We start from the raw sequence: 125,295 nt of genomic DNA on the forward strand, positions 1-125,295 counted from the left end.
TGCAATTGTCGAAAATTGTATGAAGGCAGTCCATTACCTGCATGAGGTGTTTCCCCTATTTTTGTTTTTTCGCAGTCAAACAAAAGAACATGGCAGCAAAATTCCTCCTTCAATAGCTATTAGTAACTAATACAGTTCTATAGTACTGTAGCAGTGTGCTACACGCAGCGCTAAAATAACGACACGGGAGTCGGTAAACTGCAGTCAAAGAAAAGCTGGCTAATTGTGAGCCGGTTCGGGTGTGCCAGGAAATGGGTCGCCACAGTACTGTAGTAGTATTGAAACTGTTCTAATTTGTTCTGTATTTCATTTAAATACGTAATTTGTTAGTCTGTAGTTTCTCTTTTTCATATTTTTTTAAACTATTTCCATTAGACTTCAACTAATTGGGGCAACCTCATAATTAGGCCTGAATGTACCAGGCTGATGTGTCCCAATTAACCAGAATCCACTGTATGTTTAAGACAGTTAGATAGATTTTAGCATAGCAGTGGAATTAAGGGTTACAGGGAAAAGGTAGGTACTGTAGTTGGAGCCGAGTCAATGGCCAGATCAACCATGATCTTATTGAATGGCAGACCGGGCTTGACGGGTCAGTTGGCTGAATCCTGATCCTATTATGTTTTTTATGTAAATTGCCTTAAACATAAGTAGTTAGCAGGAGAATTGGTTTGAGGCTAGTTTATAGGCATGTGAGACAGGCAACAAGGAAATAAGTGGAGGAAGTTTTGAGACTTCCTTAAAAGAGGGACTGAATGGCCATAAGGGAATGTGAAAATAATATGACGAAGGAATTTCATCTTGCATCTGCCCCAACTGGCCTACCCCTTACCTTGAAATCATGGCCCCCTGGTTCTAGACTCCTCAGAAAGGAAAAAGATCCTTCCCTTGCTGAGCCCTGTGTTAAATATTTTGTATGCTCCAAAGAGGTCACCTTGTTTTCCACCGAAATCTAGAGAATGGAGTGCGAGAATGGAGCCCACTGGTGCTAAAACAGAGACACCAATGGCACTTGTACAGGCTCTACTGCGGTTAAAGCAGATGCTCCATTGTTGCTAAGGGATGAGAATGCAGTCAGGTATCCCAACCACATTAGTATTACTACATAGCCCTGCAAATTAGCTTGGGCACAAACAAGTATTTCAGAACAGACTTGTCCCAATCTGCGAGTCTGCAATAAAACCTCTGTAAATACCACAATGTAGCATCTAAATGTATTTTAGTATCTAGAGCATTGCAAAATGAACTCTGATTCTACAGCACAAACACGAGGAAATCTGCAGATGCTGGAAATTCAAACAACACACCCAAAATGCTGGTGGAACACAGCAGGCCAGGCAGCATCTATAAGGAGAAGGGTCTCGGCCCGAAACATCAACAGTGCTTCTCCTTATAGATGCTGCCTGGCCTGCTGTGTTCCACCAGCATTTTGTGTGTGTTGTCTGATTCTACAGGGCATTATTCTAGATAACCTTGTTAAATACTTTTCTGCCACTATTTCCATTTCCCTTACATACAGTACAATTAGTTCTTGATTATAAAGGGCATCAAAGGTTTCAAGATGAAAGCAGGAGAATGGGGTTGGAAGGGGAAAATAATCAGACATGAACAAATGGCAGAGCAGATGCAATGGGCTGAATAATCTAATTCTGCTCCTATTTCTTATAGTCTTACTCAAGACTAAACATTTGTGGGTTAAAAACAAAGGCTTCAATTTGTGCAGTGTTTAATAATCAATGAAATCCTCATTTTTAATATTGGAAATAAATTAAACAATTGTTTCCAGATTAAGCTCCCAAATCATTTATTTCAGTAATAGGAATTTAAGATCAGGAAGGGAAATATAAAGTAACAGCAAAATACTTGTTGTAAATTCTGTTATGTTTTGCAACTTCAGAACATTAAACAGGAAGACAAAGGAGTCGAAAATGTGGGTCCAACTTCGTTTACTTTAAGCGAGTTGCACATGACGATGTATACAATTCTCGTATTTATACATATGACCTGTAATGAATTATTTAAAGGAACAAGAATGCTTAATCAACCAATATACTGTATATACAAGATTACTGAAATATTAAATACACAAAGTATTAGTTAGAGTATTTCTGCAGCAATCAAGCATAGAATGAGCTAAACAGACCATCTTTTCTTTCTCCTTGGGTAGATTCTCAAGGCCAAGAATAACTTAGTCCAACAAAATGGAGGATGTTTCTAGGTGAGTACTTCTGTCGTGGGTGATCACTGCAGTCCATCCACCATATGGTCCTGATACAGCATGGCCCAATTCTAATGGAAAAAGTGTTCCAAGACAATTACAAGCCAGCTCTGCTCCCTGGAGCTCAAACACACAAAAAATACATAGACATATGCACTGTTCACTCAATGAGTTTCATATAATTTAGTTGTAGCCTGGTGAATGTGACAGTAATCTAATCTAATAACTACTCACACTCCAGCCGGACATAGATGTAGTTTAATCACACTGACAGACAGATATGTATACATATACTCTTGTCCACAGCAGGAGGAGCTGTACTTATAAAATAACAGTTGATTCAAGAGTCAACTAAAGTCAGGATCTGGGAAAGATATAAAGAAACAACAAATAAATCAAACTGTAAGATCCATAAAATACTAACATGAGCATGAAAGCAACATACATCAAGATTAATAGAACATTTTTTTACTTAAAAGAATGTGAGAAGCTAAAGAAAAATTGGGGCATTGTGTGTCTTACAAACTTAAATGCCCTACATTTTGTTAGCCCTCATTGTAGAGGAAGATGACATACACGTAGTTGCCACTTTATTAGTTACACCTGGCAGCACTTCAATGCATAAAGGAATGCAGACTTAGTCAAGAGATTCAGTTGTTGTTCAGCCCAAGCATCAGAATGGAGAAGAAATGTCATCTAAGTGGCTTTGACTGTGGAATAATTCTTGGCGTCAGATGGGGTAGTTTGAGTATCTCAGAAACTGCTGATCTTTTAGATCTTCATGCACACCAATCTCTAGAATTTACAGAAATTGTTGTGAGAGACAAAAAAAAAAACAACCAGTGAGTAGCAGTTCTGTGGGCAAAAATACCTTGTTAATGAGAGAAGTCAGAGGAAAATAGCCAAACTCGTTCAAGCTGACAGGAAGGCGATAGTAACTCAAATAACTACACACTACAACAGTAGTGTACAAAAGAGCATTTCTAAACGCACAACACCTCAAACCTTGAAGTGGATGGGCAAAGCAGTAGGGTTCTGTGCCTAATAAAGTGGGAAAATAATGTATATGAAATTCCACATAATAATGAATCAAGAACTAGCATTTACTAAAGATAAAATAAACACTAAAATAAATCACACTGAAGACACTCAAATCCCAATAATTTCCATCTTAAGTTTTAAGGGAAGAAGTTGATGGTCTAGCCATGATCTTCAGAAGTTCCGTTCAGGAATTCAAGTTCACATTCATTGTCATAGGCATATATACACTGGGTAAATACATCATGAAAATTAGCTTTTTGCAGCAGCAGCACAGTACATACATTGGTTAACAAAAACTTAAAATAATAAATTATTCATAACCAATGTGACAAAATAAACAGGAGTTTTCAGGTATGTTCAACAATCTGATGACAGTGGGGAAGAAGCTGCTGTGGAATCTTGAGGTGTGGGTCCTCATGGCAGCTTTGAGAAGATGGCATCCAAATGGTGCAGATCCTTGATGACAGATATCACCTTCCTGAGACATTGAGTCTTGTGGATATCTTCGACGGAATACTGCATATACAACTCCATTACTTAAGAAGGACTTAAGTCCAACCTTCCATGAGAATGTTATAGAATCAATAGTCTAATAGCTATTGTGAGGAAGTTATTGGAATCTAAGACAGGTTGAATGATTATTTAGAGAAGCCTGAAATGATCAGAGAGAACAAGTAATATATTTGTAAAGATTAGGGTAAATCTAATGAAAACAACTCTATTTTTGAGTTAATAAATAAAGTAACAGTCATGTATTTATATGGCATCTGAAATGTGCTTGTTAAACTTTCATAGTAAAACTGAAGGAAAATGGTTAATCAAATGGGGGTTAAAGATTATGGAATGTACAGCATTTGATTTCGAAAGTATACCTCTTGATGTTTTATAGGTATCCATGTGGGTTGTAGCTTCAGCTAGCCAATAGATCATTTAATGAATTAGGTAGCACTATAAATAGCGTGTTTCTATTGACACAAAGGTTAGTTGACCAATAAATGATGCAGATGGGAACATCAAGTTACAAAGAGACATTAACAGATTAAGCGAGTTTGCAAAATTGTGGCAGATGGATTTCAACAAAGATAACTGGGAAGTTTTCCAATCTCAGTAACTCTTGTTCTTAATTAAATTGTAAAATGCTAGAATGAAGGAAGGTTCAAAGTGACTCAATTGTCTCCACAATTTTTTTTTGAATATGGAGCAGTCAATTACTTTAATAGACTACTTAAAAAAAGGAGTTTTTTTGTCCTAATACACAATTTCCTGGTATGCAAGGTATAAAAAATGCTGGATACATTCAACAGGTCACACAGCATCTGTTACTTAGCGAGGAATAGAGTTAACATTTCAAGGTGAAGTCCGTTTGTCTGGATTCAGAAAACAACCCCAAAAATAAAACTCCATATGCTGGAAATCTGAAACATAATATGGAAAATGTAGGCCGCTTTTCTGGGAAGAGAAACAGAAATGTTTCAGGTTGTTTATCAAGAAATCTTCCTTTTGTTCAGTATATTGACCCCCACAAAGGCAACAGAAAACTATGACAGGACAAAAGAAACTATCTATGGTAGATTCAAGACAGGTTTCAGAAGGGTTAGGCTGGGATAAGACATCTGGCTTACAGGTTAATGAACACAATTGAAGAGAGAACATGATGGAGAAACTTTAAAGCTATCTAATGAGAAAAAAAAAGAATGTTATAACTGCTAAATACAAAGTTGTAGCAAACGACCAGCAGGTTAAGTAGTGCTAACACTTTGAGAAAATTTAAAATATTACAGATGGATGACCACAGCAGTTCTAATGATACAAACAGAAAATGTGGGTTAACTCGACTGAATTTGGGAAGCCACAATCTTCCCATAAGAAAGATAAGATGCCATACCCCTCCCAACAGTGCAGAGCTTCTTTTTCAGCCTAAATTACAGGCTTGTGTCTATGGAATGGGACTGGAACATGTAACCTAGTGACCTAGAGTCAAATAAGCTATCCACTGATTACACCACCACCTGAGACGATGAAATGGATACGTTGTATTTTGATATTCCTATTGGCACATTTCAATACTTGTGTAAAGAAATGTTCCAAAGGATCATGTTCATGTAGGCTGCCACAATCAACTGGAGTGAGGTTTCAGGAATAGCCTTATCCAATCAGACCAGCGCTTGAAGAGTCAGTGACAGAATCTGTGGAACTTGTACTGTAATGCAGATATAGGCAGCAGGGCTACATTGCAGTATTAAATGGCAATGTCATCAACATTGTGTACCTTTGAAGCAAGCCATATGCTATTTTTAAAATAATATTTTGATAAAAGCAGCATCACACTCTATCAGCAAACATCACCATTCCTTTTATAAGATTCTGACTCATCAGGAAGGTAGACATGGTTAGCATTCATTAAGAAGCCAATTCATATAAAGTAATTCCATTTTATTCATTGAAGTGTAACACCCTCTCATGCTGAGCATGTGGTGTCATCCATAATTTAATGCAGACCACTCTCAATTCTAAGTTAAAAGGTTCTGCATTCAAAGACTCTGCACAATCAACAATGAATATACTACCAAAGTATTTAATTGGCAGGGAAGTACTTTGGCATATCCCAAGTTTATGAACCATGCAGTAGAGATTCAAGTCTTTATTTTATACCAGGCTGTTATTCTATCAGAACTATGAAGGTGCTGACTCATGCTAGAGTTTAGTTCCTCCAACATCCATCATCTTCCCAGTCTTCCTCCTGGTGGCTTTTCTTGAGAAATGGTAGTTTGCTGTTTACATATCCACCCACCTCAATCGCCCTTGAATCTCATCCTAATTGCCTCACTGTAAACCAGGATTCTTCTTGTTACATGGTTGGCTTAGTTTGACAATAAATGGCGCACAAAGAGTCAATCAGAAACTTCAGTAGATGATGATGCAATTCCAAGTTCCAAATTCACTTACTGCATCATCAAATGAAATTATTTTTCTGCTCCAGGAATTACTCAGCACTTACAAAGCAGTCATCCATTACTGAATCGCCTAGAGATGTCTGAAAGACGAACTGGAAACCACACAGTCGTGCCAACTCCTAATCACTGACTCAATACTAATGAGATAGCTCAATTGATTTTTAAAATATCTGTTGCTAGAAGTGATCTTTCTGGATTGGCAATGAGAAATAATCGCATGATCACTATTCCTTAATGCAACCTGTCATTACTGCAGATCAAAAAGGCAATCGGAAGAATGTGAGACCTTGTAGAACAAATAGTTCATCAGTCATTCCTTCCACTGAATATGTGAGAAAATAGTTTCTCATTTATTTAATTTCATAAAATGTTTTAAATTACAGGATGTTGGCATCAGGGGAAAGGCTAACATTTATTGCCCAACCAAATCTGCTCTCTGTAAAAAGGATACACGTTCAGTGAGGTTTTAATATCCAACAGTGTCTATTGCAGAGTATGATGACTATACACATTGAGAGATAAAGAGCAAAGTAAAGTGCATATGAATAGCAGATAGTTATATGGCACAATCCCTAAAAATTAACAGAGCAACAATTGATGTTCACAATCAGTACAGGTGTCCAAGGAATTCTGAAAGAAGGGCAAGGGTGGGGTTGTGCTCCCAGGAAAAAGTACTTACAAGTCATAAAACACTACAGCACAGACATGTCATTTGGCTCATCTAGTCTGTGCCACAACATTAATCTGCCTAGTCCCATTAACCTGCCCCCGGAACATGGCCCTCCATACCCCTCCCATCCTAGTACCATTCCAAATTTCTCCTTAAGGTTGAAATCGACCCCACATTCACAACTACACTGGCGGCTCATTCCACACTCTCTCACCACCTTCTGAGTCAATAAGTTCCTCCTCGTGTTCCCCATAAACTTTTCACATTTTACCCTTAATCCATGACATCTATTGTCGTCCCATCCGACCTCAGAGGAAAAAGCCTGCCTGCATTTGTCTTCAAGAACCTCATTTGTTCCACCTGCCTATACCTGCTCTGCGCCTCCTTCCTTATCTTAACCTAGGCCTCAATATCAAAAACCGAGGTTCCCTAAACTTGCTATCCTTGTCTTTTATTCTGACAAGAACATACTGTAAAGTATGGATCTATTTCTTTTAAAGCAATGACCCCACCCCCCGACCCTTAGCATTATGTATTGATCAGTTGTTCAAAACTTTATACTCCATCTGGGTAGCTTCCAGCCTGATGGCATTGAACTTCCAGTAATGCCCCCCCCCCTTGGCCTTTTCCCCACCTCACTTTATATCCTTGCCTGCCCATCACCTCCCTCTGGTGCTCCTCCGCCCTTTTCTTTCTTCCATGGCCTTCTGTCCTCTCCTATCAGACTCCCTGTTCTCCAGCCCTGTATCTTTTTCACCAATCAACTTCCCAGCTCATGCCTCCCCTCCTGATTTCACCTATCACCTTGTTTTTCTCTTTTAAATCTACTCATCTTTTTTTTTCGTCCAGTCCTGCCGATGGGTCTTGGCCCAAAATGTCAGCTATACTTTTCTCCCCCCATAGATGCTGCCTGGCCTGCTGAGTTCCTCTAGCATTTTGTGTGTGTGTGTATTGCATCGATGTGGCAGATCCTCCCATGATGCAAATGACTGTTGGTTCAAACCAAAAAAGTCTGCAGGAAGTGTCACAGACAAGGTCAGAGAGAGAGGATGTGCCAGGCAGACAAGAAGTGCAGCCAGGTGAAGTCTCAAACACAAAACTAAGCAAATGCTTTAAAGTTACCAAATGTAAAACAGGATCAGACAACATAGAGTCTGATAAATGTAAGCTGTCATGCCTAGAACTGCATAGTATTACTGAAGCAGATTGCAGTATAATAGGGATCACAGTAACTGCGCCTGGCATAAAACTGGAAATGCAACTGGATACAGGGTCAGCTGAGTTCCAGGGGCTGACTACAACAGACTGTTAGAGAAGACCTCAGTGATGCTAAGGGCCTACACAAGTGAAAAGATGTCTCCCAAAGGCAAACTGAAGGTGAATTTGATGTATGGAGGCCAAGCACAGCAGTTAGAACCTTGTGTATTGAAAGTGGAGAGCCAGCACTTTTTGGACGGGAGAGTTTGCGAAAAATCCAACTAGACTGGCACTCGATCAGAACTCTCAATGTGGCATCAACAGGCAAGAACTGCTGAAATGGTAGCACTAACCAGAGACTGGCACAGCTGCTTAATGCTAATGAGAAGAAGATCGGTAAACTCCAAGGCATGAAGGTCAATTGAACTGAATGAAGTAGCAACACCAAGATTCCACAAGCGTATCCAGGGCACGGCGTCCTAAAATGGATGCTGAACTGCAGATCTTGGAGGCGTCTGGAAATCTCTCCAAGATTGAGTGGAGCAAATGGACCATGTTGCCCCGGTAATCATGAAAGGAATGACTGGAGCCATTTCCATATGTGGGAATTTCAAGGTGAGCATCAACCTGGTGCTGTGAACTGTGCAGTATCCCCTGACATGAATAGAAGACATTCTTGCGTCTTTGGCAGGTGGGGAGAGGGTTTCAAAGATTGACTTATTACAAGTGGAGATTGAGGAGTCAAGCAGGAAGTTCCTCACAATCAACACTCACAAGGAACTGTTACAGTATCATCTTTGGCATCGCATCAGCTCCAGCAATTTGGCAAAGGGCAATGGATCAAGAGCTCCAAGATATCCCAGGAACATAATGTTACCTTGATGATATCATCATGACTGGGAAAAATGACAAAGGTCACCTCCAGAACCTTGGTAACCAGGCTGAATGAGTGTGGTCTATGAGCAAAGTGAGAGAAATGTGGGTTTTTCAAGAATGAAGTCTAATATTGTGGACATGTCATTGACAAGCATGGCTTACATAAGTCACAAGAGAAGACCGAAGCAGTGCTACAGGTACCCAAACTGAAAAATATGTTACAACTCAGATCACACTTGGGCCTTGTAAACTACTACCACCTGTTCTCCCAAGCATTGCTGGACCACTCATGGACTCAATGTTTCTGATTGCTGTGGATGCTCATTCAGTGGCCAGAGGTTATACCAATGAAGTCAACCACCTCTTCAAAGACTGTCTCCACCCTATCTTTGCCAGAAACGGCTTACCAGAACAAACTGTGAGTGACAACAGACCACAATACACATCAGAAGAGTTCCGACTGTTCATGAAGAAAAATGGCATCAGACATTTCAAGACAGCTCTTCACCACTCAGCAATGAATGAGTTAGCTGAAAGTTTATCCAAACTTTCAAGAAGTCCATTAAAGCAATGGACAAGGAGGATATTCTTCTACAGCACAAGGTGGACAACTTCCTTTTTGTGTATCTGAACTCAGTTCATGCAGTGACAAATCAAACACCTGCAATGCTGTTCATGAACAGGATTCTGAGATCTCACATAGACTTCATGAAACCAGATCTACCGAGGGAAGTGCAGAATAAACAATTCAGCCAGTTACCAAGTGAAGCAGCAAAGTGCTGTGAGATTGGACAGGAATTCCTAGCATGTGATTACTGAGAAGACAAGTGGACACCCGGTAGGATAGCTACAAGATCTGGACCACTGATGTACACAGTGGATGTTGGAGATCAGACATGGAGACGTCATGTGGACCAGATACTGGATGCTCACCCAAGATGATTGCATCCAACAAGGCGAACACAGTCACCGGACTTGCCTCTCAGTGATGATCATGTCACTGACAGCAACATGACACTTGAAACTGAGAATGTTGTCTTAGATAAGACACCTACCAACCCTGATGCCACTCCACAGGCCCACAGGCACAACAAGAATGTTATTGTTAACGAGACTCCTCCCAAATCTGATGCCACTCCACAGGCGCTACCCTGAAGGAAACAGAGTGCTTCTCAAAAGACTGAACCTTTAGAACTGTGAACCTAGTTATGGACTGTTATTGTGAAAGCATGTTTATTTGGAATATAGGTTTATGAAAGGGAAATTCAATGTTTTTTACATAGACAGTTTTATGTTGCATTAATCTAGATGGGAGGAAGTGTAATGTATGGATCTATTTCATTTAGAACAATGCCCCCCCCCCCTTAGCACTACATATTGATCTGTTGTCTGCATGTGGTTTGTTGTCTATGCATGCACATTGTTCTCTCTCACACGCAAAGTGAATACACCAGTTAAAGCCATATCCCACATGCGTGCTTATTTAATCGATATGTAGTTGTGCAGACACAACACATACAGATTGTGTACTCCCAAAATTTCACTTTTGAAGGCCTCCCACTTACCAAGTACATCTTCGTCAAAAAACAACCTGCCCCATTATACACTTGCCAGATTCTTTCTGATACCATCAAAATTGGCCTTTCCCCAATTAGTAAATCTCAACCACAGGGCCAGACCTATTCTTATCCATAATTACCTTGAAACTAATAGCATTATGATCACTAGATGCAAAGTGTTCTCCTACACAAACTTCTGTCACCTGCCATGTCCCATTCCCTAATAGGAGATCTGTAATCACACTCTCTCTATTTGTAACTTATTTGTACTGATTAAGGAAACTTAAGACCATAAGATGATAAGACAGGAACAGAATTAAGCCATTCAGCCTATTGAATCTGTTCCACCATTCCATCATGGCTGATCCTGGAACCCACTCAGCCCCATACACCTACTTTCTTGTCATAACCTTTGATGCCCTGTCTTGTTCAGGAAACTATCAACTTCCACCTTAAATATACCCATGGAATTGATCTCCACTGCAGACTGTGGTAGAGCACTCCACAGCTTCACCACTCTGGCTAGAAAAAGCACCTCCTTACCTCCATTCTAAAAGTTCACCCCTCAATTTTGAGGCTATGCCCTCTATTTCTGGTTACCCCCACCATAGGAAACAAACTCTCCACATCCACCCTATCTAGTCCTTTCAACATTTGTTAGGTTTTAATGAGATCCCCACACATTCTTCTAAATTCCAGTGAGCGGCCAAACACTCCTCATATGTTGACCCTGGAATCATCCTCACGAACCTCCTCTGGACTCTCTACAATGACAGCACATCCTTTCTGTGATTTGGCGCCCAAAGCTGTAGACGATACTCCAAGGGCAGCCTGATTAGTATCTTTTAAAGCCTCAGCATTATCTCCTTGCTTTTATATTCTATTCCCCTTGAAATAAATGCCAACATTGCATTTGCCTTCTTGATCACAGACTCAACCTGTAAGTTCATCTTCTAGAAGTCTTGCATGAGGACTCAGACTCTCTGCATCTCTGATGTTTGAACCTTCTCCCCATTTAGATAATAATCTACACTTTTACCAAAATGCATTATCATACATTTCTCAACACTGTATTCCATCTGCCACTTTTTTTTGCCCATTATTCCAATTTGTCTAAGTTCTGCTACAATCACATTGCTTCCTCAGCACAACCTATCCCCACCAAACTTTGCCACAAAGCCTTCAATTTCATGAGCACATTAGACAATCTATTTTCCATCCAGTCCCTTTACAGTATGGGAGTCCCTAGTCAATATGCAGAAAGCTAAAATCAACTACGATCACAATCTTATGTTTCTTGCAACAGTCTGTGATCTCTCTGCAAATTTGCTTCTCCAAATCTTGCAGACTGTTGGGAGGTCTATAATATAATCCCATTAACCTGGTTATACCTTTCTTTTTCCCCCGTTCGAACCATAAAGCCTTACTAAATGAGCTCTCCAGTCTGTTCAGTCTGAGCACTGTTGTGACATTTTCCCTGACTAGCAATGGCAGCCCATGCCCTTTAATCCCTCTCGCTATAATCACGTTTAAAACAATGGAACCCTGTAACATTGCTATACCAGTCCTGCCCCTCCTGCTATCATGTCTTACAAGTGGCTACAATGTCATAATTCCAAGTGCTGACCCATGCCGTACGTTCATCCACCTTTCCTACAATACCCCTTGTATTGAAATTTATGCAGCTTAGAACCATGCTCAACTTATTGATTCCCAACTTTGTATGTAGGCTTAACAACATCTTTCTCTACAATTGTTCTGGCACTTCTGTTTCCATACCCCTGTAACTCCTGTTTAAATCCAACAACCGCATAGCACTAGCAAACCTTCCTGCTAAGAAAGTAGTCCCCTTCCAGTTCAGGAGCAAACTGCCCCTTATGTACAGGTCCCACCTTCCCTGGAAGAGAATCTAATGATCCAAAAATCTGAAGCCCTTCCTCCTGTATCATCTCCTTAGCCATGTGTTAAACTGTCCGATCTTCTTATTTCTGGCCTCACTAGCAAATGGTATGGGTAGCAACCCTGGAGGTCCCGTCCTTTAACTTCACATCTAACTCCCTAAACTCACTTTGCAGAACCTCATCCCTCCTTCTTCCCATGTCACTGATACCAGCATGGACTTTGACCGCTGTCTGATGAACCTCCCACTCAAGAATGCTGTGGACTTGATCTGAGATGTCCTGGACCCTGGCATCCGCGGGGCAACAGACCGTCCAGGAATCTTGTTCTCATCCACAGAACCTTCTTTCTCTTCCTCTAACCAATGAATTCCCTATCGCTACAGCTACCCCCTGAGTCACAGAGCCAGAGACCTGACCGCTGTGGCTTTCCTCTGCCAGGCCATTCCTCCCCCAACAGTAAACAAAACGGTACACCTATTGTTCAGGGGAATAGCCACAGGGGTACTCTGCACTGGCTGCCTATCCCCCTTCTCTTGATGGTCACTCAATTACCAACCTTAATCACTGGGCACTGCAGAGAGTGGTACAGTCAGCCCAGCGCATCTGTGGATGTGAACTCCACTCTGTTGAGGAGAGGACACTTATAGCAGCAGGTGCAGAAAGAAGATCATCGGAGACACCAGTCACCCCATCCATAAACTTCTGTCTGTAAACGGTACTGCAACATTGAAGCCAGGACCAACAGGCTATGGGACAGATCCTTTCAACAAGCCATTAGATTTTTATATTCACATCTCTGTATATTGCAACGGAGACATAATGCAAAGATTTTTACTCCCTCACATTGTGGGATGGATGCAAGATATAAATAAATTCTAAATTCTGTGTCCTGCACCTTGGCTGTTACAACCTACCTATCGACTCCTCAGCTTCCCAAGTGATCTGGAGTTCATCTGGTTCCAGTTCCAACTCCTTAACACGGTCTTTTTGAAGGGGCAGCTGGATGCACTTCTCATCAGTGTCATCAGAGACACTGGAGGTCTCTCTGCCTTCCCAGATGCCACAAGAGGAGCATTCAGCTATCCTACCTGGCATCCCTACTGCTCTAAGTATTCAATAAGAAAAAGAACAAATACGAAAAAGCCTGCCTAGGGCCTGTCCTTGTTGAAGCCTCGATGAACCAAAGCCACAACTCCCCACTCTAACACTGGTGCACCTACACAATGGTCACTCCCAGAATGGCTGATCCACCGAAACACAACTTCTTTTTATTGCAATTCCAAAGTGCCTGATTGCACCCAATCCAATGTTTCCTTGGGAAGTGTGGCACACAAAAAAAATGTGCCAACTGCTCTGATTGCTTCTTCTAAACTCTCTCTCCCTCTACATACTCCAATGTCTCCTCAGGAACTTTTAAAAAAAATATTGTACTGTGGCCATTTCCTGGCACATCCGAACCGGCTCACAATTAGATAGCCTATGGGGGTTTGCGAGCACAGAGCTTTGGAGCCTCTGCGCCACGGGGGGCAGGTCGAGAGAGGCTTAAAAGTGAGGCTGAGGATTTCGAATAAAGTTTTTTCCTTCGACTGCAGTTACCGACTCCGTGTCGTAATTTTAGCGCTGCGTGTAGCACACCGCTACAGTACAATCCTTTTCAGAATTTTAATTGCATTCTGTTATCCCCATGCAATGCCCTGGTTCACATCTTTACTGTTATGCAGTAGGTGTTTCATTTCGCAGTTCTGTAAGAGCAGTCCGTTCTGCTTTCAGCCTGTTTGGGTTATTGTTGAAGATGAGGGATGACGTGGAATGTGTGCCATCTAGTTAGGGGGAGGTTTTCTTGGTGAGGAACACTAAGGTTGGTCTTGGGTTTTTTTTGTTTCGGCGGGAGATGAAGGGAGAAGACACTGGGGTGAACCAGTCGTAGGATACGATCTGGTGGGAGACCCATTTGTTTGAGATGGACTGTGAGCAATGTTTGGAAGGTGTTGTGTGCTTCCATGCAGATCGAGGGCCCAGCACATGAGTGACTGAGAAGTTCAAGATAAGGTCCAACTTGTGCACACTTGACTGTCCAATTAAAATGGGCCCCTTTCTTTTTGTTTTCTTTACTAAACCTTTAGTTAAGATTCATAAATATAATTCCTTTAATCGTATGCAGCGTACTGTCTGTCATTTTGTGGCACTAATTTGTAACAGGGTAGCAAATTACCCAGCATCCACACAAACCGCGGTTTGGGCTGGAAGAGCCATTTCAGTTTCACGAGTTTGAACGACCGAAAAGTGTTTTCCCTAGACTTACACAGCCAAGGAAACCAGGGAGGTTTCACTTAAAAACAGCAAAGAAATAAATAATAAGTACAAAAATAAATTAGGCTCACCAAATACCTGCATAAACATAAATAAGACTAAATTGAAATTAAATATTAAGGAATCTTGAGCCCTCAGAATAAAATCACTTACTGGGATTTTTCATAACACAATGTAGTGTCATCTATTTGTATACCAATCTTTTAACTTGTTTTTTCACACGAATTCTGAGGGAGTAAATTTAATTCTGTTTCTCAAATTTTCTGTGCAGTGATGTGTGCATTTCAAGAGAGTGTACTTCTGAAACTCAGATGGCTATAAAATTGATGTGTGTCGGGTGTGTGTGTGTGTGTGTGGCGGGGGTAGTCACCTGTATTACATTTTCAACATCCTCGAGAAAATGGAGGTAAGCAACAAATCCATGCGACGTACACCTACAGTGCAGCAACAGTGCAAGCTTTTATAGAACATCGAGCTCTGAATGTTTCAGTTTGCACTATTCAGGCAGTGAGCAAAGGCCAGCTTTCCCTTAGTTAAAATGGCAGCAAGATATAACAATAATACATGCCATCTATCTCTGCATAATTACACTTATAAATAGAGGGGGAAAAAAGCTCAACAGGTCACAAAATGTAGATCAATGTAGATTTCAGGCACACCAATCAAATCACCTCAAGGATACTTATCAGAGAAGCGTGCCATTTCCAGATGGGGGGTGAAGGGGGAGGGAAGGGTTGGGTTTACTGGAGCGGCCATTTGTTCTAATAAATCCTGGATAGCGCACAATAATTCATACTATATTAAAATGAGCAAATGTAATTTGTGCACACGAAGCAAACACACAACTAATAACACAATAGCACCACCATCTGGAATCTCGAACATCACCGTAGTTAGTATGTTCTCTGTTTAATAACAAATTTCAGGGTATCAGAGGAATTCTGATGTTTTGACATGCCTGTTCTGATTTCATAACTGAAATATTTCAAAACTTGCTGGAGCTATGGATCTAATGTCCTCTTGTAGGAGGGTGGCAATGTGCCTTCAGCATCAGAAATACACATCCATCCATATCATGCCTTTCTCTGCTAGTCCAAAGGATGACAAAGTACACACAAACTTAACTGTAGTGCTGAAGAGAGAGAAAGAATGGCAGAATGTTCAATCCAGCCTGTCCTATGTATTTACACTATCTAGAATTTAACAATATATACTCTGCAACCCACCCAAAACCATGTAGTTTTTGGAGAACAGACAAAAAAAATTTTAAAAATCTTACGCCAGATGGTAATATTCCTCTTTGACATCACAAGTTCAGAAGATTGCTCCAACACTAATTATTCTGGTTTTGTAATGGTGATCTCATTAAAAGATGAAGGTGCTCTCTCTTGAAGGAATATAGTGAATCAGCTCCCACTGGCATGAGATAGCAGCTAGTTCTGGAACCTCTGCAAAAGGAATCACACTGAAAGTTTTCACACAATTTACCCCTGATTCTCCCTAATCCAGCTAACTGGAATAAAAGTCTCAATCCATAGGCAACCCATTCCTTTCATTACAAGGTGATACTTGATCATGACTCTCAATACGTTTTTCTCTCTCAATTCAGATGATCTAGTTTGATAACCAAATCGCTTTGCCCAGAAAACACATGAAATATTCATAGAAACAATGAATGGCAGAACTTTGTAAAGCATCGATTCGGCCTCAGCTGGAGGAGTATTGTGCCAAATTCTGAGCAGAATAAGGAAGATGGTTTACTGAGCAATTACAGGATATAGAGAGAAAAATATGTGGCTGGATTTAAGAGAGATGTTCAAGATGATGAGGGGCAATGATAAAGAAACACAAACCACTTCTAATAGCAGGATAATTGGTAACCAGAGGACACAGCTTTGTAATTGACAATTATCCTATTGACTGGAGGTCAGGCCTATCCATTCTCCATAACTTGTAATGCTCTGTTGCATCTCACCGTTACTGAGACATATACAAGGTTGGACATATAGGAGCACAGTCCCTTCTAATAATCATCATTTAACAAAATATCTACAATGACATATGTGCATATGAATGACTATAACAAAAATATTATGCAAGCCTGCCCCAACAAAAGCAGGCAAAATGAGTCCTACGCAAGGCCCAACAGGGATGATAGGAGCCTGTTTGGAGGGTTAAACATTTCCAAAATGGAACAACAAATATTCATTTCATTTGGGCAATAATATGACAAGACAAAACTATTTTAATAAAAACATTGCAGATTCTTTAAATCTGTAGCTAAAATAGAAAATGCTTGTAATACTCATCAAGTCAGTCAATCTCCATAGATGAGTTTAGACATCAGGTGTGCGACTTCCATTCAATTTTCAATGGAAAGATCTATATCACCAGCTTAACTTCCTTCTTTTCTTTAGTAATGACTGTTCTGCTGAGTGTTTCCATCATTTTGATTCCTCTTCCATTGTTGGGACCAAAAATATGAAGTTAAAGAATCAATTTTTTTCCCCAGAGAATGATATGGAAGTGATATGCACATGACAGGGTAAGAAGTAGGGTAAGAAAGGGAGGAAGTAGTACTACATCAGAAAGATTTGTGAACAATCCAGCAGTATCCAAAACAGTTGTTAATAAATGAAATCAATATGTTTCCGTTTAATGACCTTGCATCAAAGATAGTCAGAATCAGGTTTATTATCACCAGAATGTGATATGAAATTTGTTGAGTTAGTAGCAGCAGTTCAATGCAATACATAACATAGAAGATAAAAAATAATAATAAATGAGTAAGTGAATTTTATTCAGTATACTTTTATGGATTTTTACAGTTTACTTTTACAGTTTACGGATATTGAATAGATTAAAAATTGTGCAAAAAACCAGAAATACTATATATTAAAATAAAGTGAGGTAGAGTCCAAGGGTTCAATATCCATTTAGGAGTGGGATGGCAGAGGGGTAGAAGCTGTTCCTGAATCACTGAGTGTGTGCCTTCAGGCTTCGGTACCTCTTATCTGATGGTAACAGTGAGAAAAGTGCTGGGTGCTGAATGTCCTTAATAATGGACACTGCCTTTCTGAGACACCGCTCCTTGAAGATGTCCTGGGTACTTTGTAGGCTAGTACCTAAGATGGAGCTAACTAAATTTACAATCCTCTGCAGCTTTTTTCGGTCTTGTGCAGTAGCACCCCACTCCCATACCAGACAGTTATGCAGCCTCTCAGAATACTCTCCACAGTACATCTATATAAGTTTTTGAGTGTATTTGTTGACATACCAAATCTCTTCAAACTCCTAATAAAGTATAGCAACTGTCTTGCCTTCTTTATAATTGCATCAATATGGTGGGACCAAGTTAGATCCTCACAGATCTTGACACCCAGCAACTTGAAACTGCTCACTCTCTCTACTTCTGACCCCTCTATGAGGATTGGTATGTGTTCCTTCATCTTATCCTTCCAGAAGAACACAATCAACTCTTTCATCTTATTGATGTTGAGTTCCAGATTGTTGCGGTGGCACCACTCCAGTAGTTGGCATATCTCACTCCTATATGCCCTCTCATCACCACTTGAGATTCTACCAACAATGGTTGTATTGTCAGCAAATTTATAGATGGTATTTGAGCTATGCCTAACCACACAGTCATGGGTATACAGAAAGTAAAGCAGTCAGCTAAGCACACACCCTTGAGGTGCGCTGGTTTTGATTGTCAGTGAGGAGGAGATGTTATCACCAATCTGCACAGATTGTGGTCTTCCGGTTAGGAAGTCGAGGATCCAATTGCAGAGGGAGGTACAGAGGCCCAGAGGCATGCTTAAGTTTGTGGAATATTTTGAGGAGGGAACAAAGGGGTTGATGAGGACAGTCTGTTTGATGTAGTTTATATGGATTTTAGCAAAGGCTCATAATTGCCAATTGCAGCAGTAATTGCAATCGCCAAGACTGGGGGGTGTGGTGAACAACAAGGAGAACTATTAAAACTTGCAGCAGAATCTGGACCAGCTGGAAAAATGGCAGATGAAATTTAATGCTGACAAGTGTTGCACTTTGGGAGGATAAACCAGAGTAGGACTTACATAGTGAGTGGTAGGGCACTGCAGAACATGGTAGAACAGAGGGATCTGGGAATACAGATCCATAATTCCTCAAAGATGCCATCACAGGTAGATAAGGTTGTAAAGAGAGCTTTTGGCACATTGGCCTTCGTAACTCAAAGTATTGAGTACAGGAGTAGGAATGTTATGTTGAAGTTGTAATAAGACGTTGATAAGGCCCAATTTGGAACATTGTGTGCAGTTGTAAATAAGGTTGAAAAAATACAGAGAAATTTTACAAGGTTGTTTCTGGACCAGAGTTATAAGGAAAGACTGAATAGATTCAGACTTTACTTTTTTGGAACATAGAAGATTGAGGGGAGAATTGACAGAGGTATACAAAATTATGAGGCTATAGATCGGGTAAATACAAACTGGCTTTTTCCACCGAGATTGGGGTGAAACTCAAATTGGAGGTCATGGGTTAAGAAGGAAAGGTGAGGTATTTAAGGGAAACATGAGGGGCAACTTCTTTGCTCAGAGGGTGGTGAGGTGTGGAATGAACTGCCAGTGAAAGTGGTGAATGCAGGTTTGATTTCAACATTTAAGAGAAGATTTGGATGGGAGGGCTATGGTCCAGGTTCAGGTAGATGGGACTAGGCAGAATAATGGTTTGGCACAAATGGACTGAAAGGCCTGTAGTTCTCTATGACTATGACTCTATGAACCATGACATGGCAGCCTGACAAAAATTTAGAAGTCTGTGGGATCTAACAGAGAGTGGCAACCTGGATCCAGAATTGGCTCAGTGGCAGAATGCAAAGGGGACATCGCTGACAAGTGCTTCTGCAGTTGGAAGGTTGCTGCCATTGACATCCTACAAGGCTCAGCATTTGGCCCTTTACTTCTGTTGCACATATTAACAATTTAAACCAAAACATAGGAGGTATGATAAAGATTGCAAATGATATCAAACTTAGCAGTTTGGGAAGAAAGCTTTAACCTGCAGGAAAATATAGATGAAATCATCATTTAGCAGGGTACTGGCAAATAGAATTTAATCCAGAGAAGGTTGGATCTATTTGGGAAGGTCCAAATATACAATGGAATCAGAATCAGGTTTATCATCACTGATGATGTAAAATTTGTTGTTCTGCAGCAGCAGTACAGAGCCAAGACAAAACATTTACTAATAAGTTACAAAAATAGTGCAAAAGAGGGAATAGTGAGGTAGTGTTCATGGACCAGTCAGAAATCTAGTGGCGGAGGGGAAAAACATTGAGTGTTGATCTTTAGATTCATGCGTCGCCTCCCTGATGGCAGTAATGTGAAGAGGGCATGGGTAAGGGGCTTCAATAATGGATCCCACCTTCTCAGGACATCACCTCTTTAAGACATCCTCCATAGTGGAGAAGGATGTGTCCTCGATGGGACTGGCTAAGAGGAGTACTCAGAAACAAAGGGACCCTCAAGTGATCCAAAGATCTTAAAAGTAGCAGGACCAGTCAATAAGGTAATTAAAAAGATAAAGGGGATAGTTCCTTTATTAGGCGAGGCATAGTATATAAAAGCAGGGAGGTTATGTTCTGGTTAGACTACAGATTATGATCTGTACAGTTCCAATAAACATAATTGACAAATTACAAACCTCCATTGTGCAAAGATGTGGATGTGATTAGCAAGGATGCTGTCAGGACAGAACAATAGTACGAAATAGAGACTGGATTAGTGAAGGTTGTTTTCTTTGGAACTGAGAAAGCTGACAAGAGACTTAAACATGAAAAATTTGGAAAGGCTTATTTTGAGTTAATTGAAAGGAAATATTTTTTTCCAGAGGAGCTACAAATGAATAATTGTTATGCAGAGTGTAGAAGGAATCTGAAACTGAACGGTTTAAACGATGGTAAAGATAGAAACCTTAAGCAAATTAAAAATATACTTTAAAGTTTTAAGAGCTGAGGCTCTTATTGAGCAGCACAGACTACGTCAGTAAAAGAACCAACCCGTAGCAAGATCCAAGTTGTGCAGTCACTGACGTCACGTTATAGCCAGTGGTGCCATTGTATCATCGATGACGCCACGATTTACCGCTCTATCTCCGCATCGGCCGGATTTCGGGAAGCGCCACCATAGTAGGAATTACCACGGAGGGGAGGGCGGCTGCAAATAAACGGAATGGGCGATTAAGTACGAGAGAAGTAAAAGCCACTCCGTTTGGTCAGTTTTCTAAACAGAGCAAGACCCACCTTTTTCCATTTTGCACCGTTGGGACATGCCCCGTCCTAGAGCCCGCTGAGCCCCCTGCCCCAACATAACGTAGCGCGGCCAGTCGCGGGAGGGGCGGTGACGTCACCGGGAGGGGCGGTGACGTCAGACTCCGGACAACATGGCGGCTGAGTCATCGGGAGCGGGGCTGTGAGTAAACAAGCGGGCTCCGCGCTGCGGCCGGCTCCTCGGGGCTTAGTCGCTGGGCAGAACGGATAGTAATAGCCCAACAGGCGGGGCTGCGGTTACAGGGGCGGGCGGCAGATGTTCGTGATCGGTGGCGCAGGCTGAGCCTACGCCCTTTACACCGTGTACAGTGATGGAGTGGGACTAGCAATGTATAACACAGTTACCACACCGAGTTACTGTGTATGGTACACAGCAATGTTGTACAAACGACATTTGTGTAATACACAGATCTGGTCTGGCATTTATAACATACAGTAACACAGAGAGTTGGGCTGTTTACATCTTTTACAGCCGTACTGTGAAATCAACTGTGTAGTGAACTATAGAGTGAGACTGAACCCATGGCATTTGTATAAATCACGTATTAGTTCTGAGCATATGATCTTTACGTAACAGGAACACCCATAGAGTGACAGCTTTTATAAAGGTACACAATATTATTCGGTACGAGAAAGTCAAGATTGTTTAATATCAGTTCCAGTACACAAGTCTAAAGGAAAATGAAATACAGTATATTGAGGTTACTGGGCCATCGGTTAATCAGGGCAGCCGTTTATTTGGGACAGCTCTTAAAGAACAAAAACAAACTGAGAAAATGGCTGGGACTTTCTTTGTTTATAGGCTGCTTAATTGGGGCAGGAGACTTGCCGAACATACTCTAACCAGTGTGAGTCACGTACATGGTGTGTGGCCATTAGACACCGTGCTTAGAGTGTACAGTTTTTAAATTGCATCCGTTGCGTGTGTTTGTGTTCAGAAAGCAGTGATTTTTGCCACTGATAGTTGGCGAGAAATAAGCAGTAAGGCAATTCAGAGCTGTTTTGCTCACTGTAGTTTTCAGATTTGGAAATGTCATAAACGGCCAGAAGTGATAATGAAACAATTTCACTACTTCAACAAGTTGTAAACTATGAAGAATATGAAGGAAATGAGAATGATCTTGCATGTTACCTTCGGTCCCCACCGGACACTCAGCTCTCACCTGTACTCCATGTAGCTGTCTTGCATGCAACCGCATCCACACTCTGACGTACCACTTCGACAGGCGGGCTAAACTGGGTGAGGGTAGCTGGCAGGTCATATACTCCGGGAAGATAGGGACATGCCTGTCCTAGCATAGGAAGTCAGCTCCAGCAGACCGGGCGGATGAGATCTAGGGTGAGATCCAACAGCCAGGAATGCTGTTAGATATGGCCCTTGTGGCTAAAGGGATCAGGGGATATGGAGAGAAAGCAGGTACAGGGTTCTGAGTTGGATGATCAGCCATGATCATACTGAATGGCGATACAGGCTCGAAGGGCCGAATTGCCTACTCCTGTACCTATTTTCTGTATTTTCAATGTTATGTTAAGGCAGTTCTACAATGGTACGTGGAGAGCGAAGGGTATGACGAGGCACGGAAGTCATGGTCACCCACTGCAACCAGGGAATTCCCCGGTTGTAATGTCCATTTATTCTGTTGGACTTGGACTTACGAGGTTGAGAAAGTGGAACTGCCCCAGTGTCTTTTCCAGATAAAACTCCCACACAGGTTTCCATTGTCCGATACAACAGACAACTACCCATAGCATTGGTAGTGTTTAATTTGCTCTGTAGTTCATTTAAGTACATAATTTGTTACTCAGTTAAACTGTAGCTTGTCTTTTTTATACCTTTTTAACTACTTCCATGAAACTGGCTGAATAGGGCAGCCACTTAATTAAGCTAAAATGTACTGATCCCGATATGCCTCAATTTAACCGGGATCTACTGTAATTGTTACTGCAGATCTGATGCAACACAAAAAGAAACAATAAGATAAAGAACGTAATAAATATAAATGAATACGATAGCTTATCAAGAAAGATTGATTGTATGTACTTAAAGTGACGCTAGGCACAGGAGTGTCTCCATAGGGTGGCTGACAGGAAATGGTAACATAGTGGTGTTGGGGTACGTGGAGGTGCTGATCAGCCTTTCTGCTTGGGGAAACTAACTTTCCAGATCTGGTGATTTTAGTGTGGATGCCATGTAGCCTCCTTCCTGATGCGAGTGGCACAAACAGTCCATGAGCAGAGTGGCTGGATTCTTCATGATGTTACTGGTCCTTTTCGGGTACCTTTCACTATCTATGTCCTTGACGGTATGTAGGCCAGTGCCGGTGATGTGTTGGGCAGTTTTGGCTACCCGTTGTAGAGTCTTCCTGTCCACAGCAGTGCAGTTTCCATGCTGTTCAGCCATGCAGCACGTTCGGGTGCTCTCTGTTGCACATCTGTAGAGTGATAGGAGTATAGATGTGCATCGCCCAGCTCGCTTCTGCCTCCTCAGAAAGCAGAGGCCTTGGTGAGCTTTCCTGATTGTATGGAACGTGTTCTGACACCATGAGAAGTTGCCCTCTATACAACATATAATATTACCTAAAGTGAGAATGATCTTGTGTCCTTGACATACTACAGAGTAATACCCACAGCACAGAACTAAGCATTAACCCTTTGTAATACGTATAATTTATTTTACCCACTGCATGGAAATAAATATACATCTTATATATAATGCCTAACGTGTGGGACTGAATGTGCATCTTCTGAATATATGTATGGTAAAGCCCAGAGAATGGGACTGAGCATACACCCTGCATAGAGTATTATACAGAGTGCAGCAAAGAGAATATCCTGTACGTAATATACCACGGATTCAGTGAGTTGGACTCAATGCATTTCCTGTGTTTAATAGGCAGTGTGAGTTCCAGCATATTATTTTTATATAATTCACAGTAATAGCCGGAGAGTAGGGCCCTAAATTATTCTTGTTTAATAAGCACAGTTAGATTAAATTACTGGGTGTGAATGCATTCTTATAAATGTACACAATGACCTAGGCAGAGGAAGAGAGTGTATAATCTCCAGTGTTATCTGGGATTGTGCTCCCTTGATACAAAGAGTGGACATGGACTGGACACCCTGAATATAATCTTTAATTCAAACTGGAATACAATTGTTATCATTAATTTTATATGCTTAGATTAGATTAATGTTCTTATAGAATTAAGTGTCTTTGCAAATGGCTGTTAGTTTCATCTTGTTTCATTGCAAGACCCTTTTTATTGGGATCATGCTGTATTGTATAGGTCAGTGGGAGGAAGTTAAACGCTGTTTCTCACTTTTTGTGAGGTTGGAAAAGTGAATAGTCTATATCCCAGGTATGTCCAGTAAGAATGAGTGAAATACTTGTTTTTAGGTTGTGGGACATAGAGATGAATTCAATATTCAATATGTACAGTGGGCACAGGACTGTAATTGTTGATTAAAGTAACCATGACGTAGCCAGTTTATGATTGGTAATCCTCAATAGACTGTCCTGCTTGTTAATTGTCTCTGACTCTTACCTGTGATGCAAATCTGCTGGTATACTGCAAACCTCATTTGGGGTTTCTAAGTTTTTAATTTGTCTGTGAGTAAATAGCTTGTTAGGAATGGAAGCAGAGTGATGTGTTTGGAAGTCAGAGTACACTTAGTGTACCAACACCAGCAGGAGATTGTGGAATAGTAACATGATCCTGGATGGGTCCAAGAGAAAGGAACAGCCCGAGGCTTGGATGATTTAAGCACCAGGCCAGATTGAAAAGGTCAGGATGTCGGTCGCTGCTACACAAGGTTTACTAATGGGCTCCTGAATCGGCTGCAGTGTTGACTGGCTTCATGGCTGCGTACTCATTTACTCACTCCCCTGAACTTCAGTTGCTTGCTTGCTTGCTTTAGTTGTTTGCATGGTTTTTCCCCTGCACATTGGGCGTTTGATGGTCTTTTAGATGGGTTCTATTGGGTTTCTTTGTTTTGTGGCTGCCTGTAAGGAGGTGAATCTCAAGGTTGTATACAGTATACATGCTTTGATAATCAATGTACTTTGACTTTGATAAAGGGTTTCATTTGGAAGCAGCAATACCTTCCACATTGAAAGAGCTTGAATCTACCATCTTGCTTATTCCAAGAGACTGCTGGGCTGTGGAATGAATTGTTCTGTCTGTGATTGTTTATATATGGTCATTGTGAATGCATATCTGACTTCCTTGCTTATCCACGAACCATGAAGTACAAACCATTTCTGAGGATTTTTTTTCCTCTGGTGACATGCCTCATCTATTCCATATTTGAACTATTTGTGGACTCCTGACTACCTTTTTATGGGGATCTAATAAATTGCAATGAATGTGAAAGAGCAGGCTGATGCAGATGAGGCTCCAGGCTAGTTACTGAGAGGTTGCTGCCCAGCTGCAGTGAAAGAAATCAAGAAGCCTGAGGCTTTGTGCTTGCAGTATTCCTTGTGGCTTTCAGTGGAAGTTGGAAATTCAGCTAGCTGGGTTGCTTGATTTGCTGCAAATACTGGCAGACCTGATTCGCAGTACTGGCCAATGACCTTCTATATTCCATTCAACAGAGGCATAATAAAGGCATAACAGTAAAGTGATCAGAATGCTTGTTAAATTCATTTCTCTCAATTTTTTTTTAGGTTAAGTTGGCTTCTTAATTGGCTGCCAACTTGGTGTCCCACATCTATATCTCTTCTCAAGGATGCAGAGAATAAGATGTTACAGGGTAAGGAACAATTTTTAAACATCCCTGCCTATTTGGTAGTCTTAATTTTTTTATGCAGTCTGCACTTAAAGCAGAAAAGATTAAGAACATAAAAGTAATAAGTTCTACTGCATTTATCTGGTGTGCTAGTTATACCTTGAGAGAGAAACAGAGTCAGCATTACAGATTGATGATATTTAGAACTGAAAATCTATTTAGAAAGCAAACGTGCTTTACGTTGCAGAGAAGTGGGAGAGCTGGAGAAAATAATACCTCTGATAGGGTAGAGATGAAGGGAAATTGGGAAGAATGAATCAAATATTTACATTTGCAAACAAAAGAGACCTTAGCCTCCGTAACATCTGTCACAGCAACTGTTTGGTCAGCTCCAAGGAATTGTAGCTGGGAATCTGGTCTCCACAACCCAACTCTCTCTTGGTTTCCACTCCCTATCACAGGCTTTCTCATTGTGCTCCTGAGAAAATAGCATCTGTCATCAAAGACTCCCACTATCCAGGCCATGCCCTCTTCTCACAACTATCATCCAGCAGGAGGAATTTTAGAAGCCTTGGATACCACACCACCAGGTTCAGGAACAGTTATTACCCAACAGCCATCAGGCTCTTAAACCAGCGTGGATAACCACTATTCTGAACTGATTCAATGACCTACAGATTTCACTTTCTACTCTTTACAACTCATGTTCTCTGTATTACTTTTATTCTCAGTTTGCCTTTTTTGAACATTGTTGTTTGTCAGTCTTTGTTTATGTAAAGTTTTTTCTTAAAATTCTATTGTATTTCTTTTCTTCCTGCAAATGCCTGCAAGAAAATGAATCTTGAGGTAACATACTGTATATGTACTGTTTACTTTTAATGCTGACTCACCAAACCTTCTGTGTTGCTACTTCAGGCACATTTCATTTCTAGCTTGAAATGTTGACTCTTTTTCTATCTCCACAGGAACAGCCTGACCTGGCAGTATTTTTCAGTTTGTATTTCAAATTTCTAGCATCTGCAGAATTATTGGTGGAGATATAGGAATGCATGATTATCATGAGGTTTGCTTAAGTTATTTTAAGAATTTCATACTGAACATAAAGACATGATATTGTTTGAAAAAGTAACCACTGAAAACACACATTTCAAAGTGATCTCCTACAATGTCTCTGTTATATACCACCTAAACATCAAAAGCTTTGACCATTTGTTTTGAGAGATAAGGGGGAAGGACAAGGACAAAGACAAACATTAAATTTGAACTGGTTTAAAAGAAAGTAGCCTCATTGTACCCCAGATCTAGACTACTGTGATGTTTAGAATATCATGGATATTTTGAATTAATACACATAAAAACGACCAGAATTTTCCTTCAGTAACTTGTTTAGTTCATCTTTTTGTCCTCTCACTGAATTTTAAATTAGCCTTGAGAGTTTCAGAAGAATCAAGGAAGTTGTAGGTTCCTTTTTATATCTCCCAAAGGCATACAGAGAAATTTTCTTACATTAAGGAATTCAATATCTCCCACACAAATTGAGATCAGAGGCATTGACACAGCACTAAGGAACGTACTTCTAGAGAACTAAACCAAGATGACCGCACACTGGTTGCAATGACTAAAACCTATCCACCACCACTAATTGAGTTTAGTATGCAGAAGGACATTGGGTCTAATAGGTTTTTAATGGACTAAATTAGATCAAATTGAATATCTGAATCCAAGTTGTACTGCTCACCGTGGCAAATGTTAATTCAAAAGGTGCTGAGATAAGCAAATCAGGTTGATTTTAATTTTTTTTATTTCGCAGGTGTCAGAAATAATTTTACGAAAGATTTTGTTTCGTTACCAAATGGCAACAAGATTTGGACATTAGTTTTCGGTCAAGACGTTCATAACAAAACTCCACTTATTCTGATTCATGGATTTGGAGGGGGTGTTGGACTATGGACCTTAAACTTTGATGCCCTCAGCCTTCAACGCACTGTATATGCTTTTGACCTTGTAGGATTTGGTCAAAGTAGTAGGCCATGTTTCAGCAGTGATTCTGAAGTGGCAGAAACTCAGTTTGTGGAGTCTATAGAGGAATGGAGGGCAACGTTGGGAATGGAGAAAATGATTTTATTGGGACACAACTTTGGAGGATATTTGGCTGCAGCGTATACAATTAAGTATCCGCAAAGGTAGGTAGCAAATATTTTGGAAAATAACAGCTTGGAAGCATTAGTAGAAAGAGTCAGAGTTGAAGGATTCAGTAAATAGTTAACATAAGCAGTAAGCTAATAGTTAATCACTATTAGTTCAAAAGTTGAAATAATAATCCCTTTTTCATTTATACATTCTGTTATTGATTGTAACTGACAAGATACTTCTGCCAGAAGTGCGATTTAAGGTTCCACTTTATTCTCAGTTAAGTAGCCATGGGTTTCTTCTCATTCCTGCTTAGTGGGCTGCTGGTTCCCCTATATTTCTAATCATTACACCCTGGCCTCACCTCGTTCCCTGTTACTGTTTCACTGGCCTTACCTCATTCCCACTCACTGAGTGTGGGCTTCTCATTCTCAATCACTGTCACTGACATCTCCTCATTCCCAGTTACTGCACCACTGGCCTCTACATTTCCGGTTATTGGGCTACAACTCTCTCTTCAGTCCCAGTGAACACATTCAGGTCTCCCTTCTTTCCTGGCCATTTGTCCTCAGATTACTTTCATTTTCAGCTCATGGTTACAGGTTATCGGCATTGTCAGTGAGAGGACTGCAGATTTATGCAGAATCTTGCCCAGTATTGACCACAGTAAACTTTCATTTGCATTCAAATGGAAGTTTTTCTATTCTGTAGTGAATTACACAATTCAGAAAATGATTACCAATTTTCCCTGTTAAAATTGCACATCTAAAATGTTTATCAGATGTTTGGACTACATCGTTCTGGGAGTTGGTTTAGAATTTTCATCTGAGCATTAATTGCTGGGGGTAGTTATGTGATTTTTAAATTCACAACGTTATTTACAATTCCCTTCACAGCCTCACCTCTCATATCTGCAATCTTCACCAGTGCTGTAACTTCCTTATTTCTGTACACCTCCAGTTCTGGCCTCTTCAGCAAGCCCTATTTTAATTGCTTGAACATTACCAGCCATGCCTTCTGCTGAATATGCCCTAAAGTCTAGAATTCCTTCCTTAACCCTTTATTTTTTTCTCTCTTCCTTCAAGATATCCCTTTTGTCATTTCTTAATATCACCATACGTGATTCTTAACAGAGTAGTATAGCTGTTCGGTCTGAGATGTTGTGTTGAATTTATTAAGCTAGTAATTAAAAGCCTACTGAGCTATTCACTTTTGCTTCACAATGGACTGCATATTCACCTGCCTCTTAAGAGCATCATAAATGCCTCAATTGTATTTGTTTCCACTGTCACCCCGGCAGTGCATTCCGAGCACCCATCACTCTTTTTAAAAAAGCCTGCCCTACTCATCTCCTTTGAACTTATCCCCACCCATCTTAAATGCCTTCTAGTGTTAGAGATTTCGATTCTGGGGTAAAGATACTGACCATCTACTCTGTCTATGCCCCTTCTAAACTTCTATCAGATCTTCCCTCAGCTTCTGCAGCTCCAGAGAAATCACCTAACTTTGTCAAACCTCTTCTTATTACGTAGAGGTTGGGTAAACTTGGGTTGTGTTCTCTGGAGTAATGGAGAGTGAGGTGGAACCTAATGAAAGTTTATAAGGGAGCATAGATGAGTAGAATCAGGAGTAGTCTTTGTATCCCTACACGCCTGCTTCATCAGTAACTATGACCATACTTGATCCTATGCCGTTATCCTTCTTGTCTGTCCAGCTGTGGTTCCTTGTGTCCAAATGTCTATCGGTTTCATTCTTTAAAATACCCTACATCTGACAGTGAACCCTCACCATTTATAGAGTTTGTTATTGGAGGAAATTGCTTCTTGGCACCTAACTTGCCAATACCTTTCAAAATATTGTATAACTTACTGAAATCATTAGCCATTTTACCCAACCTGTCCTCAACCCCCTTATCCCAGGAATCAGTTCAGTGTTTGTGGTTTTATTGTTGCGATGTATACCCACAAGTTGCTTTACATTGTATGTTGGGTGGTATTGCGATCGTATTCTTCTAGAACTCTACCTAAAGTTGACACTTGTGCTGTTAGCAAAGGACCTAAGTTCTAGTACCCACTGACAGACTCTTTCTGCCTGAGGAAGACATCAGTGAACTGTGAAGTTAGAAAAATGCATTCAAAATAAAAATGATTAGCTTTCAGATTTTTGCTCAGATTTTTGGCATTCAACTATTTTGAATGCAGGTTTGTTTTCGTATCACAAAGTAATGTAAGGCAGGAGGAAATTCTTGATGCTTATGCTTGGTGTTAAAGTTGGAGTCTGTCATTTAATTAGACCAGGCCACACTAAATGACCTGCCTACATGTTAAAAGATCTGCTTATTTCTTGCAGAAGTGGTCTAGGCAGGCATGTTTTTAGGTGCAGCATGAGAAAGAAGAGGGGAAAATAATCTGGTATAACTATAATCGATAACTATTAGGCAAATAATGAATTATTTACTGGCACATTAACAAAATCCTGCAGTTTAGCTAGGGAGGGAGAAAAAACAGAAAGTTGTAAATAACTTGAGGATGAGAGGTTTGAGAGAAGGGTAAAATAAAATAATTGCATCTTCGAGTTTCATAATATGAGGGGCAGTTAAAGTTACAAATATTATTTTCTGCCTATCAAAGTTGCATCTTGAGAAATACTACTTTTCACTTTCCTTAATTGTAACAACAACATTTTTAATTCCTGGCTTTCTTCTCCACTCATTGGTATGCTGTCCCATTGTAACAGCAACATTCTAACTCACACAGGCAATTGCATTATCCAGCTCCTACTCCCCTTCATGTATCTTGAACCTGTTAACTATTCCATTTGTTTGCTATCCAGTTGTGGGTGAGTCACCATCACGTGCTGAATATTGGGAATGAGTGTTGCCACCTCAACATTAAGCAGTCATTAACCCAGTCATTAACTCTGATCCCTTATCTTTGACTCCTTTATTGACTTATCTGAATCAAGCTTTCAGTCTTACATCTTATCCATTCAGGGGCAAAATCAAGAAACATATCTTCCATACAATGAATGGTAGAACTTTAGAAGCTATCATAAAATGTTACTGTTTGTGGTACCGGACAAAGTCCAGTCCTGAAAAAAAGATTAGTACTTGAAATGCAACAAATTGGTACTATCCAAAGGTTGCTGAATGCTATCATAGTTATGCCGCAGGCAGTTGTAAAAGTACTGAACAGTGAACGGTAATAATACCTCAATAACTGATACATCAAGCCATAGCACAGATGATACGTAAGTTTGTGCACCCTTGCTAACGTATGTACTGAAACACACTAGGATGGGCTTTACATTAAACAAAGTTCAGAAGTTCAAAGTAAATTTATTATGAAAGTACACGTATGTCGCCATTTACAACCCTGAGATTCATTTTCTTGTGGGCAATCACAGAAATACAAGAAACACAATATAATCAATGAAACACCACACCCAACAGGGCGGACAACAACCAACGTTCAAAGCAAACAACAAACTGCAAGTAAGGAAGGAGAGAAAAAAAGAAATAATAATAATAATAAATACACACACAATAAAAATCAAGAACATGAGATGAGTCCTTGAAGGTGAGTCTGTAGGTGGTAGGAACAGTTCAGTAGTGTTATGAAACATTTTTAAAATAAATAACCCATACTAATCTGCAAGGGTGTGCCCCGCGCACACCCAAGGGTATGTTGATTGTTAACGCAAACATATTTCACTATGTTTTGATGTACATGTGATAAATAATCTTGAATCTTGCACCTCTGATGATGAGGTTAAAAGTGATGAGACCTGAAAAATGTGGATCACTTTTCACGCCTTGGGAGCCACTTCTCAGCCAAGCCAGCTGCTCTTGTGTTTGTGAAATTCATTACTGCCTCAAGTGTTTAAGCACATTCTTTGGTTATCTGAAGAAAAGTATTTTCAAAGAAAAAGATCTCTAAAATGTCACTAAAGCTGCAGTCTGGTGAGAAGCAGTGATCACTGCACTCTAGTACATTTTGGAGGTGGACTACCAGTGGAGAAATACCAGTTGTCCTGTCTCTGCAGAATCCTTCAGATCCACAATTGGGAATAGAAAGTCTTTCTTAACATCCTTTCCCAGGTCAATATCTTCAGTACTAGTGTCCTTTATTTCATTTAGCAGCCACTGTCCCATCTTAGCTCTGATGGTGAGTCATATCCTTTGCCTGCCTGACACCAAAACAGACATAGTACCCTGAAAGACACATCGACAGGAGAAGTAATTCATTGATGTTCTTAAAATAGTGTAATGTCCTCACAGACATATAGCCCTGGAAAACTAAAAGGGAGAAGGAAAGGTCATGGGTATCTTGAATTATTTTGGCAGGAGCATGCAAATTCACAGTGAAAACAGTAGAAGAGGTCATAACCTCCCTTGCAAGCCTCAAAGCACGTCAGCTTCATCAGCTACCTCAGTACCCAAAAATCAGAGGGGAAATACGTTATCCTTAACTCCAGGGAACTGCCTGAGAAGTAACTGATTAAACATAGAAGACATTACTTCAGCAGTTTACATCATTTGGCTTCCTTTCTCAGTGACCATTGCAAGTTTCTTTTTAAACCACAGTTACCTTCAGTGAAATCAACATGTGAGTTAAACCAGTAGTAGACCATAAGACATGGGAACAGAATTACACCATCAAGTCTGATCTGCCATTCTATCATGGCTTACTTATTATCCCTCTCAACCCCATTGTCCTGCCTTTTTTCCTGACCGTAACCTTTAACACCCTTACAAATCAAGAATCTATCAACCTTTGCTTTAAATGTACCCAATGACTTGGGCATTTGGTAGTGATATATGACAATTAATACATTTAACTTGTATGTTGCTTTTAGGGTGAAGCACCTCATTCTCGTTGAGCCATGGGGATTTCCAGAGCGACTAAACTACAGTGAGCAGGAACAACCAATGCCATTGTGGATAAAAGCCCTGGGTGCAATTATGAGTCCTTTCAATCCACTAGCTGGCCTTAGATTGGCTGGGCCCTTGGGTAAGAAGACTAACTGTTAAATCAAAAGAATAGTACAATAACAAATCCGCTATTGGTCAAAATAGTGCCATTGGTTACTGTTTTTAAAATGTAATTTATGTATAATTAAGTATAATTTAACTTAATTTTGTTAAATTGGGTTTATTGTCATATGCATGAGTATACAATTGACTAAAAACTGTCAAGAAATGTAGAGGAGGCTTGACCCAAAAGCAGAGCAGCGGAGACAATTCAGCAGAGAACAATAATTTTAATAGTAGACTACCAAAATAGCAAGCCTCAAAGGGCCTCAAAACAAGAGAACAGATACTAAACACAACAGGCAACAAGTTAAACTTCAGGCAGAGAGAGTGAAAGCTAGGAGCAACTGTTTGAGGCCTACTGATTTGATAAGTGAACAAGTACAGTGGATAAGAACTGGGGTTAAATAGGCTGCAGGTGATGAGTTTAGAACAAGTGGCAAATGAATCTGACAGGCTGGTTAGAGAATGGGAGTTGTCTGCATGTACAGGCTGGAGATGTCAGCAAGAGCAGGCCTGCTAGGACACGCCTCCCCCACGGCTCAGCCTAACAGCCCAGGACGATCTGCATGGGTCTGGTGGAACTCATCGATGAGCGATGGATCCAAGATATAACTAGACAGCCCCCAAGACCTCGCTTCTGGGCCCTACACTCCCCAGTTGACCAGGTACTGCACACTCCATCCATGGTGGTGTGAATTCATCAACCGGTGAACTTGTACACTGGACCACTTCCACTATCCTGGGTTCCAGAGATGCAGGTTCAGGTGGATAGAGTGGTCCACGGACAACGGGCCACGTAGAAGTTAGGTGTGATCCTGAGGACAGTGGCAGCTGGATATGGTAAGGTCTTGGCCTGAAAGTACTCTTTTCCATAGATGCTGCCTGGCCTGCTGAGTTTCTCCAGCATTTTGTGTGTATAGCTTGCATTTCCAGTGTCTGCAGATTTTCTCTTGTTTGGAGATGATAAGTGAGTGGACTGATGCAATGTTTGGTCTTGAAGGGATCAGTGTACCAGGGCGAGATCTTGTGGGAGTTGGTGCACAGGTAGACAGGGAGTTGGGTAGACAGCCAGATATTGTCCTCAGGCCGGAGTAGTCTAGCTGGGCACTGACTATGGTTAGCCTAGTGGCAATAGGCGCAGTTGGCGGCTAGGATGACCCTCCACGCAGACTTCCATGTATTCCGGCAGCCGCGAACCAGGGCTCTGGTGAACTGGACCTCCACAGTGGGGTCCTCTGCAGAGAACAACGGGGGTTGGAAGGTGTGAAAAGGTGACTTACCCATGGCAGAGGAGGTGTATAGATTGTGGGACATTTCGGCCCAGAGCAGACGCTTTTTCCATGTGGAAGGGTTAGGAGCAGCAAAACATCATACAAACTTCTCCACTTACTGATTGGTTTCTTCTGACTGTCTGTTGGTCCGGAAATTCACTTTAGTGAGGAAGAGGGAACACTATGTCCTGAGGGAAGCTGTAGAGGCGAACTACATGTTGGAGACCAGATCTGCTGTCTCCGTAGCTGATGGAAACTTGGGGAGGGCAATGAGGGCCTTGGAGAACCAGACCACCACTGTCAGATCAGCATGTCCCTATCAGAAGGTGGCAAATCTGTGATAGAATCCGTGAAGGTAGGGAACCATGGTCATCGAGGCTCTGCTGATTGGACTGGGCACACTGAGGGCAGGTAGTGATGAATTGACACACATATGTAGTCATTGTAGGCCAGCAGAATGAGTGTTGCAGAAAATCCAGGATGTTTCGTATGTCTGGAGAGGGATGAGCAGTGGGCCCACTGGAGTGCATCAGAAAGCACAGCGGACGGATTGTATATATGGTTGTTAGGTGTGTCGGGTAGGACAAACTCATGCTGCAGGGCCTGGTGGATCTTGTTCTCAATGTCCGAGACAATTGACTTGAGGATTTGAGAGGATGGAATAATGGTTTGGTGGTAGGTCTCTGTTTCAGTTGGGTCAAACTGTCATGACTTTATGCCCTTGGTACCGGGATGTTAGGAGATGGTGAAGCTGAATTGTTTGAAGAAGAGGACCCAGTAAGGCTGACAGGGGTTGAGTTGATGGGTTTATTGTATGGATTTGAGGTTCTGGTGGTCAGCCCAGATCGGGAAAGACTCGGTGTTTCCCATCAGCCAATGTCTCCATTCCTCCAAGGCCAATTTATTAGAGAGTAACTCCGTCTCCTACTCTATAATGGCACTGTGTAAAATGGAGAATGGGAGCGGTGGGGAAGCGTCTCTTGAGCTACACAAAAGTGTGGTCCTTGGCAGCAAACCAGGTTGTCCGTCAGCTAGGAGATTAGGTGAGAGAGGTGGTAATTTGGCTGTAGTTTCTGATGAAGTGACAATAGAAGTTAAAGAAGCTCAAGAAGCGCTATAGCTGAGGGCGTGTGGTTGGTGCAATTCAATGGCGGTGTGCACTTTCTCTGTGTCCATGGTTATCCCTTGGGGGTGAAAGGATGCTACCCAGGAACGAGATGACTGGGGTGTGGAACTGGCATTTTTCTAATTTGCAGTGCAGTCAGATTTTGAGGAGACGCTGAAGGACTGAACAGATGTGGTTTGGGGTTCTTGGAGAAAGATGAAGATGTTATTGAGGTAACCAAACATCTACCTGTGTAGCATCTCTTGGTGGAGCTTCTGAATGAAGGCTTGGAAAACATCTGGACTGTTGGAAAGTCCAAATGGCATCACTATGTATTTGTAGTGGCCAGTGGGTATTATGAACACTGTCATTCCCTGGCAGATCTGGATTGGGTTGTATGAATTCCATAAATCCAGTTTGGAGTGGACCCCATGGAGTGTTTCGAATGTGCTGTCCATCAAGGCAAGAGAGTCATGGTTCTTAATGGTGATTTTAATGAGTCCACGGTAGTCAATGCAGAGACGAAGACACACATCTTTTTTTTGACAAGGAAGAATTCTGCACCGGTTGGTACCTGGGATGGGTGAATGAAGCTGAGCTGTAGCTTTTCAGTGATATAGTCATTCATGGCTTGGGTCTCAGGAAGTTAGAGGGATAAGAGACAACCTCAGGAGGTGGTAGTACCTGGGAGGAGGTCGATTGTGCATTTATGTGGTAAGTGGGGTGGCAGGGTGCTGGCTTCCCTGTTACTGATGGCAATAGTTAAGTCCTGTGGAAGTTTTGGTGAGGTCGAGGGTTTCCTCCATCTCCACATATTTATGGGATAAAGTCAACTGAAATTGTAGGCGAGTGGTCCTGCAAATGGGTCCCCAACTCAGCGGTGAACCAGATGTCCGGGTGAAGTGGGGAGCCAGGAGTAACCCAGAATGAGAGGAGTGTTGGGTGAGCCGATCAGGAGGAATTGGTCTCCATTGCTCATATGCACAGACCGTGTGTGCGCTCTGACCATCCCACACCCCAAGGGACAGTTGTCAGTGGCTGTGATGCAGAAGAGGTGAGAGACAGGTTCGGTAGGGAGTCCAGCCTGCACACACACAATCTGATCCAGAAAGTTATCTACTGTGCTGGAATCCACCAGTCTCTTGTGCGTGTAGAGCTGACAGAGTGTGGGGGAGGACAGAGAGAGTGAGACAGGCTGTTGTGCTGGAATGAGGGGCCAAGGAGAGCTTTCTAGAATGGAGGCCCCTCGTCTCTACTTGGAGGTGCTATTTTCCCAAATGCAGCGGGTATTTTGGTACATCGGCTGCTCCATGGTAGGCAGACATGTTGTATCTCCACCAACGCTCACATTCTTGGAGGTTTAAGGAAGCTCTTCCTAACTGCCTGTGTTTTGGAGATGTTGGTGATGATCTGGAGGGTAAGACGCTTGTCATCCAGAGAGCCAGAGTGATGAGGTCAGTGGGCATTTCCCGGGTAGATGGCTTGTCTTTCAAACATTCTGAGAGATTGTGATGTTAATGGGCCAGCAGTGCTTCTGCATTCCAGCTGCACTCTGCTGCAAGGGTCCTGTAATCAAGCACAGAGCGTAAGCCTTGGCCTCAGCAAAGTATCCAATCTACTGATTGCCTTTCTCTTCCCGTACAGTCAAAAACCCAGCGCATCTCGGTGAAATCTTCATTTTTGTTGCATATGGTAGCTTTATTGTTCTAGTTAGTAGTGGTCCAGGGCAAAGCTTGCCCAGTCAAGAGAGAGATGAGGAAGGCAATCTTGGCCCATCTGAAGCTTGAAGTGTAAGATGCACTGAGACAGGAAGTTGTGGCAACAGGTTGGGAGTCTGTCAGAGTGTTTGGACATGGGAATCTGGGGTTCGGGGGAGGAGGTTGCTCTGCTGCAGAGTTGCTGCATTGAGGTGGAGTGTTGGAGAAAAGTAGACTGGATTGTGTGCTCACATTGGCAGACAGCTTCTTTCAAGTGAGCATACTATACTGGGTCAATTGTTTGTTCACTCACCCTATCAGGAAGGTTGACCCAAAAGATGATTCAGTAATGAACAATACCTTTAATAGTAGACTGCCAAAAGAACATGTCAGAAGGGGCCTCAAAACAAGAGAACAGAAACTAAAGACATCGAGCAACAAATTAAACTTTAGGCAGGGAGAGTGAAAGCTAGGAGCGGCTGGCTGGTTTGATGAATGAACAAGGACTGTGGATGAGAACGGGTTAAATAGGCTGCACGTGAGTCTGGAATGAATGACAGGTGAATCCTATATGCTGGACACTGAATGGGAGGTGCCTGCATATGCAAGCCAGGAGGTGTCAGTGGGAGCAGGGCTGACAAAAACCACTCTGAGCCATCCTAAGGACATGAAAGGTGCTGTAAAAATGTACACCTTCTATAATTTTAGATACTGTAAAATCTTAGTAAATGCAAAATTAGACATTAACAAATAAGTTAATTTCATGTGGCAATATATAGAAACTTGATTGTTGGAATGCAACATTTTTCAGTGATAAGATTATTTTTACCGTAGGTCCATTTCTAGTTCAGCGATTAAGGCCTGACTTCAAACAAAAGTTCGCTTCTGTATGTGAAGATGAAAATACTGTCACAGAGTACATTTATCACTGTAACGCACAGACTCCTAGGTAAGCACTGAAATCAACTTTTCATTGTGACTGAGTATATTATTAATCTTCAGCTTTGATGGGGGTTGCTCACCATATAAGTCTTAACTGTAAATGATAACAATTGCACTTCTGATAAAAGTGATTAGTCATTTCAGTAAATAAGGCATTTAGTTCTGATTCTTCCCAGATTAGAGAGTATGGATTATGATCAGAGATTAAGGGAGCTAGGGCTTTACTCTTTGAAGAGAAGGAGGATGAGAGGAGACATGATAGAGGTGTGCAAGATATTAAGAGGAATAGACAGAGTGGACAGTCAGCGCCTCTTCCCCAGGGCACCACTGCTCAGTACAAGAGGACGTGGCTTTAAGGTAAGGGGTGGAAAGTTCAAGGGGGATGTTAGAGGAAAGTTTCTCACTCAGAGAGTGGATGATGCGTGGAATGCACTACCTGAGTCAATGGTGGTGGCAGAAACACTAGTGAAGTTGAAGAGACTACTAGACAGGTATATGGAGGAATTTTAAGGTGGGGGGTTATATGGGAGGCAGGGCTTGAGGGTCGGCACAACATTGTGGGCCGAAGGGCCTGTAATGTGCTGCACTATTCTATGTTCTATTAGTGTCTAAAGTGATAAAATGTCACTAATTTCTCATCTGTAATCAGGAAATACCTATATCAGCCTGAGAATAGTTTCGGATTAAGAACGTATCTTTGATCATTGTCGCTCCTCTTACCTATTTTCACACTAAATAGACATTCCATTGATCACTGTTTTTATAATGATCAGGAAGATCAGATTGCTGAAAATTCATAAAATATGTGATTTAATGATCCATTTAAATAATCTAACATCAACTATAACATTCTATTTGTTTTCTCCATCTGCAACCAAATTTATTTATGGCTGATATGTCGTTTACCTCAGTGATCTTGTCATTTGTTAACTTATTTCAAAATTTGCTATTGCTCTAGTTAGAATACCCAAGTAACCAATATATGTCACATCTCCGGATTTCAACCCATGGAAATAGTATTGGGTAACTGCACCTAAAACATCACTTTATTTGAGCTGAACAATTCCCAGTTTGAAAACTTCAAATGGGGCAATTATGTTGAATTTAGACACAAGAATACGCTACTTTTGCCAACCAATTTATAAAATACTTAGCCCAAAGTAAAGAAATGTGTTAAACTACTATTCTTATTTAAAATGTCCTAATTTATTTTTCTGTTTTAAAATGGTTAATAGATCTTCACACTTTTACCTGTGAACCAAAATGTCATGAAATCTTTGAAATGAGTCTACAACTTGTATGATCATTGTTATGCTCATACAAGATCCCTTTTTTTTAATGGAAAATACATATTTGTTTTCCTCCAAAACAAATAACTAAAATATAATTGTGTTGGGAAAACTTTGAATCTTGACAGAAGCTCAAATAGGCTTAAAAATCATAAATATTTTTAATATATGGTTTAGTAACTAGCTTACTGTGTTTTTCTTCATTTAAATAATATTAAAAAGGAAAAGGCAAGACATTTTCAGGAGTTATATTGACTCATATATCCTTAATCAAATATAGAAAATATACAAGAAATGAGTCAGATCATGTGTTATGCTTTCAGCAACATCTGGAGGTCTCAGACACTTCCTGGTCAGTGATACACTTTATGAAGTGTTACAAAATTAGCAACTAATATTAATAGTCATGAAAAGCACACTTGCATCATAATGTCTTAAAGAAATCCCAAAAATATGCTTATAGTTTGGTGAAGCTCCATTCATGATTTTCAGATGGAATTCAAAAATTCTTAAAATAGTTGGTATTATAACTGAATAGAATTATAGGTGATTCTTGATTGTACCAGGTAATAGAAGAGAGAATTCCCATAGTGCAGAACCAGGGATAATGCAAAGGACAGCATAAAAGACATCAAAGAAGTTGCATAATGCTTTATTATCAAGGAATTCTTTAAGTAACAGGATAGACAAAGGAGAGTTAGTAGATGATGTTTACTTGAATCTCCCATGATATTACAGAAAGATACTAGCATGAATAGACTATTGGCTGACTGGCAGGAGGCAAAGAGTGGGAATAAAGTGGGCCTTCTCTGGTTGGCTGCTGGTGACCAGTGGTGTTCTGCAGGGTTCAAATCAAATCAAATTAATTATCATTCAAACCGTACATAGATATAGCTGAACCAGACCGCATTCCACTTGGTCCAAGGTGCAAATAAAATTCAAAGTAGCAAGCAAATATTCAAAAATAGTGAGTAACGTAATTCAAAATATTGAACAAAGAAGCATATTCACTTAAAAGAATGTATATAGTCCCAAGACCCTGAGTGACAATATCCACCAATTAATAGTACAGTCTCCCGGCAGTGTACAGATGCATGCAATCCAGCCTGAGGTTTGAGGCTTAGTTCTCCCTACATTTGAGGCTACACAATTCCCATGTCATCTGTCCCTCCACAAGACAAGGGTAACAGGCCTGCGACATCTTACATTATCACTGTCCAACAGGGTCTTTCGATTGCAAGTGAAATGCCCGAGACAGCCTCCCACAGTTATACTGCACCAACTTTGACGCTTCTGAGTAGTTGGCAGCAGCAACACCGTCTGCAGCCAGGTCAGCTTCTCCGAACCCAAACCGGCTCCTCCAATATCCCAACAGGTTTCTTCAACACCTTGGCACCTCGGCTGGCTCCAAAAACAAATTTTATGAAGCCCCCTTTTACTGAGCATCACTGGAAACATGGCTGGTTAGCCCCTCGCTAACAAGCCAATGGACTCAGCGGTGAGAAAGCCACCTTTCTCAACCTCCGTATGTCTAGAGTCGATATGACTTGGGTTCCACCAGACCAGGAGAGCCAGGATGTTTCAAACACCCGCACCCCAATCTGAGTGAATACTGTGTAAATGCTGCCCACTTGCAATTACCCGTTGGCAAGAAGTAACAGATTGTACACTGCATACAATTTTAAAGCAAGTATATTTACAAATTTCAGCTTTATCAAACAGTTAGTAGTGAAAAGAAAAGAAAAAGATTAAAAAGGCCCATTACAGTTAACCCAGTCCAAATGTGCACACAAGTTGGAGCTCATCTTGAAGTTGTCTTTAAGTTGTGTGCTGGACCCAGTATCTGTGTGAAAGTACACAATTCCTTCTGAAAGATGCTCGAAACTCATCACAAACGAAAGGGTCCCCCATGGGAGTATTGGTCCTTCCTTCTTGAAGCCATTCATCTCCACAAAGCACTTTGTGCAACAGGGACGGCATCCACAACCATCATCCCTTCAGTCTTCTCGCAGCTCTCACCAAAAAGCCCTTGACCCACACCAGTGTCCGTCACAGAAACCTCTCCGCCCAACGTTGTCTAGAACCTTCTCCCAATTCCACCATCCTGATTGGCTGACACAACATTCCTAAGTTGAACAACATAGCCCCTTATCTTTAGCTCAAACCCAAAGATGCTAAAATTAGAACAGACTGCTCCTACAGAACAGCTAAAATCAAATGCCTACAGCATAGCAGCAACTATCTTAACCAGGGAGTTACATTTACAAAGGAAAAAGCATATTCAGTTGGCCCCCGAGAGGCTGCTGGGTTTGCACACACTGTCACCTTACCAGAAGGATGTTGGGACTGCATCTTTTCACATATTTTTTTCAGTGATTTGGATGACTTTGTGGCCAACTGCTGCTTCCTCAACAGAATGGGCAAAAACGTAGCTGATGGTATATTGTGTAGGACGTGTATGGCCATGAACTTTGGTAGAAGGAATAAAGGCATAGACTATTTTCTAAATGGGGATCAATTCAGAAATGAGAGGTGCAAAGGAATTTGGAAGTCCTTGTGCAGGATTCCTTAAAGGTTAACTTGCAGGTTGAGTCAGTGGTAAAGAAAGCAAATAGAATATTGGTATTCATCTTCGAAAGGACTAGAATGAATATAAAAGCAAAAATGTAATGCCAGCTTCATAGAGCAAAAAATGATCGTAGGAATGAGGAGCATTTGATGGCTGTGGTCCTGTACTCACTGGAATTTAGCAGAATGAGAAGAGAATTTCATTGAAACCTATTGAATACTGAAAAGCCTCAATAGAGTGAACATAGAGAGGGTGTTTCCTGTAGTGGGTAAGTCTAGGACCAGACAGCACACTCAATAGAAAGACGTATCTTTAGAAAAGAGATAAGCAGGAATTTCTTTAGCCAGGAGGTGGTGAATCTGTGGAATTCATTGCCACAGATGGTTGTGGAGGGAAAGTCATTAGATATATTTAAAGTGGTGGTAGATAGGTTCTTGATTAGTAGGAGTGTAAAAGATTGCAGGAAAAAGGCAGGAGAATGGGTTTGAGAGGGATAGTAAATCAACCATGATGGAATGGTGGAGCAGACTCAATGGGCCAAATGGCCTAATTGTGTCCCTATTCTTGGTACTGTGACTCTATTTTTTAAACTGAAAGTAATTCCATAGCTAAGTACTGTAATTTATCATGGTCCAGCCGTGAAAGTAACAGACTTTCCCTAACAACACACACAAAATGCTGATGGAACACAGCAGGCCAGGCAGCATCTATAGGGAGAAGCACAGTCAACGTTTTGGGCTGAGAACTGAAAGGAAAGATAGTAAGAGGTTTGAAAGTTTCCTTACTTTCAAATCTCTTACTTTCTTTCCTTTCAGTTAGCTCTGACGAAAGGTCTCGGCCCGAAACGTTGATAGCGTTTCTCCCTATAGATGCTGTCTGGCCTGTGTTCCACCAGTATTTTGTGTGTGTTGCTTGAATTTCCAGCATCTGCAGATTTCCTCGTGTTAGACTTTCCCTAAGCTCCATTTGGAATATGGGAGCCCTCCTCAGGCTCCAGTGGGGATAGGGGCAACCCATTTCAAGGTATTAGTAACGACAGCATCCTGTATTCAAAACTGATGATTATATGTATGAACGTGGGGGAGGTTGGTGTTTTGGACAACACGGTTATAGAGCAGGCCCCATGACCCAGCCTGTCTGAAGCAACCATGGAGCCCGCCCAGCTATTCCCAATTTCCTGTGTTTTAGCCCATATCCCTCTAGGCCCTGTCCTTCCATGTGCCCATCCATGTTTTTTAAATGGTGCTATTGTACTTGCTTTAACCACTTTTGCTTGCAATTTATTCCATGTATTCACCACCCTATTAAATTATTTCCCCACTCGCCCTAAATCCCTGCCCTTGGTTTTGGACTCTCCTTCCCTGAGAAAAAGACTGTTACCTTACACGGTAACTATGCTTATACTGTTAAATGCTTCTGTAAGGTTGCCCCTTATTCTCTGATATTCAAAGGAATAAAGACCTAACCTGACCATTCTCTCCCTGTCAGTCACACCCTCTAGTTCTGGTAAAGTCCTGGTTGATACACAGATTGGGTTAACTGCTACTGAATAGCCTGGGGCTATATTTACTTCAATCTCAGGTAAAAAGAAGGCTTAAAGTAAAAAATTGTAGAATTGAATTCCAGAGACAAGAAACTCATTAACTTCGATTTGCTTTCTTCAGCTATTTGATGATTGAAATTTTATGGCTTTCACTGCATTAATTTGTTTTACCTCAGAAGTTATGGGTAAATCTTTACAGTTAAAAATCTTATTCACATTGCTGGGCAATTACGTGCTGACAACAATAAAGTGTTGTCAACTTTGCAGCTTTCTCCAGCTGAATCATATCAAAAGAAGGAATGGAAATAAAATTGTAGAAATACCTTAAAACCTTTTCCTCCCCTCTGTTTCTAGTGGTGAAACGGCTTTCAAGAATATGACCATTCCTTTTGGTTGGGCTAAACAGCCTATGCTTTTGAGGATTAATCAGATTCAAGAGGACATCTCCATTACAGTGATTCATGGAGCGCGTTCCTGCATAGATAGTATCTCCAGGAAACAGATAAAGGCACTAAGACCAAAATCCTCAGTGAATGTAGTAGTAAGTAAACAAGACCATCCATTTTTAATCAGGTTCTTGATATAAAGCCTACCAGAAATTGGACAATAAATGGGAACTGCGGAAACTTGGGTTGTTGGGCACTGTATCAAGGATGAGTCTTGTAAAATTGTCATGAAGAAACAATCTCGTACATAATGTGTGTATAATCAGTATACAACTTGCCTGTTTGAGTGCAGAGATAGACCTGTTCACCTATTTCCACCCTTAACATTACATTCATATAGACATACCTCATTTTCTCTGCTCATTCATTTTTGCATACAAGCAGTAAGTACTTGAACATTTAAAGATTTTTTAAAGTTTCACTCTTGCTGATTCCTGACTTTGATGGGCAAACCTATTGGCTGATGTGCAATTTGCTAGATGCTTCATGAATTTTTGCGACCTCTCTTCATCACTTTCTAACTCTCTGCACCATCTACTTTTATTGAGTGTGAAGAAGCCAAGAATTTACAAAATAATTACTTCAATAAAGTAAGGTGCTTTGTCCATTCTGAGTGATCAGTCTTCTGAAGTGATGATTCTTCCTGGTGTTTTTAACTTCCATTCATTTGGGTAGGCGCAAGTTCAAAGGGTTAAATCAGCCTTCAGAGTTCAGTTAATTGTCACTGGCTTCCTTTTTCTGTCTTAAAGTTATTAGAAAAGGAGCAGCTCATTACAGTCTTATCACCATGGATGTTAGTTTTCGTTACATGTAATCTTCCTTGGGAATATTCTCATGGTTATCTCATTGCTTCCTCAAGCCATGCTGTCAGGGGAGCTGACCTTGGTTATCTGAGTGTTGAACTAAGTTAGAGTCATATGCCAATTCTAAAGTACATTGTTTAGAGACTTTTGTAGTAATTTCTTAGTAATTGTGCTTTAACTCTCCAAAGTGTTACTAAATACACAAATTTCAGGGACACATCATTGAGATATATTATTGATATTTAATATATAATTAATAAAATAAACTATCAATATCTTCAATATGCTATTAATGTATAATTGATAACTGATAATGTATACATTATCAATATTCTGAGAAAATCTGTATCTAAGCTGAAGTATTTGTATTTGAGGTACTGTTATATGTTGATTCTTTCTTATTGTAGTTCCTTTCAGCTTTTGTATTTCAGATGACTCATGGGTATCCTAAATTGGCATATTTTTGACATTTCTTCCTTTGCTCTCAATAAATACAATTGTAGCCTCTAAAGTGACCAAGTGTCACATCAGACCTTGTTTTAGAGGAATACAAAGCTGATCTTTCAAATTATAGCGGCATTTAATGGAATAGCTGGAGGGAAACTATTTTATTTGTGGGGGGAAAGCACTTTTAAAGTTTATCAATGTAAGATGGTCACAAAGATATACAGCTGGTGAAAATGTGAAACTAGCTACCTAAGGAAGTAAATGAAATGATTACGATAGATATATTTAAGCAGTGACTGGACAAGTATATGTGAAAGAGAAGAATGGAGGGTTTTTCTCTTAACTCTATGGGACAAGGGTTGAACCACGGATGGACTGGTTTAAACCACAAGCTGGTTTTTATCTCAATATACTCTCACAGTAACTTCTTCTAAATTACTTCTTAAGTACATTACAACTTCAAGAACTAAACTAATATACTTTAAATCACTTTAAGGTCATCCAACCCTACAGATTTACCTAACATATGGTGAATTACATTCCAGTGTAATGCAGAATTCAAACAATGGTATACTGGAGTCTTAGGGATGACACAGTTAGTCAAAGTTCCATCTATACTCTGAAGTTATCATAAAACATCACATGGCACTTTTTGAAGAATAGGAATACTCCCTGAAGTCCCAATTTTAAATGAAGCTTTTTTGATGCTTTATCTGTATTGTCTGATACATGATATTATCAATCCCAATCTCTTGAAAAGAAAAATAATAAACATTTACAAAGCTTTGGAACCTTGAAATTTACTTGTGAATTCTAAGAAATAAACATCAAATAATCTAAGGCAAAAATCTCTCTATATCTTTCCTTATTATATCAAATTTTTAAAAAATGCTTTATACATATATTTCTAATGTAAAATTATATTAAATAAAATCTTAAATTGTTCTACATCAAAAAAAAGGGTATGGAAGCACTGAGCAGGTCAGGGAACATTGATAGAGGAACAGATTTAACATTTCAGTACTGAGTCCTTTCATCAAGACTGGGAAAGAGTGAAAGCAAGTCAGATTTCAGAAACAGAGAACATTGGGGAAGGATGGGGTAGAACACAGGGAATACTTCTAATAGGTTGAGACAAGGTAACAGAATCAAAAAGTTTCAGTGTTATGTATTGTTAATTGCTGATCCATGGGACATATCAGCAGGCTGGACTAACTAACTGAAAGCGAGAAACAGATGGATGACAGGCAGAAATGCCAGTTCAGATGCAGACAGAAAGAAAGAGCGGGTTACCCAAAGTGGGAGTATTCAATATTTAGTCTAGGTGGCTACAAAGTGACCAAGTGGAGGATGAGGTGTTGTTCCCAGTCAGGCTTGTGCTGATTTAGTCTGTAGTACTGTAGGAGTTTGCAGACAGATGGGTCAGTGAAACTGAGAGGGAATGAAAGAGGAAGGGATCAAACCTGTAGGCCAGAAGACTGCACGACATAAGATTGATGAAGCATAAACTGATTCAGACTGAGAAAATAATTTGGTCACACTTTATTAGAGCTATTCCTTTATTCTACCTATCACTCCCCTGCATTTTTTTTTTAAAAATTGGCCCTGAAATGTTAAACCTGCTACTCTTTCCACTAATGTTGCCCGAAATGCTGAGTGTTTCCAGCAATATCTTTTTCAATTTGGATTTCTAGCATCTGAAGTTTTCTGTTTTTCATTAATTATTCTACATACTTTGTTCAACATAACACAGTGGTTTTTTTTTTGTTTTAATTTATAGGCCATTCGAGGTGCTGGGCACTATGTTTATGCTGATCAACCAGAAGACTTCAATCAAACAGTACTGAGAATCTGCAGTACTGTAGATTAGTGATCAGCCAGGATTGGGAATGTGCGGTACTGCAGTAACATGTAGTTTAGGCAGCGCTGGATACCTAATGGACTAATAATTGGGGGGTACTAGAAATCTACAGTATTGTACATTAACAGATTCTACTGGGAATTTTGCAGTCCTGTAGATCAATAATCAGGCAGCAGCGGATATTTACTGTATCGTAGGCAGTTCAGCAAATCTTCTGTACTGCTCATTAGCAATTCAACAGCACCGGATATCTACAGTAGTGCACATCAGCTACACTGAATATCTTCAGTACTGTTGACTAACTTATACATTTTTTAATTCAAAATGTAATAAATGCAAACAAAATTAATATAAAATATTTTAGAATGAAAAGTAAAATACAAGGAGGAACTTTGAAATTAGCAATCTAAGACTATGGCAGTACATTCTGTGTTTGCTAAAAGTCAGTGAACCTTTTTAGTATTATTATACCAAATTTTATTCTTGATTGCTTCTACCACAAAGTATTATTTTGTGCAATGTTAATACTGATAAATCATAACTAATAACTATTTAATATATTTGCATCATTTCAGTTCAAAGTGATTATAAAGATATTTGTTTTGATGGAAAATATAAACACCATTGAAAAATGCTAATTGAAATTGGCACTTAACCATAATTTGGGTGATTATTTTTGAAGCTTGTTTTTCACTTCTGTTATATTCATTTACTGTATGTTTTTTCTTATATTAGCTGCACTCCAGAAAGAACTTGTGAAATACTCATACACCTTAAGATTCATGGTAAATTGCTGTATTAGTGCTACATTTTCCTATCTTTATTCAAAAATTATTCAGTCCTCTGTACCAGAGATTTAAGATTATAAGACATAAGAGCAGAATTAGGCCATTCAGCTCCGCTATTCCATCATGGCTGATTTCTTTTTCCTCTCAACTCCATTTTCCCTATTACCCTTGATGCCCTGACTAATCAAGGACCTATCAACCTCCAGTGCCTCCAGACCCAATGCCTTGGCCTTCACAGCCATCTTCAGCAATGAAATTCACAGATTCACTATCATCTGGCTAAAGAAATTCCTTCTCATCTCTGTTCTAAAAACAAGCACCTCTATTCTGAGGTTGTGCCATCTGGTCTTAGACTCCCCCACTACAGCAAACAGCCACTCTATGTAGGCCTTTCAGTATTTGATAGGTTCAATGAGATCGCCCCTCATTCTTCTAAGCTCATCAAATGCACCTCATAAGTTAACTCTTTCATTCCTGGAATCATTCTTATAACCCTCATTTGGATCTTCTCCAATGCCAGCACATCTGTTTTTAGATAAGGGGTCCAAAGCTGCTCACAATACTCCCAAGTGATGTCTGACCAATGCCTCAGTACTGAAGCCTCAGTAATATACCCTTGCTCTTATATTCTGCTTCTCTTGAAATGAATGCCAGCATTGCATTTGCCTTTTTTATCACTGACTCAACCTGCAAGATGACCTTTAGGAAATCCTGCACAAGGACTTCCAAGTCCCTTTGTACGTCTCATTTCTGAATTTTCTTCCCATTTAGAAAATAGTCTTTATTCCTTCTACCAAAGTACGGGCTCTCCCTGCATCTCCACCTATTTTTGTATTGTCCACAAACTTGGCTACAAAGCCATTAATTCTGACATATTACTTGAAAAGAAGCAGTCCCAACACTGACCCCTGCAGAAAATTACTTGGTACCGACAGTAAACCTACTCATCAGAAAGCTCGGTAAAACATTGAGCGAGGCTAGGGTAAACCAAGTGAAGCCAATCAGATGTTCCCTTTGTCCAATCTATCTCCTCTGCACCCAGTTGTCTTAGCTTTGCTCTTTCCCAGTTCGAACTGAAGGTTCTCAGACTTGAAAAGATCTCTATTTCAGGTCCGGCAAATGCCTCCTGACCTACTGACTGTGTCCAGCATTTACCGTTCAGTTATTATTACAGGAAACTCTCTGAGTCCCACATGTAGGCTGTGGGCAGGAAGTGGGTAGGGGGAAGTAGGTGAGCAAAGCGCCAGAACTGCTCGGTGTGATCATTGCTTGTGGATATTCTGCAGCTTGTACGGATTCTTATCCCAGATGTGACCTGTACTTCAGACCCCAACCTCAGATCTGACTAAATCCATGCTGCAATGCTCCACTCCTATCTGCTGCCAATGTCCAGAAAACTTTGTTGCAAGAAGAATTGTGCATTGGTACTTTCATTTGTTGCCTTTTTAAATGACAGTTTATTAACATAAGAGTATTGGATCCATAAACAGAACAGAACTTTAAATCATATAAGACATGCAACAACAGTATAACATACCAAGGGCATATTAGTATAACATGGAAGAAGATAAATAGCAGTATTTTTCATCTCATGCACACATACTTGTCCTAAACTAATTCATCGGCAGGTTTAAGTGATTACACAGCTTTGTCACATTCATTAAAATAGGTGACACAAGAATGCATTACTGTTGGTTAGGAAATATCCGGAGGATCCCAAGCCTATTTCCATTGTAAACCAGTTCTTTGGGTTATAATGGCTGTGGAACAAGTCTAAATGATAATTATATAGAACAGTAATTCATTATGGAATCTATATATATGTTACATAAATATTTTTATTATTCTAAGCTTTATACATGTATACAGTTTCATAAATAAGTAAATGTCAAAACATTATGCTTACACAGACCATGTTGCCCACTGAATATTTGCTGGTTCCCAGAGAAGTATTGCTATTTGTCCCACTTCCTCTCTCATTTTCTGCAACCAATTCTATCTTAGGTGTCCAGTAACTCCTCTTTTGGCACTTAAATTGTCTTTGGGGGTGTGGAAGGAATCTGGAGCACCCAAAGGAAACCATGTGATCATGGAAGGAATGTGTATTCTGTAAGTAGATAGAATACGAAATGAGGTTTGAACCCAAGTCATGAGAGATGAGGTGCTAGTTGCACAACCATGATACTAAGTGAAGGATAACAGCAACATAGTGGTAATATCACTAGATTAATAGCCAGAACACTGGATTATTTATCTAGAGCCGTGAATTCAAATCACACTATGACAGCTAAGGAATTTAAATAAATCTGAATATGCATTAATAAAATTTAGTCTCAGTAATGGCAGCTATAAAACTGTTGTTCCCTCACTGAAAATACATAGAATCCCCATCATGGAAGGAAATCTACTGTCCTTACCTTGTCTCAACAAAATGTGTCTTCAGGCCCACCAATGTGCATGACTCTTAGCTACCTTTTATAGGTAGTTATAAATTCCAGCAGCACCACTAATATCCACATCCAGTGAATGAACAAATAAAATAATGAATCTTCTAAGTCCGTGTACACTTGTGTGTACGTAGACTTAGGAAAGTGTTACATACGTATTTTCTTTTAAGCTTGCAAAGACTTGCCGAACAGACTAGAATATTTGCAACTCTTTATTAATGTGCTCAGGATCCATTCTCAAGAACTTGCAAAATGAATATTTTAACAGCTATTTTGTTTTTTTTTCCCTTTTAAAATGCTATCTATATTTCTGAGGTGGGAATGGAAATGGTGTAGTGATGAGATGGTAAATGTGTTACAGTGAACAAATGCTGCATCAGAGAAGGTAGGTCATTTAAGTGAGACTGCATTACCTGTAGATACCTGCTACATGATTCCCACCCTTCCTAGTGTGCAGCTGTAAATATCAGCCCTTGGGAAACAACAGCAACAACCTACAGCCCAGCTTTTGGAGGGTGCCTGTAAGACCTTGCATTTACAGGGGCGTTAGAAATATCAGGTTATAAAAAAAATTGCCTTTTTATTGATGGCCTTTAACAGCTTGCTTGTCAGGACCGCCTTTGATTCGACCAATGACAGTGGTGACACGTCAGCATCTAGGAGGGAGATTGAAAATCTGGTTGAGTGGTACCACAACAATAACATCTCACTCAACGTCAGCAAGACCAAGGAGATAGTTACTGACTTCAGGAGGAGGAAGCTGGAGGTCAATGGGCCAGTCCTCATCGGGAAACCGGATGTGGAGAGGATCAGCAACTTTAAATTACTTGGCAAACTTAAGTATGGCATTGTATTTGTGCTTTGCCTCAGAGTCATAAATATAAAGTGAGTAGAGCAGGGTTGTAAGCAAACAGACTTGTGGTACACCTGTGCTGAGGGAGGTTGTGGAGAAGATGTTGTTGCCAGTCCAAACTGACTGGGGTCTGCAAGTGAGGAAATTGAGGATCCAGTTGCACAGGGAGGTATTGAGGCCTGGGACTTAAAGCTTATTGATTAGTTTTGAGATTATAGTGTTGAATGTCTCGCAATGGTCAATGAAGAGCATCTTGATGTATGCATTTGCTGTCCATATGCTCCAGGTGTGAGCGTAGAGCCAATGAAATGGCGTCTTCTGTTCACCTGCTGTGATGATAGACAAATTGGAGTCACGTCTCAGGCAAGAGTTGATATGTTTCATAACCAGCCTCTCAAAGCACTTCATTACAGTGGATATAAGTGCTACTGGATGATAATTATTGAGGCAGGTTATCATGTTCTTCACACCAGTATTATTGAAGCCTGCATGAAGCAAGTGAGTACCTTAAACTGCCAAAGTGAGAGATTAAAGATATCAGTGAACATTCCAGCCTGTTGATCAGCACAGGTCATTAGTACTCAGATGGGTACACAATGTGGACTGATTGGTTTCTGTGGGTTCACCCTCCTGAAGGATGCTCTCATGTTGGCCTCAGAGACTGAAATCACAGGGTCAGTGGGGGCTGTGGGAACTTGTGAAGGTGTCCCCATGTTTTCATGTTCATAGCAAGCATAAAAGGCATTGAGCTCATCTGGGAGCTGTCACCTATGTTGCTTAATTTCACCTTGTAGGGGGTGATAACATTCACATATTAAAATCCTTAAAGAGATGTCTTTTAAAAATGATAGATGGGAAAGTTTAAATAGTCCTTTAAAAAGAGAAATCTTAAAGTGAATTTCTTTAAAAGAGATAAATGTAAAGGTTTAGGGAGGGCATTTCCCATCTTAGAATCCAGGTAGTTGCTGAGCAGAAACAAGATTATATAGGTATGTGTTTTAATCATTCAAGCAAGTTGAATTCAGAATATATTGTACATACTTGCCAAACCTTACAACTCTTCCCAAATAAGCCATTACTGCGCTTCCCTGGCAAACTATTATACATGTTTTCAGCCTTGCTGTGAAATCCTTCATCAGTACATGCAGATTTCACTCTTTTCCACAGCAGCAGGAGAATTGGAATCTAAGGCTTATACAGATTTGAATTGTTTGGCTAAAGAACCAGAGGTGTCTTGAGAGTTGTGATCTGAAATCCACTGTCTGAAAGAGCAGTGGAAGCAGATCAGTAAGAGCTTCCAAAGGAAATTGCACAGCCAGTTACATGTTGACAATGCAATGAGAAAAGAGCAGGAGAGAGGGATAGCTCTGGCAAAGATTCAGCACTAGTACAATGGGCCCAAGTTACTCTCTGTCTTGGAGCATTGGATATTCACCTTAAATATGTACTATTTGTCTGAGTGCATAAAGCATGCTTAATGAAGATTTCCTCAGAGTATTCCAAACTGCAGCCTACATTCTATGTGAACTTCTCTCGTTTAACTTTACACATAAGACACAGACGAAACCTTCCATTCATTATCAATGTGTCCTTGAACAGCTTAGCAAGAGCTTGTTTTTTTTCCCCTGCTAAGGTTTTGAGTTTTCCACATTACTATTCTTGCTGTAGCTTTTGCTAAGCCAAGTCAATGGATGCAGTTAGTTGAGCCTTAATCATGTTCCTGGAAAGGGCCAACAAAAGCCAAAGTTGGATTTGAGGCCTTATATTTCTAAAATGATGAATTACTGAAGCTATTCACTTATCATACCAGTTTTAAATTTTAGTGATGATCCTTAAGATAGGTGTTATAAGGGATATTAAGACAGTTGGGCTTCACTCAGCGAGAAGGTAGAAGGAAGGAGCAGAGAAAGGTAACTCCTCATTGCTCTAGTTCCACAAAAAAGTTTTTTTTAAATATTTATAATAATTGCAGGTTTAGTGCAGATTTCTGAGCCCAGATTATTGCGGGAACATCAACTTTTAAAGGAGTTCTTCATTAACTCCAGCATTGTCATGTTTTAGTGGCCTGAAGCCTATTTTTAAGGGTCCTCTGTTTATTGGTTGGCTGGGACACGGGCTATCCCACTGCTAAACTGCATAGTACTTGTTAATATCCAACATTGTGAAATAACCAGAATTACACATGGTGTGATAGATTGATACTCTGTATAAATTCATTACCACTATTAATATCCGTGCTTCACCCTCCTTTGACAATCTCCCCAAGAAATTGCAACGTTGACAACCAATTGGTCAAAGAGAACGTCAGGTTATAATGAGAAATTCCAGGTTGACTGACCTTTTGAAATGTCTATATTTTTGAGGTGGTACTAATTTTTAAACAATTATGGGATTGCCTGTGCATTGTTGAATATGTTCATTCCTTTGCAAATCTGTGCTTCAGTTTTGAAATTCAACGTAAAATTTTCAGGTATAGTCAAGATTTTTATTAATCCTGGTTTTAAAAGAAATGCAAGGTAATTCGGAGACCAGTTCAGAAAGATATGGGCAGCTTTAGGGAGAGCGATCCAGAGCCTGGACAAATGGAAGTGAGACCAACCATGGTGGCCCTGAATGTGGAGAGTGATAAGAGAAAAAGCAAACAGTGGGAGAATACTCGATCATTCTGGATGACATTTGATAGAGGAAAGAGGCACATGGAATCATTTGGTTAGGCTAACAGAAATGGCAGTCAGTGTCAGATACCTGCACATTAGCAGCTCTCCAGATTTGAGGGATTATAGGTAGCTCATCCTGGTAAAGCTACCAGTGTAATGGTTTCAAGTAACGGGGTGAGGTAGCTGACTAGCAAATACATGCATGCCATGGGGGAAAAAACCCAAAGATTGACCAGTTGGGAGCTTAAAATTAAAGAAATGGAAAGGAGCATCTTCCCCAATAGATGCGGGATTGGTACATGTGTTTGATCAGGGAGTAAGTGATGTGGTCGGAAAGGTCTGGCATTCAGACCATTCCCAAATTTGCATTACCTATCCTGAATGGAGGATTGGTTCCATACTTGAATTTGTGGATTAATATTCAAATTCTTTGGTCAAATCAGCACTGGCAAACAGAGTTCTGAATTCGTTCTGACGGAGTTCCAGTGAGGGATTTAGTTGCTGAATTTTGAACAATGTAATTGCGCCCATGCGTTTGGCTAGAAGCTGTGTAATACTTAAAGCTGTCCCATCAGAACAATACAGAACACAATCCATTCAAAGGGAAAATCAGATTGTTTCTCTGTACCTTTAACACATGCATTTATTGATCTGAGTTGACATATCAGCCTGAAAATTCATCTTAATGACAATTTTCTCTTTTATTTCTATAAATAAATTTAAATTATTTCATAAGTGCTTTTCCCTTTTCGCTTTCCCTATTTGAATGTCAATAAAGACTCAAGATCTGAGGATGCTCTGCATTACTGAAGTCAACACATGTCACACTAGTGACTAAAAATCTCTTAACTGTGAAAGACTGATAATGACTACTCATCTGCCTCTCAGCTCCTCTGGAAACAGAAACATTTCTGGCAAAGAGTGCAATCAATACGATTTTTGTTGGATAAGGATACAAAGGAAAAGGATCAAAGAAAGGCAATTAAGGTGCAGATCTGTAATAATCTGATTGGCAGAGCAAACTCTAGGGGCTTATACTCTGTAGAGATGCTGACTGACATGCTGTAGTTTGAGTGCTATTTGTTGTGTATTGCTTTGGATGATTTCCAATATTTGGATTTTTATCCTTTATTATTTCCATTGTTATCTAAATTTGTTATTTCCAAACATATTCATGTTTGGCGTAAAAGAGACTGCTTGTTCAATTGAGATCTAGTGACTCCCAATGACTGTATTTTGTGCATGCCAGAGAAGAGATTGACACTTACAACTATGTTTTAACCATGAGATTTGTTAAGTCAGTCAGAGCATCTTTAAGTAGAGCATCAATGAATATAAACCAACAAGATGTTTATTGATGCCTGGTACATCATTCACACTTGCATTGGACAAGTGTTGTTTTTCCTTTGTTTAAGAAGGGCAACAGGGACAAATGAGGAAATTATAGGGGTGAGTCTAACATCAGTGGTAAGGAAATAAATGGAGAAGATCCTTAGGACAAATTCTATTCATATTTGTAAAAGCATAGACTTACTATACATTGACAGTATTGCTGTGTGTGAGGGAAAGCTTGTGACATAAATTAAACTGATTCTTTTTGAGGGAGTGATGAAGATGATTGATGAGGATAGAGCAGTAGATATTGTTTACATGAACCTTAATAAAACTTTTGAGAAGGTCCCCAGACAATTAAGTCACATGGGATTCACATTGCGATGATAAATTGTGCTCAAAATTGGCTTGGTAATAGAAAACAAAGTGTGGTAGTAAAGGGCTGTTTCCCCTGACTGGAGGTCAGTGACCAGCAGTTTTCTGCAAGGGTAGCTGCAGGGTTTGTTATCCTAATATACATTGATCAGAATGAAAATGGTTGATGGCCTCACTAGTAAGCTTGCAGATGACCCAAAGATATTGGAGGTGTGCATAATGACCAAGATTGTCAAAGAATACAGCAGGATAAAGCTGCTTAGTTACAAATTTTGGTGGAGAAATGACAGAATGAATTTAATCCGGAGAAGTGCGGGTGGGGCAATGCATTTTGTGACATCAAATACAAGAGGAAATTATACAGCAAATAGCAGAATTCTTTGGAGCATTGATATACAGAGGGATCTTGGAATGCAAGTCCGTAGCTCCCTGAAAGTAACCGTACAAGTGGATAGGGTGATAAAGAAGGTATACAGCATACTTCCTTTACTGGTTGGGGCAGCGAGTATACAAGTTGGGAAGTTGTAGCTGGTTAAAAGTTTTCGTAGGGCATTTGACAAATTTCTGCATGGCAGGCTCATTCAGAAAGTTGGGAGGCATGGGATCCATGCAAAACTGGCCGTGTGGATACGGAGTTGGTAGGAATAAAGGAGCTTGTCTGTAGAAGGCAAAGGGTGGTAGTAGATGGAGGTTGGCGTCCAGTGGTGTTCAAAGGAATCTTTTCTGGGACCCCTGCACTTTGTGATTTTTATAAATGACTTGGATGAGGAAGTGGAAGTGTGGATTAGTAAGTTTTCGGAAGACAAAGGTTGATGGAATTATGGATTATGTAGAAGGTTGGTGTACGTTACAACAGGACATTGACAGGATGGAGAGCTGGGCTGAAAAGTGGCAGATGGAATTCAAACCAGAAAAGTGTGAAGAGATTCACTTTGGAAGGTTAAACTTGATGCAGGACACAAGGTTAATGACAGAACTCTTAGCAGTGTGGCTCTTGGGGTTCATGTCGATCGATCCTTCAAAGTTGCTGCACAGGTTGATAGGGTGGTTAATAAGGTGTTGGCCTTCATTAGTTGAGGGATTGAGTTCAGGAGATGCAAGGTGATGTGTAGTTCTTTAAAATTCTGTCTAGACCACACATGTGTTCAGTTCTGGTTTGTTTCATTATAGGAAGGATGTGCAAGCTTTAGAGGGGGTGTAGAGGAGATTTACCAGGATGCTGCCTGAATTAGAGAACATGTTTTATAAGGAAAGGTTGAGCAAGCTAGGGTTTTTTTTTGCCTTTGCAGTGAAGGAGGATGAGAAGAGACTTGATAGAGGTGTATACAATGGTAAGGGGCATGATATAGTGGACAGCCAGCACCTTTCTCCAAGTCTCAATGGTTAATATGAGAGGGCATATTTTTAAGGTGATTAGAGAAAAGGGGGTGTTAGAGGTAGGTTTTTACAGAGAGTATTAAGTGCATGAAATGCACATGCAGGGTTGGTGTTAGAGACGTTGGTGACATTTAAGAGACTTTTAGACAGGCATGTGGATGAAGAAAAGGAGGACTATGTAGAAGGGAAGGGTTAGATTGACTGTCTTGGAGTAGGTTAAAATGACAGCACAACATTATGGACCAAAGGACTTGTACTGTGCTGTACTGTTCAATGTTCTGAAACTTCGGTTAGGCCACACAGTATTGTGTGTGCAGCTGTGTTCCGTACAATAGGCAGGGTGTGGCTGTTTTGGAGTGAGTACAGAGGAAAGAGATTTTGTCCAAGATTTTATCAGGATTGGTGTATATTAGCTATAGGGGTGGACAAACATGGATGGTTTTCTCTTGAGTGTTAGAGGGGTAACCTGACCAATATATAATAATATGAGAAGCATAGTCATTTCCCCCCCACAATGGAAATGTCAAATACCAGGGAGTGTACGAAGAAAAGTTAGAAAAGATTCTTGGGGCAAGTCTTATAAAGAGGGGTATGTACCTGGAATGTGTTGAATGGGGAGGTAACAGAAGCAGATATGATAAAGTTTCAGAAGCATGTAATTAGTCAGGGAATAGAGGGATATGTTTTGATAGGTATCCAGGTTGTCATGGGTGTGCTAGGCCAAAGGTTGTTCTATTCCTCCAACATACAATTGTGCTAACCATCTACCGGTACCAGCTGCAGTACAATGTGCAACACTATGCTCAGTATCAGGAGTCACACAAGGCATTAATAACAACACAATACTGTATGTTGGAAATGTGTAGCAGATCGGGCAGCATCTGTGGAAAGAGAACATTTCAGTTTCATTCATCAGAACTGGGAGAGAGGAAAAATAAATTAGTTCTTTGGTAATGGAGTTGGTGGGTGAATAGAACAACAGATGACTTGATGTGGCAGTTAAGTAACAGTTAAAACCAGATTAAGCATCTTTATGTATGTAATGCGGCGCTAATGTTTTAGGCCACACTTACTCAACAATGACCTAATCAGCACTGCCCCATTTACTAGAGCAGATGTCTCCAGAACTCAACACAAACTTGGACCAAAGAGATGACTTCTAGAGTGAAATGGAAGTGACTGCCCTTGACCTCAAGGTAACATTTGATCAGTTGCCGTTAAAGCAGGTCAATGGAAATAAAAGCCAATGGCTGACTGGCTCAAAGGAAGTTGTCCTTACCTACCACCCCATGAACATCCGCATTTAACACATTATCCTCTGCAACTTCTGCCATCTCCAAAGAGATACTACCACATCTTTACCTCCCTCCTACCTCTGCTTTCTGCAGGGATTGCTTCTTCCATGATTCCCTTGTCCATTCATCCCTTCAAGCAGCCTAAGTGCTCATTCACCTCCTCCCTCACCTCCAGTCAGGGCCCCAAACAGTCCTTCTGTGTGAGGCAACACTTCACCTGTGCATCTACTGAGGCCGTCTATTGTGTCTGGTGTTCCTGATGCAGCCTCCTCTACATTGATAAGACCCGTTGTAAATTGGGGACTGCTTTGTTGAGCATGTCCACTCCATTTGCCAAAAGCAGAGCTTCCCAGTGGCCAAACATTTTAATTCCCATTCCTGTTCTGACATGTAGGTCCATGGCCTCCTCTTGTGCCACGATGAGGAGTGGGGGTGCAACACCTTGTATTCTGTCTGGGTGGCCTCCAACCTAATGACATGATATCAATTTCTCCATCTGGTTGAAAGACGTTTTCCCTCCCCTGCAACACACAAAATACTGGAGGAACTCAGCAGGTTCGGCAGCATCTATGGAAATGAATAAACAGTCAATGTTTCGGGCTGAGACCCTTCTTCAGGACTGAGAAGGAGGGGGAAAGATGCCAGACTAATATGGTGGGGGAGGGGAAGGAGGCCAGCTGGAAGGTGATAGGTGAAGCCAGGTGGGTGGGAAAGGTCAAGGGCTGGAGAAGACAGAATCTGATAGAAGAAGAGAGGAGACCATAGGAGAAAGGGAAGGAGACAGGGACCCAGAGAGAAGTAATAGGCAGGTAAGAAGAGGTAAAAGGTCAGAATGGGGAATGAGGGGGTTGTGTAATTTGTCTACTGGAAAGAAAAATTAATATTCATGGATGGAGGCTGCCCAGGACTCTTCCATTCCCCTCTTCTTCTATTCCCCACTCTGTCCCTTACCTCTTCTCATCTGCCTATCACCTCCCCCTGGGTCCTCGTCTTCACTTTCTCCTGAGGTCCACTCTCCTCTCCTATTAAATTCCTTCCTCTCCAGCCCTTGACCTTTCCTGCCCACCTGGCTTCAGCTATCACTTTCCAGCTAGCCTCTTTCCCCACCCCCCACCTTTTTATTCTGGAATCTCCCACTTCCCTTTCCAGTCCTGACGAAGGGTCTCGGCCTGAAACATTGACTGTTTATCCATTTCCATAGATGCTGCCTGACTTGCTGAGTTCCTCCAGCATTTTGTGTGTGTTGCAAAGGTTGTCGTTGTTGGTGGTCAATCTTCCAAGCTCTGGGACATCACTGCAGGATGGTGCATCAGGGCAGTGTATGATGCCCAAACATCTTCAGCTGCTTTATTAATGATCTTCCTTCCATCGTAAGATTAGAAGTGGGGATGTTTGTTGATGTTGCAGGATGCTTAATTCTATTTTCAGTTCCTGAACAAATGCACGTCCTATGCCTGTGTTCAACATCCAGGCTGTGAAAGTGCCAAGCATCAGCCATCTCCAACAGAGAAACTTTGACCATTTAAAATTGACATTCAGTAGCATTACCATTACTGAATGCCAATTATCAGTACCCTGTAGGTCACCAGTGTCAGAAACTCAGTAGGATCTGCCACATAAACACTGCTGGTGCAAGAGAAGTTGAGTGGCTGGATACCTGTAGTCTCTTCCTTACACCCAAGGTCATTCTAACTGTCTCCAAGCACAAATCCAGAACATGATGGAATACTCACTATTTGCCTGGATGAGTGCAATGCCAGCAACTCTCCAGATGGTGGGCACCATCCAGGATTGCAGAATTAAGTGAATGTACTTGAATGTACTCCATAAACTATATAGATCATCCCATCCTCCACTACCAGTGCAGATTAACTGTAGTATGTACCATCTACAAAATGACCTGCAGTTACCTGCTCAGATTATTCCAACAGCACCTCCCAAATCTGTAAGAACAAGGAGAGCAGACATATAGAAAGAATGCTGTCTTGCTTCAAATTGGGTAAATATATTGCTGGTCTTTTGTCTGCTGGGTCTAAATCTGGAAGTGCCTCTCTAGCACTGCAGGAGAACCTTCAAGAGAAGGGCTGTTGTGATTCAAGAAGGCAGTTCACCATCACCTTCAGAGGGGAAGTATGTATAGGCAATACATGGCATTTTGCCAGCGATGCCCAGATCCTGAAAATGAGCATAATGGCTGTCTCTTCTGTCTCTCCCCTGCAGCAAACAATCAGTCCAATTAAAGCTTTTGTTTTAAAAGGGAAGTTTCTGAATCTGTGCTGGAGCCAAGCTACCATTTGACCTGGTGCCAGGTTCCAAGGTTTGTTTAATGCAGGGCAACAAAGAGCATTTGGTTTGCTGTGCCAAGTCTAAGTGTTTGAGTCAGAGCATTGCCATTTATGGAAAATGAATCCAATAACTTGGAAGTAGCAAAAATATTATTCTAAGAAAAATTATAATTCATGGACACATTGTAGTATCCTGCAAAATGAAAGATAATATCAGTTTTAGATTTACTTTTAATATAATGATGAATTCAATATGATAGAGATTTACAATGTATTTCTGAAAAGTTCACTGGTTAAAGAGTCATGGGGAGCCACTTAAATCTTAGTTGAAAAGTTTTGGTTCAAATTGTGAACTCATCACTTTCGTTATTTATGTTAGTTACTGAGACAATAATGTCAGGGTGATTCCTCCTGGAAAACTGATTGCAGCTTTTACAATGAAAACCTCATGGACTTGGCGTCACTTTTTGTTCTCATTCTACCAGATCAAGTTGAAATGTTACTCTTGAGCTCCTACTATTCTTTTATCCTATTTCATTTAATTCACTCACAGATTTTTGTTCCTTTCACCAGTCTCTTCCTGTTCCTTGGTTGTGAATCATTTTGTTTGAAATCGTAAAAGGTACACATTTAGAGTTGGCAAAATGTGATTGAGGAAGCTGACGATAGTGTGCTCTGTGGTAGTTTCCTAGTGTCTCCGCAATATTCATTCACCTGAGTGTTCCACTGGAGGATTTGCAAATCCAGCCAACTTCAGCCTCACCAACACAGCACTCTTCTTACTCTCCCTTCTCCCCCTGTTCAAAACAAGGTAGCCAAGGCCTCAAATTTTGAGTAACTGATTAATTTGCTGGGCACACAATAGAAAATTGTGGCCGCCACAGTAGTGTAGTGGTTAGCGTGAGGCTATTACAGCTTGGGCCGTTTAAGAGTTCAGTTTCAGTGCCACTTGTAAGGAGTCTGTTAATTCTCCCCATAGAATGTTTCCTGGTTGCTCTGGTTTCCTCCCACAGTCCAAGGAGTTGGAAGTTGCATTGCTTTGCTCTCTCTCAGAATGCTCACTTGACCAAAGTGATAGGCTGCTTTTTTAAAAGGGGAACCGATCATCTTTAGAGATCATGCCACCCAGTCCCACAGACAATGGGTCTGAAGCTCCACTGACATGGTGCCCACTGGTTCCGGAATATTGTTAAATTGCTATGTTGTGTTTCAGACGTGCAGTCAATCACTCATTGTTTGAGTCTGCTCTTGAGCACTTTACACAGTGGAAAAGAGTACTTTGCATTCAGTCATTCTGGTAGGAAACATGTTATGCAACTAGCTTTGAATTGGTTGTTAAATTTAGCAAACAGAAGACAGGCATTTATTATAATTACTCAAACTTCAGTTCCACTATTGGATTTAATCTGGTACATATAGGAGTCAAAGTATTCTGACCACTTATTTTAATAATTCCTTATACACTGATCCTCCGAGTGAACCACAACCTAGTCATGGTTTGGAGGCTTGCGTGCCTCGATGACCCAGAGAGGTATATTGGCTGGAGTCAGGGATTTGTGCTTTGGCTCTTCGTAGGTTCACCATGCCAAACAGGTGGAAGGGTAGAGGACAGACTAAGAGTGGTCCACCAGCGCTTCAGGTTTGGGAGTTCAGCTCAAGGCTAACAAACCTGACTGGTCAAACAAAACTGTTATGGAAGCAGCAATGAAGAATCTTTCTACATCTGAGTGAGATGGTATTCCCGAGTCTCCACCCAGTACTTGCATGACTGACAGTAGTGAAAACCAAGAGGAAGCTACTGGCAAGACGAAGGAAGCCCTGAACACCCCCAGAGATGAAGGACCTTCACTGCAGCCCCAAACGCTAGCAGGGTAATAGGTTACTACTTACACACTGATATTACCTCTAGTTCCACAAAAAGCCTTTCACTTCTGAGTTGCATGTTTTAGGCTTAAATTCAATATTGGAGAATTAAGATTCAAGGTTGTTTAATCTGATTTCTTGTACACAAGTGTCAGGAGAATAGTTACTGTGGATCCAATGTAGCTCAAAAACCCACAAAAGATAAAGAACACAATTTTATTATTATTATAATAAAAAAACACAATAAATATAAATAAAAAGATAGGTTGTATATAGATTGTATGCTCATAAAGAAACACTAGGCTGTACATAAGGTGACTAAGTGGTATCAAGAAAACAACCTCTCCCTCAATGTCACAAAAACAAAGGAGCTGGTTGTGGACTACAGGAGGAATGGAGACAGGCTAACCCCTATTGACATCAATAGATCTGGGGTTGAGAGGGTAAACACCTTTGAAGTTCCTCAGCATACACATAGCCAAGGATCTTAAATGGTCTGTACATACACAACGGCGCCTCTTTCACCTCAGACGGTTAAAGTTTGGTGGGGCCCCCAAATCCTAAGAACTTTCTACAGGAGCACAATTGAGAGCATCCTGATGGGCTGCATCACTGCCTGGTACGGGAACTGTACCTCCCTTAATTGCAGGACTCTGCAGAGAGTGGTGTGGACAGTCCAACACATCTGTAGTTGTGAACTTCCAATGATTCAGGATATTTACAAAGACAGGTGTGTGTAAAGGGCCTGAAGGATTATTGGAGACCTGAGTTATCCCAACCACAAACTGTTCCAGCTGCTACCATCCAGAAAATGGTACCGCAGCATAAAAGCCAGGACCAACAGGCTCCGGGACAGTTTCTTCCACCAGGCCATCAGACTGATCAATTCATGCTGACGCAACTGTATTTCTATGTTATATTGACTGTCCTGTTGTACCTACTATTTATTATAAATTACTATAAATTGCTCATTGCACATTTAGATGGAGATGTAATGTAAAGATTTTTACTCATGTATATAAAGGAAGTAAGTAATAACATCAATTCAATTCAATAAAAGGAAATTATTAGTGGTGGAGCTACTAGGTGGAGGTGTTGATCAGACTTTCCACTTGGGGAAAGTAACCGTTTTTGAGTTTGGTGGTCCTGGCGTGGATGTTATGTCGCCTCCTCCCTGATGTGAGTGGGGAAACAGTCTGTAAGCAGGGTGGGTGGGATCCTTCATGATGTCACTGACCCTTCTCCAGCACTTTTCGGTAGATATGGCGGGTAGGTTTGACAACCCCTTATAGAGCCTTCCCGTCTGCCGCAGCACAATCTCCTTACCAAGTAGTGATGCAGCTTGCTAAGATGCTCTCTGCGGCACATCTGTAGAATGAAGTGAGTATGGATGTTCGGCCTCCTCAGAAAGCAGAGGCGTTGGTGAGCTTCCTTGACCGTGTGCAGTGTGTTTGTTCTGGGACCATGAGAGGCTGTGTGTGATGTGCACTCCCAAGAGTTTGAAACTGCTTGCAGTTCCCACTGCTGTGTGAGAGGGGTGTGAGTGATGCAAGTTCTCCCGAAGTCAATAACCATTTCCTTTGTCTTGTTGACATTAAGGAAGTGGTTAATTGCCCGGCACCAGGCCTCGCACTCTTTCACCTCTTCAATGTTCTTCATCTCATTGTCATCAGTGATGAGCACCAGCACTGTCATGTCATTGGCAAACTCATTCCTGAGACCTGAGCCCAAATTGACTGACACCAATCTGTTAATGCGGTACAGAGGGTAGCCCACACCATCAGGAGGTGAAGGGAATCACGTGGGCTTTCCTTTGGTGCCCTACTCCTGAGAACGCACTGGAACAGATGATTAACATACTACAACAACTGAGTACATGAGAGCTTGCTATGCACAAAAACAGCTGCCAGACTTCCTACAACACAACAGTGACTACACTTTAAAAAGAATGTCACCGGCTGTAGTTAAGTTGTGTTATGGGCTGCCACTGTTTTGTAATCATGTGTGTTTCCTTCCAACTCTGAAAAGTGGCTCTGGAATTGCCTACTGTCCATTGATTATGTTCAAAATGCACTCCAGAGCACCTATCCAGTTCCAAGATAATCCTTCATGTAAATGACAGGCTGTGAGGTTGTCTGGGGATATCTAGTGCTCAGGAACATTGCTGAAAATCAATCAGACATCTGCAACTAATGCAGCTGAGTGTCTCCTCAGGAAGTATTAGCTTATTAGCCTCTGTTGCCAGGGAAGTTAAGATATCATTTATTATTGGTTCAATGTACAAAGGTTGCTGCCTGACAGGAATAGCAGAAATCAGGCTATCTGATGGCAGTAAGTAACCATTTATGATTCATTTTAAGGAACTCTGGACTACAAACAGCAGGGAATTCAGCCCCTCGAGGCAGCTCCAAAAGTTTGGACGTTGGAAGAGCTTGAGAAACTGAAAGCTTTCCATCACGTACTCCACCTTTCTGACAATAACTGTATCCTTTCAAATATCCAGTGATCTTAATCTTGGATACACTTGGTGCTGAGGTACCTCCTAGGATACGCTGGGACCCATCATCAGTGTTATCACCTGGGGTCATAGGGTGTTTTGCGATTTTCAGCATCAGGCGGCCCAACCAGGGTTGATCAGGCCCTGGCTTGTCTCCCAGCAGCACTGGTCAATAGGTCATACCCCGAGATCGATGGCCACTTGGAGGCACACTCAGCAGACAGTCCCGAAGGTTCCTTTCTTGTCTCCCAGCGGCACTGGTCAATGGGTCACACCCCGAGATCGATGGCCACTTGGAGGCACACTCAGCAGACAGTCCCGAAGGCTCCTTTCTTGTCTCCCAGCGGCACTGGTCAATGGGTCACACCCCGAGATCGATGGCCACTTGGAGGCACACTCAGCAGACAGTCCCGAAGGCTCCTTTCTTGTCTCCCAGCGGCACTGGTCAATGGGTCACACCCCGAGATCGATGGCCACTTGGAGGCACACTCAGCAGTCAGTCCTGAAGGCTCCTTTCTTTGCCGCCATAATGCCCAGCAGAGAGTAGATTCTGCACAACAAGCAGCCAGCAAAACTTCGACACCCCACCTCTACAGGCTTGCAATGAGGCTCTTTTGGCATTAGGAAACAACCTTCTAGATTGTTCCAAACACCGGGCATCTCCAGCAATGCATTACGCCCTCAATACTGCTGCATGGCCATCCTGGAATACATGCTAAAATCAACTCGCAGCCTTCGACTTTGGAGGAAAGAAGTTCATCAAGCTAAGCCACAGATGATATCTAATACCGGAGAATTCTCATAACTACACCCGAGTAAATTAGAAGCTGCAACTCCCGAATTCTATGAGAAAAAGAAGTGGAAAATATTTCCTGCCATCCTTGCCATGTTGCACCCAGATATAATTCAGTGAAATGCAAGATACAATCAAAAATACAAACAAGATAGCCAGCACTCTGATGACAACATTGCGGTAAAGAGTGGAAATTAACAGTTACTGCACACTGCAACGATGCAGAGTGTTCAATACTTTCCAGTTGCTATAAATTATTTATATCTCACGTCCATTTGGCTCGATGGAACACGAGAGACATGGCGAGAACACAGGCATTCAATTTTAGTCGGTTCACCACCAGCTGAGAGATCAAAGAAACCCAGTCAGGAACGGGTCTGGGAAATTTGGCAAGACTGCTGATATTAAAGGGTTTCTACTTAATATCAATGTAGCTGAAATTTTCTTTCCGTTGCATTATCTAGAAGTTGCTAGATGCGGGTTTTGAGACGTTTATGTCAAGATGACGTACACTAAAGTGAACAGCACAAGTTTACAAGGTTATAAAGAAAATAAAATTATTCTGATTTTAATGAAGAGATAGAGTTGTTGTGCAATAAATATTATGCAGAAAATAACATTATTTAAACCACATATGGACTACTGTGTCACTTCAGGTCTCCATGAAGTAGAATTTTTTTACCAGGACTGAGAGAATAGTGGAATATAAATGTAAAGGGAATACAGATAATTCAAAAAAGTTCTCAAAATCTGACAGGATTGTTCTATTTTTCAAAGTCAGGAGGAATAGAAATTCTTCTCCACTCCCCCCAACCCCCAGGTCCTCCCTGTTCCACGTTCTACTTTGCTCTTTATCCAGTTTCTAGGGACCTCAGGCACAAGCCAGTTCAAGACATGACGTGTGGGGAAATCTGTTAAGAACAGCACTGTGCTAAAAATTAAAGACATATCTTACTTGGTTTATTCAACCTGATTTGGGAGTCTCTTAGGTGGAATACAGTATTGTGCAGAAGTCTTAGGCACATGTAAAAAATTCTGTAAAGCGAAGAGCTTTTGAATAATGAAAAGTTTCTAAATATCAAAATATTTACTATAAAGAGCAGTAAACAGTAACAAAAAACTAAATCAAATCAATATCTGGAGTGACCACCCTTTACCTTTAAAACTGCATCAATTCTCTCAGGTACGCTGTCGAGCAGTTTTACAAGAAAGTCGGCTAGTAGGTTGTACCAAGCATCTTGGAGAACTTGCCTCAGAGCAGAATTTGGTTGTCTCTCTTGCCTGTGTCTCACCAGGTAATCCCAGAAAGCTTCAATGATGTTGAAATCATGACTGTGTGGAGGCCACACCATCTGAAACCATATAAAAAATTTAGAGTCCATCAGACTTTTGCACAGTCCTATAAATTGCAAGATAAAATCATTAAGCACAGCAGATGGAAACTACTTAGTAGGCAGACATCCTTCTAACAAAATTCCGTCGTTAAATGTATCATTATCAATTGTTGCTGGTGCCTAGGGTTTATAGGCATTTTTTGTAATTATACTGGATTTACTGTGGAAACCAATTTTACCAAGACTAGAAAAAGCCAATTGTGGTGACGTAGGACTAGAAAAGGTAAAAGATGACTAATTTCTTATACTAAGTAGGGCCTAACCATAAAAGGAGCATCATGTAAAGTCCAGAAAGTCTCTTCTTTTCATAAATTAGTTGAAAGATTCATGATGGCTCAAAGCACAAGGAAGAACTCCATACTGCTCAATGATGGAATATATTTTTCGCACCTTGAGTGCGACTTCAATTCACAACTTTCTGACTCTGAAGCAAACATTCTACCCACTGAACCGAAGGCTGGCACAACGGAGAAATTAATCAAAGTGAAATTGAAATACAATTGGAAAAAGTGAAGTATATTGTCCTGCAGAAATAAGAAGAGGCAGATTTGTCATCAATGTAATAGGCTTAAAAAAGATACAGATTTTGTAAATGTTATGTTTTGTAACTCCAAAACATAAAAACTAATTGAAAGGAAAACAAAGGAGCCAGGAATACAAGTCTAACTTCTTTTTTACTTTAAGCAAGGCACATATATATGATGTGGTGGCACGATGACAAATGCCAATCACTAATGATTACCGACAATCTACAGGTTTTTAAACAAAGAATGCTTAATCAGATAATATACATACAATAATACTCAGACTTTACTGAAATATCCAATATACAATACTCTTCCCTGCTGAGCTATAAACTCCAATCAACACAGAATGCATTTCATTGTTTTAATGTATACTGTATACAGTTGTCCCTCCTTATCCACGGGAGATTGGTTCCAAGACCCTCCGCGGATACCAAAAATGGCGGATGCTCAAGTCTTTAGGACCCAGCGGAACCCTGATCTTTATTTAACATGCTCAGTGCGGTGGGCATTAGGACCTGGTGGTGCAGCTCTGAATCCGCGGTGTCTCTTTTCACAAAAATAATCATGATCACGATTGAAAGTAAGATGGAAGTAACAAAGCGATCGGAAAGAGGTGATACACCATCGGTCATTGGAAAAGTGTTAGGCTACAGTCCGTCAACGATCAGAACAATTTTAATGGAGCACGTGAAAGGCCCTGCCCCGATGAAAGCTACAATTATTACTAAGCGACGCAGTGGTTTAATTATTGAAATACGTATGTTTCTTAAGTGTTTTATATTCATCAAAAGGTAAAATATGTACTATATACTAAGAAAAACATTTGACTAGCTGACACTAAATAATACCGGATGTACCTGTTCCGACTTCAAATCCAACTAAAAGACAGACTCAGGAACAGAACTCGTTCATGACCTAGGGAATGCCTGTACTTTTAAGTCATTTCTAGATTACTTATAATACCTAATATAACGTAAATGCTATGTAAATAGTTGTTATACTGTATTGTTTAAGGAATAATGACAAGAAAAAATAGTTTGCAATGAGTGCTGGAGAGAGAACTTACAGGTGTTCCCAATCCGCGGTTGGTTGAATCTGCGGATAAGGAGGGCCGAGTGTATATACATCAATATATATGGAGTGATGGCATCTGTTAGTCTTGTGAGACCATGGATCTGTGCCTGGAAAGGCTTCTCCAGGGCACAAGCCTGGGCAAGGTTGTATGGAAGACCGGCAGTTGCCCAAGCAGCAAGTCTCCCCTCTCCACGCCACCAATGTTGTCCAAGGGAAGGGCAAAGGCCGATACAGCTTGGCACCAGTGTCATCGCAGGAGTTGCCAGAACGAGGTTGAGGTCAACTTCAGACTGCCTTAGGGACTCCAGCTCCGGATTTGTCCTCAGGGTTTACTCCCGAAGCCTTTCCCATGAGTGGGTATGGCCGCAAGGCAGCGGAGGTTTGAAACCAGAGTTTTCCCTCTCTTAGATGGACTGCCTTCCCAGGCTGACAAGCTCCATCTACCCGGAAAAAATATATATAGAGTATGCTATATAATATAACTACTATATAGACATCCACAGCATAGTAACTTCTGATTTGTCCCATTCAGGCCTAAAGGTTTAATTGCTGTGGAGGCTATCGTACTCTTGTAGGATAACATCTTTCCTGACAAGGGGTTCACTCAGCTTGGCGGGTGAGACTTGTTTCTCTGGGGCCTCCTCTTTGGTGGTTGTAGAGTCGACTTTCAGGCTGCAAGAAGTGGTTCTGACAGCTCTGGATACTTTTCTTCTGGACTTGTTGCGGTCCCGAACAGTGCATGGCAAGGTTCACTGGGCGATGTGGATCATAATGTGTGAATACAGTGTCTGATGTCACCATTTCCTTTACATTTTGGAAAGCCACCTCATGCTGCTTTGCCCATTGCCATTTCTTCCTGATCTGTAGAAGTGAGTTCAAGTAGTGGAGCACAGTAACCAGGTTTGGCAGGAACCTGACAAATCCTAAAAAGAACCACAACTTCCTTTGGCCTTGGGGCATCCACCACTGCTTGACTTTTCTCAGCACACTTGTGTAAATCTTGTGTGTCAATTATGTGGCCACAGTAAGTGATGCTTGGTTTAAAAAGTTCACACTTGTTGCATTGAGCACTGTGCCCATGATCTTCTAGTCTTTTTAACATTTTCTTGAGGTCTTGGAGCTGTTCGTTGCCACCCTTACAAGTGACAATGATGTCATCCAGCTAACACTGAGTGCTTGGGCAGCCTTACAGCACCTAGTCCATAGCTTTCTGCTGGAGTGCAGTGCAGATGCTGCTCCAAAAAGCTGCCTATTATATCGATAAAGCTCTGGTGAGAAACACTTTGGACTCTTCTTCCATCTCCATCTGCAAGTAGGCCTCTGCTAAGTCCAGTTTGCCAAAGTATTTTCCTCCAGAAAGGTTTGCAAAGACATCTTCTATCTTGGTCAGAGGGTATTGATCTACTTTCAGTACTGGGTTATTGGTGATCTTAAAATCACCACAGATCCTGACAGACCCATTCTTCCTGGCTACAGGAACCATTGGCATTGCCCATGAGCTCCACTCAACCCTGGAAAGAAATTCTTCAGCCTCCATGCAATCTAGCTCACTGACTACTTTATCACAGATGACTTAAGGAACCAGACAGGATTTGCAAAGCTTTTTTGTGGCATTTTCATTTAATGCTATTTTCCCCTTGGTATGTTTGAGTTTTCCAATGCCGTCCTTGAACTCTGGCGGTAGCATCTAGTACCTTTCTTAACTTGCTTTCTGTTCACTCTGTTGCAGGGTATGTGGCATGCAAATGGTGGATGGATCTCCCATTAAGTTGTAGTTGTCTCAGCTAATCACATTCCCACAATGCTGGCCCTCCTGTTTTTACCATTTATAAGCCCAAGTAGCTTGTTGGTTCCCACAGGACTTATCTTTCCTCCACTATAATTTCTCAGTTGGATATCTGCAGTCTTCAGTTCAGTACCTTTGAAATGCCATTCAAACTCATTTTGTGGAATGACTGAAACAGCTGAGCCAGTGTCTAATTCCATTTTAATTAAATTGCCGTTCACTTCTGGTGTAGGCCACATTGATTGTCTATTGTTAGTTTTCACATTGTAAATCTCAATGCTACTGACAATGCTGTGTCAGTCTCATCATTATTAGGTTTTTCATCAACAGCATCCAAATACATGCTCTTTTTAAAAATGCAACTTTTTATCTTTTTCTCTTCCCCGTTGCTGTCAATTTACTTTTGTTTACCCAACATACTCTTTGTATGTATCCTACTTTGTTATATTTTCTTCAAGTTTTGCCTTTAAACCAGCATTGGTCTGGTGTATGTGAGGCCCTGCCACAACGGTAACATTTTTTTCGGCCAAACAGGTTTCTGCTTGGATGTTGCAATTTTGCTCATGCATGCTCAGTTGTGTCTCTGTCTGCTGTATCCATTGATACAGCTATTTCAACTGCTCTTTTAAATGTGACTTGTGTTTCGGTTAGCAGCTGTTTTTGAACGCTTTCTTGTGAGATTCCACAAATTAAACGATCTCGCAGTGCATCATTAAGTCCAACATTGAATTGACAATACTCAGACAACTTCTTCAATTCAGCCAAACAGGCTGCAATGGGATCCTCTTTCTTTTGATTCCACCTATGAAGTACCCTGCAATCAACAATGGTTTCAGTTCAGAATGTTTTTGCATTACTTTCACAATATCAGCAAAGCTCATTTTGATGAGTTTCATCGGAGCAGTCAAACATCTAAGTAAACTATATGCCTTTAAAGCTGATGCACTCAACAAAACTGGCACTTGCTTCTCATTGGTTATTTCATTGGCTTCAAAATACAGCTCAATTCACTCAGTATGCATATTCCAGTTATCTGTTGTGCAATTGAACACGTCTATTTTTCCAATTTAGCCAGCTATTTCTGCTTTTTAAAAAATTTATTATTATAATCACTCACCCTTTATGATCTCAAGAATTTGTACATTTTCTGTCTTTTTCAATTTAACTTGAATGCCTTTCTCCTCCCATGAGGAAAAACAGGGCTATGATATCTTTTTACACAACCATTTTTCATTGTGCTGCTTTTGATTATTTGAACATCTCACCGATTCAACAGGAAGGTAGTCATCTTGGGTTGCTTAAAACTTACTTATTGCCACTGTTATGCTTTGTAATTCCAAATCGTAAAAGCTAAATGAAAGGAAAACAAGGGAGTCAGGAATGCAAGTCTAACTTCATTTTCACTTTAGGGGAGGTGTGCACATCTGACGTGACAGTGTGATGACGTATGTCACTTACGTACTATTACCTAAAACCTTTAATGAATTATTTAAACAAATCAAACAATATATTTACAATATTGCTCAAATATTACAGAAATATTAAAGACACACCAATAAGCTGGAGGAATGGGTGAATGGAAGATGGAAGTTAACACTGTGAAACGTGACGTGTTATATTTTGGTAGGAAGACTGAGAAGGGATAGTAATGGCAGAGGACAATTTTAAAGGGACTCAAGAAAAAAGAGATTTGGGGCTATAAGTACATAGTTTGTTGAAAGTGACAGGCTGAGAAAATGTTCCAAAAAATGTTTGGGATCTTGGGCTTTATAATTAGAAGCACAGAATACAAGAGCAAAAGGTCACAATAAACAGTCATTAATAATGTGTCAGCTGCAAATGTAGCATCAGAACTGATCCAGCTACACTGCAACAAAGGCCTAAAAGTATTAGTGAGGATACAAAAAAGATTTAATCAAAATGGATGAACTGAAGAAAGAATGGGTTTGGAGACCTGATAAAGGAATTTAAAAACATGAAGGGTACCAGAATAAAGAGAGTGAAACAACTCCTACCGGCAGAAAGGCCAAGATTGGTGTGGCACGGTAGTGTGGTGGCTAGCACAACGCTTTACAGTACAGTCGACCTGGGTTCAATTCTTGCTGCTGCCTGTGAGGAGCTTGTAAAAATTCTCCCCATTTCTGCGTGGTTTTCCTCCAGGTGCTCTGGTTTCCTCCCACAGTCCAGGGCAGTCGGTTAATTGGTCATTGTAAATTATCCCATCATCAGGCTTGGACTAAATGAGGGGAATGCCGAGTGGCACGGCTTGGAGGGCTGGAAGTGCCTATTCTGCACTACGTCTGAATAAAATAAAGTCAGGACTAAAGGCAGACATATTGGTTCCTGAATGGAGAATGGAGAATGACAAATGAACTGAAAGTGTCATGTGGGAAATAAATGGAAACGTGTTAGTGTAGAATGCACTGCCAAGTGCAGGATCGGTCAATTGCAAGGTTCTGAAGGAAAGGATTTGCAGGACTGAGATGCCAGAGGAGGGTGACTAGCTGGATTGTTCTTTCATAGAGAAGGTAGAGTGACAATGGATCACCTCCTGTACCGTAATCAACGTGTGGTTCGTAAGACCACACTGTAATTTGTCTGACTAATGCATGTTGTTCTTTCATCACTAATATCTTGACATGGCAAGTGAAAGAGGCCCATGAACGTTTTTAAGTAGTGTTGCATCAGTACGATGTCACCTTCATAAAAGTGTCAGATTAATAAAACCAGGCACTTGACTGAAGTGTCAGACTACTCGCAGGTCTAGAAACAGAATGAAAGTGCTCAGAAGATCAAAAATTTATCTGTTATCGTTCAATGTGACTAGAGACCCTCTCAAAGATTTTTTTAAGTCTGTGCTGAACTTGTTCTCAGTTTTGGGTCACAGGCACATTGAGACAAGTGAGAATTGACCTGATTTTCACTTAAGGAGTTAGAGAACAGAGCATACCGTGCACTCTTACTAAAGGCATGCCAAGGTCAAATATACCGCGAACATGTACCTATACAGCACAAGGGTTAATTAGTGTTATGCTGACAAATCCTGTAAGTTAGCATGAGACAGATTGTAGAAGTATGAGGGATTAGAGGAGTCGGTCATATAGGCCATAAAATCTACTCTCAGAATCAGGTTAATTTCATCCATCTCTCAACCAACACCACCAAATTATCCAGTCATTTGCACACTGCAGCTTTGGATCTCAGTTATTCCTGTACTGCACCAGTAATTCAAAAGGCCCCTTATTGGCTGTAAACTGCTTTGGGCTCCAGAGCCATGAAAGTTGGAACAGAAACAATTTTTTGTTGTTGTTCTTTCTGAGTAAGATAATAATTGACTCTCAACTACAAGGCCATTTTACAGCCATTTTTCTATATTCTTTGATTATCTTGCTGGGCAATAATCTATTTATCGTAGCTTTGAACATCCAGGTGACTGAGCATCCAAGGCCCTGAGGTTGAGGATTTCAAGTTTTATAATCCTTGAGAGAAGAATTTCCTCCTCATCTCAGTCAAAAAGCTAATCACCTATGTTGAGACAGTGATCTAAACCAACGTAAATTACAACTCAGAATTTAACCATATAAAATCCTCCCAAAGTTTTATATATATGTAACTTAACTCAGCCTATCCTACTAAGAGCTAATCACAGGATTATTCTTGGTGACTCCCCCTCCCTGTGTTATGTTCTGATGGGTTTGGGGTGGCAGTGGTGAGAAGTTGTATTCCTAGAAAATGGTCTGTAATGCTAAGCTGCATCATACGCAAGTGTCAAGGAACACGAGTTGAAAGAATATTGAATGGTTAAGAGCAAATTTTTACTTGTATCCCAGATTTTTTGGTAGTGATTTGTGAATTTTGTAAAGGCGAATTTCCATTATCCAAACCGCACTAACCCAGATTTCGCCCGTATATCCTTCCTGGGTAAGTGGAAAATTAATTATACACTTTATGTCATCTAAACTGTATTGCAGCAAGACTTACTTATTCTTGAACCTTGACCTCCCCCCCTTTGGGTTAAGTCTAAAATGTCCTTCCTAATTGTTTGTTGGAATTAAAATGCTGTAGGGGAAAGAAGATGCAAGATTTGTGGTAAATTCCATCTGGCAAGGATATCAAGCACATATGATTCGAGCTATTGAAGACTGCTGCATGGAGGTCTGACTAGTTGACCTTTGTCTAATGACTTTGTCAGGCTGAGTAGCTCATTGTCAGATAAACTCTTTTCTCCTGGTTAGCCATTTGTCCTTGGCTTGTTCGTTGTTTCCATTTTCCTCATGCCTGGATGATGGTTATCACATTATCCACACAAATACCTGAATCACCCATGCATAGAAAATTATGGACCTAAATCCCAAAGTGGTAAATGGGATTAGTGTAGCGAGGTACAACAGTGCAATTGGCCAAGGCTGCGGGGTTAAAAAGTATTAGTTTGCCTCCTGCTATTCTCCTTGGCATCTGAAACTCACAAAAATGGAGAATTGCTCACTTATTATTACTCAGAAGATCATTCAGACTAGCAAGTTTATGCCACCTCTTTCATTCCATGTATCCCCGGTACACAGTCTCCAGTCCAGAGCTAAAGCATTAACCATCCATTTTCCTCCACAAATCCACTGAAAGCCTTGAAATCTTTTTTTTTTTGCTCAACTATTCTCTCTCCCATGTCCATTAACTCCACTTTGATTCTTTATTGCCATTTAGCTGAAGGGTGAGTTCCAACAACCCATTAACCTACTTGCACAATTTTGGGATGCAGGAGGAAACTACAGCACCTGGGGAAAACAGAACAGAACATGAAAGCTCCATAAAGACAATACCTGTGGTTGGGGTTGACCTGGGTCACAGGAGCTGAAACAGCAGCACTACCCATGCATCATTCTACCATCTTTTGTTTGGGCAAAAAACGTTATCCCTAAATACTGACCGAATTACTGACTAAATACTGACCGTTATAGCCTTATTGATATTTATGATCCTTAATTTGTTAACTCTTCACAAGCAAGTAAATCTTTCTGTGACCAACATTAACCACTTCCATTATCTCAAAAGTCTCTGTCAGGTCACTTGTTGTCTGTCTCTTTTTTATAGAGAGAAGAGCAAATCGAGTTTACACTTGCCCGGCAAGTAAGTCACGTACGAGGGTAACATCTCAGAAATCTTTCACAAAATTGATGACTGAACATTTTGACAGGTTTGTGTCCCTTCTTTAGGTTTAAATCTCACTTCCAGCCATACCTTTCTCTCTTCAACAGTTTTCTCTATTGATCAGCAAATGATCTTCACAATAAGAAGGAGAAGGAAACCTGGTAGCTGAATCTGAACGCTCATTGTGGAGAAACCAGTGACTGAGACTGAAAAGAAGGATCACTCCTTGTGTAGCACGCAGGCTTGATGGTGGAGCCTGTTTGCAGGTCCATTATGCTCCATGCTTTTGGACACACGTCTTGGCCCAAAACATAGACTCTTCATTTCGCTCCATAGATGCTGCCTGACCTGCTGAGTTCCTCCTGCACTTTGAGTGTGTTGCACTGTTCTTTTGGGTCATTGTGTGTGTACTCACCGAATGAATGCTTAGGAAAATTTGGAATTCTCTCAGCTTGGGTTCAAGGGAAGAATTACTGACTCATTTGCAAGTTCCTTCCACATCACTGTAGCCTTCCTTCAGGCAGATTCAGTTGTACGGTGCTAAGATGTAACTCACCTGTACAAAGGAAGAAGTACCACCCTTTCATTTGCACTGGTGTATCAGCACGTAGGGGTAGTGTTGCAGGCCTTAGCTGCTCTTTTCAAGATAGCTCTCATACTGTGACTCTTCACTGAAAAGTCACAGGCTTAACAGCCACAACAAAGAAGCTGGCTGTTTCTTCTGATATGATTGCTCTGCGGCAGTCAAGGGGGTGTTCAATGTCCTCATGAAGAAATGCAGCATCATCACCTACTCTGGCCCATGACTTGACAGGCTGGAGAAGGAGTAGCTCAGATATCACAGGAAAAATAGTAGCAGAGGAAAGCCACCTGCTCCCCTCAGCCTGCCCCACCATTCAATATGCTCATAATTGATCTGCTGTGGCTTCAGCTCCTCTTCTCCATTGCCCTCAATTCCCCGATTATTCCAGAATCTACTTAACTACTCTTTAACAACATCAATGATCTGGTCTTCACAATTCTCCTTGGTGAAGAATTACAGAGATTCACCAACACTTGCGAGAAGAAATGGCCATGAACTTCAGTTTTAAATGACTGCCTTCTCCCCCTTTGTAACTATGTCCCTTTACTCATCACTTTTCCATTGGTGGAAACTTTTCCTCATCTACCCTGTCATACCTCTCTAACGCTTCAATAGATTCCCTCTCATTTTTCTGAACTCCAAATACAGATCCTCCTTCTTTAAGCCTTTCCCAGCAGGACATCTCTCTCATCCCATGAATTCTCCAAGTGAATCACTTTTGGACTGCTTCCAACGCTAGTATATCCTTCCTTCATTAGGGGGGACCAGAACAATGCACACTACTCCGGATGTGCTCCATGACCTGGATCAACACGTTGACGTCGTGTGGAGGCTTGCGTGCCTGAAGGACTCCATCAGGCGATGCCAATTCAAGGCCACCCATGTTGGAACAGCTTTGGATGAGATCCCAGACGAAGATTGATCCAACCCTGGCTCCTGAGTGGACCGACTTGCGTCTGCCCCTCCTAGGCCATGCCATACAAAACAACAACAACAGTACTCCAGGTGGGATCTCACCAGCGTCCTGTGTTTTTGTTACAACAGTTTCCTATCTCTCTACTCCAGCTATTAAGCAATAAAAGCCAACATGGTATTTTCCTTCAAACTATTCACTGTGCTAGCTCTTTGTTAGTTATGCACAAGAACATCTTGATCTCTCTATATTCCACTCATTTGCAACTTTCCTCCATTGAGATAAGTCTGCCCTCCCAAAGGGATAACACGGTGAATGTTGAGGTCATATACGTGAAGGAAAAGGCCCTGTTTAAGTGGCAGAAGGTACAGACCTCCTCACAATCTACCCAACTACCCACCCTGTTAGTCACCATCTACCCATCAAGAGTCTAATGCTGCCACATTATCCACCACAAACTGGAAATGAATCATCTTTCATCCCAAAATATTGCCCAAAAAATCTTGTCAAACAGAGACACAAGATTCTGCAGCTGCTGCTGGTGATGTTCAGTCTTGGGAACTGGAGCACTTAACCTCAGCATGGGTGATGTAGGCAGGAGCATGTGAACTTGTGATGAATTTTTGAAGCAATGCTTCGCATAGCTCAGCCACTTCGCTATACACTTAGTGGCCACTTTATTAGGTACACCTACCCCTGCCTGTTAATGCAGATATTTAATCAGCCAATCATGCACCAGCAACTTAATGCTTAAAACCATGTAGACATGGTCAAGAGGTTCAGTTGTTGTTCGCACCAAACATCAGAACTGGAAAGAAGTGTCATCTAAAAGACTTTGACCATGGAATGATTGTTGGTGCCAAAGAGGGTCGTTTGAGTATCTCAAGTCTGCTGATCTTCTGGGATTTTCACACACAACTATCTCTAAAATTTAGAGAATTGTGTGAAAAACAAAAAAAAATTCAGTGAGTGGCAGTTCTGTGGGTAAAAATACCTTGTTAATGACAGAGGTCAGAGGAGAATGGCCAGACTGGTTCAAACTGACAGGAAGACAACAGTAACTCAACTAACCACACATTACAATAGCGCAGAAGAGTATCTCTGAACGCACAACACTTCGAACTTTGAAGTGGATGGGCTGCAGCAGCAGGAGACCACGAACCTGCAGAAAAACACTTAGTAGCCACTTTATTAGGCACAGGAATTAGCTATAAAGTGGTCACAGAATGTATAGTACTTAAGTACTTTTAATTTAAAAGGAAGGTGGCAGATTAGACTTTGTATTCTGAGTTTTTATTTCTCTCTTATGGGGTTAGCGAAATGGCTACTGACCTAAGGCCAAATGGACTCCAACCCCTTTAAAGACATTTTGTTCTGAAGGTTCAAGTGGGACAACCTCACCGTGAATTTCAAGTAAAGCAAAAGGTGAGTTCTGCTAGGACATTTTTTACCTCATTTTATGGCTGAAATCTTCTGTTGATTGACATGAAAGTGAATAGAGTGTGTTAGTCTACTTCAATTCTGGCTTCTTGCAGGCTCAAGATAGATATGACTTCCCTTACTGCTAAAACTGTATCATGGGACCACCCGTGGGAGGAACAGTCTTGGTTTAACATCTCATCTGGACAATGGCCCTTTTGACAGAGTAACATTATCTCAGAGTTGGAATGTCGGCCTAGATTTTTGTGTTCGAGAATCTAAGTAGGGTGGTCTTTTCACTCATGACAAGCAGCAAAAACCTGACACGTTTCAGGAAGGAAATCTTGCCATCTGTATCTTGATGTGGCCTGCATGCAAGAGAACCTTCAACAGATGTACCAAAATGTCAGTTCCCCGATCTGTCATCCAATTTCCAAAAAGGAAAATAGCTCTGACAGGGAACTGTGCTTACAGAAGCAAGGTGTGATTGGTTCCTGTCAGCTTCGGAGGAAATGACTATCAAGGGGGAGGACAGCAGACGTTGATACTTTGGCATCTACAGTAAAAATCCGAAAATGACCATGTGCGTGGCAGGAGACCATTACCCTAATGAGTGTGTATTGTACACACGGCACACCAGATGAAGGCCTGTTGGTGCCAGCTTTGGTAGCATTCTAGGGGTAAAGTCACCCAGAATTAAGCCCAAGGAAAGGTATAGACATAGAGTGGATGGGTGGTGGTTGTCTCAATAGAAACCTGCAGTCAGCTTGGGCTGGTGGTGAAGTAAGCAGTTGGGTTAGAATCTGGGGTTGGCTCATCTTTACTGTCACTTAAGGGCTGAGGGAAGTTATTTGAAATGGAGGTGTCCGTCAGGGATTTACTGGATTGAGGTTTCCAGGGATGTGGGGGTCAGAGCCTGAGCCCCACAATTTGAGGGTTAGGGGGAAAGGGTTAGGCCTGAGCTAATCAAAATCACTCGGGGTGATTGGTGGGACAGGATTGCTACTATTAAGAGCTATTTGAAAAATAACAGGTAAATATGCAACTTAACTGAAAAGCAAAAAAAAACCCATTTTCAATCATGCAGTAATGAACCAAATAGAGTAACACAATTTAATTGCTACGTTTAAATGTGCCTTCCCATTTTGCAGAGACAAGAGAAAAGAAGCTGGATGAAGATTGCACTTCATCTCTTAATGGAAATGGGATAATTGTCTATAAGCAGGGGACGTAGTCGAGACTTTGAGTGCATAAACATTTGATTGAAAGATAATAACGAGGGAATATTTTGGTCCTTGTTTCAAATATTCCACTTGTCAAAGGGTAGAGTGTGGAAACTGACCTGGTGCTCAGACAAGAGTTCACCCAGTAACTAATAAGCTTTGTTCATCATGGGGCTTCCTTTTCTGTGGATCAAGGAACTGGATCTTCTGCTGACCAAACACAGATGATAATGCCTCAATGGAAAAGTCTTTAAATCTGCAGGCTGAGTCTTGATGAAATCTCGAGCTTGTACATCACAGTAATCGATATTATGATTATAAATAGAGAGGAGCTACAGCTGTCCGTTTGGTTTTCAGCAAATCCTGAAGCTTAGAAGCAGATCCATTCAACCCCTTGGGTCTTTCCTGTCATTCAGTGAGATCATGGGATGACTGTGTGCATGCATAAGCCTTGGTTTTATGTCCTCACAAGCTTTACTCAACAAAATCTACCTACCTTAGTTTTGAAAATTGCAATTGATCCTCAATCACAGCATTCTTCAGGGAAGAGATCCAGATTTTCACTCCTTTTGGGTGAAACATTGCTCCTTGACATCACTCCTGGATGACCATGGTCTAATTTTAATGTCTAGTCCCCACTCGAGGAAAGAGCTTCTCTCTGTCCCTTGTTGAATCATTTAATCATCTTAAGCACTTTAATCAGGTCATCCCTTAATCTTCTGTACACGAGGGAATATCAACCTATTCCGTGCAAACTGTGCTCAGAATTTAACCCTCTCCGTGTATTTCTTTCAGTAAAATATTTATTTGCTAGTTTTTGTGCTGGTAGAGCTTTGGCCTTACAGGGCCTGTGACTCCGGTTCAATCCAGATCTCCAGTGTTGAGCGTGCATGATCCCCCACTGAACACCTGGGTTTGTTCTGATACCTGCCCAAAGACAGGTGGCTCGGTAAGTTTATTGTCCACTGTAAATTGTCCCTACTGTGTAGGCGAGTGGTAGAATATTGGGGGATGAAATGGGGTGAGTATAAATGGATGGTAGATGGTTGGCAGTGATCTGGAGGACCGGAAGCTTTATTTCAGTATTGTACAACTCTAAGGCTTGGCTCTGTGAGAATGAGATTGAGAGCCAAGGCTGCTGGATTCATTGAGGGGTGAAATGTTGGAGCTTTCACTGGAAATGGCAATTAGAAATGCAGGTTGTACTGAATGTACCAGTCCCAGTTTTCCTGGGTCGGGGAGGATGGACATGATCCTGAAGGGAGCAAGCAGCGATTTCTCAAATAGAATCAAGTAGAACTAAACCATCAATCGCCTAATAACATCTCTTCACCAATCATGGCCCTTATGGAACCCCCCACTAGCTGGATGTCTGCTGAGATTCAGATGATTTGTCACGTCTGGAAATCTTTTGACACATGTAGCTCACCCACACAATGCAGAAATATTTAGCCATGGGCCAGTGCCAAAATCCTGTCTTCTCAGCATTGAAATTCCAGAGGGAGAGGGAGAAGGTTCCTCGCATACTTTGATAACACTAAGCTCTAACTCTTAAATATTTCCTTCCTCTGCCACTACTGTGGTATGCAACATCTGGGTTTAGATAATGCTTAACCGTCACTCCATAAATGCAGGTGAACTCAGTGCTGTCATCTTTGGCTCTCACCATCAACACCAAGTTCTGACTCTGGGACAGGGTTCTGGCAAAGCTGCCAGACAGGGGTGCTTAATCAGTGACACGTCAGGATCAGGAGTGGGGGCTGTGGTAATGTAGCGATTTGCACAGCGCTATTATAGCTCAGGGCAAGCTGGAGTTCAATTCCAGTGGCATTCTATAAGGAATCTCTGTACGTCCTTCCCGTGGAATGCATGGGGTTTCTCCAGCATCCCCCCCACAATCCAGGCAGGTTAATTGGTCATTGTAAATTGTCCCATGATTGGGTCAGGGTTAATTGGGTTTGCTGAGGCAGCATGGCTTGCAGGGCCGAAAGGGCTATATTGCCAAATAAGATAAAAACCTGGGGTGCTCTTCTGCTGCAGTAGTCTGTCCACTTCAAGTTTGTCATGTTCTGCAGTCAGAGACATTCTTCTGCACACCACTGTTGCAACACGTGGTTATTTGAGTTACAGTCACATTCTAGTCATTTTGAATCAGTCTGGCCGTTCTCTCATTAACAAGGCATTTTTGCCCCCAGAACCACCACTCAATGGATTTTTTTTTTTGTGCCATCCTCTGTAAACTCCAGAGATTGTTGTGCAGGAAAATCCCAGGAGATCAGCAGTTTCTATGATACTCAAACTTCCCCATCTGGCGCAAACCATCATCCAACAGTCAAAGTCACTTAGAATACAGTTCTTTCCCTCCACTCTAATGTTTGATCTGAACAACAACCAAACCACCTGGCCATGTCTGCTCTTATGCATTGAATTGCTGCCATGTGATTGGCTAATTAGATATTTGCATTAATGAGCAGGTGCACAGGTGTACCTATAAAGTGGCCACTGAGTGTATAATTTGTGAATCAATTATCAATTTAAATATAGAAAGGTCCTAGCAATACCAATGTGATAATGTTGGAGAAGTCTTTGTGACGTGTCTAATTATCCAGCACAGCACTGTGATGTTACTGGATACTTTATATCCACCTTAGAAAACAAGTTGGCACTCGAACAATGCAGCACTTAGTAGTGCTTTAAAGCATCAGCCTAAATGTTTGTACTTAAGTCTCTTCAATGAGAACTGAATTCAAAGCACTATGACTTGGAGGTTGGACAGGATTCAGTTAAAGGCCTCTCAAACTTTCCAAGAGTGTATTGTCCGAAGAGGCCACATGAGTGACTATGCCTTGAACATAACTAGTACTAACACTACTAATGTGTAGAGTAGGTGACACTATGACTTTATTTATTGTATGTATATTTATGAATAAAGTCTATTGTTGAAATTTTCAAAAATCAATGAATTCCTGATTGATCAATGACAAACATAAGGTGTTCTTAAGCTCCATCTTCATTCAAGTGAAAGGTTTTACAGGCGTCTGAAGGCAGAAGTCCATAACTGTGAAGTATGGAGCAAATGCAGAAGGCACAGCAACTCTCTTACAGCCATGACGTGTGTTTTCTTTGGTGCCGTAAAAGTCAACAATAGTCTATTGAGAGTCAAAGATGGGGTTGAACTCATAAACTAAGGAAAGAAAGTTAAAAACAAACCCTGCTAAGGGCCAAGAAATTTCTTCCCTTGCACCCCACATTGTCCCAAGGATACACTAGATCAGACCCCTGGGGATTTATTTGACTTTATGTGCCTCAAGACTGCAAACACCTTTTTTCTACGTTTCCAAACACCATTATTTTAGAGTCATAGAGAAAAACAGCACAGAAACAGGCCCTTTGGCCCATCTAGTCCATGATGAAACCATTTAAACCATGTGTCTATCCACGCTTCTCTTAAACAATGAAATCGAGCTCGTATGGACCATGTAGTTCTGGTAGTTCTTTTCACACTCTCACAACCATTTGAGTGAAGAAGTTTCTCCTTATGTTCCCCTTACACTTTTAACCTTTCACACTTAAGCCATGACTTCTGGTTGTCATCCCACCCAACCTCAGTGGAAAAAGCCTGCTTGTATTTACCCTATCTATACCCCTCACAATTCAAGTCTACTCTCAATCTTCTAAGTTCTAAAGAATACATTCCTCACCTATTCAATCTTTTTACATAACTCAGGTCCTCCAGATGTGGCAAGATCCTTGTAAATTTTTTCTGTACTCTTTCAACCTTTTTTACATCTTTCCTGTAGGTAGTTGACCAAAACTGCACACAATACTCCAAATTAGTCCTCACCAATGTCTTATACAACTTCAACATAACATGTCAACTCCTGAACTCAGTACATTGATCAATGGAGGCCAATGTGCCAAAAGCTTTCTTTATGACCCTATCTACCTGTGATGCCACCTTGAATGAATTATGGACCTGTATTCCCAGATCCCTTTGTTCTACCACGTTCCTCAGTGCCCTACCATTCACCGTGCAAGACCAGCCCTAGTTGGTCCTACCAAAGTGCAAATTCTCGCATTTGTCTGAATTAAATTCCATCCGCCACTTTTCAGCAGATGCAGATCCCTCTTCAGGCTATGCTAGCCTTCCTCAATGTCTACTGGGCCCCCAATCTTGGTGCCATCTGCAAGTTTGCTGATCCAGTTAACCACATTATCATCCAGATCATTTTCTATGTTTCTACCATTGGCGGAGATGACAAACAACAGACCCAACACTGATCCTTGCAGCACACCACTAGTCAAAGACTCCAGTCAGAGGCAACCATCTAATACCACTCTCTGGCTTCTCGTACAAAGCCGATATCTAATCCAATTCACTACTGCAGCCTGAATGCTGCGCGAATGAACCTTCATCCATCCTCCCATGTGGGACCTTGTCAAATGCCTTTATAAAGATCATGTAGGCAATAGCCACTGCCTTGACTTAGAAACATAGAACACCTACAGCACAATACAGGCCCTTCGGCCCACAAAGTTGTGCCGAACATGTTCCTACCTCAGAAATGACTAGGGTTTCCCATAGCCCTCTATTTTTCTAAGCTCCATGTATCTATCCAAAAGTCTCTTAAGAGACCCTATCATACCTGCCTCCACCACTGTTGCCGGCAGCCCATTCCACACACTCACCACTCTCTGACATCTCCTCTGTACCTACTCCCCAGCACCTTAAACCTGTGTCCTCTTGTGGCAACAATTTCAGCCTTGGGAAAAAGCCTCTGACTATTCACATGATCAATGCCTCTCATCATCTTATGCACCTCTATCAGGTCACCTCTCATCCTCCGTCGCTCCAAGGAGAAAAGGCCGAGTTCACTCAACCTATTCTCATAAGGCATGCTCCCCAAACCAGACAACATCCTTGTAAATCTCCTCTTCACCCTTTCTATGGCTTCCACATCCTTCCTGTAATGAGGTGACCAGAACTGAGCACAGTACTCCAAGTGGGCTCTGATCAGGGTCCTATATAGCTGCAACATTACCTCTCGGCCCCTAAACTCAATCCCACGATTGATGAAGGCCAATGCACTATATGCCTTCTTAACCGCTGATCAACCTGCACAGTTGCTTTGAGTGTCCAATGGACTCGGACCCCAAGATCCCTCTGATACTCCACACTGCCAAGAGTCTTACCATTAATACTATATTCTGACATCCATTTTCCTGGTAACTTCCTCAAAAAACTTTATAAGATTGGTTAGACGTGACCTACCATGCACAAAACCATGCTGACTATCCTTAATCAGTCCATGTCTACCCAAACACTTACAGTGTATATCCAGTCCCTTAGAATACCTTGCAATGACTTTTCCAAAACTGATGTCAGACTCACTGGCCAAATAATTTCCTGGTTTCTGTTTAGAACCTTTTTTTTAAACAGCGGAACAACTTTGGCTGTCCACCTATCCTCTGGTACCTCTCCTGTTGCTAAGGATGTTTTAAATATCTAAGCTGGGGTACTGGCAATTTCTGCACTTGTCTGCCACTTTGTCAGGCCCTGGGGATTTATCCACCCTGATTTGCCTCAGGGTAGCAAACACCTCCTCCCCTGTAATCTATACAGGGTCTGTGAAGTTAATGACACTTTGCCTCACTTCTGTAGACTCTGTATCCATCTCCCAAGTAAATACAGAGACAAAGTTCCCCCCCATCTGTTTTGGCTCCACACATGGATTACCATTCTGGCCATCTAGAGGGCCAATTTTGTCCATGGATACAAATCAGACCTCGCATCTCCATATCTTAATTTTGCAATGAAATGCGCAGAGTGTGATGGTTTCTTCTTGAATCGCAATGAAGCTCCATACTCTTTCATCTGTACATATTGGACTAACAGTGCAGTTGTCCATTAAACTTTCTGCTTCCTTCCCAACGCAACACACTGGACTCTCCACAGGGTTTTTATATGGAAACTTCCTCCTCATACGTTAGCTGTATTAGAACTTCCGAAGGACCGCTACTACAAAGGAGGGAGTTGCAGAGAATCTGAAGCCCCAGACTGGCCATTCCGCCCAAATGGTTTGTGCTGGCATTTGTGCTTCACATGTCAGTCCTTCATACTCCCTGTCATTCCAGTCTACCTTCCCCCAGCATGAGAATTTACAGTCGTCTCATAAACTCATTCCTGCTGTCCACCTCACTCATTAAATTTCCATTCTCAACACTCTCCCAGTAAGAAGTTACTCTTGAATTCAGGAGTTGTGGATATATTAATGTATTAGTAAATCTTTGTGGGGGTTGAATCCAGTTCTGAATGCTCCAGAAAGGGAATCAGCTTCCCTACTTACCCTATCAAACCCCTATATGATAAGCTCCTATTGGATCACTCTCTCGCCCTCCATCACTGGCAATAGTTGTAACCTCTTGATTTTGATAGCATCTATGTAAATTCTCCCCCTTTCTCAGTGTCTCTGTATCTGGTCTGAAATATGGAGACCAGAGATGTGCACATTTGTGTTTTCCCCTGCTTTAAACAGAGGCTGCGGCTCTAACTGTTTTAAATCCTGAGATCACACACACACCATGATATTCATATTTCTCATGTATCAGTCTTCCAAACCTTGTACAACTGATGCGAAGTGGCGTGATTAAAAAGCTAACCCTGCATTTTCTGGGAAAGGGAGGGGTAAATTGCTGGAAATTTTCAGAAATCAATTTGCAAGCCCTCCCATTCTGCTGTATCATGTTGGTTTTTTTTTCCCAAATGGGGGAGGTGAGCAATTCTAATCAGGTTGCTCATGGAATGACTTCAGATCAGAACCACTTACCAGAGAGGGTGATGTGCAGCTGGTTAACCTGCAATGAATCTATTCTGAGCCTGCTGGATACCCCCCTGCTATCATTGAGCTTGGTGCAGGCCAGCAGATTATAAAATGCTCCTTGTGTCACTCTGAGCGCAGTAACAGGGTGTAGCAAACTCATCTGATTCTGCAGGCTGAGCTGCATGTAGTTCCTGATATCAGAAGATGCTGGCAAGATCATATAGAGCAACACGCAGGTGAGTCTTACAATCAAATGACTGGTCCAAGGCCACAAGGACATAGGTACAGTATTTTTTAGCAATTTTGGATTAAAATGCAATTTCACGACTGAATATTTTTCAAAGATTTTTTTTTACTTTTCCCACACACTCTGCCCTCAATTAATCACAATGCTGTCGATCTGTACTTATTCATGTTGCTATTATTCATTATAGCCAAACCAAAGCTGAGATTTATTAAATTAGAATCACTATGGAATTTTTTAAAAAGCTGCCACATTGTTTTAATTATTGTTGCATTACGAAAGCTAGCAGCTATTGTTATTGGGTAGCCAATTGTTAAGACTGGTTAGCCTCAGAGATGAAATCTGGAATTGTAGTCGTACATGTAGGTCAAGAATGAAGAAATTCAGAAGTGATTTCTATGCATCATCAGTTCAGTATGAGGCTCTGCAGACACTTCCCCTTGCTCTTTTGCACAACAGCATAAAATGCTGGAGATACACAGCAGACCAGTCAGCATCTGCAGAGGGATAAGACAAAAAAAAGAGACATTGGGTGTGTACATGTTCATTACAGCTCCTTCTCGCACCCTGCCCCACCCATAATTCAAGATAGCTTTTCTCCCACAGTCTGACAAGTGCAGGCGAACAGTAGCAAAATTAATTACGCATTGCAAGTGAAATGGCTGCACCACTTGGGACATTTAGCAGGATTGGCATATATGATTCCTATGTGGATAGTACATCTGCTGGGTTTCAATTGAGGTAGGGCGTCACAGGGAAAGTAGAGTCGTGGACAGCTGCAGATACCTGTAGGTTTCCTTTGTGCTGTTTCTTTTTCTCGCTGCAGGAATGAGCTTGAGCCGATAGTCACCTACAGCAAAGTGAATGGCTATTCATTACCCAACCTATTTAAAGGCTAAATGCTGACAGTCTGAGTTTTTCAGATTTCTCATCTCACACATCGTGAAAGGAGGTTGCATCTCTGAGTGACAGTGCAATCATTTTCTTGCCTTTATTTTTTGGAAGAGGCTGCTACAGAAATATAACAAGGCAGATCCTCCTCCCCCCCCCCCCCCCGCAGCTTCTGACCAATGGTTATTATTCACTTTAGAAATCTGGTCAGTATTTAATTGCTGTTTGTGATACTTTGTTGTGCGCAGTCTGCTTTTTTTACATTACAGCAGGATCTATCCGATAAAAAGTACATCACTGGTTGTGAAAGGCCTTGTGACCTCCAAAGACCATCAAAGTGGTGTAGAAATGCAAGTCTCATGTCTTTTCTCGGATCTCTGCAGCAACTTTCTAGAGTGGCATCTCCCCTACTTCTACATCTGGAGCTGGGTGACGTACTTACATGAGACACGAGTATTGAGACAAAAGGCACGAAGGTTTAGTTTTTCCAATATAGTTTTGGAATTGCTAATTCACTGTCAATCAATTTATTCATTCAGCCAAAAGAGCAGGAACAGCTGGTGATCAATCATTGGCATAAGAGGACATAAATAAAGCTAATGCACAAGTGACCCACCCAGCTGGCATCACACCAGCATAGATTACAAGAATATAATTTGATCATAACGGTAAATACTACTTGTATTAATGGTAACCGGTAAAGTACCACAATAAATATACAACAAATAATGTTAATCATCATATTCAACAGTGGTTATGGATGAAAGGATGATAATAATGAATATATAACTGATTTCATGCCAAACATTCATTGATTATTGGTGCAGGATTAGCAAAAAATGGAAATGCACAGAGCTGTGCACAATTAATGATTAAAGAATGCATTGATGCAAATGTATATTCAATATCAATCGATGTTAATAAATAAAGCTAACAACAGAAGGGCCTTTATAATAGGCAATGAATACAAGTAATCGCTGTTGATTAATGGAAGGGTAGAATTAACAAGCCGTGACAGTACCATTATTGGTAACAAATACATAGACAGCATATGGATTAATCGGATATTCACAATAATAGAATACAAGGCCAATTAAAGCAAGTAAACAGAGAACTTATCAGAGTAATATCTGAAATTGTTAGTTAGGAATGTACAACTTGTCTTATTTGCATGATATTAATGATAATGGAGATGAGGAAGACGCTAATGGCGAATGCAGGGTTAGTATTAATTGTAGCAAACACACAGTGTTACTGGTGATGCGTTTAGGACCACTGCAGATACTAAATATAAACAGCAGTGATGGACTAGAATTAATAGCTATGCATGTAAAAAATTATTAATAGCAAATCCAGCATCAATATTATTGGCATTGCAAATAAGACCAGTATTAATTATAAGTTGTTCATTGATGGTAATGAATATATGGTTAACATTAATGATAATTGACATATGACCAGCATTAGTGCCAATGAACCTGTCTAGTATTAATGTTAAAGAATATAATTAAGCATGAATAATATTGTACATTATTGGCAAGAGTTATAAAGTTAATATTATTGTTAATATTATGAATGAATATACCAAATCTATAATTGATCATCAGGTTATTAATGACAGATATAATTTTGATTCTGGTATTAGTGGCAACGTTGATAACTGTTTTAACAAGATAGTTTTATTGATTGTGAAATAGAAACATTAATTGTAATGAATAAAGGATGTTCTATTCAACTCTAAGATTACTTTAAATTTCAGCCAGAACCACACCAGCCTTAGCTTCTCCTTCACCCAGCCTCCAGATTTGAATAAATCAAATCTCTACTGTCCAGCCTCACATCCCACAAATACACCTCAGTTCATCCAAAAAACTCTATCCACATTCTTCTACACCACCCTACTTGCTCATCACTTCGAGAATTTAGTACCGATCAAACACAAAGTAGGCAAAGATATTGAAGCTGGTTACTGCCTTTATTTCATGAATTCATGGGGAGCCATTCCTCAGAACACCTCTGCTAACACAAGGTTACAATTCCAAATTGTACAGTAAATCTAATCACACTAGGTCAGCCGGCCTCCAGACACCGTTTCCGCAATTTATACAACATTGGCACCTGTACAATTGGTTCCTCATTGATCAGAGTACCAAACAAACCTTTCATCATGTTGCCTCTCCGACAACTAGTACCTATACAACCGGTTCCTCACGGATGACAGGATCTATTGTTATTACAAAGAACATAGACCCATTCTGCTTTTTAATCATGCTCCCCCCAAGATTCTACCAACCACCAGTCTTCAAGCTTAATTTTTCCTCCACAATCACCTCCTGGCACCTATTGATTCCCAACCGCTAATAAGTCCATAGGAGTAGAATTTGGGCATTTAGCCCACAGAGTCTGCTCTGCCATTTAATGATGGCTGATCCTTTCTTTTCTCCCTCACCCCATTCCCTGTAACCCTTGATGCCGTGTCCATCAAGAACCTATCAAGCTCTGCCTTAAATACACCCAATGACCCAATATATGAGATTCAGATTCAATACTTGTATCCCCCTGTGGTTTCACCACCTTCAGCTCGATAATCCCACCCTCGCTAAACCCTATTCTTTTGATTACAGTTGTGTAACCCCTCCTATTTATCTCAATACCTTCAGCAGCATAAACTTCATAATGAATTTTCACCTTGAGCCTTGTTCATTGGTGATGTGCTTCAGGATTTTTTCCTTTGTCAAATGTTTGTGTCAATGCAGCCTGCTGTTTCTGCATTTCTGCCTATTCTCGATAGTTAGTAAATGTACCTCTGAGACAGATTGCTGAAATTCAAGCAAATGTACTCCTGTTACATCATGTCGTGTAGTATAGTTTGAGGGAGTATTGTACTTTTGGACATACCAAATTTTCGTCAGGATGTAAAACTGAGGCCTCTCGGGCAGACAATGACCCTTGGTCTATTTTTTTGTTTCTCAGCCAACATCAACAAATATCCTATTCACCTTCTGATTGATTTTCAAGTGGAATTCTCTCTCAATCTTAAGAAACAGCAGCAATGTGGGAAATGTGCAAGGATATATCACATCACTCTATCAATGTGTTCCAAATCTGAAGGTGCTGCTTCAAAGTGTTGGTGGTACTACCTGAGAGTCCACGTGAAACCAACAGCATCCTTCATGGGCAGGCCAAGATGGTACAGGGTATCCTGAGGCCAGCTGTGGGCATTTATTGTAAAGACCCTCACTACCTTCTAAAAGGTGGAAATCTGTCCGGGTGCTGTCATTCACCTATTAGATGTTGATAGTTCCACACAAACTGGATATCAATTAAAGTGAAAAATACCCCCATAATCTCATGAACTTTTGGAAATAACAATAACTAGTAGAATCCATTATCTCAAACTTTGTTGTATCAGGTGGCCAATATATCTCCTCTGAATAGGGAATTTGACACTTACAGGAAGCATCCAGGCACAGTGACTGATCACTTTTGCCAAGTTACTTGTTTCACTTTGAAATCAAGGAGTTCAATACAGAATAACTTCATCTCTTGAAGGACAGACATTCTTGCAAGGTTTAGGGGCATGCCGCATTTCACAAATCTAACTGACTACTTCACTTGTAAAATAAATTGAAAGCATTGCTCCATTGCAAGGTTCAAATTTATCCGAGGGGTCATGTAAATCCTTGGATGAAGCCAGGCAGAGGCCCCTTTTTAAGAGATGTTCTCCTTCTACAAAGAACAGGTTTTCCCTTCCTCCACTATTGAACCTGTCCTCATCCGCTTCCTCTCCATTTTCTGGACATCCACGCCCACCCCATCTTCCCACTAATAGTGATGGTCCCTCTTCTCCTTGCTCCCCCATCCCATCCAGCACATCATGCTCCAACTTCCACCATCTCCAAAGGTATCTTTACCTCCCCCTCCCTCTGTGATTCCCTTGTCCGTTCATTCTTCCCCACTAACCTCCCTCTAGGCACTTACCCCTGCAAGCAGCCACCTGGCTATTCACCTCCTCCCTCACCTTCATTCAGGGCCTAAACCTAAACAGTCCTTCGGGATGAGGCAATACTCTGTCTGCGGATCTGTTAGGATCTATTGCATCCAGTGCTTCCATTGCAGCCTCCTCTACGTTCATGAGAGCTGTTGTCCACTTCGTTGAGCACGTCTACTGCATTTGCTAAAAGTGGAACTTCCTGATGGCCAAACACTTCAATTCCAATTCCCATTCCTGTTCTGACAGGTCAGTCCATGACCTCCTCTTGTACCATGATCAGGCCACACTCGTGGTGGAGGAGCAACACCTTGTATTCCATCTGGGTAGCGTCCAACCTGATGGCATGGGCATTAATTTCTCCTTCCAGTAAAGTTTTTGCCTCCCCCTCCCCTCTTTTTCTATTCCCCACTCTGGCCTTTTACCTCCTCTCACCTACCCATCACCTCCTCCTGGGTCCCTTTCTCCTATGGTTCAGTCTCCCCTCCTATCAGATTCCTTCCTCTCCAGCCCTTGACCTTTCCCACCCACCTGGCTTCACCTAGATGCTGCCGGGCCTGCTGAGTTCCTCCAGCATTTTGGGTGTGTTGCTTTGGATCTCCAGCATCTGCAGACTTTCTGGTGTTTATAATTGTCTGCTTCTTTGCAATGAACTGTCTGATGTCCCCTCCTGCAAACCAGAAGGTAGCCCACCAGGGAGCAATGAACTACAATCCAGAAGGAATATATTGTACCTCTTTAGGTACTCCCCTTCAAACAAGAGATGGAGCTCTATCAGTCGAGCTCTACCATGCTAGTATCCAAATCATCATTCTCATGGAAATACCCACGAAGGTGGTATACCTGCAATGCTTTGTTCCCTTTGACTCTGATTCTGATGTCTGCAAATGCACCTGGAGGCTGACTGAATCTTTGCCATATTAGAACTGGGCAGGGGGGTAATGGGGGATAGAATTAAGCAAATCAGGTACACCAAATTCCCGTAAGCAAGTTGGGAGGTCTGGCCACCTTCTCTCCTGCGATTCTTTGATTTTTAGCGAGCCACTTGGAGTGGGAATCCAATGGAGCATTTTACTGTCTTTTTGTTTAATACTGGAGATAATGAGTAAAACCATACTCAGTCAATTAGACAATTCAATGTTTTTGGCTTTCTAATTGATATGTATGATAACAATGGCAAGAGATTGTGATGAAACTGCCTTGAAATTGTACAATCTCAAATGATTATAAACCCAAACACAAGCAAACCTGCAGATGCTGGAAATCCAAAGCAACACATGCAAAATGCTGCAGGAACTATACAGTCGCAACTCTTGAGGAATAAAGTTGTTCCTGTCAGTGAACAGAATCTGGCAACTGCCCCTCCCTGGCATGGTTTCAGCTACTGCTGGCCCTCCCCATGAATCATGCACCAAGTGCAGCACCATCGCTTGTCGACGCTGAGCACTGATCGCATCCTGCCATCGTCATTCATTCCATTCAGTGAACTGAAATTTCATAATCTGCATTGCTATTTTTAAACTCCTCCAATTCCTCACTCTTTTCTAAACTCCTTTTCTTGCCAGTTCTCCATCCAGCCAAGATTACCACTGGTGGCAGGGCTGAGCCAAGCTCCTTAACTCAAGAACCCCCTCTCTCCAGAGTTCTTTCCTCCTTTTTAAAAAAAACTCATTATAACCTACCTCTTGGATTAACCTTTTGGTAACCTGTACTAATGCTATATGGCCGCCTGATAAAATTAGTTTGAAAATGCCCCTGTAAAGCATCCCAGGATATTTTATGACATTGAAAACAGATGAAGTATGAGATATTCTGGCTGAAGTCCTTTACAGGGTATCACTGAGGGAAGCCACACTGGAACTCATCAAATGTATAATGTCTACAGCTTGGCAATGGGCGGGGAACTTCCTCAGAGAGTTACATTTATTTCCATGTTACATCAACACTGCAGAATCCACTTCAGTAATCCACTGCATTTGTAGGATTAACCAATGTTCTTCAGATCCTTTCGCTGGAAACAGTAGCAGTTTACTGGAACTCCAACGTACTAGGGATGATGGAATGCCTTCAGCTTAGCCAACTAATGAATATCTCAAGTATGAATATGGAAAAGCCATAAGGTACTTATTTATCCACACTATTCCTCTTTCAGGAACTGGTACTTATTTCATATCAAGATCTTCTAATAACTATTTTAGAACAAGGGCTGTTTGACTGATTTTACCAAGGAAATGTGGGAATAGCATTGTTTCAGACTATCTGCATTCAGCCAGATTTAAGCTCAAAAGAGACTGATTAATAAATAGCAGACAATTCAGTCCAGAGATTTCTCATCAGTAGTTTCTATAAATAACCAGCAAGTAGGTACTTTGCTAAGATGCAGAGATAATTGCCTTCAAATTGCTAGTTACCGGTTTTGCTGCTTTCTTTTAAAAACAAGCTTTTTACTTTCACTCACAGGATGGGAAGTTGCTGCATTGTGGCATTTCTTGCCCTTGAACTGACGAGACAGTTAAAATGTAATCTCATCGGTAGACCTCAAGTCAAATGCTATGATAGCAGAGCAGTTAGTGTAACCATTTACAGCGCCAGCGATCGCTGATCAGGGTTCAATTCCTGCCACTGTCCAAAAGAGTTTGTACGTTCTCCCCAATAACCATGTGGGTTTCCTTCCATATTCCAAAGACATATTGATTGGGCAAGTAAGTTGTAGACATGCTATGTTAGTGCTGGAAGCATGGAAACAAAGCACAATATTTGTACTGTGTTGGTCATTGATGTAAACAACACATTTCACTGTAATCGTTTGATGTACATCTGACAAAACTAATCCTTTTATCTTTATAAAGGCCAGGATGTTTGACAGGTTAGGGGCAGCAGATCTTCCCCAAAGGACATGAGTGAACCAGATTAATTTTTGCAACAATCTTGTAGTTTCATGCCAGCTGTCACTTAGATTAGCTTCTTCAAAAAGAAAAAGAAAATCCAGATTTATTTAATTACTTGAATTTAAATTTCCCAGCATTATGTCGATATTCAATTCCATGATTGCTACAGTATGTAATCTTGGTAAATAATTTATTTTCTTTCTCAGTAGTTCTCTTCTATAGGCAAGAGAACCAGATTCACCAGCAGTGAATCCTAGACAAATCCCTGATTGACATGAACATTTTGGAGTTAGATATATGAAGATCTGACTTGTAGAAATCAATACCAAGCTGTGAATGTGTCAAACAGGTTTCATGAATGACTAGTCTGCATTTTAATCTGATACAAATGATCTAGTGATATTACTTAGTACTAAAGCAAGCGAATTGCAGGTAATTCCTGAACCATGGAAAGAATTAAACGCCCTTAATTGTTCCTGTCTGTCACGTGGTAGTATTTCTTACCAGATTCATTGCATGTGCTTTATTTCTTTAAACCATTTGGTGATAAGGAAATGTGTTCTGGATACTTTCCATTATTTTGAAAACACTGCAGCAATCAGTCAATCCAATGTAGGATTACCCATTGCACAACGATCCAAAGTAACAACTCTAGCCCAGATCCCAACCACATTACTCAACACGCACGTGTCCCTCTCCCAACTACCAGCAACAGCACCTGTACTGACCATACTAGCTCACCTTCTTTCTTCACAGACCATCAGTCCTGTGGTTTAAAGTTCATGCAATTTAAGGTAAGGGTGTAATTCTCAAGTAGAGAATCTGTGGATGATCCGGCAGGTTAGTTCGGCTAAAGTGTAATCTTTTCTGCCTTTCTGCAAGCCATGTTCTGTTTGGTTGCCTCTAATACTCCAATTCCTTGTTTAGAACTACTCTGTCAACAATGATTTAGACTAAAGATTCAAAACAAGGTCCACAATCAGGTACACTGCATGAAATTAGCAAATGTCGTCTTTTGTTGTTAAGTATAATAGTAATGCTGTTTTCCCCATTACATTGGTGGAGGTGATTACGAGATGACCATTGTCAAGGAATCGTGAGTCTGTGCACACTCGTTATTATAGTAAGGTGCAGCAGCTGGTGTTGTGAATCAGGCCGTTATCACAAAGCATCCGGCTACTTCATAACACCAGGGTTGCACCAGACTACTAGCAGCTCAACTACATCGGTTCATTGAGAAGCATATTCGGAGTCATTGTTCTATTTTACAATATCTCAAGTAACCTAGCTTATGCTTTTAAATATATTCTTTCTCGGTTCCCACCCGTTCACAATGTATTTCTCCCCTGGCTATGAAGTACAGAATTATTCTGAATTTGACCTAATTTTAATTAATGACCTTGAACGTCTAAAAATCTTCATTTACTTCCACTGATAAGATTTCACTTGTTTTTCTTGTTCTATTTCCAAATGTGTAGAAGCTTGTGTGAAGATAATAAATTATTTTAAAGATTCTATTAGATTCCTGCTGAAGTTGAAATAACCCTCGGAGTATTTTGGTGGCTTGTGCAACGAAGCAGGTTCTATCTCACAACAGGTATACTGGTGACTTTTAAGAAAAGCATTTTACTGGAGTAAAAGGCAACATTTTCTGAAAAGCTTTAGTTCTGCGGAGAAGTGTCATAAAGAGAAGATGGCGTATTCTCCCCATCGTTTCAGCCAATATTTGTATTGGAGCTAATATTTACAAAAAAATAAATCGAGAATTATGACATTGCTGTTTATGGGAGCTTACTGTGTGGAAAAAAAAAATTAGACCCTGTGCATCCAACTTTACAACAGTGACCACACACTCAAATATGCAGTCAGCTATAACGTGCTTTGGGTTGCAGCACTTTGGGTCTCTACCGCCAAGGGGAGTGGACATAGGGTTGCAAGAAGACCCAAGATGTATTCTAGCCATGCATCTACCTTGGGTATGGAAGGAGAGTTCAAGTTAATGATGGGTTCTTTCAGGAACATGGAAGATAGGCAGACAAGCCAAGCATCCATGATCACTCCTACATTGTAGCAATCTCATGGGCACCAGATATAAAACTGATATCTTTATCAATAAAGAGAATCACTCACCTCAGTGTTACTTCATTCTTTAACTTGAAAAAAAGGAAAGTAATGAATTTTCTGTGGACACAACTTAATATTACCTGGTTTGCTTTGTGCATCTGAAATTTATCTCAGATTTAGTGTATCCTGCACTGTCCTTGTAAAAAAGGAATAAACTTGTGCTTATTGAATGAAATCAAAGAAGTGATTAAGCTATATAAGGTGGAGGACAGACCCTTAAGTATGTTTCCCAGTCTGGAGGGCTTGAGCTATATACAGATTGTGCATAGGTGGGAGCTGTTCTTCCAGGAGTGAAGGAGGCTGAGGGGTGACCTTATAGAGGTTTATAAAGACATGAGGGGCATAGATAAGGTGAGCAATCTGTCTTTTTCCTAGTACAAGGGAGTTTTAGACCTAAAACTAGGTTTAAGATGAGAGGGAAAGATTTGAAGAGTACTTGAAAGACAAATTTTTTTCACAAAGTTGATGGGTATTTGGGAGTTGGGTAACAGCCTGTGGAAAGGCAGGGCATCAAGTTAATAGATATAACAGATCAGGTGATGAAACCTTCTGTACAACTGATACCCACAATTCAGTGATATTTCAGAATCATAAAAAAAATTACATTACTTTTGAAATGCAATCAATGTAAATGTAAAATGTTCAAGTTCATAAGCAATGGGGCTCATGAAAATTGATAGATGGGGATATTCAAATAAAAATAAGGAAGTTATAGATATATTGGAAAACTCCTTTGCACTGACGTTTATGAAAATATACATATTGTATAAAGAACGAGAATGTTGCTGATGAGTTGACTTATCTTCAAGTATCTCTTCAGCTGACTCCTTAGAATAGAAAGTGATGCATATGATATTTAAGAAAGACATGAGGAAACCAAGGAATTGTGCTCAATTAGCATATTTGTAAGGAAACTTTTAACATCATTGTAATTCTGGGCAAATGACTGAACACCTTAAATTTTTGCCTCAGGAAAATCAGCATTTCTTTGTAAATGTAGATCCCGAAAACCTGATTAAGTAGTTTTTGAGGAGATCACCAAGTCACAGACAGTGTTCTCCATCAACACTAGACCTATGGACTGCCAGAAGGCTTTTGATATTAGAATCCTTCTTAAGAGTCTGTTAGATCAAATAAAGCTGAAGAAAAAAAGATTGACATATTTAGGAAACAAGCCGAGCCACAAAACAGTCAGTAAAATGGTTGACAGATCTAATTCTGAGGACACCATGGATGATATAAAGATCTGTGCTGAGTACGCAGATACAGTATTTATAAACAACTTAAATGTGAGGAGAGAAAGCCATTTAACCCCCTTTTCTTGTGGCATTGGCTTGTGCCATTTATGAACTGTGATTCCAAATGTAGCAATAAACCAGCCAAGTGGGAAAAACCTGCAACAAATGTGAGGCCATTACATGTATCTGGAAAGGATACATTAAACCAAAAAAGCATGCCATATTAAATGTCCAAAGAGATTTTGGGATCCATCTATGTTAATTACTCTGTCAAGGGCATGCAAATTATATAGTCAAATTAACAAATAAAATTTATTTCTGTATAAACAGATGGCGCAGAGGTTTACTCTAAAATAAAGCCTAGGTTATACAAAACCTAGAGCTTTGTGAATTGTTCTGGGCACCGCACCTTTGCAAAGGAGTGTGTGGAGATTAATCAGAATGGTGCATGGACACCAAAAGATTCTACTAACATATTCTATTTCCTGGAATGTGGAAGCTTAAAGGTGATTTGATCACTTTAAGTCATCACCAAGAACAGATAGCTTGGGTCTACATAAGAACTAGGAGCAGGACTGGGCCATCTGGCCCGTTGAGCCTGATCCGCCATTCAGTAAGATCATGGCTGATCTGGCCATGGACTCATCTCCACCTACCTGCCTTTGGCCCATAACCCTTAATTCCCCTACTATGCAAAAAATTATCCAATCTTGTCTTAAGTATATTTACTGTGTAGCCTCCACTGCTTCATTGAGCAGAGAACTCCACAGATTCACCACCCTGCGGGAAAAGCAGTTTCTCAACTCCGTTCTAAGTTTACTCCCCCCGAATCTTGAGGCTATGTCCCCCTATCAGTATAATTATTTGGACAACCCATGAATAAAGGTTAATTCTAAAGGTCAGAGACAGGCCTTTTAGGAGTTAGGTTAGGAGATAATTTCATATGCTGAGCTTGATATAAATTTGGCACTCTCTTCCACTGCACATAACTGTAATGGGTCAATTTGAGATAAGATTCTTATCACCATGGATATGAAGGAGTATAAAATAAAAGTGGAAATCTGGAGGTACATCACAGCACTGAAATCATCTCACTAGACAGTAGACTGTCTGGGAAATTAAACCAACTTCTGTTCCAATAGTTGTTGATGCAATGTAAACTGGGAAGCAATATTTATCAACAGCCTAAGGAATGCCACTACCTTTGTTTTATATTCCACACCCTGAACACAAATTTCACATTACATGTTAAGTTATCAGAAAAGCTTGGGGCCTGAAGTGTTTTGGAGTTTGGCTTTATTTTAGATTTTGGAATTTATAATGAGATAGCTTAGGATCACTATCACTTCCAACTCTAAATCTATCTGCTACTGGTAAACAGTGTGTCTTAAACTTGTCATCACACATTTGTACTTAACAGTAAAAATTATTACATACCATTAATATAATGAAAATATACAGTGTGCAAAGTAACAAAGTAGCACAGAGGCGTTGAGAAAGAATACCAGAATCAGCTGTTGAACAACAACGGCAGGCTTTCAGTCTCTACTGACAGTGCCGTGTTTTGATTAAAGGGTTACAGTACATGGTATTTTACATTTTTTTAGGCTTTATGTAAGGTATAAAAACAATGAGTAATATAGACATGTTCTGGTGCTAAATTTTTGAGATCAGCAGATGCTTTAAGAATTTTATGTTGTGCCTTTTCTTAAATTTCTGCAACCAGCCTGCCAAATATTCGCAATTACCTTCAATTTTCAGTTCACGATGATAGATCTTTGCTTGTTTCATGATCAGCATACCGTTAAGCAGCATGCTTTACTTCCGATCGAGATCCTCATTTTTGGCTTTGTGCAGTGTTTTGCTATTTTTCATTCATTTCTGATCATTGGATATGTGAGGTCACTTCATCCAACTATCCGTGATGTGCAGAGATCTTCCCAGCATCTTGTGGAATTTTCCATATGTCAGCGCTCAACAAAAAGCGTTCAGGTTTTGGAGGTTTTCGGATTTTGGAATTTCAGATAAGGGGTACCCGCTCGACCTTTCCTATATTTTTATTGACAGTACATTGCATTCTTTCATTACCATTTCAAATATTAAGGGAACAAATACTAAAAAGGTACAAATACTACTGGTCCTGAACTAACACCCACCTTCAGCTCTCCTTCCCACCACCCCCAACTGTCCTTCCATACCTTCTTCCCAAACTCCCCCCACCATGTGCCCTGCTCCTCTTGAACTCTCCTTCCCACCCCATCCCTGCTCCCTTCGAAATCCCACCCCCACCTCAATGCCACCCTCAAATTCTCCTTCCTGCCCCCACACCTCCTGCTCCTCTCAGGCTCTCCTTCCTGCCACCCACCTCCTTTTTCCCTCAAACCCTCCCTCCCACCAAACCTCTACTTGTAATTTCAAAACATTAAACTAATTCAGAGGAAGACACAGGAGCCCTGGAAAGTGGGTCTAACTTTACATTTAAGCAAGGCATGCGAGTATCATGTTGTATGATTATGTATGCAATACAGTTAACTCATAATGAATTACTTAAATGAACAAGCATGCTTAATCCACCTATACATACATAAGATTACTCAATTATTACTTAAATATTAAATACATGGTTTCCGGTGACGTCATTGTCGAGAATGGCAGCTTAAGTCACTATCTCCTCCGGAAAAACGTGTATTAAGCCCCGTTAACCCATCAAATATAGTATTTTTTGAAAAATATTTGAACTGAAAAGAGGGGCAAGAATTGGGAAAAAGAATGGAAATAAAAAAAGCGACACTGCGGAGCCTGTGTCCGAGAGGAGTGCAGCGAGCGGCTCTCCTTAGCGACCGTGTGCTAGCGAGGCGGCCGCTGGGCCTCGTTCAGGCGAAGCTGTGGATATGATCGAAATCCTGAAAGAGATAAGGGAGTTCCAGAAAGAAATAAAGCAGCAGCTCCATGTTATTAAGTCAGAGTTCGCCAATGTCAATCAAAAAATAGCGGTGGCAGAGACTCGAATTGAGAAGGTGGAAGATCTTGTTCGAACTGTCGAACGGATACTGAGCAAGACAATAAAAATATTAAATCACCAAGAAGGTAAACTGCTTGACCTAGAGGGAAGATCACGGCAGAAAAATATCAGAATCTACAACGTTCCCGAAGGAGCGGAGGGCTCGTCTATGAATGAGTTTGTCGGAAAGTTGATACGGGACACGCTGGAGCTTCCCTCAACTATGGAGTTGGAAATCGAGAGGGCGCATTGCGTGTTAGTCCCAAAGCCTACCCAAGATAAGCCATGTTCAATAATAATTAAATTCCAAGGCGGAGATTCTACAAAGGGCCTGGGGTAAGAAGAGAGTGTTTTTAGACAATAAAGTAATATATTTTGACCAAGATTACCCCCCCTCCCCCGCGGTCCTGCAGAATCGTAAAGAATACTCTGAAGTAAAGCGAGTACTAAAGCAAAATAAGATTAGATTTCAAACTTCATACCCTGCTAAACTTTGAGTGTTTTATGACGACGGGACGCGGTTGTACCAGACAGTGGAAGAGGCGACTACAGACATGAAGGCCAGAGGGTTGCCCGTCAGTGTGACCAAACCGAGGGAAAGCCTGGCAGAGGAATTATCCTGCACTGCTTGGGAAGTAGTGGGAGAATCGAGAAGGCAGGAGATGGGAGGAGGCCGAGAGAAGTACATCAGGAAGAGACTGGGCGTTTCCCAAAGTCAGTCCTCACCCCCTTCAGAAGAGCCATAAGGTTTGGCTCACTTTACAAATGTTGAGAAATTAAACGGAAGCAAAAGTAGATGGTGATATACCTATCTCAAGAAATACTTATTATAATGTGGATTTTATATTACTTAGTTGTTATTCTTTATTCGCACACTTACTCCTTTTTCCCCAGCAAAATGAGAATATATATATGTGTGCATATATGTGTATGTATGTAATATATGTGTGTGTGTGTATATATACGTATATATAGGAGTACACAGGGAAATCTTTTCTGTGTAATGGATTTGTTCACTGACTTTTATGAATACTGCAATGGGGACCCTCAACTCACAAGTAAGAGGGGTTATCCTCCACAGCTAGACATTTCTTCTAGCTCAACACAGGGTCATCTACTAGAGACCTCAGCCTTGGAATCACACGTTCGTTGCCATTTGTGTTATTATTTGCGTATCTCGGTTCTTATTTGTTCAGGGAGTAGATCGATTAAGTTTTATTCTAATTTCAATGATACATTGACAGATAAATACAGATGGCTAAGGACGAGGTAAAATTCATTTCTTTTAATGTCAATGGGTTATTAAATCCAATCAAATGTAATAGAATTTTGTCCAAAATAAAGAAAGAACATGCACATGCAGTATATTTACCGTAAACTCATTTAAGTGATAATGAGCATAAAAAACTAAAGATAATGGGCTTCACTAGTCTGTTTTTCTCCTCATATCAATCAGGACATAGGAGAGGAGTTGCTATTCTTATCTCAAGTAAGCTAAATTTTGAAAAAGTATTCAAAATGGGAGATAAAGAGGGCAGATATATTCTGGTAAGGGGGAATATAGACGGCAATTCAGTTACTCTATTGAATATATACGCACCGCTGGGAAATGATATTGGTTTCTTTCAGAAAATTACTGAAATTATGGTACGGAAACAGAAACGGAAATATCTCCTGATATGTGGGGGAAACTTAAATTTACAATTACAACCAAACCTAGACTATTCCAATAGAAAAACCTATGAAACAAAATCTTTACATAAGAAAGTTAATACACTTTTTGAGGATGTTGTTTTAATTGATGTATGGAGGGACCTTTCCCCAACAGAAAGGATTACACTCATTATTTTGTTCGCCATTCTGTATATACAAGAATAGACTATTTCATAACATTTGGAAAAGATAAAGACAAAATAAACACCTGTGGAATTGGGACAATAGATATACGTGACCATGAACCTGTATATTTTTCTGTTGATTTTGACCTACAACTGAAGAATACTATTTGGAAACTAAATACTTCAGCAAAGTGAACTTAGCAGAGGTCTACTTGCAGATGGAGATGGAATAAGAGTCCAAAGTATTTCTCACCATAAACACTCACTTAGGGCTATATTGCTATAATAGGCTTATTTTTGGAGAAGCATCTGCACCTGTACTCTACTTCCCGGGATGTTTCGATGGTGTTGGCTGCCCTGTTCTCTTGTCTCTACTGGCTTTGAGCGCAGTTCAGCCCTGGCTGAGCTTGAATGACTGCGCCTCCACAGCCACACCTCTGCATCTTCGCCTGTCTCAAACCCGGGATGTCACCAGGTCATGTCACCCTCTCTGAGGGAGCAGGAAGCAGCCCGGCTCTATTGCGGGCCCTTCGAGGTTCATGGGTGTGGCTCCCTGACCACCGCGGGCTCGATGCCCTCAAGCTGCTCTTGCCAACTCCAGAGATCTAGTAAGGTCAAAGTTCTTGTGAGGTGTGGGAGTAAGATGGTAACGTGGGTAACTGCTCTCCCTGCCTTGTCCACAGTTGAAATCTTGATACCACCAGGGGATGGGGTGGTAGTGAACATATAGGCAAGCCTTGTTCTGTGGCATTTGCTCACCTGGGGGCACTTTAGACAGGTGCAGGCACAAGCAGGAAGGTCAAAGTACATTTATCATCAGAGTATGCATTATACAACATTGAGATTCATCTCCTTACGCGCAGCCATAAAACAAAGCCCAAGAGATCCCACTAAAAAAAAGACCATCAAACACCCAGTGTGCAGAAAAAAAACAAATTGTGCAAATAATAAAGTCAAGCAAATAGCATTCAGAACAACAGTCACGAAGCTAGAAAACACTGCAGCCAGAGCAGCACTGAACCAAATAAACAATGTAGAGTGGAAAGCAGAACAGGTCCAACCCTCACTTCCGGCCCCCACACCCTGCCTCTTCAATCTGGCCTGGCTTTTAAATCATCCAAACTTCAGGTGGTTCCTTGCTCTAGGACCTGGGCCCTGTTGCTTCAATACACGCTAGGCCTGGACTTCGTTGCCACATTTTGGCCTGTATCTACCTTTCCAAATCAACCTGACACTTAGATCGATCCAGCCTTGGGTCTTTGCTCTCGGTTTGGTGGACAAGCCTCATCTTCACTTGCCTTGACCTTGCCTCACCCCTGCTTGCTTTGACTTTCTCAACCTGGCTTCGATTCACCCTCACACTTGTGCATTTGCCTCACCTCTGCTTGCCTCTCCATTGTTTGTGGTGATCATTCACCAGAATTTTTTTTAATCAGAAGATGTGTTTTTTAGTAAAATACTTCATTTTATTCTTTGTTTTGTTTGGTGCCAATAAGTAGTCACTGGACTTCACCAGTGACATCTTAAACCGGAGAGGCTTAATCAAAAGAAAACTACCAAGTGTGAAGCAGAGCTTCCATTTAAAAGTGGAAATCGCTGTTTCAATGGAAACCGCAGACAGAGATGCAGTGGAGTTCCAGTCAGGAATGAAAATGAGTGTGAACAAAATTGCAGCATCTAAACAGAAACCAGCCTGGCCAAACAAATTGTGTTACTGTTGTAGCATACACCACATGTGGATTGAAAGGTGAAGCTTGCAGAAAATGCAACTGTTATGAATGTGCCACAACTCTGAGGGGGGCGACTTTGACAAGTCGCCCCCCTCCTTCTTGAGAATCGCAAGATCGCTATTAATTCAGGTCTGGGACCCAGGAAATGAGAGAGAATCCTCAAGGTTTTGGAATGTGTCCTGGCCTCAGCCAGAAAAAGCCCCTGATAACAGCCATTGTCTCTTGGAGACGGAATTGTGTATTGAGTACTGTACTATTCATTGAAGCCCTCAGGGGACAACCAGAGTGGGCTGGTTGAGGGATTGCATCATCCCAACCTGATTGACATCTGAGACCCCGTGAGTGAGGATAAAAGAGAGTCTGGGGAACACCCCCTTTAGACGCACCAGGAGAAATGTTAGAAATCCTGTGACAGCGTTTAATAGTGACAGCCGGTGGGGGGGCTCGCGTGCGTCCTTTTCCCTTGCCTGAGAATGGGTGGCCTTACCATGGAAGAATGGCTTTAGCTAAAGGAGAGGCCACAAATGAACGGCCACCCCAACGGGACTCCCGAAGGATCGAAATAATAAAAAGGAAAAGCTGGCAAGTTTCTAAAAATCTCTCTCTTGACTCCAACCAAAGGCTGCAGCCTGAATGAACTGAGTGACTTTTATATTTCCATCAGACAATACATTATCCCCTAGACAATGATAGAGCTATTTCTTATTGATTATTATTATACCCGCACTTTTAGATTTAGTATTGACGACGTATATTATCTGTATGGTTGCATTGGTATTATTTTTGTGTATTTTTACTAATAAATACTGTTAAAAATAGTACCGTCAGACTTCAACGGACCTCTCTATCTTTGCTGGTAAGTGACCCAGTTACAGGGTTCGTAACACAACAAAGCAGGACATGTTCAAAGAGCACGTCAGGAAGATAGACAGAAATGGACTGCAACAGGGAAGAGAAAAAGATCAAAAGTCAAATTGCTGGTTCAAAATGAGATCTAAACTGCGTTCTGTTGATAAATCTGATAACGATGAGAGTGACACAGGAGTGGATAGGCTTGAGATTTACCATGTGAAAACTAACAATAGGCAAGCAGTGTGGCTTATATCAGAAGCGAACAGCAAATTAGTTGAGATGAAATTGGACACTAGTTCAGCTATTTCAGTCATTCCACAAAATGATTTTGAGCGGCATTTCAATGATAGTAATCTGAAGCCTGCAGATATCCAACTAAAAACTTATACTATAGAAAAGTTAACTCCTGTTAGATAGCAGGGAAGGTTCAGGTATAAAAGGGAGACACTGCCTAGCGGAGTGGTCATCGACGGAGTGATCTGCGGCAGAGTGGTAGGGCTTTGGCTCATTCAGGCTTCGGCGAGGTAAGTAGGTAAGTGGACTTTGTTTATTTTCTTTCCTTTTTTTTAAGAGGAATAAAAAGCATGGCTGTAGGGTCAGTGTTTTGCTCTGGGTGTTAGATGTGGGAATCCTGGGAATCTTCCAGTCTCCCAGATGGCCACATCTGCACCGGGTACACTGAGATGCTGCTCCTGAGAGACCGTGTTAGGGATCTGGAGCTGCATCTCGATGACCTACTGCTTATTAGGGAGAGTGAACAGGAGATAGAGAGGAGCTACAGGAAGTCAGTCACTCCGAGGCTGCAGGAGTGGGTGATGGTCAGGGAAGTGAAGGGATGAGCTCAGATAGTAGAGAGTGCCCCTGTGGCCATCCCCCCTCAGTAATCATTACCTTGTTTTGGATGTTGTTGATGGGAATGACCTGACAGAGGACGACCACGGTGATCGGGTCTCTGGCCCTGAGCCTGGTTCCATGGTGCAGAAGGGAAAGAGGAAGATGAGGAATGCGGTAGTCATAGGGGATTCCACAGTGAGGGGAACAGATAGGAGGTTCTGTCAGCCTGACAGAGATACCAGCATGGTGTGTTGCCTCCCAGGTGCCGGGGTACGAGATGTCTCGGATCAGGTGCAGAGTATTCTGAAGGTGAACAGCCAGAAATCTTGGTACACGTTGGTACCAATGACATAGGTAGGAAAAGGGAGGAGGTCCTGAAGAGAGAATTCAGGGAGTTAGGTAGGAAGCTGAAAAGCAGGACCTCAAGGGCAGTAATGTCAGGATTGCTGCCTGTGCCACGTGCTGGCAAGTGCAAGAATAGCATGATCAGACTTATTAATGTGTGGCTGAGAGACTGGTGTAGGGGGCAGAGCTTCAGATTTCTCGAGCACTGGGGAGGTACAACCTGTACAAAAAGGATGGGTTACACCTGAACCCAAAGGGGTCCAATATCATAGAGGGCGCATTTAATAGACTTGCTAAGGTGGGTTTAAACTAATTTGGCAGGGGGATAGGAACCAGAGTGATAGGGTTGAGGAAGGGGAAAACAGAAATAAATCAAAGATAGCATTTCACAGAGATTATAGAAAGAACAGATAGGGGATGAGGCTTAATCACAGCAGTAGAGGCGTGGTGCAGTTAAAACAGAAAATAACAAATACTGGACTGAAAGTATTATATTTGAATGCAAGCAGCATAAGAAATAAAATGGACAATCTTGAAATCCAGCTACAGATTGGCCAATATGTCATTGTGGCCATCTCTGAGACTTGGCTAAAGGATGGCTGCCATTGAGAGCTGAACGTCCAAGGATATACGGTGTATCAGAAAGATAGGTTAGTAGGCAGAGGATTGTGTGGCCCTGTGTATCAAAAATCATTATAAATCATTAGAAAGGAATGGCATGGGATCGGAAGGTGCAGAGTCTCTATGGGTTGAGTTAAGAAATAGACAATAGACAATAGGTGCAGAAGTAGACCATTCAGCCCTTTGAGCCTGCACCGCCATTCTGAGATCATGGCTGATCATCTACTATCAATACCCGGTTCCTGGCAATATCCCTTGATTGCCCTATCCATAAGATACCTATCTAGCTCCTTCTTGAAAGCATCCAGAGAATTGGCCTCCACTGCCTTCTGAGGCAGTGCATTCCACACCTCCACAACTCTCTGGGAGAATAAGTTTTTCCTTAACTCTGTCCTAAATGACCTACCCCTTATTCTTAAACCATGCCCTCTGATACTGGACTCTCCTAGCATCTGGAACATATTTCCTGCCTCTATCCAGGTGTGGTCTCAACAGGGCCCTGTACAAATGCAAAAGGATTTCCTTGCTCTTGTACTCAATTCCCTTTGTAATAAAGGCCAACATTTCATTAGCCTTCTTCACTGCCTGCTGCACTTGCTCATTCACCTTCAGTGACTGATGAACAAGGACTCCTAGATCTCTTTGTATTTCTCCCTTACCTAACTCTACACCGTTCAGATAATAATCTGCCTTCCTGTTCTTACTCCCAGTAGATAACCTCACACTTATTCACATTAAACGTTATCTGCCAAGTATCTGCCCACTCACTCAGCCTATCCAAGTCACCCTGAATTCTTCTAACATCCTCATCACATGTCACACTGCCACCCAGCTTAGTATTACCAGCAAACTTGCTGATGTTATTCTCAATGCCTTCATCTAAATCGTTGATGTAAATCGTAAACAGCTGTGGTCCCAATACCGAGCCCTGTGGCACCCCACTAGTCACCACCTGCCATTCCGAGAAACACCCATTCATCATTACCCTTTGCTTTCTATTTGCCAACCAGTTTTCTATCCATGTCAATGTCTTCCCCCCAATGCCATGAGCTCTGATTTTACCCACCAATCTCCTATGTGGGACCTTATCAAGTGCCTTCTGAAAATCGAGGTACACATCATCTGCTGGATCTCCCTTGTCTAACTTCCTGGTTACATCCTTGAAAAACTCCAATAGATTAGTCAAGCATGATTTGCCCTTGGTAAATCCATGCTGGCTCAGCCCAATCCTATTACTGGTATCTAGATATGCCACTACTTCATCTTTAATAATGGACTCTAGCATCTTCCCCACTACTGACGTTAGGCTGACAGGACGATAGTTCTCTGTTTTCTCCCTCCCTCCTTTCTTAAAAAGTGGGATAACATTAGCCATTCTGCAATCCTCAGGAACTGATCCTGAATCTAAGGAACATTGGAAAATGATTACCAATGCATCCGCAATTTCCAGGGCCACCTCCTTTAGTACCCTAGGATGCAGACCATCTGGACCTGGGAATTTGTCAGCCTTCAGTCCCATCAGTCTTCTCATCACCGTTTCCTTCCAAATGTCAATCTGTTTCATTTCCTCTGTTACCCTATGTCCTTGGCCCATCCATACATCTGGGAGATTGCTTGTGTCTTCCCTAGTGAAGACAGATCTAAAGTACTTACTAAATTCTTCTGCCATTTCTCTGTTTCCCATAACAATTTCACCCAATTCATTCTTCAAGGGCCCAACATCGTTCTTAACTATCTTCTTTCTCTTCACATACCTAAAAAAGCTTTTGCTATCCTCCTTTATATTCCTGGCTAGCTTGCGTTCGTACCTCATTTTTTCTCCCCGTATTGCCTTTTTAGTTAAGTTCTGTTGTTCCTAAAAAAATTTCACAATCATCTGTCCTCCCACTCACCTTAGCTCTGTCATACTTCCTTTTTTTTAATGCTATGCAATCTCTGACTTCCTTTGTCAACTACTGTGGCCCCTTCCCCCCCCCCTTTGAATCCTTCCTTCTCCGGGGGATGAACTGATTTTGCACCTTCTGCATTATTCCCAAGAATACCTGCCATTGCTGTTCCACTGTCTTTTCTGCTAGGCTATCCATCCAGTCAACTTTGGCCAGCTCCTCCCTCATGGCTCCTGTTCATCTGCAACACTGACACCTCCGAGCTGCCCTTATCCTTCTCAAATTACAGATAAAAACTTATCATATTACGGTCACTACCTCCTAATGGCTCCTTTACTGCAAGATCGCTTATCAAATCCTGTTCATTACACAAGACTAAATCCAGAATAGTCTTGTCCCTGGTCGGCTCCCGTCCCGTACAAGCTGTTCCAAGAATGCATCCAGTAGGCACTCTACAGACTCCCTATCCTGGGGTCCAGCACCAACCTGATTCTCCCAGTTCACCTGCATGTTGAAATCCCCCATAACTACTGCGACATTACCTTTGCCACATGCCAATGTTAACTCCCTATTCAACTTGCACCCAATATCCATGCTACTGTTTGGGGGCCTGTAGACAACACCCATTAGGGTCTTTTTGCCCTTACTGTTCCTCAGTTCTATCCACACAGACTCTACTTCTCCCGATCCTATGTTCCCACTTGCAAAGGACTGAATCTCACTCCTCACCAACAGGGCCACCCCACCCCCTCTGCCCACATTTCTCTCCCTACGATAGCACATATACCCTTGTACATTCATTTCCCAGGTCTGATCTCCCTGCAGCCATGTTTCCGTTATCCCAACAACATCATAGTTACCCATTCGCACCTGAGCTTCAAGCTCATCCGCCTTATTTCTGACACTTCATGCATTCAGATATAGAATTTTTAGCCCATTTCTCCTCTTTCTGTTTAAATTACTGCCTATTGTGCTTAACCCAGCTCCCCGAACTCCCATCGGGCCATACGCCCTTGAATTTTGTTGTCCTAAATTTACTTATTATTTCTGCACATTTAACTCCATGTTCCATCAGACCATCCCTCTGTACATGTGTCCTCCTTATTACTTGTTCCGCCTCATCTTTCTACTACACACTTAAAATCCAGAACCGTGTAGTGACCACCTGTCCTTTATTCTTCATCTCGCTATCCTCTCTCACATTCTGGATCCTTGCCCCCTGCAAATTTAGTTTAAACCCCCCCCCCCCCCGAGCATCACTAGCAAACTTCCCTGCAAGAATGTTAGTACCGCTCCGGTTCAGGTGTAAGCCGTCCCTTTGGAACAGATCCCACCTTCCCTGGAACAAAGCCCAATTATCTAAAAACCTGAAGCCCTCCCTCCTGCACCATCCTCTCAGCCACGTATTAATCTGTATAATCCTTCTGTTCCTTGCCTCACTCGCATGTGGCACAGGTAGCAATCCTGAGATTGTTACCCTGGAGGTCCTGCCCTTCAGTTTCGCACCTACCTCCCTGAACTCACTATGCAGGACCCCCTCACTCTTCCTACCCACGTCATTGGTCCCTACATGGACCACACCATCTGGGTTCTTGCCCTCCCTCTCGAGAATAACCTGCACCCGATCTGAGATGTCCCGGACCCCGGCACCAGGGAGGCAACATACCATCCGAGACTCCCGATCTTCCCCACAAAATCTCCTATCTGCCCCCCGACTATAGAATCCCCTATCACTACCGTTCTCTCCTCTTCCCTCCTCCCCTTCCTAGTCGGAAGGGCAAGGGTAAAAGGACCCTAATGGCAGTTGTATACAGTGCTCCAAACAGCAGCCAGGATGTGGATTACAAATTACAGCAGGAGATAGAAAAGTCATGTCAGAAGGGCAATGCCATGATAATCATTGGGGATTTTAACATGAAAGTGGATTGGGAAAGCCAGGCCAGTACTGGACTTCAAGAGAGAGAATTTGTAGAATGTCTAAGAGATGGCTTTTTAGAACAGCTTGTTGTTGAGCCCACGAGGGGATTGGCTGTGCTGGATTGGGTGTTGTACAACGATTCAGAGGTGATAAGAGACCTTAAAGTTAAGGAACCCTTAGGGAACAGAGATCACAATATAATCAAGTTCATTTTGAAATTTGAGAAGGAGAAACAAAATTTCAGTGTGTTGGTATTTCAATGGAATAAAGGAAATTACAATGGCATGAGAGGGGAACTGGCCAAGGTTGACTGGAAAGAGACACTAGCAGGAAGAACAGCAGAGCAGCAATGGCTGGAGTTTCTGTGAAAAATGAGGGAGGTGCAAGACAGATATATTCCAAATGAGAAGAAATTTTTGAATGGAAAAAGGACACTGCCGTGGCTGACAAGCGAAGTCAGAGCTGAAATTAAAGCAAAAGAGAGGGCATGCAAGGAAGCCAAAGCCAGTGGGAAGATAGAGGATTGGGAAGCTTTTAAAAACTTGCAGAAGGAAACTAAGAAGGCCATTAGGAAGGAAAAGATGAATTATGAAAGGAAGCTGGTGATTAATATCAAAGATACTAAAAGCTTTTTCAGATTCAGATTCAGTGTATTGTCATTTAACAATGCAGTGCAGTTAAAATGATATCACAAGAAAGCACACGACAAAACAGACCACACAAGAAAAACCACATAATGTTTGGTAATCCCCAATCCAGAGTCTGGAGAGGCTAAGAGGCTTTTTAAGTATATAAAGGGTAAAAGAGAGTTGAAGGTACATATAGGACCACTAGAAAATGCTGCTGGAGATACTGTAATGAGAGATGCAGAGATGGCAGAGGAACTGAATGCGTATTTTGTCTTCACAGTGGAAAACATCTGCAGTATACCGGACATTCAAGAGAGTCAGGGAAGTGAAGTTTGTGCAGTGAAAATTATGACTGAGAAGGTGCTCAGGAAGCTTAATGGTCTGAGGGTGGATAAATCTCCCAGAGCTGATGGAATGCACCCTCAGGTCTGAAGGAAGGAGTTGCAGAGATTGTGGAGGCATTAACAATGACCTTTCAAGAATCTGACTTAGATTCTGGCATTGTACCAGATGACTGGAAAATTGCAAATGTTACTTTGCTATTTAAGAAGGATGCGAGGCAGCAGAATGGAAACTATAGACCTGTTAGCCTGATATCAGTAGTTGGGAAATTGTTGAATTGATTGTTAGGGATGAGATTATGGAGTACCTGCAGGCATATGACAAGATAGGCCAAAGCCAGCATGGTTTCCTGAAAGGAAAATCTTGCCTGACTAACCTACTGCAATTTTTTGAGGAAATTACAAGCAGGTTAGACAAAGGAGATGCAATAGATGTGCTGTACTTGGATTTTCAAGGTGTCGCACATGAAGCTGCTTAGCAAGATAAAAGCCCATGGAATTACAGGGGAGTTACTAGCATGGGTGGAGCATTGGCTGATCAGCAGAAAACAGAGAGTGGAAATAAAGGGATCCTATTCTGGCTGCCTGCTGGTTACCAGTGGAGTTCCACAGGGGCCAGTGTTGGGATCACTGCTTTTTACAATGTATGTCAATGATTTGGACTATGGAATTAATGGATTTGTGGAGGAGCAGGTAGTGTTGAGAAAACAGACAGCCTACAGAGAGCCTTCAATAGTTTACGGGAATGGGCAAAGAAATGGCCAATGAAAAACAATGCTGGAAAGTGTATGGTCCTGCACTTTGGTGGAAGAAATGAATGGGCAGACTATTATTTAGATGGGGAGAGAGTTCTGTTATGAATGTACCACAGCTCTGAGGGGCCGATGGGTGCGGGGTAGCCCCCTCCTTTGTGGGAATCGCAAGAGCGTTATTGGGTTGGGTCAGAGGACCCAGGAAATGAGAGAGAGACATGGCCATTGTCCCCTGGAGACAACGTTTGTGGATTGGGGAATATGCTACGTGCAAGCCCTCGGGCAAAGTGGGCTGGTTGAGAGAGAGATTGCATCACCCCAACCTGATTGACATCTACTACCCTGCAAGTTAAGATAAAAGAGGGGCTATAGGGACAGCCCCTCAGATGCACCAGAAGAAATGCCAGCAATCCCGTAATAGTGGGAAGCCATTTGAAGGAAGCCACGTGCGCTCGGTTCCCTTGCCTGGGGACTGGTGGCTGGTACCACGGAAAACGACTTGGAACTAACAACGGGGAACCAACTCCCCCGTCTCAACGGATTGGCCTCATAAAAGACCAGGGCAAGTTTAAAACCGTCTCTCTTAAATCCAAAGAGCTGCAGCTTGAAAGGACAGTGACCTTTTATCTTTCCATCGGACAATACAATATCCCCTAGACAAACGATAGAGCTATTGCTTAATTGATGATTATTATTATACCCGTGTTTTTAGATTGAGTATTGATGACGTATATTATCTGAATGTCTGTATTAATCTTATTTTGTGCCCCTTTATAAATAAAGACTTTTAAAAATAGTACCATCAGACTTCAATGGACCTCTCTATCTTTGCTGGTAAGTGATCCAGTTACGGGAATTTCGTAACAGTTCAAAATGCAGAGATGCAAAGGGACTTGGGAGTCTTTGTGCAGGATACCCTAAAGGTTAAACTCCAGGTTGAGTTGGTGGTGAAGAAGGCGAATGTACTGTTGGCATTCAATGCTAGAGGCATAGAATATAAGAGCAGAGATGTGATGCTGAGGCTCCATAAGGCACGAGTGAGATCACACTTGGAGTATTGTGTGCAGTTTTGGAAAGGATATACTGACATTGGAGAAGATTCACAAGAATTATTCCAGGAATAAAAGGGTTACCATATAAGGAACGTCTGGCAGCTCTTGGGCTGTATTTCCTGGAGTTCAGGAGAATGAGGGGGGATTTCATAGAAACATTTCAAATGTTAAAAGGCCTGAACAGATTAGATATGGCAAGGTTATCTCCCATGGTAGGGGAATCTAGGACAAGGGGAATGACTTTAGGATTGAAGGACTCCATTTAGAACAGAGATGCGGGGAAATTACTTTAGTCAGAGGGTGGTAAATCTATGGAATTTGTTGCCACGAGTGGCTGTAGAGGCCAAGTCATTGGGTGTATTTAAGGCAGAGATAGATAGGTTCCTGATTAGCCAGGGCATCAAAGGGTAAGGGGAGAAGGCAGGGGAGTGGGGGTGACTGAAAGAATTGGATCAGCCCATGATTGAATGGCAGAGCAGACTCAATGGGCTGAATGGTCCACTTCTGCTCCTATATCGTATGATAACTGTGAAATACAATGAGCAGCAAGCCACACTGAGTTCATACATGGTAAAAACAGGAGGACCTGCATTGTAGGGGCATGATTGGCCGGGACAATTACAACTTGATTGGAGATCCATCCATCATTTACATGCCACATCCCCTGTAATGAATCATATGAAAGTGAATTAAGAAAGATACAGGATGATGCCACAGGAAAACTCAATCATATCAAGGGTAAAATAGTGTTAAATGAAAATACCACACCCAAGTTTTGCAAAGCCCACCCAGTTCCTTATACCGTAAGGATGGTATATCTTTATACCAGCCGCGATAAAGTAGTCAGTGAGCTAGATTGCATGGAGGCTGAAAAATTTCTTTCCAGGGTTGAGTGGAGCTCATGGGCAATGCCAATGGTTCCCGTAGCCAGGAAGAATGGGTCTGTCAGGATCTGTGGTGGTTTTAAGATCACCAATAACCCAGTACTGAAAGTAGATCAATACCCTCTGACCAAGATAGAAGATGTCTTTGCAAACCTTTCTGGAGGAAAATACTTTGGCAAACTGGACTTAGCAGAGGCCTACTTGCAGATGGAGATGGAAGAAGAGTCCAAAGTGTTTCTCACCAGAGCTTTATCGATATAATAGGCTGCTTTTTGGAGCAGCATCTGCACTGCACTCCAGCAGAAAGCGATGGACCAGATGTTGTAAGGCTGCTCAGGCACTCACTGTTAGCTGGATGACATCATTGTTAACAGTGAGGATGACAAGGAACAAGTTCAAAACCTCAGAACAGTGATAAAAAGATTAGAAGATTATGGGCTCAGAGCATGATGTGACGTGCGAATTCTTTAAACCAAACATCACTTGTTGCGGTCAAATGATTGACACACAAGGATTACACAAGTGTGCAGAGAAAAATCAGGCAGTGGTGGATGCCCCAAGGCCAAAGGATGTGTAACAGTTGTGGTCTTTTTTAGGATTTATCAATTTATATAACATGTTCCTGCCAAACCTCTTTCTTTCCAGTCCTGATGAAGAGTCTCGGCCCAAAACTTCGACTGTTTTCACTTTTCCAGAGATGCTGCCTGGTCTGCTGAGTTATCCAGCAATTTCTGTATGTAAAGGTATATTAACTGAATACGTCATCACGCTACCATGTGATACGCACACACTTCACTTAAAAGTAAAGATTAAGTTGCATCCACTTTCTTCAGACACCCGTGTTTCTGTGAATTAGTTTATGTTTTTTTTTAAGTTACAAAACGTAACTACTCAGAAAATAATAACAGGATTGGGAAACAAAAAAACATGGATTTGCTAAAGGGAAACATCCAATTTTAACAAGATTTGAGAGTTGATGTAGGGATAAAGTCTGACTGAAATGGAAGGAATGGTGGTTGGCTACTTAGAGTAGTAGATCTCTACCAATCAGGCTTGCTGGCTGAATTTTATTCACAAAATAGATTGATATGTTTGTGGATATAAAGAGAATGAAAAATACAAAATTGGTTGGGAATGTGGTGATGAGCTGAACAATTATTCATGATTTATTGAATGGGCAGAAGGTCCGTAAGCATCTTCAGCCCCTCGCCTCGACAGTCTGAGGTACCCATCTGCTTCAAACAGACTTCAATCGTACTGGTGACCAAGAAGAGCATGGTAACCCACCTCAATGACTAATGTCCAGTAGCAGTTAGTAGAGAGGGCACAGGCTAAAGGTGCTTGGAAGGAGGTACAGAGGAGATGTCAGGAGTGAGTTTTTTACGCAGAGAGTAGTGAGTGTGTGGAATGGGCTGCCGGCGACGGTGGTGGAGGCGGATGCAATGGGGTCTTTTAAGTGGCTCCTGGATAGGTACATGGAGTTTAGAAAAATAGAGGGCAATGGGTAACCCTAGGTAATTTCTAAAGTAAGTACATGTTCAGCACAGCATTGTGTTTTCTATGTTTAGATCCACTGTGATGAAGTGCTTCGAGAGGTTAGACACGAAGCCTACCGACTCCTGCTTGAGAGGTAACCTGGATCCACTTCAATTTGCCTAACATCACAACAGGTCAATAGCAGGTGCCATTTAATTTACTAGTTAAATTGACATTTAATTCAGCTTCAGAACACCTGGACAGTTAAGATGCATTCATCAGGTTGTTCTTCATTGACTGCAGCGCAGCATTCAACACTATCATCCTCTAAGAACTTGTCACTAAGCTCCAAAACGTGGGCCTCGCTACCTCCCAATGCATCTGGATCCTCAGTTTCTTCACTGACAGGCCCCAGTTAGTATGGATTGGCAACAGCATCTCTTCCAAAATCTTCCTCAGAATAGGTGCACCACACCCCTGCTTTACTCACTTTATACCTTTGGTTGTGTGGCTAAGTACAACTCCAATGCCATATTTAAGATGGCTGAAGACACCACTGTTATTGGCTGAATGAAAGGTGGTGACAAATTGGCATTTAGGAGGGAGACTGAAAATCTACTTGAGTGGTGCCACAACAACCACATCTCACTCAGCGTCAACAAGACCAAATCGTCAAATAGAGGAGCAAGAAGCCGGAGGTCCAGGAGCCAGTCCTCACTGGGGGATCAGAGTTGGAGAGGGTCAGTAATTCTGAATTCCCTGGAGTTAACATATCAGCAGTAGTCAGTCTTTGCTGATGTATGGCTTGGTAGATTCTACTGTACTCTTTATTTTTCAATACTTTGACAATTAACTTACTTTGATCTTTGATCTCCTGAAAAGCTGAAGTTTTCTATGAGGGCCAAATGCAGTACTTTTATTACTTACAGTACATTGAGAGAGAGAGAGAGAGAGAGAGAGAGAGAGAGAGAGAGAGAGAGGCAATTTTTGTCACTGATAGTTGGTGAGAAATAGTAAGACAATTCAGAACTGTTTTGTTCACTGCGGTTTTGGGCATTCAGACTTGGAGATGCCAAAAACGGCAGAAATGAAACAATTTCAGTACTTCAACAAGTTTGGTACTAAGAAGAAATTGAACTATCAACAATGATCATGACTGTTACAATGAAAATGTAGGATGTAATTGTTGAAGATATTATGAAGTCAGTCCAATATCTACACCAGGTGTCTGCGCTGATTTTGTTCATTTACGGTCAATTTAAAGTGCACGCAGCAGAATTTCACCATCGATAACTATTAGGAACTAATACACAGTTTTATAGTACAGGATGAGCACCCCCCATGTGAAAGTCCAATATCTGAAAACCTCGATAACCGTACTTTTTTGAGCACTATGCTGCCAACGGAAAATTCCAAAAGGCGCTGGGAAGGTTCCTAGAAGAGTAACAATTGAGTAAAAGAATTCAGCTGAGGGTGACTCTGTACTCCACTAATATGATGAATTCCATCATCAGAGATCACAATGTGGTTTCTGCCGATCACTAAATTTAAAGATCCATTAGACAGAAGTCTAGAGGAACAAAAAGAAGAATTTTTAGACTGGAAGAAGACTAATAGATATTACAAGAAATATTACTAATAAATATGAATTGAGAAGGTATTCCTGTTCTTATGGTAAGATCAAAACTAGAGAGTATTAATATGATAGAGATTACAAATCGAAGGATAATCAGTAGAGACAACTTTTGTAAGAAAAAGTGGATCCTACTATGATGTGCAGTGGTTGAGCCAAGTAGAACAGTGTCTTTAAGAAGATGATGCATAGAAATGTAAGGCAGAGAGAAAGGGGAAAATGGGTAGGTATGTTGGAACTGAAGTAGGATGGGGAGTGTAAATGGTGACATTATCTATTTGGGTCACATGGCCTCGTTATGCTGAAGGGTGAGCAATTCTTTATAAAATAGTTAAAGAATATTTTCTAAAGATAGCTCCCACAATTTTGATGAGTAAAATAAAAATAAATCTGAATTTTTGCTTGTCTGAATATAATTTGCAGTAAATCTGAGAGCATAGTACCTAAACTACATGATAATTAGTACTCAATTTTGTTGGAGATTACTAAACTGAAAGTGAATCAATACATTAAAAGAACAGTTTAAATTTGTTGAAATATAATGTAGAGCAAATTACTGCCTGTAAACCAGATTCTGCTCATTTTTACTTCAATATGCATTTTGCTGATATTAAATGTGAGCGTTTGTTTATTAGCTTGAGGGATTTTGTTCGAAGTTATGGAGGTTTGATACCAAGAAAAGAACCTCATTAATTTCAGTCATTCCATGGCTGTTAATGACTGCGATAATATGATTGGATCTTTAAAAAGGCAATTGGTTTAAAGGTCATGTATGCAGTGTGAAAAAGAACTGCACAGTGATTCTGGAAGATCTGCTGACTTTGCAGAGGTGAGATGAATGTGAAACTTCCCTCCATTGAGGACATTGACAGCAGCAGCTGTGTAAAGAAGGCCTGGAAGATCATCGGGGACACTGATCACCCCAACGATAAACCGTTTCAGCTACTTCTGTCTGGCAAACAGTACCTCAGCATTAAAGCCAGGACCAACAGACTACAGGACAGCTTCTTTCAACAAGCCATTAGACTTTTAAATTCATATGTCTGTACATTGTGATGGAGTCATAATGCAAAGATTTTTACTCTCTCACGTTGTGGGGCAGATGTAAGATTTAAATAAATTCAAATTCAAATTATTCACATCTCTGCAATAGTTGGCAGTAGTCCCAATGGTTCTTCTGTGGCTTTGATTAAGTTAGGAGGTAACAATTTCAGAATCAGGTTTAATATCGCTGGCATATGTCATGAAATTTGTTAACTGTGTAGCAGCAGTACAATGCACTACATAATAATCGAGGAAAAACTGAGAATTACAGCAAATAAGTATATGTATGTGTGTGTGTGTGTGTGTGTGTAATTATTGAATAAGTAGTGCAAAAATAGAACTAAAAAGTAGTTCTCCTCTAGTCTGCGATGCAATGTCAACATCTCAGAGGTGGTTTGTAGCTGTCTCCTCATAATGTAGCGAAAAGACGAGATCCATCCAGTCAGTGTGTATGTCTCTGCTCTGAGGAATAAACGGCAGGCAATCTTCCAGCACCTCCCACCATTCACAGCCGCGCTATCACTCAAGCAGTGAAAGATGCCAGGGTGTGCAATGTCCTCAATAGCCCTGTAGGTGGAGCAGCACAACAATACACCTGATGGAGACTAGACAGCTTATTTAGGTCTGGGTGAGACTTCCCTCTAGTGTCCCAAACGCTCTCAGATCCGTCCACTCACGTCATACCCTCCAGCGTCCCAAACGCTCTCAGATCCGTCCACTCACGTCATACCCTCCAGCGTCCCAAACGCTCTCAGATCCGTCCACTCACGTCATACCCTCCAGCGTCCCAAACGCTCTCAGATCCGTCCACTCACGTCATACCCTCCAGCGTCCCAAACGCTCTCAGATCCGTCCACTCACGTCATACCCTCCAGCGTCCCAAACGCTCTCAGACCCGTCCACTCACGTCATACCCTCCAGCGTCCCAAACGCTCTCAGACCCGTCCACTCACGTCATACCCTCCAGCGTCCCAAACGCTCTCAGACCCGTCCACTCACGTCATACCCTCCAGCGTCCCAAACGCTCTCAGACCCGTCCACTCACGTCATACCCTCCAGCGTCCCAAACGCTCTCAGACCCGTCCACTCACGTCATACCCTCCAGCGTCCCAAACGCTCTCAGACCCGTCCACTCACGTCATACCCTCCAGCGGCCCAAACGCTCTCAGACCCGTCCACTCACGTCATACCCTCCAGCGTCCCAAACGCTCTCAGACCCGTCCACTCACGTCATACCCTCCAGCGTCCCAAACGCTCTCAGACCCGTCCACTCACGTCATACCCTCCAGCGTCCCAAACGCTCTCAGACCCGTCCACTCACGTCATACCCTCCAGCGTCCCAAACGCTCTCAGACCCGTCCACTCACGTCATACCCTCCAGCGTCCCAAACGCTCTCAGACCCGTCCACTCACGTCATACCCTCCAGCGTCCCAAACGCTCTCAGACCCGTCCACTCACGTCATACCCTCCAGCGTCCCAAACGCTCTCAGACCCGTCCACTCACGTCATACCCTCCAGCGTCCCAAACGCTCTCAGACCCGTCCACTCACGTCATACCCTCCAGCGTCCCAAACGCTCTCAGACCCGTCCACTCACGTCATACCCTCCAGCGTCCCAAACGCTCTCAGACCCGTCCACTCACGTCATACCCTCCAGCGTCCCAAACGCTCTCAGACCCGTCCACTCACGTCATACCCTCCAGCGGCCCAAACACTCTCAGACCCGTCCACTCACGTCATACCCTCCAGCGGCCCAAACACTCTCAGACCCGTCCACTGACAGCAAACCCTTGGGGCTTGTTCGGGGCCTCGCCCTCTGAAGTCAATGATCATTTATTTTGTTGTCTTGATTGTGAATGATAGGTTGTAGTTCCTGCACCAACTGGACAGTTCAACTCCTCCTCTCTATAAACAGTTTCATTATTGTTTGTGATTCGGCGAATAGGAGTGGTGTCGTCTGCAAACTTGATGATTGAGTTGGTAGCGTGAGTGAAAGTGCAGTCACAGATGAAGTGAGAGTAGAGAAGTGGGCTCAGTACACTTCCCTGAGGGGTGCCCAGTGCTCTGGGTTAGAGGGAGGGGAGTCGTTATGCAATTGCATAGTTTTGCCATCTGGGTACAATTAGCGAAGAAGTGCAAGGTTCAATTGCAAGTTGATGTTCCACCTAGACGGTGGAGTTTGACTGTCTGCTTGTTCAGTGGTATGATTTTCAAGGACGAGCAGCACCCTGACCTAGGTGTCTTGTGCCCCGAGGTGGTATGAAGGGTGGTAGAAGTGGCATCTCCAGTGGACGGCCTTGCAACCGGAGACAAGACATGAAGATCCTTCTGTTCTGATTAGAGGGCTGCGCAGCTTCCTGTTCTCAAAATCAGCTGTGAGGAGAATCCGCAACTGGATATCGCCTACTTAACAGGTGGGAAATGAAAAGCTTCCTCATAAAATCTAGAGTAAAGCAAGGAGCTTTGCTCTCTGACTTGTCTTGTTTTGGTGTTGTATTGAGTCCTTTTGCTGAATCGATCAGGAATGATACGGACCCAGCAGGGGTGATGATGCTGGGCAATGGGGCATTTAAGCCAAAGTCTCTCCATTTGTGGATTACGCAGCAGTTTTCTGATCAGACCTATCATTAGTCCAAAGATTGATTAACTTACGCTGCCAATTTGAACTGGTCTTGGGGCTAAGAGTTAATCGCAGCAAAAGCCATGCTCCTTTCTAGTTGGTCTCACCGATTCTTTGATCCTTTTGCTGTCAGGATAGAATTCCTGAAGATTCTGGAAATCCAGATTTGGGGAAGCCAGGGCATGTATCAAGAAGCAGCTGGAGCCAAAACCAAAGTGGAACAGAAGCTGGTGAAGTGGGAACAGATCAGGCCAGGCTGCTCTTGCTGTTGTTGTTCATCATGCAGTATGGCGTAAACTACCCTGCTGGCCCAGAGCAGTTGTGTGACATGTTTTTCCAATTCATCTGGAGATCCAAAATGGAGAGAGTTCGTAGAAACATGGGAGAATGTACCCAGCACAACCCTAATGGAACAGTGTACCCAGACTCTCCGCACAAACACTGAACGTGCTAACATTCTACCTGTTCCAGTTAGGGAAAGCTTGAGCCTGGCCTTGTTATCACATATCTTTCATTCTGTGCCCCAGCAGCTTTTTATTAAAATTTCTGTGGAGATTAAAAAACAGATCTGACTGAAAGTCATCTGGGCAGTGATGCACGAGGAACGTCCTGGAAGCCCGGGGGGGAGAAGAGATGGTGGAACCTGTGGAACAATTCCGCAGGTAGGGTCTCCATCATTTAGGAAATAAACACCATGACCTTGTCTGGTGAGCCAGTCCCTCCCTGTCAAACAGCAACTGCTTCACTCCCAGTGCACACTGTCCATCCCAATAAATGGCAGCAGTGTAGTAGCATCTGTCTCTCTTTGGACTGTGTATTCACACAGGTCTAGTAAGGCAGACAGTGGTTTCAGTCAAGCAGCTGCATATGTATCACGGATCTCTGTCTTACGTGCTGTCCTTAAAGATTCCTGCTGAGACTGACCTTGGTCTGACTGTCTGAAACCACATTACAAGCTACAGACCAGATGCTGAAGCTTGCACCAAAGTTTGCTGTTGTCACTAAACTTTTAGAAGTTAGGCCCAGTGTACTAGCCTCTCAAACATTAGGCTCACTTAAGGATGACATTGAAAATTGTAAATAAATGCATTGACTTTTCTTGGTAAAGTAAATGAAGACAATAGCATGTCCTGGTTTGTACTTCTCTATATATTATGAATAAGGACTGATCAGAGGAAAAACTACTGTCAAACTCAGCTCAGGCATGGGTGTGGGGGAGAAAATAGCTGTCATTAATCACTTAATATAATCATAGAGCATAGCAAAAAATGTGTGTTTTGTGGTATGTTTGAAATTTTAATGAAAGTATGTCTTTGAAAAGTAAACTTGTGTCGTAGCATGAAATGGAAGATATTCAATGGCAGGTATTGTCGCATTTGTATTTTTCAGAGAGATAAGACTTTGTGTGCAGAAGCGCAAGCGTATTATATTCAATGAACTCAAATGTCTTCCACAATCTTTGAAGTATGACCATTTTAATCATGGTAATGATGTATGCAGTAAGACAGAGACAGGTCCCTAACACAAAAGATGCTGAGCGAGGAAACAGGAAAGGAGCATAACAGCCACAGGGTGTGTAAAATTAGTGATACGATTAATAAAAAATTGGAAGAACACAGAGCTCAAAGCAACCACAAAATCTCTCCAGGTCAGCCTACAAAACAGATGTAGCAAGATAAATTCTTCACAAGAAATATTAGCACATATTGAAAGAAAGTCATAACAAGAATAAATCTGTGGGTGCAGAGGTTACTGCAGGAAATGTATTGCCAGCAACTGTAGTAAAATGCTGCTGGGAAATAGATCATCTGAGATGTCTATAGAAATTCAGAAAGAATACTGAATCTTAAAGCATCTCAGGTTAGAGTTTGATCCTGTAACGGGTGATAATGAAAAGGCAGGCATGTCTAATATTCCTGCAATTCCTTCTAAAACAGAATCTTCAGAATTATCTTGGCACCCCCAGCATCTTGTTTCCCAACATACATGTCACAATACTACAGCGTGGAGCAGAGAGAGTACAACGGACGTGACAAGAAATTCTCCAGAGCAGGAAGCAATAATGTGGAACCTGACGAGCCCAAAGGACTTTCTGAAAGCTGCCATCAAACAGTGAGGGTCTCTAAAACCCATGTTCCACAGTCTGGCTGTGCCAGAGAAGTTCCTATTTCCCTGGACACAGGTGTTCAAACTAGGCCCGTCAGAAGAGCAAAGCTGTGCAGAAAGTTCTGCTTTGGCTCAGCCTGGGTTTGCAAACGTGTCATAGAACTGTTAGCAATTTTACTGGCAATCAAGGATATTTGGAATCAGTTGAGAATGTTTTTTTTTAAATCTATTTTCCACGTTGTCCTTGGAAGTTCTGAAGGTAATTCACAAGAAAAAGCAATATGAGGAAATAATTGCAGTTGCTCAACTTTATTTCGAAACCCCAATCCTGTTCAAAAGTTGAACAACTGCAATAGTTCAGAAGGAAAAACAGCCTTAAATTGCCAAAGAAATGAAATGGCCTGGGATAAATCTACTTCAAGCAAAGAAGTGTCTGAAGAAACTAAATGATGACCTGCCATTGGTGTACCATGTGCATCAGAATGACTCTGCAGGGTTGCATGGTAGTCAGATGGTTATCACTCAACTCAACAAACAAACTGAAACTGAAGGATTTGATGCAGTTTGCCCTTTTATTAGCTCCAGAAAACAAAGACAACAGTGGGAATGAACGATTATTCACTATCCGTGTCCCTGCGTTCAGACAGTGAATACAATAGTGAAAGCACCTTGAATTCTGCCGAGAGGGAAATTACTCAAGGCATGTCTTCATTACAAAACCAGCAAGTACTTCTACCTTCAGAGAAGCCTTTTGTTGTAAAACAAGACACGGGAACAATGGAGTCCGCCACTGTGAAAAGAAACCTTTTGCTCACAAAGTGCCTGATATCATAAGGGCCTATAAGGATGATATTCTTGTGCTTGATGTGATTGAAGATGGCACAGAGCTGTTTGGCAGCATCTGAGGTAATGCAGGACCCCGATTATACAGAAGTGAAGGGAAAATCTGCAGACGGTAAACTTAATGAGCAGACCAGCATGTAATGCAGCAAGAATCCGATGACACGATATCCAAGTGTGTGTGTGCGTGCGTGCGTGTGTGTATGCACGTGCTTGTGTGCGTGTGTGTGTGCACGTGCTTGTGTGCGTGTGTGTGTGAGCTTGCGTGCATGTGTGTGTGGTTTCCATTTGCCCCTGTAATGACTATAAATGTACTTGAGATTGGTGAGTGATTTTCTTTACAAAGAATGAAAAGCTGGAACCCACTTTTGAGAAAGCTACTGTATATGAAATTCTGCCAAGCCTTTTAACATTTTTATGCTGAATTACAGGAAGAATTGTAAAAAAATACATCATTTGTCATCAAGTCACATTTCTATGTCATTTGCCATCTTCAGCTTTTCTTTACTCTGAGATGAATTTACATTAGGTTCAGTGGATTAATTTCAGGTTGTCAAGGGACATGAATCAACAGCAGGTAAATATGGTTCAATTACAGATTAACTGCGATCTAATTGAATGCAGAGCAGGCTCGACGGGCTATGCATGTTAATATCACATGAAGGAAGCTAATTTCCAGTGGCATTTCCGAGTAGTCTCAGGTCTGGACTGCAACTGAGATGTTGAATATACTGTCGTTATGTGCTTGGGAGTGATGCACAGCGAGGAGAACAGGACTCGGCAGGCGTTCTGCCAACATTTGTAACAAATGAGGAAAGAGGCAGAGTTTTAAAATGAGAGCCAATTTGTTCCCACAGTGGTACTTAAGACCAAAGGTATAAGGAAATGTGAGCTAATGTGTTCTGAGATTATGTTGGATTCTTGGATTTCTTTTCAAGTTAGCAGGCATGGGCAATGTTTTTTGATGAGGAAATTGGAGACATAAGTGTTTTCCTTTAATACCAATATTGTTAGTTGTTAGAGTAAGCTGGATCTTTTATTTCTTTTTGAGATTGGAAAGTTGGAAGCGCAATGTTTTGCCCGAACTAATTCCTTTCAGGGAGACCATTCAGCACATAGTCCCTGTGCTAGCTTTATGAAAGAGCAATTGTGTTTACTTTTGTGACTG

The 125,295-nt window shown here is 41.5% G+C and overlaps 1 protein-coding gene and 1 long non-coding RNA gene across 2 annotated transcripts; one reads left to right on the forward strand and one right to left on the reverse strand.

Moving 5' to 3' along the window:
- Nucleotides 1–1,940: 1,940 nt before the first annotated feature.
- On the reverse strand, nucleotides 1,941–21,144 carry LOC132395986 (uncharacterized). The gene is made up of 3 exons (XR_009512802.1): nucleotides 21,010–21,144; nucleotides 20,767–20,923; nucleotides 1,941–2,289 (listed from the first exon to the last, which is right to left on the reverse strand). It is a non-coding gene; the product is annotated as an uncharacterized LOC132395986 (long non-coding RNA).
- On the forward strand, nucleotides 20,919–49,595 carry abhd5a (abhydrolase domain containing 5a). Its single transcript, XM_059973238.1, has 7 exons — nucleotides 20,919–21,178; nucleotides 25,703–25,788; nucleotides 27,575–27,947; nucleotides 32,752–32,906; nucleotides 37,837–37,951; nucleotides 43,700–43,886; nucleotides 46,822–49,595. Exons 1-7 carry the CDS (start codon nucleotides 21,150–21,152, stop codon nucleotides 46,909–46,911), a joined length of 1,035 nt encoding a protein of 344 aa, XP_059829221.1. The 5' UTR covers nucleotides 20,919–21,149; the 3' UTR covers nucleotides 46,912–49,595.
- The last annotated feature ends 75,700 nt before the right edge of the window (nucleotides 49,596–125,295 follow it).

Source organism: Hypanus sabinus, chromosome 1 (assembly GCF_030144855.1).
Source record: "Hypanus sabinus isolate sHypSab1 chromosome 1, sHypSab1.hap1, whole genome shotgun sequence".
NCBI lineage: Eukaryota > Metazoa > Chordata > Chondrichthyes > Myliobatiformes > Dasyatidae > Hypanus > Hypanus sabinus.

Excerpts from the sequence above, each read along its gene's own strand:
- abhd5a (XM_059973238.1), top strand. The coding sequence starts at position 21,150 with ATGGCGGCTGAGTCATCGGGAGCGGGGCT. Across the intron at positions 32,907-37,836 it reads TAGATTGGCTGGGCCCTTGG|GTCCATTTCTAGTTCAGCGA; the intron begins GTAAGAAGACTA and ends TTTTTACCGTAG. Across the intron at positions 37,952-43,699 it reads TGTAACGCACAGACTCCTAG|TGGTGAAACGGCTTTCAAGA; the intron begins GTAAGCACTGAA and ends CTCTGTTTCTAG.